The sequence below is a fragment of the Lynx canadensis genome, chromosome C1 (genome assembly GCF_007474595.2).
Source record: "Lynx canadensis isolate LIC74 chromosome C1, mLynCan4.pri.v2, whole genome shotgun sequence".
NCBI lineage: Eukaryota > Metazoa > Chordata > Mammalia > Carnivora > Felidae > Lynx > Lynx canadensis.
The window spans coordinates 74,493,880-74,615,775 of record NC_044310.1 but is presented as its reverse complement, the minus strand read 5'-3'; the positions used below and the strand labels follow the sequence as shown (position 1 = coordinate 74,615,775).

Genomic DNA, 121,896 nt, shown 5'->3' with positions numbered 1-121,896 from the left:
ACTATCAAACATCACCCTGGTTCTTCCGGCCAGGCCCGTATTGTTTAATTCATACACAAGCCATACTTGTGCTGTTTAATGTGTACACAAAGCCATCTATACACAAACTATGTGACACTTGTTCTGGTGGGTCAGAGGTATTTTTTGCTTGGCTCAACGGGATGGGTCACATTGTTCACCAGCAGATTACAGATAGGAGAGTAGCTGATGTAGTTGTTAAGCATGTTAAAGTCTGTGGAAGTTGAATTTCTAATTCATTTTGCTTGAAATTCTGAATTTTTATTTGCCTATGGCCCATTTTTTCACACAGAGCTTTAAATACACTAATAGCAAGATGTTTTTATTAAATTTTCTCGGCCAGAGATTATAATACATGTGCAAACATCTGATGAGGAAAAAAGAAAAGGGAGCAGATAAGAAATAAATGACTTAAAATTGAGACTCAATTCAAAACAAGCTTAACGTTTTGCCGGGAGTGAAAAATTCCAAATTTCGTTGCTCCATCTAGTGGTGAACCGTTGTATGACTTTAGTGAAGAGCTTTTAGTTTTTCACAGTGGATGTTTTATTCCAACTAGTAGGTAGAAAAAAAATGTTTAATAGATTCCCAGTCTTATTGACCCACTAAAATGAACAGAAAATTGCTCCACATAAAAAGAAAAGATCACTGCTTAATGAATCTGAATAGACTTAAAGACATATTTACTAACCAACTCAAATTTCAAACCATGGTTCCTTTCTCAGTCTAGGACCTCGCATCAATAGTGCTATCTGTACCTATTACTGTATTTTTAATCTGTATATCATCCTGAAAATATAAGACAATTTAGGCCTAATCTGGATTGGTGGAGAGAAACGCTAATAGAGAGAGGAGCTCTTCTGCAGTTAATAGCATGAGTTGTTGACCCAGGCCTTAATAAGGCCCGAAAAGTGCTCTGAATTGTGTGACAAATATCAGTCCAGTCAATAGGTGAAGGGGATTAAGAGGCACAAACTTCCAGTTGTAAAATAAACAAAAAATAAAGATTGCATGTCTACCTGAATGTAATGAATTGTTCCCGTTAACAGGGGCTCTAGGTCAGACTACTTGGGTTCCAATTCTGACACTAGCACTTATTAGCTGTGTGGCCTTTGTACCTCAGTTTCATTGTCTATAAAATGAAAATAATGCTACCCCTCACATAGAATTGTGAGGTTAAACTAGATACTGCATGGAAAACACTTGGAACTATATCTGATGCAGAATAAGTGCTCAATAACATTTTCATGATATTATTTTTTTAAAAAAATTTTAAGTTTATTTTTTGAGAGAATGAGAGAGAAAGAGAGAGAGCGAGACAGAGAGAGAGAGAGGATGCCAACCAAGCAGGTTCTGCACTGTCAGCACAGAGCCCGATGTGGGGCATGAACTGTGAGATCATGACCTGGGCTGAAGTCAAGAGTCAGATACTTAACCAACTGAGCCACACAGGCACCCCTATTATTATTAGTTTTTAAATGCTTACTTATTTTTGAGAGAGACAGACAGAGCATGAGCGGGGGAGGGGCAGAAAGAGACGGGGACACAGAATCCGAAGCAGGTTCCAGGCTCTGAGCTGTCAGCACAGAGCCCAGTGTGGGGCTTGAACTCATAAACCGTGAGATCATGACCTGAGCAGAAGTTGGACACCCAACCACCTGAGGCCACCCAGGCACCCCCATTTTCCTGATGTTATTATTAACTTTGTGTTGTGTATTCACAGATTTCGTGGTGTTGGTTTCGTGTGTAATTGAATTGTGTCAGTAATCAGGTGTCCATTTGGTAAGCCTTTGGAACCTCTGATTTCCCTGACTCAGTGGAGTTGTCTCACTCTGGGAGGGAGTCTTCACTGCAATATCTTAACTGTAACAGCAACCCATATCCCATTCTGCAACATTATTTATATGGTCAGTCTCTCACTTCCCAAATTCAGCTTTGCCTCCCAGAATTTCAGCACTCACCTGGAAAGTAGAGATGGCATGCTTGGTCCTGGGCATGCCCACAGTTTGTTCATTTCTCCTCAGGACTTCAAAGTCATGGTTTAGCTTTAGTCTTTCCTGAGAGCAAACTTTCCTCACAAAAAGTGGAAGGACAGATTCCATGAAGCTAATTGCATACATATTCTAGGAAATAGCACACTGCATTGACAGTATTAGAGTACCACTTTTCTTTTACCCTTAGAAAGTTGTCTGTCATGAAATACCTCCCTTCTTCCAGGGTCTAATTGTAGATGCTTCTAAGAGCATAGGCTATGGAGCTGGAGGTGTGGAGTTTTAACTCTTAGCTCCACCATTTTAGTGGTAGAATAACCTTGGAGAAATTATTGACTTCTGTGGGCCTTTGTTATTTCATTATTAGGTACAGGGGGAAAACATAGAAGCTATTGCAAAAGTTGTTCTGCAAATTAAATGAACTAATATGTATAAAGCACTTAGAATAATGCCTGGTATGTGGTAAGTGATATGTAAGGGTTAGTTGTTGCAAGAGTTGTTATTAGTGGATATTCCTTATTCCGTGGAGGATAAACTGTTGTATATTTCTAGAGATTCCAAATTCAGCATAATCTAAGAGTTATTCCTTTCACTTTCACCCTTTGTGACATTTTCTATATATTCTCTTCCTGACTCTGGTCTTGAATTTTGTCTTTTCCCAGTCTTTTCTTTACAATTTTTCTTCTTCAATGGTAGTGTCCACTTCAGAAACTCTTTCTCCTGTGAAGACATTTTAACTCTCACCCTTTTACTTCTTACCAAGGAATTTCTCAAGGACATAAACTATGTTTATTCTTTATATGTTTCTGATGCTTTGCACAGAGCTCATAGTTGCCCAATAAAGATGCATGGATAAAATAATAGAAACACTAGCTTGCATTTGCACCTCAGGTTTGTGATTGCCTTAGAAAAGTATACCTATAATTATAATTATTGTCCTTTACTTAGTAGCTATCAATGCTAGGCACTATACTAAGGGTTTTAGATAGCATGACTCATTAAATGGCATCAACAATTTTAGAGGTGTAAATCCTATTAGTTTCATTTTACAATTGGGAAGCAGAGTTTTAGAAAATATAAATTGCTTGTCCAAAGTGACAGTGTTAGTGGCTAAAGCCCCTTTCTCATGAAAAAATCCTCTATTGGTTACTGGACATCTTCATGTTTATTCCTTCTACTATGTTGGTTTAGGGTGGGGCCACAGTTCTCTGGTCTTCCATCTCCTGCAGGTAAATGGTTTTGCCAAACTCCCCCAGAGCCACACATTTGAGAGGTTGCAAATTCAAATACCATAGGAGGCACTCAGAGAACAGCGTTTGTTGTGTGAGGGTATGGGTCGTGTCTTGAAAATCCAGAGTTTCCCCCATCCTGTCACCAGGACCTATGAATTTGCTGTGAATAATGTTGGTTATGGACTCTCCATCCTCCCCTCCTCCCATATCACTCTAGTTCAAGTCCTTGTACCCCAAACCACTGAGACTGTTGCAAGAGTTGCTAAGTCCTCTCTGTAGGTCTTGTGTCTTCCTCTCCTTCTGTTTATCAGAGCAAACAAATTTTTGAAGTTGTTAGCTCCTTATTAAAAAGGCTTTATGGTTTTCCACTGTTAATTACTGAGTCCAGACTTAACGTTTCATGTAGACCAGCCAGAACATATTCACACCTAACACTCCATTCTTATACCTTTACGCAATCCTCTGCTTTTGTCAGAATGGTTCCACTGGCAGTTCCTGAAAATGCCAAGCACAGACTTTCTTTTTCTTTTCTGCTTATGATCTTTTCTTAGCTTCTTCCAGTTAAATAAATCTTATCCCAGATTCCTGTTCTATACTAGCTTTTTGTTTTTGTTTTTGGTGAGACAAATGTTCGCCTTTCTTTCAGTCCTTCCTTTTTCTTTCTTTCTTTCTTTCTTTCTTTCTTTTCTTTCTTTCTTTCTTTCCTTCCTTCCTTCCTTCCTTCCTTCCTTCCTTCCTTCCTTCCTTCCTTCCTTCTTCTCTTTATTTCTTTCCCTCAGTATAATGCATTTTCCTATACCGTTTTGTAGAAAGACAGTAGAATATAGTAGTCCAATATAGACTCTGGATCTAGGCACCTGACTTCAAATCCTGGTGCTACCACTTCCTTTCTGGTGACCTGATTCAAGTTACTAAACACCCTCTGTGCTATAGTGACTTCTACCTTACCGAGTGAAGATAAAATATGCCTGTCTGACAAGACTGCAGAGAGGATTAAAATGAATCAGTTCATGTAAAAGCAACGAGTGGCATAAGGTAAGCACTAAATATGATGATGACGATGGCGGTGATGTTATTTGCTCTTTTTGGGTCCTACATTCTTCATACTATTTGTAAACTCTTTCAAGTCAGAGATTTCCATATATCCTTGCCTTGCCAGTCAGGAGACTGGGTGTATCACATAGGCAGGTCTTCAACCTTAAGACCCTTTTTTACTTTTGTGTAAAATGGAAAGAATTTTTTCTTACATTAGTATAATGTATTAAAATTGGTTTTTCATGTAATAAGTTTATTTATTATCTGCCTACCCACCTCACATATGAGATAATTTCTGCAAAGCATGTTGGAAACTGAGGAATGTGGATGTTAACTGTATTACCAAGATGCTCAGTAGTGCGGTTTGAAGAATGGGATCAATGCTTGTCTTTCTTTCCCCTCCCCTCTAATCTAAATACCATATAAAAAGAATTGGAAGAATTCTTTTTGATGTTTTTTCATCAATAGTGTCTCAATCTTCTCATGGCGCATCCTTCCACCTCACCTTCCAGAAGAGCGTTATCTTTTTTTTTTAGAAGGGCAAGTTGTGACTGTGAATACAAGCCTCTGGTATACTAGTGCCTGGAGGAATAGTAGGATTTGAAGAAGTCTCGTAAAATAATGTTCTAATTCTTGCTCCACAGAATTTAATTATTTGTCTACTATTTATCAGGGTGGTTACAATCTCTTTTCTGAGGTAAAAGGAGATACTAGACTTAGAGGAAGGGGAGCGGAACAAGTGAGGAATGAAATCCAAATTATCATCATGGGAGAAAAGAAAATCAGAAACTGGCAACTGAAGTAAGACAATAAGGTATTTGTTTAAAAATGAATATAAGGTGGGGGACCTGGGTGGCTCAGTCAGTTGAGTGTCTGACTTCGGCTCAGGTCCTGATCTCGTGGTTTGTGAATTCGAGCTCCACATCAGGCTCAGAAATGTCAGCCTGTCAGTGCAGAGCCCACTTTGGATCCTCTGTTCCCCTCTCTCTGCCCCTCCCCCCAGTTGTGCTCTCTCAAAAATAAAATAAATATTAAAAAAATGAATAAAAGGTGGAGCCACAGAAAATGAATATGATTTTTAAGGCAAGAAATTGTGACTTGTTTAGTCTTTGAGAAGCAGAATATTATCAAAAACATAGTAAAATAATGAGTACAGAAGGGTATATGATATGGCCAGCTGTGGGAATTTCTAGGCTGGCTTCTGTGCTAATTATTAAGTATCCAGCTCTCATTCCATATTCAAACTAAGCATCCATGAACTTCTCTATCTAGCAGGATGAGACATAGGAAGATATTCAAATACCAAAGTAACTATGGAAATAGGAAGAACAAAGCAGAATTCTTGAAAGTCTCTGGGTAAGGATAAAAGGAAAACAGAATAAAGAAGATCTCACAGCAGGGGCCTGTGACAGATCTCCAAATCAAGAAGTCAGGGAAGATGAAGTGGAACAAAGGCAAATCTCCACAACCAGGGAGATGGTCCATAGATTTCAACTACCCAGTTAACTTTCAGATAACTCACTCAGGAGAACAGAACTGGAAACATATAAAACATAAGTTTAATTCTCTCAGTAAATGATGCAAAAGAGTAGCAAGAATTTTGAAAATGGTCTTACATTTTGAAGAAGATTTTATAGACTGCCTGAATGTCTTAAAAACCTAGAGAAGAGCGATCCTGGATTAGCCAAATTCTAAGTATGAACACTATTTCAAAATGTTAGGAAACCAAGATTAACTTGCTTATAAATTTGATGGGTTAAAAAGAATACATATATAGATATATGTGAGTGTGTGTGTGTGTGTGTGTGTGTGTGTTATGCCACACCGAATCAAAGGCAAGAGATACTTTGAAATATATATTTATGGTAAATGCTTTATTGGGTCCCTGTTCTTTTCTCTCCGCGCCCCCCCCCCCCCATTCTTTTCTTATAGTCTGAATTACCTGTGTGTTTTGGTGATGTGTACATTATATATTTCTATGCAGAAAACACCCCCAAAGTTAAAAGTTTCCACGTGGTTTCTTGTCAGCTTGTGTGGCGTGTTCACAAGGTCTCTTGAAGCCTAGGCTTTGAATACAAACAATGTCACTTTGTCTTCATTCATTCGAACCAAATCTCAAGGCCAGCCCATATTCAAGGGGTGGGACAATTGACTTCACTTTGTGGGAGGAACTAGAAAGAACCTGTGGCTATTTTTCATCTATTGTAGGTGTTTAATTCCAATTGCAAAATGAGATAAAAGGTACGGAAGACTCTGACTTGGATTGAAAACTGCTAAATTATTGTGAAGTGTTATTATTATGTGGCTGACCCGATGTTCCTTCCCTCCTTCTCTGGGGTCTTTTTTGGGGCAGATATCCTCATAAGAAAGCTCAACACAGGCTGCTAAAACCATGCTGAGCCAACCGAAATGGTGTTAGGGGTCTTGGCCACTACCTATTTATTCAATATCTCATGGAGGAGTCTGCTACCAATTCAGTGACATAAAAAGTGCACTGAATTTCAGAAAGAAAGATTTTTTGTGTGTGCCGTAAATCTTGTGATAATATTTGTCATTAGCTCAAGCACTGATCCCTGGTTCAAAGGAAATTTATGCTTCAACTGAGCAGGACAGGTTTTTATCTTCTTAAATCATGGTACCAGAAGCTGAAAGAAAAATAAGCCAAAAAAAGTGAGGTCGAATTACCTTGTTTATTCAGCTCTCTGACATCCTCACAAGATCTCAACAGTGACAATGGGCTTGAAGGATCAGTGAGTATTTGTAGGAGGCACCTCTCGTGGTGGCTTCACATCACAGGGTTCCCCTTTACTAAGGGGCTGCTGCTGCATAGATATGTGCTCTCCTTGCCCCCACTCTGACAGACATCTCAAAGTTAGGAAAGAGTCTTCTGGACCATGGCTGACTGGACTAGGCCTGTCATTTGACCTAAGTAAGCCCATCAGTTTACTGCTGTCATGAACTAGAGATGTTGCTAGGAGAGCCACCATGCTCTTGGAAGTTGTTGCTCTGGAAGGAAGGCCCACCACCTCCTGCAGAAGAAATACATGGAATTGCACTAGTTCCTACCCTCCTGAACCTTGGTTTAATTCTTCCTTAGATCTGGTAAGATACTCCACTGTTCTTACAATCAATTCCCTGTTTTTGCTCAAACTATTAGAGTGGTTTCTGTTACTTGTAATTAAAAGAATCTTAGCAGAAGACAGCCACAACCATGGCTGAATGGTTAGAAGAAAATGGTTTATCTGGATGCCATTCTATCAATTCATGGATTCATTAGTCATTTATTGAGGACCTATTATATGTCAAACACAGAGAAAAGTACACAAATAAGACATAAGGAGATGTGGGGAGATAGTCATGCAACATATAATCACACTAAACTGTGATAATGTTCTGGTAGAGATAGTACAAAGCGATGTGGGAGTATAGGTAAGAGTATGAATGAACTCCCTGGGTGGGTTGGGGAACTGGGGTTAATCAGCTTGGAGAAGGATATAAGTTAAGGACTAAATCAAAGCTATGCAGAAAATTCACTGTCATTACATTACAGAGGTAGCAAATGAGGAATTGCTACATGGAGGCCGAAGACCAGCTGTTCTCAATATCAACTTAGCTCTGCCAAGTGGAAACTGATTTGAACAGCAGTATGAGAGACTGAGATTATATATGGAAGAATTTCCTGACAGTGAGAGTAGTTAACGTTGCGAGATTGTAGAATCTTCTCCTCTCGAGGTTTAAAAAAATAACATAGCTCATCATCTGCCTGGATAGCATTATTGTGATGCTGTCTAAAAGTAGGGAAATGGAAGATAATTGCTCAAGCTCTTTTCTATCTTAGAGTTTTTATAAATCTGTCACTTTTAAGGAAAACTATTGAACCAATGAAAAATAAAATTACAGGCATAAAAGTAATGCAAAAGAATAAAAAAATAATCAAATTATTAATTCCCCCTTGGTTCAAGAATGAGGAAGAAATAAAGAGACTAAAAAGATTCAATATGTGCTATTTTAGAAATTGTTTTGAAATCACATGATCTATTGGTTGTTCAAAAACCCAGGTTTGGGCTCAACTGGTTGCTAACTAATAGTCCTGTCTACTCCATCCTAACCAGAGTACTTTAGTTTCTCCTGAATCGTGTTATAACTGATTTCTTCAGCTTGTAGAACATTTTCTATGTGTTTTCTATATGTTTATAAATTTCTTTTTATTGTGAACTTAAGCACATTTATAAAATAAAATAGTCAAATGAACATCAGCTTTCTCCATCACTCAAAATTTACATTGTCCTTTTTAAGTTTAGGTACCTACATTCTGCTTATAGGAATTTTGAATTCTGCTTTCTTCCACATGATTGATATCATTTATACTCTTTCGTGTGTTAATGTATTCCCCACACTTGCCACATTTAACAGCACTTGAGCACATCACTGCGAATCCATAGATTTTGATCATATGTAATAAGTGGGTAGCTGGAGCCGACTGGGAGGACAAATGCCCTGAGCGCATCTGTGACGCGATGAAATCATCACTGCCTCTCACCTGTCACTGGAGCCTCCCCATCCTCCCCTCCTTTCCTGCCCTCCTTTCTTCTTCCCTCCCTCTCTCCCTTCCTCTCTTTCTTCCAATTAAAGAGACTGGCATGAGCTTAAAATTAGAACATGTATTCAGAGAATTGTAAGTCCTGTTGGGCTCCCAATAAAATATATGACTAGAAAATAAAATTAGAAAATTAAGTTAGGTAAAATTATGTAGAATTTGCTAAGACCACAGAGTTTAGTTTGTTGGGCAGTCATCGGGAAACAAATGAACACAGCATGTGGAAGATAAGCATGGACATGTTGCACAGTGGAAGGCTGTAGAGAATGGTAATCAGCTAAAATTTTTTTTAATTTTTTTTTTTTTTTGAGAGAGAGAGAGAGACAGAGCACAAGTGGGGAAGACTCAGAGAGAGAGAGAGAGAGGGACACAGAATGTGAAGCAGGCTCCAGGCTCTGAGCTGTCAGCATAGAGCCCTGCATGGGGCTCAAACTCACAGACTGCAAGATCACAACTTGGGTTGAAGTCAAATGCTTAACAGACTGAGCCACCCAGGTGCCCCTAAGAATGGTAATCAGTTTAATGACTCAAAGTGGGGAATCATTCAAGATGAGACACACATTGACATTTTATTTTATATTAAACCGCAAGATATACATACATACACCAATATTTTGATATTGGGCTAAGGACTTATTTTATTTTTTGAATGTGAATCCATTCATTGTTCTAAGTTGTTTTTATTTTTGTTTTAATCATAGTCATAAATCATTGTTTATGACTTCCCAGTTTTAGTTGCTTGAAAGCTGAACAAAAGTTTAGAGATATTTTCAAAGCAGTCTTAGTGTAACATTCTTTGAGATTTTAAGTTTTTTCACCAATCTTTTTATCTCACTCACACTTAATTTGATTTTTTTTTTTTTTGGAACTGCCTTTATCTAATTTTTACCAAAACATTCAGTTTAAGTTTCATAAAAATCTACATCTCCCTCTTTTCTCACACATATTTCGTCAGTTTATAGAAAAAAAAAAAACACTTTTTTTAAGTAGCCTTCATGCCCAGTGTGCAGCCCAATGTGAGGGTTGAACTCAGGACCCTGAGATCAAGACTTGAGCCGAGATCAAGACCTGAGCTGAGATCAAGGGCCTGATACTTAACTGAATGAGCTTATAAAAGTCCCCAGCTTATAAAGTTTTAACTCAATAAAGAAATTAGAATAATAAAAACAAATCACAAACTGATTTTGTATAAGCATGCAACTTGGCTGATGGGAAGTGAAGGTATAGGTGTGGTAGAAGATAGGATACTAACCAGGAATGTTTGGTGTACTTGGACATAAGACTTATAATTTAGGATGGGGCAGAGAACACAGATTTATCTGCTATGCCAATTAAGAGAGTTTAGGGAAAGGGGGGGGAACCCTGGAATTTAGTTTTGAGTCTTTCACCAGAAAATAAAAGTTCAGTTTTTGGTGCCCCTATATAAATTTAATATACCACCTTTGATATACTAACTTCCATTCATATCTTTCTGTCTCCCTCATATTCCCTTTATTTTTCAATTTCTTTGAGATTCTAGAGCATAAGGGGAAGAATTGGGCAGAAATATTTCAGTGGCCTAGATAGGACCCTCTTCTGGGATGAGGACATCCTTGAGAAAGAGAGACGCTCTTCTTGTTACTCAGATTGTAGAGGATTAAAAGAAGGATGGTTTTATGTCTTGGTTTAGAATCTCCTCATTAGATTTTGACTTGTAACCCTTTTTTTTCCCCCAGGTTACACTTTCCACTAGGAATATGATGGGGTGCAATTCAGAGTTTTTGGCTTTTCTTGATAGCTTCTGGGATTAACAGATCACCAACATCTCCAATCTCCATCTGGTAGAATTGAGAGGAGGAGGAGGAAGATGAGGAGGAGGAGGAGAAGGAAAAGAAGTCGTTCTTAAGGTATAGAAAGAGTAAATATATCCTTTCCCCTACCTTCTCCTTGAAGTGACTTGCAAAGTTAGGGCCCCGGACACCTTCAGAAAGTGACTTTCCTAGCTCAGTGCTTTACTTGGTGCTGATTCACATGAGACTTTGTATCCTGGGCATCAGAGCTACCTTGATAGTTGACCTTGTGGAAATAGTAAAAACTCATTTCCCTAAAAAAGAAAATATAAAATTATAAATGATTTTTCCTTTAAGAATAAAATCAGGTTTTGGGGCGCCTGGGTGGCGCAGTCGGTTAAGCGTCCGACTTCCAGCCAGGTCACGATCTCGCGGTCCGTGAGTTCGAGCCCCGCGTCAGGCTCTGGGCTGATGGCTCGGGGGCTGGAGCTGTTTCCTATTCTGTGTCTCCCTCTCTCTCTGCCCTCCCCCGTTCATGCTCTGTCTCTCTCTGTCCCAAAAATAAATAAACTTGAAAAAAAAAAAAAAAAAAAAAAGAATAAAATCAGGTTTCACTAAAAAGCTGGAAGGACTGCATTGCATCCTATAGTGTAGCATAAAATCCTTCACCAGTTACAATTTCAATGACAATGAGGGTCGCTTTTTTGTCTGATAAAGATCAGGAATCGACTATTGTCCCCAAACTCAAGACTGCTACTTGTTTCAAGTGGAATGGAAGGGTTGCAGCAATTATTGTGATGAATGAAACAAAATGAAAAAGAGTTGGAATAGTTCAATGTTATTCACATGATCAGCTGGCATATGGCAGCCCTAGGCTCTGCGGTGGGGACCCTGGGATGGAGTATCCTATGTATTGAAAATTCTAGACAAAACCTAAATTTAGAAGAAAAACTGCTGTCGATGGTGTTAGTGGTACTTTCTTTTGACACTGTGAATTGGGGGGTATATTATGTGAGTTCACTACCTAAGTCACTCAACAATGCTTGAAACTAATGAAGCTTAGCCTCAGGGCCCCTCACTTGCATGGGCCTTTCAAAATGCTCATTTGGTCATATGCTTTGTGAAGTTTGAAAAAGTAGAATACTTTAACTGCAATTTGTTAAAATCACTTATGTGTAAGCTTGACTAAGCCATGAAGTGCTCAGATATTTGTTCAAATGTTATTCTGGGCGTCTGTGAGAGTGTTTGGGGATGAGATTAACATTTGGGTTGGTAGACCTCGGTAAACAGATTGCCCCCCACCCCCATGTAGGTAGCCCTCATCCAATCGGTTGAAGGCTGATCACTCACTCTCTCACAAGTAAGAGGGAACATCTCCTGCTTGACTGATGAACTAAGACTTCACTCTTTTGCTGCCTTCAGACTTGAACTGAAACACTGGCTCCTCTTGGGTCTTCAGCCTGCTGGCTTTCGGACTGGAACTACACCACCACTGCTGATTCTCCAATTTGCTGACTGCAGATCTTGAGATCACCTCCACAACGCTGTGAGCCAATTCCTCAAAATAAATATCGAAATGGATATATATCCTTTTGGTTCTGTTTCTCTGGAGAACCCTGACTAATATCCTTCTTTCATATTTGCCCTTGAGTTGGCTGATATTGGAAGTGTTTTGGGGATCGGGAGGACATTTAATTGGGGAATCATTAGCTGAGTATATTTGTATAGTTAGCAGTCACTTCTGGGAACAGTAGCTAGCCTCATGTGGAAATGGCTTCCCAGCTTTAGTCCCCTGTCCACTGTACCAGCTTATCTGATAATGTGACTGAACACCCCTGCCTGGAGGTCTATCGCTATGAGACTATTGGTTGACACCTGGCACTGAAAGTATGTGGATGGTGGAGGCAAAATGATGTCAAAGATTCAACCCATAGAGGGTTAACTCCCTTTTCACTTATGGTGTTTTCTTATATGGATACTGTAGCATCTGGCCCTGATATCAATATAGAAGCCCAGGGCAATGAGTGAGACATGTGTAGCACTGGGCATGAGATAAGATATAATAATGTTGTGTTTGCAAAAACAGTTGATCATTGCAGCCTAGCTCAAATAAGAGACAGGTAAGACAGATACTAAGACTGAAATACACGCTAACATGGTATATGAGACATGCTTCATACATGGATCTTTCTTCAATTCTAGAACATTCCCTGCCATTATATCTTCAATATTAGATCTTTTGATTCTTGATATCTTGAAATCCCTAGTAACTGTCTGTTGGAATTTGTTATTCTATCCATGATTTCTTTTAACTCTGCTTTCATGTGTTCCATTTGCTTTTTTCTCTAAGCTGTATTTGACTGATTTTCTAGGTTCCATCTTTTAATTAATCAGTTTTCTCTTCAGTGGTGTCTATAGTTCAACCCATCCATTATGCATTTAATTTTAATGATTGTATTTTTCATTTGCTTAAATTCTGTATTATTATGTTTTATTGTTTTAAAAAATGTTTATTTATTTTTGAGAGAGAGAGACAGAGCATGAGTGGGAGGGGGGGGCAGAAAGAGAGGGAGACACAGAATCCGAAGCAGGCTCCAGGCTCTGCATCAGCATAGAGCCTGACTCAGGGCTCAAACTCACAAACTGTGAGATCATGACCTGAGCCGAAGTTGGATGCTCAACCAAGTGAGGCACTCAGACACCCCGCATTATTATGTTTTAAAAACATAGTTTTTTAAATTTCCCTATTATGTTCTTCTTTCATTATTTTGAACATTTCAATATGTTTATTTTCACTTTTTTTCAGAGTTTTCTTTTTTTCTAGTTCTTAAGGGTGAAAATTCTGTTTTTGTTTTTTTTCCCCAATGTGGACTGCTTCTTCCTGTGTTGGTTTTCAAGGGAGTCCTTGGTCCTGGAAGATTCCTATGAACAGTTTCAAGTTTGCTGTTGTCAAAGCTTTAAGAGTTCCATCTGTTCTGGACCAGGGTTTTTATTTTTATTAAAAAAAATTTTTAATTTCAGTATAGTTGACACACAATGTTACATTAGTTTCAGGTGCACAATGTAGTGATTCAACTGATAACATTTGATTATTTTAGCTTATTCCACTTTATAGCTCGGGTCTTTGCCCCCAAAGAGCACAGGGCTTTAACTTGCATATGACTTCTAAAGGCAGAGGAAGGCTAGATCAAGGTTAGTGGACTGCAGTGTGGATTTTCTCTTGGTGCCCAGCCCATGTAGTATCAGGGATGTGAGCATGAAATACATATGTTCCAGGACGGAGGGAATTTAAAAGAGTTTATACAAGGAATTTACAACTTCTTTTCACCTCTCCTATGAAATTACTTGTACCTCTACCTATTTTTTTTCTTAATACCCAACCTTCCCGTCAAAGAGATCCCTTTTCCTCCTGTACCTTCAACTTTTCTATTGATTCCATTCTAGTGACATTTAAATGTGTTAAGTCTTTCCCACTAATTTGAACACTGATTTTGGGCATCTTCTTAGACCTCTCCTGATCACTTTAAAAATTTTTTAATTTATTGTTTTAAATGTTTGTCTATTTATTTTTGAGAGACAGGGACACAAGTGGGGGAGGGGCAGAGAGAGAGAGGGAGACACAGAATCCAAAGCTGGCTCCAGGTTCTGAGCTGTCAGCACAGAGCCTGACATGGGGCTGGAACCCACAAATAGCGATATCATGACCTGAGCTGAAGTCAGATGCTCAACTGACTGAGCCACCCAGGAGCCCCTCTGATTACTTTTTTAAATAAAGACACTGCTTGACCCTGGACTGTGTTGTTTGTCACCACTGCCATCGCTGCATCTTTGCTGCAGTCTCAGTTGGTGCCTTGAACCTACATGACTCTGGTGGCCCACACACTGAGCCCTTTGTTCCACGGTGTCTTTAATGTTTCATTCAGATTGGATTACTAACTACACTTAGGACCTGGAACTGGACTTCTGTGATGACTGCCAGGGGGCTGGATGATATAGCCTGGAAGTGTGGAGGAGTAAGTCTGTCATAGGATGAATCCTGATCAATGAGAATCAAGAGTAGCAAAGTAAAAAGTAAATTCCCAAGGCTCTTGCCCATCCCTTGCAGACTACTCTCAGGTGTGCTTCCTTCTTATAGCCCTTCAAAAAGGCCTGCAGATATACCTGCTGAGCAACCTATTGTGTATCTTTCTATTCTTTTTAAGTTTGTTTATTTATTTGAAGGTGCGCACAAGTGAGGGAGGGGCAGAGAGAGAGAGGGAGAGAGAGAGAGAATCCCAAGCAGGCTCCGCACCACCAGTGCAGAGCCTGATGTGGGGTTTGAACTCACAAACCGCAAGATCATAACCTGAGCTGAAGTTGGACCCTAACTGACTGAGCCACCGAAGTGCACTGCCTAGTGTGCTTCTTGGTGGATCATTATGAAGTGGCAGTCAGTGCTTTAGAGCAGCTCTTCGCATTGGTTTGCATTTCCTTGCTTTATTCCTCCTTTCCTTACCCTTGTTATCCTGGGCTTGCATCTCACAAATGAAGACTGGTGTTTTAATCCTTACTTCTGGTGTGTTTCCTAGAAGACCTGGGCTAAGGTACCATTATAAAAACATTTTCCTTAATGTCATGTCTCCTTTCATCTATTCCTTTTATACCTCTCTTCCTTGGAAACTTAAAAAAAATTTTTTTTTATTAAAAATTTTTTTCTAATGTTTATTTTGAGAGAGAGAGACAGAGTGCAAGTAGGCGGGGCGGAGAGAGAGGGAGACACAGAATCCGAAGTAGGCTTCAGGCTCTGAGCAGTCAGCACAGAGCCTGATGCAGGGCTTGAACTCATGAGCCGTGAGATCATGACCAGAGCCAAAGCCTGACGCTCAACCAACTGAGCCAGCCAGGCGCCCTGGAAACTTTTTGAAAGAGTTTTTTTTTTTTTTCTACTCTTAATCTCTGTTTTCTTATCTGCCATTCATTCTTCAGTATAGCTTCCCTCTCCCATTTCTCTTAAAACTGCTTTCACCAAGATCAATATTGACTGTGTTGTTAAAACCCAAAGGATAATTTTCAGCCTTTATCTTATTTGATCTGTGTGCAGCACTTGACACTGACCTCATGTCTGTCTAACATTGTCTCGCCCTGAATTCTAGGCAATGCACTGTTAGCTTTTATCTTGCCATCATAGCTGTTCCATCTTAGTCACCGTTACATATCTTGTAAATATTGGTGTTTCCTATGGTCTATCCTCCGTTCCCTCCCCTTTCTTCCTCTCTCTTTCCATTATTCCCCTCTCTTTCTCACATCTCCTCTTCTCTTCTTTTCTCTGGTATAAACCATCCCTAGGAAGTCTGACTTATTCACGTAGCTTCAAGTGCCATCTATGTGCCAATAACGTCCAAACTATATTTAGATCTAACTTTGTCTTTCAAGTACCAGATTCTTAAAGGATCTAACTGTCTATGGACATTTCTTCTTTGCTTCCTCCAGATAAGGGGAAGCAGATAAGGGGCATATTGGGGCGCCTGGGTGGCTCAGTTGGTTAAGCGTCTGACTTCAGCTCAGGTCACGATTCTCGCGGTCTGTGAGTTCGAGCCCTGCGTCGGGCTCTGGGCTGATGGCTCAGAGCCTGGAGCCTGCTTCCGATTCTGTGTCTCCCTCTCTCTCTGTCCCTCCCCCGTTCATGCTCTGTCTCTTTCTGTCTCAAAAATAAATAAACTTAAAAAAAAAAGCTGCTGAGGATTCAACTCAGTTTTAAAAAAAAGATAAGGGGCATATTTTTAAGATGGCTCACATGACCTCTCATAAAATCATCCTACTTATTCTTCCAGGCTCATCCCTTATCACTGTCCTCTTACACTGTATATAAGCCCAGATGTCAGCTGTCTCCTCTACAAAAGCAGCCTTTTTAAAATTTAATTTTGCACTCACATGGACATAGAACTTTTGCATATCTTTACATTCTCTATCCTGAGCCCACTTCTACAAAAGTCTTGGTAGGAAACACAGAATTCACAGAGAAGATGAAAAGGATATTCTGTCATAGCAACAACCCCTTAATTCACTAGTTGACATTTTTTTTTTTCTCCAAAGTTCCTTCTCAGCTGTGGCGCTCCTAGGATTTTTTTTCTTTGTCTCCACTTTTCCTCCAACGTATACGGTCTTCCTGGATCTACTCCCCCACTTCCTGCACCCTCACACCAAGCTCTTTGCACTCATCTCTTTATTATCCTGAGTGATTTGTCTTGCTCCAGCTCCTGTTTATAAATGTACCTTTCCAGCTCCATACAAGGGTTTAGCAAAAGAAAGTGTCCTTCTATTTCAAGATCCCATTCTTGCTTAACACCATCATTTTTAGCTTAGATATGTCCCTTGGGGTCTCACCTCTCATCCCAAGTAGCTTGTTAAAATATTTCTTGAAAAATATTGTGTTACACTCCTAGGGGAATTGTTCTACCAGCTACTAAGGGAGTAAAAGTTTCTTCCTTTTGTTACCTGCATTTCAGTCTTGCTGGCTTCCCTGTAGTTCTGATAATTTTCTTGTTTTCTCCTACTATGTCTTTGTATAAGCTGTCAATCCACCTGGGACACTTTACCACCATATACCTTAAAAAAAGAGAAAGAGAAATTTGCCTGACTAATAATATACCTAAAATTGTAATATTTTTATGTCCCTTGCCAAAATTTGTCTTCAGCATCAAGAAAGATGGACTGCCTTTGTAAATGGAACTGGTGTTAGATGTAGTTCATGGGGCTTGATTTGGACAAAGAAATTCCTAATTATATCATGACTCATTTTAGCATTTTTAATCATCATGGCATGATGAAATTCACTGCATTGGTCTCTAGGGGATTAGAAAGAAAACTAATTTCAGTTTCTGAAAGTCATTTTCAAGACCTCCAAAGAAGGCTTATAAAGGACATAAAAAGGACCTAAGAATTATATAGTTTTTAGTTTGAGTCTGAGAATTAGTACAATTAATCAAACTGCAATCCACAATCCCTTAGAAAACAACAACATGCAAAACACACGGCCATTGTGTGCAGTCCAGGCACCATGTATGTTTATAGGTAGGTTATATTCAATTAACCTAGTTTATTTTCTTGATAACATCTTTGAATATATCTTCATTTTTACTAATGCAAATGATTGAATATTTTAAGATGATAGTAGAATAGATTCATGTTGCATATGAGGGTCACACTACTTGGGTTTCTCAGTGGCCTTCCTTAGTTCTAGAACCCTTGAGTTTCAAAGACCTGAGAGGAGTGTGGATTAACAAAACAAATACAGACTTAGAGCTCGCAAACCCAGACTTCCATACATACAGCTATATTTTCTTAAGTCATTTTGTAGTCTCTGCACTCTCTTGTCTTTCAAACAGTCTTCACACTCACATTTTACAAAAATGTTTATTTTGAGAGAGAGAGAGACAGAGAGAGACAGAGAGAGAGAGAGAGAGAGAGACAGAGTGCAGGCACATGAGTGGGGGAGGGAACAGAGGATCCAAAGCAGGCTCGCACTGACAGCAGAGAGCCCGGTGCGGGGCTTGAACTCATGAACCATGAGATCATGACCTGAGCCAAAGTTGGGTGCTTAACCAATTGAGCCATCAGGTGCCCCTACACCCGCATTTTAAAAGAGAAATCTTCCCTTGTTTCTTTCTCCCTTAGAAAGGCAACATAAAGTAATAGATATGAAAATACTTTGGAAACAAAAAAAGCTTTCCAATCGTAGATGGGCCTGTCATCTTTTAAATTTGCAAAAGGCACTTCCTGAAGTGCCAGGACCTGGACAGTGTATGTCCCCTTTCTAACATAGTAGCACTTGAAAGGTGCAGGACACATAACAAGCTATCAAAACACATAAAAGACAGAAACCTAGCCAAAGTGATGAAATGGAAGCATTCCTTTCAAAAGAAAATTCAGGAAAGAATGACAGATGGAGAATTTCTCAAAACAGATATAATAATATATCTGAACAAGAATTAGAATAAAAGTCAAAAGACTAATAGCTAGGCTATTAGTCTGTTAAAAAAAGCATAGAAGACAGCAGAGAATCTATTGCTGCAGCGATCAAAGACCTAAAAAACAGTCATGATGAATTAAGAAATGCTATAAATGAGATGTAAAATAAACTAGATACAGTGGAAGTGAGGATGGAAGAAGCAGAGGAGAGAATAGGTGAAATAGAAGAGAAAATTATGGAAAATGATGAAGCTGAAAAAAAAGAGGGAAAGGAAATTATTAGACCATGAGGAGAGAATTAGAAGCCTAAGTGATTCAATGAAACGAAGTACTATCTGTACCATAGGAGTCCCAGAAGAAGAAGAGAGAGAGAGAAAAAGGGGAAGAAGGTTTATTTGAACAAATTATAGGTGAAAACTTCCCTAATCTGGAGAAGCAAACAGGCATCCAAGTCTAAGAGGCACAGAGAACTCCCTTCAAAATCAACAAAAACAGGTCAACACCACAACATATAGTCAAACTGGAAAAATACAAAGATAAAAAGAGAATTCTGAAAGCAGCTAGGGACAAACAGGCCTTAGCCCCACAAGGGTAGACACATAAGGGTAGTAATAGACCTGCTCACTGAAACTTGGCAGTCCACAAGGGAGTGGCAGGAAATATTCAATGTGCTGAATAAGAAAAATATGCAGCCAAGAATCCTTTATCCAGCAAACCTGTCATTCAGAATAGAAGGAAAGATAAAAACTTTCAAGACAAACAAAAACTAAAGGAGTTCATGACCACTAAACCAACCATGCAAGAGATCCTAAGGGGGACTCTGTGAATGGAAAACAACAAAGACTACAAAGGACTAAAGACATCACCACAATCATGAAACCTACAGATAACACAATGACACTGCATCCATATTTGTCAATAATAACTCTGAATGTAAATGGACTAAATTCCCCAGCCAAAAGACATAGAGTATCAGAATGGATAAAAAAAACCAAGATCCATCTATATGCTGACTACAAGAGACTCATTTTAGACATGAGGACACTTGCAGATTAAAAGTGAGGGGATGGAGAACCATCTCTCATACTACTAGATGTCAAAGGAAAGCTGGAGTAGCCATACTTACACCAGACAAACTAGATTTTAAAACAAAGACTATAACAAGAAATGAAGAAGAGCATTGCATCATAATTAAGCGGTCTAACGATTGTAAATGTTTATGACCCCAATCAAGAAGAAGAAGAAGAACTAACGATTGTAAATGTTTATGACCCCAATGTGATGGCACCCAAATACATAAGTCAATTAATCACAACATAAATGTATAAATAATAATACCATGTATAATAAATGTATAAATAATAATACCATGATTACAGGGGACTTTAATACTCCACTTACAACAATGGACAGATCATCTAGGCAGAAACTAATAAGGAAACAACAGCTCTGAATAACACATTGAACCAGATGGACTTAACAGATATATTCAGAACTTTTCATCCAAAAGCAGCAGAATACACATTCTTCTTGAGTGCATATGGAATGTTCTCCAAAATAGGTCACTTATTGGGTCACAAAGCAGCCCTCAACAAATATAAAGGGACTGAGATCATACCATGTATATTTCAGATCACAATACTATGTTACTTGAAATCAACCACAAGAAATATTGGAAAGTACCTAAATACATGGAGGTTAAAGAACATCCTACTAAAGAATGAATGGATCAACTAGGAAATTCAGGAAGAAATTAAAAAATATATGGAAGTAAGTGAAAATGAAAACATGACAATCCAAACCCTTTGGGATGCAGCAAAGGCAGTTGTAAGAGGAAAATACATTGCAATCCAGGCCTATCTCAAGAAGCAAGAAGGGTTGCAAACACACAACCTAACTGCCACACCTAAAGGAACTAGAAGCAGAACAGCAAAGAAATCCCAAAGTCAACAGAGGAAGAGAAATAATAAAGAGTAGAGCAGAAATAAACCATATAGAATCCAAAACAACAACAACAACAAAATAGTAGAACAGATCAATGAATCTAAGAGCTGTTTTTTTTGAAAAAAATAAACAAATTAGATAAACCCCTAGCCAGACTTCTCAAAAAGAAAAGAGAGAGGACCTAAATAGATAAAAATCACAAATGAAGAGGATAAATCACAATCAGCTCCACAGAAATACAAATAATTATTAGAGAATACTATGAAAAATTGTATGCCAACAAACTGGACAACCTGGAAGAAATGGATAAATTCCTAGACACACACTACCAAAACTCAAATGGGAAGAAATAGGAAAATTGAACAGACCCATAACCAGTGAAGAAATTGAATTGGTTATCAAAAAATCTCCAGCAAATACGAGTCCTTGGCCAGATGGCTTCCCAGGGGAATTCTACCAGACATCTAAAGCAGAGTTAATACCTATTCCTCTCAAACTGTTCCAAAAAATGGAAATGGAAAGAAAGCTTCCAGACTCATTCTATGAAGCCAGCATTACCTTGATTCCCAAACCAGGAAAAAACCCCACTGAAAAGGGGAATTACAGGCCAATATCCCTGATGAACATGGATCCAAAAGTGCTCAACAAGATACCAGCAAATCGAATTCAACAGCATATAAAAAGAATTATTCACCATGATCAAGTGGGATTCTTTCCTGGGCTGCAGGGATGGTTCATATTCACAAATCAATGTGATACATCACATTAATAAAAGAAAGGATAAGGACCATATGATCCTGTCAATAGATGCAGAAAAAAACATTTGACAAAATACAGCATCCTTTCATGATAAAAACTCTCAAGAAAGTTGGGATAGAAAGAACAGACCTAAACATCATAAAAGCCACATATGAAATCCCACAGATAAATCATCCTCAATGGGGAAAAACTGAGAGCTTTCCCCCTGAGATCAGAACACAACAGGGATGTTCATTCTCACCACTGTTGCTTAACATAGTGTTGGAAATCCTAGCCTCAGCCACCAGACAACAAACAAAATAAAAGGTATCCAAATTGGCAAAGAAGAGGTCATAATTTCACTCTTCACAGATGACATGATACTCTACATGGAAAACCCATAAGATTCCACCAAAAACTGCTAGAGCTGATACATGAATTTTGCAAAGTTGCAGGATATAAAATCAATGTACAGAAATCAGTTGCATTTCTATACACCAATAATGTAGCAACAGAAAGAGATATCAAGGAATAGATCCCACTTAACAATTGCACCAAGAACCATAAAATACCTAGGAAGAAACCTAACCAAAGAGGTAAAAGATCTGTATGCTGAAAACTATAGAAAGCTTATGAAGGAAATTGAAGAAGACACAAAGAATGGAAAAATATTCCATGCTCTTGGATTGGAAGAAACAGTATTATTAAAATGTCTACCCAAAGCAATCTACACATTCAATGCAAACCCAATCAAAATAGCACCAACATTCTTCACAGAGCTATAACAAACAATCCTAAAATTCGTATGGAACCACAAAAGACCCCGAATAGCCAAAGTAATGTTGAAAAAGAAAACCAAAGCTGGAAGTGTCATGTCTCGGTCTTCAGCCTGTACTACAAAGCTGTAATCATCAAGACAGTATGGTATTAGCACAAAAACAGACACATAGACCAATGGAATCGAATAGAGAACCCAGAACTGGACCCACAAATATATGGCCAACTAATCTGACAAAAAAGGAAAGAGTATCCAATGAAAAAAAAGACCGTCTCTTTAGCAAATGGTACTGGGAGAACTGGACAGCAACATGCAGAAGAATGAACCTGAACCACCTTCTTGTACCATACACAAAAATAAACTCAAAATGGATGAAAGACCTAAATGTGAGACAGGAAACCATCAAAAAACCTACAGGAGAATAGAGGCAACAACCTCTTTGGCCTCACCACAGCAACTTCTTACTAGATGTATCTCTGAAGGCAAGGGAAATAAAAGCAAAAATGAACTATTGGGACCTTATCAAGATAAAACATTTCTGTACAGCAAAGGAAACAATCAGCAAAACTAAAAGTTAAACTATGGAATGGGAGAAGATATTTGCAAATGACATCAAATAAAGGGTTAGTATCCAAAATCTATAAAGAACTTACCAAACTCAACATCCAAAAAACAAATAGTCCAGTGGAGAAATGGGAAAAAGACATGAATAGACACTTTTCCAAAGAAGACATCCAGATGGCAGACACATGAAAAAATGCTCAACATCGCTCGTCATTAGGGAAATACAAATCAAAACCACAATGAGAAATCACCTCACACTGATCAGAATGGCTAAAATTAACAACTAAGGAAACAACAGATGTTGGTGAGACAACAGAGAGTAGAGAAAGGGGAACCCTCTAGCACCCTTGGTGGGAATGCAAACTGGTGCTGCCACCCTGCAGTTTCTTCAAAAAATTAAAAATAGAATTCCCCTACCACCAGCAATAGCACTAGTAGGAATTTATCCAAAGGACAAAGGAGTGCCGATTTGAAGGGGCACATGCACCCCAATCTTTATAGAAGTACTGTCAACAATAGCCAAATTATGGAAAGAGAACAAATGTCCATCAACTGACAAATGGATAAAGAAGATGTGGTATATAGGGGCACCTGGGTGGCTCAGTCGGTTAAGTGTCCAACTCGCAGGTCATGACCTCACAATTCGTGAGTTTGAGCCCCACATAGGGCTCTGTGCTGACAGCTCAGAGCCTGAATCCTTGTTCAGATTCTATGTCTCCTTCTCTTTTTTCCCCTTTCCCACTCTTAACTCTGTGTCTCTTTCAAAAATAAATAAATATTTTAAAAAATTAAAAAAATATATCTGGTGTATATATACACACACACAATTGAATACTACTCGGCAACGAAAGGGTATGAAATCTTGCCATTTTCAATAATGTGGATGGAATTGGAGGGTATTATGCTAAGGGAAATAAGTCAGTCAGAGAAAGACAGGTATCATATGATATCACTCATATGTGCAATGTGAGAAATTTAACAGTTAAGCATAGGGGAAGGGAAGGAAAAATAAGATAAAAATAGAGAGGCAAACCCTAAAAGACTCTTAAATACAGAGAACAAATTGAGGGTTGATGGGGATGAGGGGGTTTGGGGTGGCGGGGAAAGTGGGTGATGGGCATGAGTAGGGTACTTGTTGGGATGAGCACTAGGTGTTGTATGTAAGTGATGAATCACGGGAATCTACTCCTGAAGCCAAGACACTGTATGCTAGCTAAGTTGAGAATAAAAAAATAAATTTGCAAAGGGCAAGAATGAAGAGATTCACTGTACCAATCTATTCATCCTTCCTACTATTCAACTATCCATCTATCTGTCTTACTCTTCCTTCTTTCAACAAGTATTTAATTGAGTACTTAACATTTGCATATAAGGGACATGATCCCTGTCCCTTATGGAACTTACACTCTTGTGTAAATGGTACATAGACTACTTAAGTTCACATTGGAAAGGCTATAACTGAGAAGGAAACTGGGATGGTTGGATCAAGTAGGGTTGTGGTTAGGGAAGGTTTTCCACAAAAATGATGTGTACAGTGAGAGCTGAAAGCTCATAGAAAATATGGGAAATGTGTTATGTGTCATGGGAAGTATGGGTAATATCAGGACAAAGAGAGATGATAGAATGTTCCAAATAGAAAGAACACAATGTGCAAAGGCCCTGAGGCAAGTGTGAGTATAGTTCAGCAAAATTCTCAAGGTAGCTGCTCTGCCAGGTGAGAAATGTTCATTTGAATTATTTATGAATGGTATAGTAGCTAGTTCCATAGAATATCTGATGTGTGAAAGGTGTGTGGTTTACTCATTTGCAGCTGTTCTTTGTCCTTAAGTTCTAGATTGAATTGTGCTACCCCTGGCAGCTCTCTTTGTCCTTTTTTTTAAACCAACCTTTGAAAAGTAGATTGCTAAGACCAAAGCTTTTGGTTTTTAAGACATGGCACTTTAAATTGAAACACTGCAATTGTCAGAGTACTCAATAAAAAAATTCCCATCTCTTCTCATTTTAAAGAGGAGGAAACTGGGTTGCAGAGAGGCTAGATACTTTTCTCTAGGTTCCACAGCTATTGAATCGCAGCTGTTAAATCAAATAAAGGCTAGACTTGGAGTAACAGTGACCTCCACATATTAGACTCAGGAGCAACATGACCACTGGAGTACGTGAAGAACCAGAACAACCACACAGGCTACCTACTACCTTTAACAATACAGAATAACAAGGCTACTCAAACTCTTATCATGGACAAAAGCATGTTCTTTGTCTCTTTTGGTGGTAAAGTCTTCTAGTCTGAAAACTTTTCCAATAATACCTGCCATGGTCCTTCCTAACATCCTATTATTAGAGTAGTTGAGTCTTGAAAACATGAGTTGTCTCCAAGCATTCCTTTGAAGTTGATAGCTAGTTGAGCACAAGATAGGGTCCTAGACAATGGTTGGAAACCTGGAGCTTCAGAATAAGAAAAAGGCAAATGAAGTGGAAATTTAAGAAACCCCCATGCAAGCTTCTCTTTACTTAGGGCTGACAGTTTATGATTCCTAGGAAATTGAGTAAACATAATCAGAATAATTACTAAACATCTCCAGTCTTGACCAACAATCACAAGAATGACAGAGAAAAGAAAAATTTGAATACCTTTGTAGTTAGGTATGGTGAATAGAAGAAGATATGTCATGTGTGAAGGTAGCAGTAATATTTCAAAAGTCTAAGGGATGTATATATCACACCAAGAAACATTAATGATTCAGATCTCTTCACACACACTTCCCCTAGTAAATATACATCAAGCAGCAGCAAAACTTTTGTTGTAATTGTTTTCCTGCCACAGGAAATGTTGCAGATGATGTCCTAACCCTTGAGTGAAATCAAAAGACCCTAAAACTGAAACTTCTCTTTATCAGAAATTTTCTACCATAAAACTTTCTGTATCTTTTAGGAAATTTCAGTTACATGTTAACAGAATACCTAACTCAAACTGGTGTAAAAAACACATTTATTAGTTTATACATTTGAAAGGGCCAGAGGTAGGACTTGTCATAGATGTGGTTTGATCTGGGGGATCAAATGATGGTTTTCTCATCACTGCTCAACCTTTTCTTCCTTTGTGTGTGAGCTTCATCTCTAGGTTGCTTCTTTAATAAGATGAGATGGTGGTAGCATTTCTGAGCTGTGTATTTGCATCTACAAAATTTGGTGGAACAGTGAAAGCTTGTCTTTCTCAGAGACAATGACCATGGCCCAGGACCTAGGGTTGTGAGGTTTTGCTTAAGTTAGTCAAGGTCCTCCATGGAGGTGAGCAGTGGGATCATTTCCACCCAAACGAGTCAGCAGAGAATGTAGATGGGAGGATTTACCCAAAGAGAATTCTACTACTAGATAAATGGGGGAATGGATGCTAAATAGCAAAGAAAAGATATTTGCTACGCTTGATTTTTTTTTCTTCTTTTTTTTTGAAATTCCACCTGGAGGGACTCTCAGTAAAGTTTAGCTTCTGTATTGGTTACAATATAGCTTTAGGTGTGCGAAATGGGGACTCAAAATAACAGTATATTAAAGAATGAATGTTACTTCACTCTTATTTTTAAAAAAATTTTAATGTTTTTATTTATTTTTGAGAGGCAGAGACAGAGTGTGAGTGGGGGAGGGGCAGAGAGGGGAGACACAGAATCTGAGGCGGGTTCCAGGCTCTGAGCTGTCAGCACAGAGCCTGTTTGTGGGGCTTGGACCCACAAACCATGAGATCATGACCTGGGCTGAAGTTGGATGCTTAACCGACTGAGCCACCCAGGTGTCCCACTTCACTCTTAGTTAAAGTCTGAGATGGTATGGGAGCTTTGTATTCTGAAACTTTGAAGAATCAGAGTCCTGCCTTGCTCTGTCATCTCCAGGGTGTTGTTTCAATCTCTGTGATCAAACATGGATCACTACTATGTCCTAATGCGACTTGACAAGGGTAAAGAAGGGGAGGCTATGTCTCTTCCATTTAATTCAGAGTTTTTCAACATTGGCACCATAGACATTTTGGGCCAGATAATTCTTTGTTGGAAGGGAGGATGTCTTGCACATTGTAAGATGTTTAGCAGCATTCCTTGACCTTTGTCCACCAGATGCCAGTAGCATCTTCCTTTCCACTAGCTGTGACAACCAAAATAATTCTAGATTTGCCAAATAACTCCCTAGGGGGGCATATTTTACTTCTGCTCATATTCTTTGTGGAGAATTGAGTTGTATGGTCATTCATAGCTCCAAGAGACAGGGAGGTGTGGCCCATTTCTTTTTTCCTTGGTGGCTATGTGCCATCAAAAATGGGACCACCAGTATTGTCTATCAGTGTTCAAATATAAGTATGTCATTCCCTGTTAACATCAATTGAGGGGCAAAATATGATAATGGAAATAATTTTTGAACCTTTGCCTTTATACATTTCTATAAATTCACAAAAATTTTCCAAAATATTTCTGAAACTCTTTAGGATACATTTCACAATTGTGAACATTCTTCTGGACTTTGACAATGGGAAATTTGAAATCCATGAAATGGTATGCAGGTGTCCTACAAATAATATTTTCACTGATGTCCATTTTGAGGGCAATGAAGTCAGTGTCAAATGCAATTTTAATCACTCTCAAAGCTTCCACTCTGAAGCTGTTGGTGCACCCTTATGCCTGCCATTACTGCTAAAGCCATTGGTGTCAACAAAGGCTACCAGCCATCCCACTACATCATAAATCTCTCCCCACCCCCCGTCTTTGGTCTTGATGATGTACTGATGAGGGCTTCCAATATGTTATAGACATTTTAGTAAATCTAGCCTTCAACATTGCTTCTTCTGTCCTTAGGACTCACAGAAAGATTGTGAGTGTTGGGATGGAATGGAAGACAATTCTGAGTTAACACAAATCTTGACGTTCTTAAAATCATTATTCCATTTTGATGATTGAAACACTGTTATTGAATCTCTTATTTGCTTAACACCTAGCAGAATTATTTCCCAGAATTATTTCTCAGTTTCATATGTAAATATATTTCATGTATACTATCCCATAAGTTTTCCTGACCAGCCCAAACATGTGGAGATCCAGTTTAGATTCAAACTGTAATCCTTTGCTATTTATTGATTCAGTCATACATTTCAATCATTCATAATTTTCACTCATTTATTCAATAATTTATTCAACAAGTAATTGAATCAATTTATTCAATCATTTATTGAATGTCTACTACATAAAAGTGTGTTCTGGGTCTTAGAGTTGAAACTGTGAGCACCTCTGACATGATCCTTATTTACATGATTTAATAGGTGCTATGGTGACAGTTCCCTCCTCCTCCACAGTATCAATTTGTGAATTGCATACATTGTACATTCTTTCATTGGAAGTTCTTAAGTTACAGTATCTCTCTGCTACCCATTTGCTGCCATTGGTGTGTACCCAGCCAGTTCAATATTTGTGTAGGTCAGTAAAATTGTTCAGCCATATATTCTTGAGTTAAGCAGAATGCTTCAGTTATCAGGAGTCTTGGATTGTCAGGTGTGAGGGTGATCTGACTGCTATATCTGTCACCCCATTGATTGCCAGGGTTGATTAAGCTGATCTGGCTGGCTAGGCAGGTGTCCCCTTCTTCACTCACTGCCCCATGTGCGTCTCTCCCGAAGCTGTGAAGCTGCACGCTAGGTCAAAGAGGATGACCTTCTCTGATGGAGGAGGACCGTTCTTCAGTCAAGGGTATATGAGTAGCTGTGCTCCCCTGCTAGAACCTCCAAACATGCTCTAAGGAATCTTGGATTGTCTAGTATTTGTTGAATCTGAGTTGTTCTTTTTCTCCAAGAGCTTAGGTCAGACTGAAGGGGAACTACCTCATCATAGGTGATTTGCTCTGTAAGATCTCATCATCTTAACTGCTTTTTATTTTTTTAGAATTATTAAAAATATACATATGATAAGATTTATTACTTTAACCATTTTAGGTGTACATTAAATACATTCACACGGTTGCTCAATCATCACCACCATCCATCTCCAGAGTTTTTCATCTTCCCTAGTGGAAACTCTGTACACATGTAATGATAATAACCCATTATCCCCTTCAGTCTAGACCTTGGTAACCACCATTTGACTTCCTGTCTTTATGAGTCTAGGGACCTCATACATGTGGAATCATACAGTCCTTTTGTGACTGGCTTATTAATCTCAGTATAATGTCTTCAAGGTTCGTCCACATTGTAGCCTGTGTCAGAATGTCCTTCTTTTTTAAGGATGAATAGTATTCTATTGTATATATAGCCTGAATTTTGTTTATCCATTTATTCATTGATGGACAGAAATGCTTTTTTTCTGCTTTTTAGGAGGAGTCTCATCTTTAATACCAAATTATGCATGCCCCCCAAATCTTGTACTGGTAAATGTCAACACTTTAAAATTTTTTTTTTCAATGTTTATTTATTTTTGGGACAGAGAGAGACAGAGCATGAACGGGGGAGGGGCAGAGAGAGAGGGAAACACAGAATCGGAAGCAGGCTCCAGGCTCTGAGCCATCAGCCCAGAGCCTGACGCGGGGCTCGAACTCGCTGAGCGCGAGATCGTGACTTGGCTGAAGTCGGACGCTTAACCGACTGCGCCACCCAGGCGCCCCTGTCAACACTTTAAAGTAGAGTACTTAACTCTGTTGTATCAATGGACAAGCTATAAAATCTGCAATTGCCAGTCAAGAAGAAAATGTAATTTTACAGTAAATCAAATTACTGCCACCCTTTTAACAGTAGAAGCCCTAAGATGGGATTATGAAATTACTGGTTTATGAAAAAAATCAGTTTAGAAATTTTAGCAGTCTTAATGCCATTAAGTATATTTAAAAATAATGAAAAATCTTTCTCTGATGTGTTTGTGCTGACCAATATGTTAACTACCAGCCAAATGTAGGCTTTAAAATTTAAATTACTTAAAATTAAATGAAATTAAAAATTCAGTTCCTCAGTCACACTAGCCACATTTCAAATGCTCTATCACATCATTGTTAGGGGCTACCGTATTGAACAGTATAGACATAGAATGTTTATTTAAAATTTTTTTTTCTTAAGTTTATTTATTTATGAGAGATAGAGATAGCATGAGTGAGGAAGAGGTAGAGAGAGAGGGAGACACAGAATCTGAAGGAGGCTTCAGGCTCTGAGCTGTCAGCATAGAGCCCGATGCAGGGCTTGAACTCATGAACTGTAAGATTATGACCCGTGCGGAAGTCAGATGTTTAACCGACTGAGCCACCCAGGTGCCCCTAGAATGTTTCTATAATCCCAGAAAATTATATTCTACAATGCTGATTGTGTTAGCTGGGATTTTTCTTCCCCAAAGTCTTTAGAGATCATTTAAACTTCATAAAATTCATTGCTGCCTTATAGAGTATGATATTCTGAATGCTCCTTGGCTTTGCTAGCCTGCACTCTGTAGATGAAAGACAGGACTTAATCTTCTGTGGAGCATAAGAATCTATCAATATATAGTCTTGGTTGCTAGCCAGTCAGTCACATAGGCACACAGAGCCCAGTATGCACAGAGGAAAGAGGAAAGGTAAAACTCCAATAAGGGTTAAGGAGGCAGGAAATGAAAACATAAATTCTCATAAGTTAATAGCATTTTAAGTCTTCATGGTTTTAGAAATTTAGTTTGTAGGCTCTCAAACACCAAGTAGTAAAAATGCACATAGATGGAAACCTTCAATAAATAACACATTTGGACCTAATGTCCCTTATTTCTTAGGATGGGATACCTGGTAATCTATTGTAGAGAGAACTCTCATGGGGATAGTAAATGGGACCTGATTATGACCGAGGCAGACTACTTTAGACTTTCCTTTTTTTTCACAGACTTGATTTTCAACCTGTCTTTGCAATTGAGATATCCTGGTAGTAAAGATTTATTTATAACTGTTATTCTATTTGTATGACATCACGCGCTCTTAAAGAGGAGCCAGTAAATTTCATTTTCAGGGTCTTGACATCCCTTTAACTTATTAGGACAGAGGCCTTTTTTTTTTTTTTAAGCAACTTTCTGTATACCTAGAACCTAGCAGAGTCCTTGTACATAATTGGTGCTCAACAAATGTTGAATGAATGAATGAATGAATGAATGAATATGAACACCTAGAAGTTCTGGAAGGCTGGGGTTGGGAATCATTCCTTTCGGAAAGTTGATTTTCCCTGAAAGAGACTCTATTGAACCTTCATCTATAGGCTTGTGGGGTCCTTCAATTAACAAAGAAGGAAGGGACACAGGATGGTGTTAGTCATAATATAAGATGGCTTGAGTTCCAGTTCCATCTCAGCCTCTCATTAGCCATGTGAACTTGACCATATTAACCTTTCGAAGTTGTTTCCACATTTGAAGCACAATAATAACTATATGGTAAGATTTCTGTGAGAATCAAATTAGATACACAAACTATTTAGCTAAGTGCTTGACACATATTTAGCTCTCAGTATATGTTAACTTAAAAAGAGCACACTTTAGGGGTGCCTGGGTGGCTCAGTTGGTTAAGCATCTGACTTCGGCTCATGTCATGATCTCACGGTCCATGAGTTTGAGCCCCTCGTGGGGCTCTGTGCTGACAGCTCAGAGCCTGGAGCCTGCTTCGGATTCTGTGTCTTCTTATCTCTCCGACCCTCCCCCGTTCATGCTCTGTCTTTCTTTGTCTCAAAACTAATTAAACATTAAATTTTTTTTTTTAAAGGGCACACTTTAAGTATCTGTGGGGAGAATCTAGGCTTGGGCTAAAAGTAAGAGAAGGAAAGAGAGTGTGTTACGGGAATCTAGGAGAAAGAGAGAGAGCTTGTGACACACTCCACAGAATCAACAATAAAGAATGAAGAGTAGGTGGAAATCTCACTGATGCAAAGGAATCCTTATGTTCTGGATACCTACTAGGTACTTGACAGACCAAACACATTCCAGCCTCTCGGCCTTTGCTTTTTTTGGTCTCTGTTTGAAGTTGTTTTCCTGCAGATATCTGCATATCACTCCCTCAGTTCATTCAGGACTTTGCTCACATGATGCTCCTCTCTGTTGAGCCTATTGAAAAAGGTACTGTCTGACCTTCTAATGCCCTATCTTCAATTATAATGATAATTATTCTTCACAGAGCTAGAACAAGCAATTCTAAAATTTGTATGGAACCAGAAAAGACTCCCAATAGCCAAAGCAATCTTGAAAAAGAAAACCAAGGGGGGAAGCATCACAATTCCAGACTTCAAGCTGTATTACAAAGCTATATAATCATCAAGGCATCTGGTACTAGCACAAAAACAGACACATAGACCAATGGAACAGAGAACCCAGAAATGGACCCACAAATGTATGGCCAACTAATCACTGAAAAAGCAGGAAAGAGTATCCAATGGAAAAAAGACAGTCTTTTCAGCAAGGTATTGGGAAAACTATACAGCACACACAGAAGAATGAACCTGGACCACTTTCTAACACCATACACAAAATTAAACTTGAAATCAATTAAAGACCTAAACGTGAGACAGGAAACCAAAACTGTAGAGGAGAAAGCAGGCAACAACCTCTTTGACCTTGGCCACAGCAACTTCTTACTAGACACTTATTCTTGAGGCAAGGAAACAAAAGCAAAAATGCACTAATGGACCTCATCAAGATAAAAAGCTTCTGCACAGCAAAGGAAACAATCAGCAAAACTAAAAGGGAACTGATGGAATTAGAGAAGATATTTGCAAATGACATATCAAATAAAGGGTTAGTACCCAAAATCTATAAAGAACTTACCAAACTCAACACCTGAAGAAATGGTGAATGTCCAGTGAAGAAAAGGACAAAAGACATGAATCGACACTTTTCCAAAGAAGACATCCAGATGGCGAATAGACATATGAAAAGATGCTCAACATCACTCATCATCAGGGAAATACAAATCAAAACCACAAGGAGATACCACCTCAAACTGGTCAGAGTGGCTGAAATTAACAACTCAGGAAACTACAGATGTTGAAGAGGATGTGGGGAAAGGGGAACCCTCTTGCACCCTCGGTGGGAATGCAAACTGGTGCAGCCACTCTGGAAAACAGTGTGGAGGTTCCTCAAAAACTTAAAAATAGAATTACCTTATGACCAGCAATAGCACTAGTAGGAATCTGTCTAAAGGATAAAGGAGTGATGATTTGAAGGGGCACATGTGCCCCAATGTTTATAGAAGCACTATCAACAATAGTAAAATTATGGAAAGAGCCCAAATGGATATTTGGGCCGACAAAAATGGATATCAACTGACAAATGGATAAAGAAGATGTGGTATATAGGGGTGCCTAGGTGGCTTAGTCAGTTAAGCACTGACTTCGGCTCAGGTTATGATCTTGCAGTTTGTGGGTTTGAGTCCCACATCAGGCTCTGTGCTGACAGCTCAGAGCCTGTAGACTGCTTCAGATTCCATGTCTCCCTCTCTCTGCGCACATGTACTAGGTGTCTCTTTCTCTCTCTCAAAAATAAATAAACATTAAAAAATTAGAAAAAAGAAGATATGGTATATATATATGTAGTGGAATATTACCCAGCAATCAAAAGGAATGAAATCTTGCCATTTGCAACAACGTGGATGGAACTAGATTGTACTATGCTAAGCAAAATAAGTCAGCCAGAGAAAGATAAAAATCATATGATTTGACTCATATGTGGAATTTTAAAAACAAAACAGATCGGGGTGCCTGGGTGGCTCGGTCGGTTAAGCATCCGACTTCAGCTCAGGTCATGATCTCACGGTCCGTGGGTTCGAGCCCCGTGTTGGGCTCTGTGCTGACCGCTCAGGGCCTGGAGCCTGTTTCAGATTCTGTGTCTCCCTCTCTCTCTGCCCCTCCCCTGTTCATGCTCTGTCTCTGTCTCAAAAATAAATAAACGTTAAAATTTAAAAAAATAAAAATAAAAAAATAAAAACAAAACAGATGAACATAGGGGAAAGGAAGGAAAAATAAGATACAAACAGAGAGGGAGGCAAACCATAAGAGACTCTTATACAGAGTCTTAATACAGAGAACAAAATAAAGGTTGCTGGATGGGTGTTGCGGGGTGGGCTGGTAAATGGGTGATGGGCATTAAGGAGGGCACTTATCCGGATGAGCACTGGGTGTTATATGTAAGTGATAAATCACTAAATTCTACTCATGAAACCATTATTATACTGTATGTTAACTAACCTGGATTTAAATAAAATAAAACTAAATATGTATGTAATAAAATGCAAGAAAAAATGGTAATTACACACGGTACTTTTTTTTTAATGAACACTTTTACGGTTTACACTATTATATACATCCTTTTCACCCACTATATTCTAATTACATGTGGGTAGAGACTGTCTTTTTTTTTTTTTGTCATTGTTCACTGTATTTTGAATAGTGCTTGTTAATAATAGACTTGAAATGAATTGTTTTTTGTTGAAATCACATTTTTATCATTTGAGCCTCATTAGAACACTGATGGTAAGAGCCTTAACCTAGGCTGTGGGGGAAAACATGGAGCTCAGGTTAAATGACTTGCTAAAGATCTTTTGATCTTTTGAATGAGTCTTGAAACCAATATTTGTGATTCAAAAACAAATGGTCTTTCTACTGTACCACATAAATTAGTTTATGCTCTTTTTTCAAAAGGACTTTCAGGTTAAATGGGGGTAGTACTTATGCAAAATAAGGCAAATAGGGATAAAAGAGAACAGAGATCTTGTATATAAAGTTAAGGAAATAGTAGTCTCTTAATCTGAGATAAGCAAAATATTGCCACAGTTCTTTTTTTTTTTTTTTTTTTTCTGGGCCCAGAGCAGCTGGTAGAAGCAAACAGGTTTGCATTGACCTTGGCACTCAATCTCTGTTTTTTTTTAATTAATTATTATTTATTTGTTTTTAATATGAAACTTATTGTCAAATTGGTTTCTATACAACACCCAGTGCTCATCCCAAAAGGTGCCCTCCTCAATGTCCATCACACACGCTCCCCACCCTCCCACCCCCCATCAACCCTCAGTTTATTCTCAGTTTTTAAGAGTCTCTTATGGTTTGGCTCTCTCCCTAATTTTTTTTCCCCCTTCCCCTCCCCTATGGTCTTCTGTTACGTTTCTCAGGATCCACATAACAGTGAAAACATCTGGTATCTGTCTTTCTCTGTATGACTTATTTCACTTAGCGTAACACTCTCCAGGTCCATCCACGTTGCTACAAAAGGCCATATTTCATCCTTTCTCATTGCCAAGTAGTATTCCATTGTATATATAAACCACAACTTCTTTATCCATTCATCAGTTGATGGACATTTAGGTTCTTTCCATAATTTGGCTATTGTTGAAAGTGCTGCTATAAACATTGGGGTACAAGTGCCGCTATGCATCAGCACTCCTGTATTGTCAAACTGGGTAACATACAGTGTGTAAAGTGTGCTCTTGGTTTTTGGGATAGATTCCTGTGATTCATTGCTTATATACAACACCCAGTGCTCATCCCAGCAAGTGCCCTCCTCAATGCCCATCCCCCCATTTATTTGCAAATATCTTCTCCCATTCCATTGTTTAACTTTTAGTTTTGCTGATTGTTTCCTTTGCTGTACAGGAATGTTTTATCTTGATGAGGTCCCAGTTGCTTGGTTTTGCTTTTAATTCCCTTGCCTTTGGAGACGTGTTGAGCAAGAAGTTGCTGTGGCTGAGGTCAATGAGGTTGTTGCCTGCTTTCTCCTCTAGAGTTTTGATGGTTTCCTGTCTCACATTTAGGCCTTTCACCCATTTTGAATTTATTTTTGTATATGGTGTAAGAAAGTGGTCTAGTTTCACTTTTCTGCATGTTGCTGTCCAGTTCTCCCAGCACCATTTGCTAAAGAGACTGTCTTTTCTCCATTGGATACTCTTTCCTGCTTTGTCAAAGATTAGTTGGCCATACATTTGTGGGTCGAATTCTGGGTTCTTTAGTCTATTCCATTGGTCTATGTGTCTGTTTTTGTGCCAATACCATACTGTCTTGATGATTACAGCTTTGTAGTAGAGGCTAAAGTCTGGGATTGTGATGCCTCCTGCTTTGGTTTTCTTCTTCAATATTACTTTGGCTATTCGGGGTGTTTTGTGGTTCCATATACATTTTAGGAGTGTTTGTTCTAGTTTTGAGAAGAATGCCCGTGCAATTTTTATTGAGATTGTATTGAATGTATTCATTGCTTTGGGTAGTATTGACATTTTAATAATATTTATTCTTCCAATCCATGAGCATGGAATGTTTTTCCATTTCTTTGTGTCTTCTTCAATTTCCTTCATAAGCTTTCTATAGTTTTCAGCATACAGATCTTTTACCTCTTTGGTTAGGTTTCTTCCTAGGTATTTTATGGTTCTTGGTGCAATTGTAAATGGGATCAGTTTCTTGATTTCTCTTTCCATTGCTTCATTATTGGTGTATAGAAATGCAACTGATTTCTGTGCATTGATTTTTTACCCTGCAAATTTGCTGAATTCATGTATCAGTTCTAGCCATCTTTTGGTGGAGTCTTTTGGGTTTTCCTTGTAGAGTATTATGTTATCTGCGAAAAGTGAAAGTTTGACTTCTTTGCCAATTTTGATGCCTTTTATTTCGCTTTGTTGTCTGATTGCTGATGCTAGGACTTCCAACACTATGTTAAACAACAGTGGTGAGAGTGGACATCCCTGTCATGTTCCTGATCTCAGGGGAAAGCCCTAAGTCTTTCCCATTGAGGATGATATTAGCTGTGGGCTTTTCATATATGGCTTTTATGATGTTTAGGTCTGTTCCTTCCATCCCGACTTTCTTGAGGGTTTTTATTATGAAAGGATGCTGTATTTTGCCAAATGCTTTTTTCTGCATCTATTGACAGGATCATATGGTTCTTATCTTTCCTTTTATTAATGTGATATATCACATTGACTTGTGAATACTGAACTATCCCTGCAGCCCAGGAATGAATCCCACTTGATCATGGTGAATAATTCTTTTTATATGCTGTTGAATTCAATTTGCTGGTATCTTGTTGAGAATTTTTACATCCATGTTCACCAGGGATATTGGTCTGTAATTCCCCTTTTTAGTGGGGTTTTTGTCTGGTTTGGGAATCAAGGTGATGCTGGCTTCATAGAATGAGTCCAGAAGTTTTCCTTCCAGTTCTTTTTTTTGGAATAGCTTGAGAAGGATAGGTATTAACTCACTTTAAATGTCTGGTAGAATTCCCCTGGGAAGCTATCTGGTCCAGGATTCTAATTTGCTGGGAGATTTTTCATAACTGATTCAATTTCTTCACTAGTGATGGGTCTGCTCAAATTTTCTCTTTCTTCCCATTTGAGTTTTGGTAGTTTGTGCGTGTCTAGGAATTTATCCATTTCTTCCAGGTTGTGTAGTTTGTTGGCATATCATTTTTCATAGTATTCTCTGATAATTGTTTATATTTCTGAGGGACTGGTTGTCATAAATCCATTTTCATTTGTGATTTTATCTATTTGGGTCCTCTCGCTCTCTCTCTTTTTTTTTTGAGAGTCTGGCTAGGGGTTTATCTATTTTGTTTATTTTTTAAAAAAACCAGCTCTTAGTTTCATTGATCTGTTCTACTGTTTTTTTTTGTTTTTGTTTTTTCTGGATTCTATATTGTTTATTTCTGCTTTGATCTTTACTATTTCTCTTCTTTTCCTGGCCTTGGGGTTTCTTTGTTGTCCTGCTTCTAGTTCCTTTAAGTGTGCTGTTAGATTTTGTAGTTGGGATTTTTCTTGTTTCTTGAGATAGGCTTGGATTGCAATATATTTCCCTCTTAGGACTGCCTTTGCTGCATCCCAAAGGGTTTGGACTGTCATGTTTTCATTTTCATTTGTTTCCATATACTTTAAAATTTCTTCTTTAATTGCCTGGTGACACATTCATTCTTTAGTAGGATGTTCTTTAACCTCCATGCATTTGGAGGTTTTCCAAACTTTTGCCTGTGGTTGATTTCAAGTTTCACAGCATTGTGATCTGAAAGTGTGCATGGTATGATTTCAATTCTTCTATATTTATTAAGGGCTGTTTTGTGACTCAGTTTGTGATCTATCTTGGAGAATGTTGCATGTGCACTCGAGGAGAATGTGTATTCTGCTGCTTTAGGATGAAAAGTTCTGAGTATACATATCTGTCAAGTCCATCTGGTCCAGTGTATCATCTGGGCCATTGTTTCTTTATTCATTTTCCTTCTAGATGATCTGTCCATTGTTGTAAGTGGAGTATTGAAGTCCCCTGCAATGACCACCTTCTTTCCAATAAGGCTGCTTATGTTTGTGATTGTTTTATATATTTGGGTATTTCCGAATTCGGTGCATAAACATTTATAATTGTTAGCTCTTCTTGATGGATAGACCCTGTAATTATGATATAATGTCCTTCTTCATCTCTTGTTGCAGCCTTTAGTTTAAAATATACTTTGTCTAAGTATGGCTACTCCAGCTTTCTTTTGACTTCCAGTAGCATGATAGATGGTTATCCATCCCTCACTTTAGATCTGAAGATGTCCTTGGGTCTAAAATGGGTCTCTTGTAGAAAGCAAATAGATGGGTCTTGTTTTTTTTATCCATTCTGATACCCCATGTCTTTCAATTGGAGCATTTAGTCCATTTACATTCAGTGTAATTATTGAAAGATATAGATGGAAAGATATAGATTGTGTTATCTGTAGGTTTCATGCTTGTAGCGATGTCTCTGGCCCTTTGTGGTCTTTGCAACATTTCACTCACAGTGTTCCCCTTAGGATATCTTGTGGGGCTGGTTTAGTGGTGATGAATTCCTTCAGTTTTTGTTTGTCCGGAAAAACCTTTATCTCTCCTTTTATTCTGAATGACAGGCTTGCTGGATAAAGGATTCTTGGCTGTATATGTTTCCTATTCAACACATTGAAAATTTCCTGCTACTCCTTTCTGGCCTGCCAAGTTTCAGTAGATAGGTTCTGCTACTACCCTTATGTGTTTACTTTTATAGGTTAAGGCCTGTTTGTCTCTAGCTGCTTTCAGAATTCTCTTTATCTTTGTATTTTGCCAGTTTCACTATGATATGTCATGCAGAAGATCAATTCAAGTTATGTCTGAAGGGAGTTCTCTGTGCCTGCTGGATTTCAATGTCTGTTTCCTTCCCCAGATTGGGGAAGTTCTCAGCTATGATTTGTTCAAGTACTCCTTTAGCCTCTTTGTCTCTCTCTTCTTCTTTTGTAACTCCTATGATATGGATATTATTCTGTTTCATTGAATTACTTAGTTTTTTAATTCTCCTCTTGTGGTCCAGAATTTTTTTAAATCTTTCTTTTGCTCAGCTTCATCTTTTTCCACAATTTTATCTTCTATTTCACTTATTCTCCCCTCTGCCTCTTCAATCCTCACTGTCACCACATCTAGTTTATTTTGTACCTCATTTACAGCATTTCTTAATTTGTCATGATTAGTTTTTAGTTCCTTGATCTCTGCAGCAAATCTCTGCAGCAACAGATTCCCTGCTGTCTTCTATGCTTTTTTCAAGCCCCGCAATTAATCTTATGACTATTACTTTAAATTCTTGATCAGATATATTGTTTATATCTGATTTGAGCAATTCTTTAGCTGTCATTTCTTCCTGGACTTTCTTTTGAGGAGAATTCTTCCATTTCATCATTTTGGCTAGTTTTCTGTCCCTTACGTGTTTTAAAAGCTTATTATGTGTCCTGCACCTGTGAGCACTACTATATTAAAGAGGGGTCATACACTGTCCTGGGCCTGGCCCTTCAGGAGGTGTTTTTTTGGAGTGTGTTACCTGCTCTCTGTTGTTGTGACTTTGGTTACTTTATCTCCCTACTCATAGTGATGTTTTGAACCCTCCACCAGGTGTGCTTTGCTTTGTTTGTTGAAGTAATTCTGGAAAGGAAAACAAACAAAAAACAAAAACAAGCACACACACAAAAATCCAAAAACAAAAAAATCAGAACACCAGCTACAAGTAAACAACAGGGTGGAGGTGGTGCTGATGGAATAGTCCTTGTCCCATACAAAGAGAAAAACGACAGGAGTGGGGAAAAAGAAAAGAAAGGAAAATTGACCAGAGAATGAGACTATACGGCTTAGTCCAATGAGAGAGAAAGGAAAATAAAGGAGGTGTAGAACATGTATAAAGAGAATAGATTAAATATGTCTGCTTAAACCAACAACCAGAATAACCAGACTAGAGGAGGGAAGAGATAAGAAGGAGAAAAGGAAGAATATATACATTTATAATAAGAATTGCCCGAGAATTAAATGAGGCAATGCAACAGCGCTGATCGGGAGGAGGGGCTGGCTGGTTTGTCAGCATCAATCCCGCTCGTGTAGACAGGCAGTTACCAGGCACAGATGGGTGTGGCTTGGTGTACGCGGGTCCCACCTTCACTGTGGGCCCCACTGCCCCTTCCCTGAAGGCCCACCTTGTTTGTGATGGGGAGAAAAATGGCAACACCCAAGTCTTTCCTCCACCTTCCAGGTGTTCCAAACCACTCGGTTCAGGCAGTCCTCCCTGTGCTGCAGGTGCTAATGAGGTGGTTTGTCCCGCTCCGCCTACGCCCACACCGCCTTGGCACTTGGCTAGGATTTAAACCAAGATGTCTTAAAAAGTCCCATTCCGGGCGATTCCGGGGAAGAGCAGCTCTGCGCCGCCTCACTGTGCGGCGCACGCGCTGTTTGTCTTACTCAGCTGACTCCCGCACCTCCCTGGCGCTCAGCTGGAACGTAAACCCCTGTGGTCCCTCTCTGTGCGCGCGGTTCCGTTCCGGGAAGTGCCGCTCCACCCTGCGGCTATATGGTCTCTGGCTGGCGGGCGCAGGCAGCCTTTGCCCTTTGAACGGATATATACCTTCATCCCCCAGAACTCCAGGGAGAGGATTACTTTCTCCCACTGCAAACTGTGCCTCTGAACTAGTTACTGAGCCTGGGACTGGCTCCCCTCCTTCCCAGGTGCGCAAACAGGGCAGCCGGCCCCAGCCGGGAGAAAGCCCCACAGTTAGAGATTGGATCTTTCTCTGTCCCGGTCGGTAGTTTTCCTCTTGTCCAGATACAGTCCTACGCTCCTCCAGCCTCTCTTTCTCTTCCTTTTGTCTCTCTGCAGAAGGGGATCCCGCCTCTCCATTCCTCCACTGCCGGTTTTCTCTCTCCCAGTTCTCAATCATGAACCTATGGCCCACCAGTTTGTCCCAGTGGGTCCCTGGAGGCGTCTCTGTCACTTTGCTGCCTGGACTCTTGGAGTTCAAAGTTCCTTTGGCCTCAACACTGCTGTGTTTGCAAGAGGAGGGACCTTCATATCCCCCTACTTCTTCGCCATGTTGGATCCCTCTGGCACTCAAGCTCTTATCCCAAGTATTTGAGTTCTAACCCCAGATGGCTGAATCATCAAGTAAGTCTGTTTTCTTTATTACAGTTATTACAAAGTCTTTCAGAACAGAAGCTGTATCTTAACATCTGAGTCCCTTACATCCTTTAGCATGATGCCTTGCCAGATGGTCAATGTCTGTAGAGTGACAGATATCTTGCTTCCATGCATGGCAAGGGAGGTTACACTAAATGCATTCTACCATCCTGGCTACCTCTAAGAGTCTACAAATTTTTGGAAAAGTACTTGAAGTGTTGATATGTGCTTACTAAAAAAGTTATACATGTCAAACCCCAGCATAAGAGAAATTGAAAGGGAATAACAGTGGAAGTTTACATGGCATATGTTCTCGCTTCAGTAGGTGGCTACCCATCTGAGCATGAGCACTGAGCTGGAGAGCCGGTAGGTGGAGCCTCCTTTGTGTTCTGGAAAAGAGCTTTGACTTAATGGGCAGATAAGCCTGAAAGCTCTGTACTGTATACTACGGAAGAGATAACTTTAAGCAGATATAGTTTTGAGTAAATGTACAATTTGATTACTCTTTCATCAAGTAGGAATTACATTTGGCTATGTATAATAGAAACCCCAAACAATAGTGGCTTAAGTCAGACAATAGTTTATTTTTCTTTCATAAAACAAAAGATCTGGAGGAAGGTAGGGATGATACAGAAGCTCAAGGATATCAAGTTTCTAAGATTCTTGCGGTTCCTCATAGTGTTTCCTTTGTGGTCAAATGCAAGTGGCTGCTGTGGCACCTGCCATCATGCCTGCGCTTGAAGATGCATGAAGGAGAAATTAAAAAGAGCACAAACGGCAAAAAAGGCATTCCAGCTGAGTCTGTCCCTTCCTTTTTTATGTTTTTTTTTCTCTCCTGCCTTCAAACACCTACTTATATCTCCTTGTCCAGAACCTTGACATATGGATACCTCTGTCCACGTATACAATATCTGCAATGGAATCTGGGAAATTTAGTTTTTATTAGCTGGGCACTTTGCCCTCGTTGTCCAATAAAATAAATATTCTGTCAGTAAGGAACAATGGGAGAATTAATGGACGTTTGATAAATATCTAGCAGTCTTGCCATACTATCCATTAAAAAAACCTCAGAAGGGTCCCATAGAACCATGGTTATGTTAAAGAATACTGCATTTTGATGGGTCTTCTGACGAGTTAGTTGCGTGATACAATCTGAAGTAGCTTTATGAGTTTATTTTTTGATAGGGATATTTAAGAGTTCTCTGAAATGTTGGATATTACATGGAAGGCACCCTGGAGTTGGTTCAAACTTTGGCTTCACCACAATTCACTGTGAGCTGCTTTGAGGTTCAGTTGAATTACATATAAAAGGAGATAGGACAAACTGAATTTTAAGTTTATATGCAAAAGCAAATGATTAAAATAAACAAGACATTCCTAAATAAGTACAGGGTGGAAGAATTTCCTTATCAGAAATTAAACATTTATTATAAAATTCTATTTCTTCAGATGGTCTGGGATTAGGTGCAAAGCTACATAGGTTGACCAATGAAATAGCGAAAAGAGCCCAGAAACAGACCAACACAAAAATGGAAATTTTATTTATGACTGAAATGACACTGAAAATTGATTAGAAAAATATATACTTTTCAATATATGGCACTGGAACAATTGGTTATCTAATGTGAAAAGATGAAATTGGAACCCTATCTCATACCACATATAAAAAAATCAAATCTACGTGGGTTAAGACTTATACGTACAAGGCAAAATGTATAAAGTTGAGCAGAAATAGTAAGCTTCCAATGTGTTTCCACTTGAGCAAAGTACAAAACCATGCAAAACCACATATTTCTTAATAATATAAATATGGTTAAGTATAAATAAAAGTAAGGCAAAGATGAAGAGAAAATTTAGGATTGCATTTCCTCTTAGGGGAAATGAAAGGGGACATAGAAGACCTAAACATTCTTGTTCTTAAATTGGGTGGTGTCTACAAAGAAGCTTTGTATATCATTATTTCTTTTGCCTTACACATTTTTATAAGGATTCTCTTGTACCTATATATGACTTTGAAAAGATTTAAAATGCAGATAGGGAAGATAATAATCTCATTGGATTATTATGAATGTTAAACATGAAGTATTTGAAAAAGCATTTGATAAATGTAAGTTATTTCTGTCCACTACACTGTGTACTTCTTGAGGGCAGAATTATTTATTATTCATCTTTGTATCCTTAGCCCAGTGTCTGAAATACAGTATGAACCTAATAAGCATTTTTTGAATGAATGAATGAATGAGTGAATAAATGAATGAGAAAGCCATTTTATTTTTTTTTAAATTTTTTTTTCAACGTTTATTTATTTTTGGGACAGAGAGAGACAGAGCATGAACGGGGGAGGGGCAGAGAGAGAGGGAGACACAGAATCGGAAACAGGCTCCAGGCTCCGAGCCATCAGCCCAGAGCCTGACGCGGGGCTCGAACTCACGGAGCGCGAGATCGTGACCTGGCTGAAGTCGGACGCTTAACCGACTGCGCCACCCAGGCGCCCCGAGAAAGCCATTTTAGTGTTAGCATGTATTTATACCGATTTTTAATGTTGGTATTATTAAAACTAAGCTTCCTTCTAACATTTATTAACAAACATATCACTTTATGCACTCATTTACTCATTTATTAATGTATTCACTCTTCAAATATCTAATAAGGCCTACCATGTTCTAGATGCCATGCAGGTTGTTGGCAGAACTGAGATGAGTTACCCATATTTCCTATTTCCAGCAAGCTCACAGTCTAGTGGAAGAGGCAAACAGGTAGTTAGGCAATAATTATTGCTTCTGTAAACCATTACTAGTAGTGATAAGACTATCACTACTAGCTATAATACAGGATGCTTATTTTCCTGTTGACTTTTTCTTCTCTTTAGATAATGAGGACATTTTCAAAGTGTATCTTGATCAGTGGTAAATCAACTTACTTAGCTCTATTTCACAGGCATTCTAGAGAAATGAGATTTTATTATCTCACATGAACTGGAAGCTGAGGTGTAGGCATGCTTTTGCCTTTAAATTGAGTTCAGTTTAGACTGGAAATCAGATATGAATAGGAAAAGGATCTACTTAATCAGTACCTGCGAGGACCCTAGTGACAGAGAGAAGTGCTTTAAATACAGAGAGTTTGTATTTGACAGATTTCAGCACCTGGCTGGTGGCATAACAGCCAATGCCAATATGGGAGTTGATAGCTGTGGGGGATATGAATGCAGCCAAGATGAAGTCCACGAAAAGGAGTGAGGAAGATTGAAACTTCAGCTGGGTTGACACTAGGATGATTACATTAAACAAGACAGACAAGTGTTGAGGACAGGATTTCCCAAATTGTATTCCTTGGAATGTCATTCCTTCAAAGATGGTTTATAAAAAAAGGAATAGAAATACATTTGGGAAATGCTGATCCTCTCCTTAGATTCACAATGCAGAGTATCATATTGAAGCCCCCATGAAACCACTTCAACTTTGTTTAGAAGATGACAAAATGATGTGAAGACACTGTTCAATTTTTGATGTATCTGTCCTTTCTGTTTTTAGTTATGTCTTATTTTCCCAACAACAAATTCTTGAGTGCCTACTGTAAGGCAATTTAATTGACTATTAAATTAATTGTAATTTGGGAGAAGTAAAAGAATTTTAAATGAAAGAAAAAATATGATACTGGGTTATTGTCTCTGGGGTGACAGCACGAAGTATGTATAGCAACCTTAAATTAAAATGTCTTGGGGGCGCCCAGCTGGCTTGGTTGGTGGAGCATGCAACTCTTGACCTTGGGGTTGTAGGTTCAAGCCCCAGGTTGGGTGTTGAGATTGCTTTAAAACACACACACACACACACACACACACACACACACACACACACACACAAAATCTTAAAAAAAAAAAAAGTCTTGAATATCTGCTAGAGAAACACTGTAACACCTAGTGACAGTTCCTGAAAGTGCAGGTACATCCCATAGATGGTTTTCCATCCCTTCCCCGAATGGAGATAATGGCCCTCCTCACACAAACTGAGATCCTTAAAAAGTAAATGAAGCTTGGGTGGGCCATGAATTAAAAACAAAATTATTGCAAAAGTAATACATGTTGATTATAGAAAACATAAGATATACAATTACAAAAGAAAAATAAAAAGAAACCAAGTGTGTGTGTGTGTGTGTGTGTGTGTGTGCGTGTGCTCACATTTTCTGTACATTCATATATACTATAAATGTTTTATAGTGTAAATTGTACTATAATTAGTAATTGCAATAAACGTTCTTTTATAACCATATTTCACATAATAATTCTAGACTATAAATCTAGATGCTTAAAATTTATTGCATAATATTCTATTATATGGTACATTATAATAATTTAACCTTTTCCTGTTGATGAACATTTAGGTTGTTTAAAAATTCTCATGATTATAAATAACACTACAATGAACATCTTTTGTATTCTTGACATTTATTTCTTCAAAATAAATTCTTAAGAAATGGAAATGCTGGCCTTTAAGATCTACACATGTAAATTTTAAAATTTTCTCTCAAAAAGTTTTTACCAGTTTACATTCTCACCTGTAGTGTTATGAATGCCTTTCTTGCCATACCTTCACATACTGGACAGTTACACATAGAACACTGAATTTTATGCATAAAACTAATGTGCCAATATGAAGACAAAAATATTTCCTTGTTTTAAGTTGCATTTCTTTGATTAATTTCTGTGTTAGAACCTCTTTTCCTGATGTTTACTGCTGGCTGTTTCCTTTTCTTTTCCTACTCAGCTTGTTTTTTTTCTATTGGGGGCTGCCTTCTTACTGGTACACCATCAGATTGCTTTGCCTGTGTTTTTGTGTGTTGGTTGTTTTCAACTTTTTATTTTGAGCTAATTTTGGACTTACGAATTTATAAAAATGGCACAAAGTGTTCCTGTATACCCTTTACTAGTTTCCTCTAATATGTTAATCTTATATAACCATAGTACAATCTACAAAAGCAGGAAGTTAACGTTGGCACAACACTATAAACTAAACTACAGACTTTGAGTTTCATCAGTTTTTCCACTAATTTCCTTTTTCTGTTCCAGCATGCAGTCCAGGATCCCACATTGCATTTAGCTGATATTTCTCCTTAATCTTCTCCAATCTGTAACTGTTCCACAATCTTTCTTTGTTTTTCATAACCATGATACTTTTAGAGAACTGATAAGTTATTTCGTAGAATGTCCCTCAATTTGGGTTTGTCACATGTACTCCTCAAGATGGAATGAGGTTAGGGGCACCTGGGTGGCTCATTTGGTTAAGGTCCTACTTTGGCTCAAGTCATGATCTCCTGGTTCGCAAGGTGGAGCCCCACATCGGGCTCTCTGCTGTCAGCATGAAGCTGCTTTAGATCCTCTGTCCCCCTGTCTCTCTGCACCTCCCCCGCTTGTTCTTGCGCTTTCTCTCTCACACAAAAATAAATAAGCATTAAAAAAAAAAAAGATGCAATGAGGTTATGCATTTTGGGCAAAAATACCACAAAAGTGATGTTCTGCCATTCTCGGTGCATCTTATCAAGTGGTTCATGATGTTGATATATTATTGCTGGTGATGTCATCACTTGGTTAAGGTGGTGTCTTCTGGGTTTCTATAAAGTTTCTATCTTTCTCTTTCTAGCTAATATCTGTCTTAGGTGAGATACTTTGAGGCCAGGCAAATCTAGTTTCTCCTCAACTAATTAAGTTCTTGCTTCAAATTGAATAAATTGAAACTGAAAATTGTGTATGATAAATTATAGATGGGGTTGTTATAAGACAGACATTTAGGATGGCAATCACTGGGCCCATTCTCAAACAAAAGTCTTTGGTTCTACATTTTAATAAATGGGTGAATAAATATTTTATATCATGTTTTATATAAAACATATAAAACATTTATATGTTTTAACAAAATAAAATATTCAAAGTATTTATTATCTTTTAATGATTTCATACTTTCACTGATTTCTTCAATTAACAACTTAATACTGGCCCTGATTACATTTGATAAGAAGGCTCCTACTGTAGAAGGAATTCTATGCAATATTACTCAATTGAAACCTTAAATCTGTAGAAGATAATTTGAAGAAATATTAAATGCTAAAAGAATTGTGGCCTTGTGTTTCTTTATAATAGATCAAATAAAATCTTATGAGTGTTGACATTGCAATATTCTCTTTTTGCATATCTCCTATCCCTGAAGAGACATAATAACTTCAGAGATATAGTTCAATTGTCCTGGAGAAAACTAGACTGTGTTTGAATTCTAAGATTGCCTCTTACTAGCCATATGACCTTGGACAAATCAAGTCACCTCTCTAAGTCACCTGTCTCACAGGGCCATTGTAAAAATCAACTCATAGAACACTGGCCAAAGGGGTTTGCAAACCATAAAGCAATAAACATATGCCAAGGATTATTAATACTGTAATCTTTTATTAGCTCTTTTTTTTTATTAGCTCTTAAGACCATTCTTGGAGGTATAAGTGTTGGTTACTGTGATGTCAATTTTGTTTCTAGGGAATAAAGAAGTATTACGAAGCACATGGCATGTGCTATAATATTTTTTGTTTTTGTAATATACAGTATTGCATTTGATTCATTTCTATATTATTTTCTTGGTACAACTTCCTACCACACTTTGACAAACAAGGAATGAGCTGCTTATCTATAAAGATTTATAGTGTAGGGATTCTATAGTCTTGGGAAGATGTCATTGGCAGTGCAAATAGCAAGGTTAACATGGTTGTTTACGAAATAAATACAAACTTCAGTTAGTATTTCATCTTGAAAACCGGTTTAAGCACTTTTTAGATAACCTCTTATAATTGAAGTCCTTTTATAAGCTTGGCCTTTATGTTGAGTTTTGTCAAATTCAAGGTCAGGCAGAAATTCTAACATTAATCGGTTCAAAATTGTGGCCATTGTCTTCTCATGAAATATACTAGCTGCTGCTTGCTTTTCTATCATCTTCCCTTTTCTTCTTATATCTCATATGTATAGTTTTTTTTTTTTAATAATTTCATTAAGTTGAATTAGTCACAGTGGAACAGAAGTTCTTGCCTTTTGGTTTAGTGAATACCTTCTGACTTATTACACCCACAGTCAAAAGCAGTTCATTCTGATTTGATAAATGCATTGAAAGCATCTGAAATTGTTTCATCCTTTTTCTTTCTTGCCTTTTCATCTTTTGGTGCAATCAAATGAAATATCCTCTAGGTTTCCTAATCGAAGCTGTCTGCTCTGGCCTGGTGTTAAAAATGTGTGTTTCAATAAGTGTTCCTGTGTGACAGTAAGTTCCCCAATCTTGAAAGTATGTTATATTAAAGCTTTAAAACAGAACACCTTAAATCAATTTCTAATGTTTTCAAGTTGTGCATTTGTTATTAAATCAGTATGTGAATATTTCACACATGTGTGCAATATATTATACATATTACACATATTACTAAATATAATTATATAGTTGAGTGAGAGAAATATTGTTTATTAGTTGTTTTGTTAAGTAGGGCACAGGCATCCATGGTAACTCCTATGCTTGCATTTTTTCCATCCATGATTTTAATGCTAGTACACATTCATGGAATTATGGTCTAAAACATCATGTGAGTTTTAAGATTTTTTTCACAGTCTATCATCAAGAGCATGAGAGCACTAACTTGACATTGCTCGCTTACTAGATCACTAGTTAATAGTTAACTTGAAGGATACACACATTTAGAGTTAATATTTGATGTAGGATTTTTATTTTCTCTGTGGAATTGTCCTGCATGAGGTCATCTTCAATACTCCATGCTTTCATTGTCATAATTACTTTTTGTTTTGTTTTCAAGAAGGTTTGTACTCACATTTGCTGTGATTTCTCTCTTTTCTCTTAAAATAAAAACTCCTTTTATCATAATGTCATAGTGATATCTTCTGTGATGCCATTTTTATATTATGCAGCCACTAAAAAGGAGAATTACACATTGCTGAAATGTATATGGTAGTACAAAATGCCACTTGTGCCCCCCAATAACTTGTTGAGAATGTGATGACAGGACAATGATTGAAATCATGTAGCAGTTGTTTTCATACTTTAACAAAAATGAGAAAGAGCTGGTTTAAAGGTGTGATGGCACTTTCAGAAGACATGCACCTGTCATCAGACAGTGGAGTGACAGACAGGCTAGTGAGGAGTTGAAATATCATCCAGATATTCTAGGCCTCTGCTAGCATAACTTGGTGCTGAAATTATACGAGTTCCTGAATGCTTCCCAGGAGTTCTTTATTGAAATCTCTGCTAAGGAATCAACAGGATGGATTATTCTTGCTTGGATTCATTTCAAGAGATTGATTTTAGGAAGAAGCATTGTCTATTTCTTGTATCTGTTACTACTTATACACAAAGGCAATAGTTAACCACAAATTATTATATGGAAGGTTTTTTTTTAATTGTAAATTAAGCTCAGCTGTTTAAAAATGGTTTAAAGATTCTTTAAATTTTGGAGTTGATAAAATATTCCTGCCATGTTCAGTCAGATATTGTTTTAATGTATGATTTAATAGAAATGATTGTTATTGTGGCGCCTGGGTGGCTCAGTCGGTTGAGCGGCCGACTTCGGCTCAGGTCATGATCTCGCGGTCTGTGAGTTCGAGCCCCGCGTCGGGCTCTGTGCTGACAGCTCGGAGCCTGGACCCCGTTTCAGATTCTGTGTCTCTCTCTCTCTGACCCTCCCCTGTTCATGCTCTGTCTCTCTCTGTCTCAAAAATAAATAAAACGTTAAAAAAAATTAAAAAAAAATAAAAAAAATGTTATTAAAACTTTGATTTAATTAATTCATTAAATGTAGCATCTACTGTGTATCAGGTTTTGTGCTAAGTGCTGGGGATACAGAGATGGGTAAGACCTGACTTTTATGTGAGTCTTGTCCTTAAGAAATGTAGTGGGGTTGGGATGGAATTTGGCTTTTATGCAGAGAGGCAAAAGTGGTGGAACATCTCCACATCTGTATAATATATGTTCTTTGTTCCTTGGCGTTTAAACTACTAGATTATAGACGATAGGCTCTTCTATTAAGCAATTAAAACTTGTGGTTGCAAAAATGTGACATGGTCACATTGGTCTGTGGCAGTGATATTCTAAAAACCCAAGAAGATGGGGACATCTCCTGTGTTTCAACTGGAAATGGTGACTCATATCATTTTGCACATGGGGCCAAAGACCAAAGAATACTCTTTTACTAGCTATATCAGGCCCCTGAAACCTAAGTGCTTAGTATTTTGAACATACTGTGAAGGGCTAAGAAAGAAACACCAAGGAAGATATTCATCTCCTCCATCCATCTTGAAATTCTATTATATCTTATTCTCTTGTCTGTGCCGTACATCTTTTCTTCCCCCTCTCCCATCTTGCTAAGCTCATCCATTCTTTGGATAGACTTAGATATCTTAGCCTCAAGGAAACCCAGGTACCTCAGGCTATGTTAGGGCCTTCTGTTGTGTGTGCATATACCACCTTGGCTTTTTGTTTTGTTTTGTTTTGTTTTGTTTTTTAGCTCAGTTATCACAATCATTATCTAAATGATCATTTATGTCATTTGTTTAATGTCTACTTTCACCATTAGGCTCTAGTGGATTGGTAACATTGGCAACTGGAGTTCTGGGAATTTGTAATTATTTCTCAGTAGAAAGACTTAAGGGATAAATGAAATAAATGGCATTGGTTTTTATATTTTTATGAAGGAAGAAAGGTATGAAAATGTAGCCATGATGTTGATTCCATAGAGTGGGGAAATATGTTTATAAAATAATGAAATAGCTGAATAAAGAGCTACAAAAACATGAAGTATAGGTAGTTTTTAATTGTAACTTTAGTTTTTAAAAGACAATTAGGTTAAATTCTTGAATTGTGGATTGACCATTAAGGGTAGCTATGTGAGATTTGATATTCAAAACTCTCCTTTAATCCCATATTATAAAAAAGATTTTCTTGTTAAGGGAGTATATCAAGGAAAGATTGCCACTCTGATTATAACTGTTTAAAGTCAGATTCCCTGGAAAGAAAATTCTGAGATCAGCATGCCAAAAGTTTACTGGGGAGTATTCTTGGGTTAACACCTGTAGGAGAGTGAAGAATGCAGGAGGGGAAGAGGGAAAATGAAAGCTCTGATGTCGAAAACAGACTGCAGCTGACTCTACAGGAGTTCTGGATCTCAAATGGCTGTAGACAAAGGGGATAGGACTTTATACCTTCTTTGATTAGTCAGTGAACCCAAGCTGAAGTCCAATCCTTGTGCCACTCAGGTCTATTTGCCTTGTGTAAGTTCTAGAGATAGCATTTTCAGGGTCTTGGTGGGCCTCTCTTCGTGGGTGGATACTTTGAAGAAGAAAGTAGGATGAACCACAGCTCCCAATGTTGCAGCTGGACAAGGGCCAGTTCATGGTGGGCAGTCCTGACAGCAAGGTTACTATTGCCCTATAGTCAGGCATTCCATTTCTACCAAGGCCCCGTAGCACGCTAAGAGCTGTTTTTATGCTAAGAGCTGTTTTTTTTTTTTTGTTGTTGTTGTTGCTATTGTTATTGCTTGTTTGTTTTGTTTGTTTTTTTGGAAAGATGTCTAATTTTTCACTCCTGATAGGGTGGCTTTGCTTCAGAATCCTAGGACCCTCATACTGGAGTTTCTCATAGACTCCACAGAGCATCTCCTTCACTCTCCCAGATACCTGTAAACCCACAAGGTCTGTTGTGTCCTCTGGCCTCAGTGGTAAGACTGCTTGTACCATGACCTAGATCTGCGGCACAGCCTTTCACAGCTCTGGGATGCACTCAAAGCTGGCAACCTTTCATGTTTCCTGGCATAGGGGTCAGAACAATAGTGCAAGAGTGGATTATGCTTTTCAGGCCTTCAAATACGCCTTCTGGGCATTTTGCCTTTCTTATCTTTACTCACCTGAAGGTTTTGTTTATTACTAAAGCTTCCAACACACTGCTGATTCTCAACATCCAGTCCGATTTACTTATCACTGATATGGTGGACCAAATGTGATGTTTTGCAGCTGTGCCCAGGTGATCTGGGTCCCTTTAGATCACTTTATGATTAGGGTGAGAGAGTTAGCATAGCCCTGGGGCATGACTGTGAATGTTCATTGTTGTGAGAACGCTTTCTTTTTGTCTTTCTTTTCTTTCTTTCTTTCTTTCTTTCTTTCTTTCTTTCTTTCTTTCTTTCTTTCTTTCTTTCTAACATTTATTTATTTTTGAGAGACAGAGAGAGAAAAAGCACAAGCAGGGAAGGGGCAGAGAGAAAGGGAGACACAGAATCCGGAGCAGGCTCTAAGCTCTGCCTGTCAGCACAGAGCCGGATGGCGGGGCTTGAACCCATGAACTGTGAGATCACAACCTGAGCTGAAGTTGGGTGCTTAATGAACTGAGCCACCCACGTGCCCCAGAACCGTTCCTGACAGAGATGGAAAGAATGCATAAGCTAGATCAGTGGCTGCATACCTTGTACCTGAGGCTGTGCTAATGTGCTCTAGCAAAGATACATATCTGGCACAGTAACTACAATTGAGATTGCTTGGTTCAGTTTGTGGTAGTCTACTGTTTGATCCTCTGGGATCTATCTGCTTTTGCAGGGACCAGACTTGCAAATTAAATAGAGATATGGTAGGGAACCTCCCCCCCCCCCCACCTTAAGTCTTTTAGGTCTTTAAGGGTGGCACCAACTTCCGCCAGTTCCCTCAGGATCTAACGTTGAAGTCTATTTTGGTTTACTATTTTGTCTGGCCAAGAAACCAATGTTGGGGTTGCACCAACTACCAAAAAAGTTTCTTACAATTAGAGGACCTTTTGGTGGGTCCGTGAACTCAGTAGATCTTCTGAGTTGGACCTTTCCTTTCCTTTCCTTGTGATGTAAATACCCTAAGTATTTAAGGACAATTGGACCTGCCAAATGGTTTTATATGCTTGGCAAATATGAGGCACTAAAGAATTGTTTGTTGCATAAATAGATGAACAAATGATTAAGTGCCTGCTGCATACCTGTGGTCTGTCATGCCCCTAACCACAATGATTGGTGGAGAGCTGAAATTAGATTCAGAAATCATCCAAATAGAGTTATTTGATTTTCAACTCTTCCCTGAGTTAGAATGAAAACATGGAAAGGAAAGTGACTTTGGACTCATTAAACCTGGTTACATGCTTTGACTGTGTTATTCACAAGTTGTGGGAACTGGGGAAAACAGCTTGACTTCCATGAGTTTTGGTCCTTTTATACATATATTCAATATAATAATCCTGTCTTCACAGTTTCTTATGAGAGTGAAGCTGAAACATTAGCAGCTAAAACATTGACAGCTCTAAAACATTATGTAGACATCGGGTATTTATTATTAGTATCATTATTACTACTAGCAGAATTAGTAGTTCCTTTGCCAGTCATCAGAAGAAGCAGGAGTATGTTGGGGAGCACTATAATAGATAAAACTGGAAGAAGAAAATGAGCTGGGAGTTTGCAGAAGTAACTACAAACTGTGAATCATAAAATATCAGCATGCAAATGTATATTCCTGGCAGATGGTTTCGAGGCCATTTGTTATATGTTAAGCTCTGTACTAGTGATAAAATAAAAGGATGACCAAATTCCTGATTATTTGGTTAAACACATAGTTGTAATATTTATCTCTGTGTTAGATTGAAATCTTTCACAGTATTTTCTTTTAGGTCTTCTTTATTATTCGCAACTTCTGTTTCTCTCAAGCATCATATATGAGACCTATTGTCCAAAGGGTGTTTATCTGGTGTTGATTTTTATCAGTCTCATTTAATTATTCAGAGATGAGTGTCCCATGCCTGTGTTATGGTACATTATTTCTTTAAACCACACTATTAAGGTTATGGATTTGGGTATCACTGAACATAAAACACCTTCATTGGGGAGGAACTGTTTTATGTCCTTGCACAAAGACCTTATGCCATGCAGTAGCAAGTAACAATAAAAATCATTGTTCCAAAAATACTTTTTTTGACCCTGAAGCATAGATGATCTTTGAATGGTCAGTATTCCAAATGTTTTCTTGTTATCTTGTGAGTGTTCAAATTCAACTCATTTAAGCTGTTAGTTGCATGATGGAGCTATAAATAAAACCATATATATATATATATATATATATATATATATATATATATAATCATTCATTGCCACGTGTCTGGATTATTAAAAGAAAATTTCTAGAGTCACCTTTTCTGTCCTTGCCCATGTTCCCCCCTTTTGTTCTGAGATGCAGAAATCAGGTGGGAGGACAGAGCTATTCAGTTCGAGTTACAAGCTGGCAAGCTCACTTCAGCCACAGAAATGCATCAGCAACATATCTATTTTCTCAATTTGAATTCCTTCAACCTAAAACGTTCCCTGAAAAAGGAACATGTTCAGTGCAATTTAAGTTCATCACCTATCATGAACACAAACACTAGGAGAGACTAAAAAAATGGGAACTACATGTTCCTATCCTCAGGACCTTAAAACCTGGTAAATGACTAATAAATAACTACAAGGATTGGCAGGGTGATGAGTGCCTTCAGAGGGAGTTTCAACTAATCGTTGTTGGGTTTAAGCTGGAAGGAGTTATTAATTTAAACCATGTGTGGTAGGGGTGGAGTGATCTGGAAAAACTTCTTAGTGGAGGTAGAATTTGGGATAAACTTAAAGAGGCATCCTTAGCCTTTTCTTATCCATATTGATCCATTCTCAGAATAGTGTTTTGAAACATATTAAATAAGACACAAAAGATTACAATAGAAACCGATTTTGTTGAAATACGGTTGTTGAAATATCAAAAACAATTGTGAAATCGTAATAGGTGTACTTCTTTATAAAGGTATTAAATAGAGGCATCTGGGTGGCTAAGTCAGTTGACTGCTTGACTCTAGATTTTGGCTCAGGTCACGATCCCAGGGTTGTGGGATTGAGCCACGTGTTGGGCTCTGCACTGAGTGTGGAACCTGCTTAAGATCGTCTCTCCCTCTGCCCCCTCCCCTCATCTTTCTCTCTCTCTGAAAAAAAAAAGTTTTAAATAAAAAAAATTCCAATTGCATATCTAATAACTATTGTAATTTTGAAGTAGTGATGAGCATACGTGGTAATTCAAGATATTTGGAGCAACCATAATGTGATGTGGATAGGTCTGATTTCTATTTTACAGAGTCACATGTACTTCTAATGGTTCTATAGTTTGTTCCCTAAATTCATGATAGAAGGAAATGCTACATTTCAGTTAGGAATTAGTGAGAGTCAAGATGTAATTTTTCTTTAATTCAAGTTCACAAATCCTCTTATTTGATCGCTGGCCTTTTAAGGATCTGGAGTACAGGTTAAGAAATGCTGGCTTAGAAATATGAGTAAGACATTGACCAGGACATGGAGAGAGAGGAGAGAAGTGAGAGAGGGAGGACTTCCCAGGTAGAACAACTTGAGCAAAGACTTTAGGGACAGGGCATGGAGGGGATTTGAAGAGTAGGTAGGTATGGCTACGTGTGTGTGTGTGTGTGTGTGTGTGTGTGTGTGTGTGTGTGTGTGGTGCATGCATGCACCATGTGGGATAAAATGAAAAAACGATGGATGACAGGAAAAGGAGAGATAGTGAGGGGCTTGGGGTATAAGGCTGAGGAGTTGGATCAGTGGGGAGCCATCAGTGTTGTTTTAAGCAGGGGACTGATAGGAATATATTTTTGTTTTAGGAAAGTAATTTGCAGCATAGTGGGAATTGGGTTAAAAACGCTGGAAGCAGGAACCTTTTAGTAGCTTATTGCACTGGTTAGGAGAAATATATTAAGAGCTTGAAGTAATTCAGTAGAAATGGAAAAGAGAAGACCCAAGTGAGAGAGAGAGAGAGAGAGAGAGAGTGTGGATGGGCAGATTGAAAGGACTTGGCAACCGAATGAACAGGGTAAATAATAGAGTGGGGAAGAAAGCTGACTCTAGGTGTTTAGCTTGTCATACGGGGCAGTGGGTGGTGGTGGTGGTGGTGGTGACGAATCCAAGCAGAGGACACAGCAAGATGGGTAAATTTGTGGAAAAGGAATTAAAAGGTTTTTTGGGGAGGGTATATTGAAATTCAAGGTATTCGTGGGCTATTCATGTGGAAATAAATGTTCAGCTGGCTGCTGGGGATGCAAGTCTAGAACTTGGAGAAAAGTTCAGGGCTGGAGTAGATGTGGTAATCAGAAGAAAAACAGCTGAAATCAAAGAACTGAAAGAAATTGCCCAAGGAGACTAAGGGTGCTGAAGACCGAATCTTGTGTGACTTCTCAGGCTGTGCAGAGTGCGTTCTAAGAACTGCTTGGCAGTTTTGCATATTTAGTTCTTGCTTCTTCAATGCCACAATGTGAAAAACATACCTGTTACGTCTCCAATATTTTACTTCCTCAAAGATCAATAAGGTATTGGCCTGCTTTCGAGGAATTAATATCTCTGGTAGAGAAGTCGACATATGGACAAATGAATACAACTTGGTAGAAAAACTGCCATAACAGAACGATGTCCTCAGTACAGGGAAAGGAATGATTAACTATAACTGTGATGAGGCATAAGGACAGCTTCTTAAAGAAGGCGACATCTGATCTGGGTTTTGAGGGATTGATAGTAGTTTGCCAAATGGGAAAAGCGTTTTAAGTAGTGGGAATAGAATGTGCAGAAGCCTGGAGTGCTCAAGAAACTGCTTTCCTTGCATTGTTTTCTATGGTTAATCTTCTTCTGTGTCCTACAACAAGATTTGAGTGTTTACAAGATTTGAAGTCTTATCTCTGTGTGACTCCTTTCTTCTGCTTAAACTTTAAAGAACCCTCAAATTCAACCATGAAACTTTGCTTTATGCTTAATCTAAATCTTTTCAGTTGAAATTTAGCTCTACTTTCTCTGGTTTTATTCTTTTAAATTTGGAGATAAGTCAGCAATCATCCTTTGTTAAAAACAAAATTGGTCTGTAAAGTGCCCAGGGAGGGCAAAATTAAAGTAATGCTATGTTCCATGGAACATAATTTTACCAAGGTCCTCTGTGCCCCAGCTTTTTTTTTTTTTTTTTTTTTTTTTTGGTCCTTTCATAGAAATTAAGACCATGTCCGAGCCCCTGTGTTTAACTGAAGCATGTCAGTACTGCTTACGATATATGCCAGCCGGGTAAGCTGAGTTTCAAGATAGAGCCACTGAGTAGTATTTGTTAGATAGATGTTTAATATTAAAACATGAGAAATCCCATCATACAGTCATAAAACATATTACTTTTGCTACTTTATATCTTTATATTATTGCATCAAGACAATATTTTCGCCTCCAACTCTTTTGGGCTGGGGTTCTAATCATACTTTCTGGAGCCCTGGCACATACCTATTAATGATGACAGAAGATATTCTTTGGAAAAATAAACAAATCAAAAAGACTCTATAAGCATAACAATGGAGTTCTGCTTTAATATGCAATCAACCACAAGGGAGACTCGTCTTTTACATGTTTAATTCTGAGCTTAGACTAGGAGTGGTTATTCCCCTTCATCCTCTCAATTCTCCTGGAACTGCTACAGCCATACATAGCTCTAGTGGAGAGAAAACTGGATGGGACCATTTGACTAAAAGCCCATGTCCAAGGCCAAGAGGAAAAAGCCAGGACACTGTGTAGAAGAAGGGTGAGGCATAAATGGAAGGTAAGACAGAGGGACATCACAGAGGAGAGACTCAATTATAGACAGGAGATTCAAGGAGGAAAATGAATTTTGCAACAACTTCTAGACTTCATGTATAGACCTATCTATCTAAAAAGATATATAAATTATATATATTACTGTATGTCAGGTATTTTCTTGTTTAGTGGAGACCAGTGCACAAATGCCAATACTTAGAAGGTAGAGAGGAGTGGAATAACTAGCTAATATTTAGGAATAAGGGTTCTGTTGCATTTTGTACAGGCCTTGGAGAGAAGAAAATAGCTTTCTCCTGGGAACTCTCTTTTCAGAGATGCAGGGAGAGCCTAGAAATGGACCTTTCTGAGTCCCCTGGTCTGAAATGCTAAACGAGTGGTTCCCATGTTGCTAGAACTAACCAAAGTCTAGTCTAGCTTCTTACTGTCTCCTGTCTTGAATTGATTGATTAAATAATTAAACATTTGTTGAGTTACTCAGCATTCTCCATGTCCCATGTGTAGTGTAGGGGCTGGGGGAACAAGGATGGGAATAAACAGAAGAACCTTTTCTTGAGGAGCTCAGGGGTATTCAATATGTAAATGATACCAACTATGCTTCTACCCACTGCAAACAAGAAAAAAATGAAAAAGCCACAAAGCCTTTAGGAGGTGATGCTTTGCAGTGATTGGCTTTTTACTAGTGGGATGCGTAGCTAATAAAACCTCAGATAAGTTTAGAAATGCCAGTATGACTCTTCCTAAGGTCTAGACTTGACTCATTGCTGCTCTCTGGTTCTTAAGTTCTATTAAACAACCTTTTCTTTGCCTATTGGAGGCTTTTGAAGTCCAAAGTTTAGGCTCCTAGCACTCTGATCTTCCTGGAAGATAGTGACCGCTACAAATTTATTTCGAATCATTTATTTCCCCCTTTCCACACCAATACCACTGGAAGGAATTGGATTTACCCCCACTTGTTGGCAAGGATAACAGTGAATGTATGCACTCTTTTGACCCTCATTTCTAGGCCCAGAATGGGGCTTCCTACATCCAGTTGGTTCTTTCTCTCATCTACCTTATCCACTGCCAAGGTTTCTTAAAAGTTAGGCCCAGTTAGGTTCTCCCATGGGGAATGATCTAATGTCCTTAGCATGGCCTCTGTGCTTTCTACAGTCTGTCTTTCCAGCCTCATCTCCTTGTCCATTGGCCACTCCGGGATACTTGTGCTTTTCTGAGTTCTTTTATGATCTTCACATTTGCTTTTGCTGTTCCCTCCACCTGGAGCAGGCCTCCCTTCTTGGGCTATTAAACACGTCAGGCTGTTAAAGTCCGAGTCATCTTTTAAAACCTGATTTAAGTATCACAAATATTTTGGAAGAGACTTCGTTATTTCCTTTCTTAGTATGAATAACTTTTTTCTCTGGGTTTTCATCACATTTTACTTATGTTTTCCATAACATTAAGGTAGTACACATTAAACCAAATAGTGTAAAGCACCGTGTTCACCACAATGGAAGTGTTCAATAAATATTAGCAATTAGTTTTACTTATCACATTGTCTAAGAGAAACATTTCTATATATGTATAAGTAGTATATAAATAAGTCCTTCACTAGCCCATTAGCTCTTTAAGAATAAAAAAAGACAGTAATTGGGGCACCTGGGTGACTCAGTTGGTTAAGCTACCAGCTCTTGGTTTTGCCTCAGGTCATGGTATCACAGTGTGTGAGTTCGAGCCCCACATGGGACTCTGCACTTTCAGTGCTTGAGATTCTCTCTCCCTCTTTCTCTGCCCCTTCTCCACTGTGTGCATGCATGCACACACTCTCTCTCAAAATAAATAAATTAAAAAAAAAAAGACAGTAACTCATTTTCGTGCTAAGAATCTTAGACTTGTGCCTTGTTACCTAGAAGTGCAAAAGCATTTGTTGAATACTGACTGCATGAACATTGCTAGAATCTGGGAAAAAAAAAAAAAAAAACAACCAAAAACAGAGTGGAACAGCTTTTGACCCTGCTATGTGTCAAGGCATTCTGTTGGGCTTTATATACTTTACCTTATTCAGACTTCAAAACCACCCTGTGGAACATATTGATCTCACTTTACACAGGAGGAAATTGAGACTCAGGGGATTTAAATAATGTACCCTAAGTCAACAGCCAGCTAGAATTTGAGGCCATTATATTTATTTTTTTTAATTTATTTTTAAAAATTGTTTAATGTTTATTTATTTTTTGAGAGAGAGAGAGAGAGAGAGACAGAATGTGAGCAGGGGAGGGGCAGACAGAGAGGGAGACACAGAATTTGAAGCAGGCTCCAGGCTTTGAACTGTCAGCACAGAGTCTGATGCGGGGCTCGAACTCATACTGTGAGATCATGACCTGAGTCGAACTTGGACACTCAATCGACTGAGCCACCCAGGCGCCCCTTTTTAATTTTTTTTAATGTTGATTCATGAGAGAGAGAGAGAGAGTGAGCAGGAGAGGGGCAGAGAGAGAGGGAGACACAGAATCCAAAGCAGGCTCCAGGCTCTGAGCTGTCAGCACAGATCCCGACACAGGGCTCGAACTCACAAACCACGAGATCATGACTTGAGCCAAAGTCGGAAGCTTAACCGACTGTGCCACCCAGGTGCCCCGAGGCTGTTGTATTTCTCATTCTAGTTCCCAAGCTCTGCTCCCATGCTGCTCTGACACTCAGTGATATCACATTGTCCCTTTAGGGGCTAACATGTGGATGCCAAAATGGCTCTTAGCAAAGATTACTGATATAGTTCTTAGAAAGATTACAGGAGGAAACCAATTTGACAATAAATTTCATATTAAAAAAGAAAGAACGATTATAGGCAATTAAAAGAGAAATTAATCATTCTAACCCAAAATTAAATTTCTAGGTTTTTTTTTTTTTTTTTCCAGAGATATCTCCACTCCCTTCAAAACATGTCTTTGGAATGGACCATAAAATGGCATTTAAGTTGTAAATTCCCATGGGAACAAATCGACCATTTAGATAGTAACATGAATGAATGTGTTGTCAGAGGACTCTAGATGTGTATAAATCCTTTAATTACCATTTCCAATGCTAATGTATATACTTTAATTAGAGGTATGTAGTAGGCTTCTTTGTTAAAAAAAAAAAAAAAAAAAAAAAAAAAAAAAAAGAACCCTGGAACCATATGGATATTGCCTCATTTTCATCTGAGCCTTCCAGGGACTGTAAACCTTAAAGTGATGTTGGAACCCAACACTTTTCCATCTGCCAAAAAAGGTGAGAACAATAAGTCTTTGTGCAAAAGCTGCATATACATAAGAGAAGTGTAGCCCTAAACCGCTCTTTCCTTCTACATGCCTTTGCCCCACTTTGCTTTGACTAATTATATAATCTGCCAAGTAGGAAAGCAAGTGATTTTTCCCTAGCTTACTGATGACATGGCTTGTAGTAGGGATGCTTTGGTATGAGGCAGCTTTGAATTTGTCTTAAATGTGGAGCTATAAGGGACTTAAATGTGGAACTATGTCTTAAATGGGAGCCTCCTGAGAGAGAGCTCTTGAGAAGCCGAGAGAGAGAGAGAGAGAGAGAGAGAGAGAGAGAGAAAGAGAAAGAGAGAAAGAGTGGAAGGGATTCACTTATGGCAATGGCTCAGGCTCTGGGTCTGAATTTCGGTCTGCTGCATACTAGCTCTGCAGTGGGCCTTCAGCAAGGTTTGAACCTCTCTGAAGCTCGGTTTTCTCATCTATAAAATGGGAGTAATAACTACTTCCTTGCCAGGTGATGGTGAGATTCCAAGATAATGTGTGTAAAGTGCCTGGTACTTAGCAGGTATGTGAGAAATACCTGACATAGTTACGATAGATTTTATTTTGTATGGAAAGAGTTTGTGTTCGAGCAGTGTGAGGTCAGAAAAGAATCAGGATGCAGGACAAATCTGATTCATGTTGATGATAACTTTTGATGCGTTTTTCTTGTTTCTTTGCCCTTCTCCTGTCCCTGGCTCTCTGCAGGTTAACTTAATGTTCCCAACTCACCCTATCCGCACCTCTCTTTTGTTTTTTCCTTTTCATTCCTTTAGACAAAGAAACCCGGCAGAGCTAGTCAGACCCCGTAGTTACAGGCGGGCTTTGTTTGGAAGTCAAAAATTGCTTCTCTTTCTTTTGCCCTGCCCGACTTTCCTCCTCTGGTCTTTTACTCTGTACATGTCAGTAATAAAATGTATTGTGAGACAGATCAACAAATGCATCACCTTGACACGTCGGTGAGTGAAGCATAGATTTGAATAATAGACTTAGCTGAAATGTCTTTCTGGGGGTGTCTAGTTGTGTTATTCACAAAACAATTGCTGTATCGGAAAACAACTGGTAGACACCTCCCCCAAACTGAGTATAATTCTCATAGATGTGGACTAAGGAAGCTATTTTCCTGAGGGATTCATTAGATTTTGATTAGCCTCCAATACATTTGTTCTGAACCACATAGAGGATTTCCCCCAGGCCAGGCTGGGGTTGCCAGCTGTGACAGAGATGGACATTTAATTTGTTTGTGATTGCGTTGTCAGGGCTGGACATTTGTCATCTGAGATTTCTTCTTTACTCCTTTCCCCCAAATCTACTCCTAACAAGGGAAATCTTAAAAATAAGGCAGATTAAAAATTGATGATATGGAGTGTGTACCGGGTTGTTTTCAATTTTATTTTACTTAGTGAAAATCATAATTTTGGGGCCAGCGATTAAAATTCCTGACTATGCTACAGGCAAAGCTCACACTGCTCACAAAACTCCCCAGCAATCTCATCCCATTTTTTAGGGAAGATTTAATAGCAGGCCTGTTCAGTGAGGCACACAAGTTCATTACCTTTATAAAACACTCTACAGGAATTTTACTAGTGTCCAAGGCAGTGCAGCTAGTGGTTTCTGGCTACACATTTCTACAAAGGAACAAAAGACAACCTGTCCTGGGTTAGCCTTGCTTTTTGGTCTTTTTACTTCCTTGATAATTTCCTAAATTCAATTATTTATACTGACTCTTGTAATCATTTGTCTTAGTTAGCAACCTGCTCCTACTGTGGTATTTCACCGTCCTTATGGTGAGGGTTGTTTTGAGAATATATTGTCTAAGCTGGAATCTGATCCCATGTGCTTGGTTCATGCAACATTTCCGCTGAGATACAAGCATAGGTTCTGACTTTTATGCTACTGTACAGAAGGTCAACTGAGGTGTGTGTTACTCGGATGTAATTTCTCAAAGGCAAACTGGGCAGGAGCAATGCTGGATGTTTGTTTTAAGGGTCTCTCTGGCCTTCAGCTTGTGTCTTTGGTAGTCTCATGTCAGATATTTATTTGATGAGGTATTGTAGTTTCAGTATCCATATTATTTTTATTTATTTTATATTTTTAGAATTTTAGTATTAGTATTAGTATTTTTGTGAGCTCTACACCCAACGTGGGGCTTGAACTCATGACCCAGAGATCAGAAGCCGCATGCTGTACTGACTGGGCCAGCCAGGTGCCCCTCACCATCCATATTCTTTTCAGAGATTAGACCACGCCTCAAGGAACTTTTAAAGCTGTGATTCTATTTGGAGCCCTTTTTATGGACATGACTTGATGGGGATTCACTCAATGTGCTCTGGGACTGGAAACTTGAGACAGTCACTTCTCTCCCACTCCCTGCTGCCCTGGCATCTGTGTACGTTGGTTCTGAGCTCTGTGTGGAAACGTTCTGAGTTGTAATACTTCTCTTAATTTCAGGGTTTATATTAAGGTTGGTCTGGTTAGGATGGAGTTACTAAATTAAGTAAATATAATTTTAATCTTGCTAGTTTGGAGAAGTTGGCTCTGTGTGGATATCCATATAGAATATAAATGGCCAATATTTGGCTCCATCACTAACCATTTGAGCGTTCACAGGGCCTGTGGATTTGAATTATGTACTCAAAGGTCTGGAACCCAGTTTGGTTCCAGACTCAGTCCTCAAAAGAAGAATTTGGCCGAATTGTAAGCATATATAACAAAGAGCACCCATGCACACACTGAAATGAGCACATGAGGATGTTACGGTGAGCCCGTGCATATTTTTGCTTCACAAGCAGTTGCTGCAGTGGTGTAGTGGAGGAACATTTCACCTGGAGAAGGAAGTTTCTAGCCACAGCTTTCCCACTAACTAGGTGTGACCTTATATAAGTCATTTAATCTTTCTCAAGCACAGGCTAGATATCTGCCAAGGAGCAAATCTTACTCGATGATTTCAAAGGTTCCTTCTAGCTCTAAAAAAAATCCTATGATATAGGATCATAGAGGGATGTTTTATTTGATTGTGACATTTCATTTGGCACCTAATTCTGTATAGATGTCTTCACTCAGAGTATTTGGTTTTTGTAGATTGACTACACGGAATTTATCATTCTATTAATGTACCTTAGAGTAAAATGCATGCTTGTGTATCTACCTGCTCTCACATTTATAATATATATTACATCTTTTTAATGTACATCATGAGAAATGCCAGTGGATCTAAATGAAATATTACTATTGTTGCATTCATTCTTACCAACTCTGTCAGGCTCGATGAATTAAATAAGGCACGATGTGTGCTACTGAAACTACATTTACCATATACTCAAGTGTCTGCATACAGCATAAACACAGATATTGAATATGCTTTGGGTTTTCTTTACCAAGAGCCAGAAAAGTTCCTAACTTGAAAATAAATTGAAAATCAAATGGATGATTTGATTTTTAAACATGAGGCTGAGCTATTGTTATAGCACCCATTGTCTCGGGCAGACAGCACAGCTGGGGACTTCTCAGTTCCTTTTGTCCTATACTTGGTGATTGAGCCAGTGGGGGGGGGGGTGAGGTAGATGTGAGAGGTACAGGTTATAAGATTATGAATAGTGGTAGGAAGGGTGAACAGAGGATCAAGAAGCCTGTGGGGCCTCCTGAGGATAGAAAAACCAGGGATCTTTGATCTCTATCTCTGTATATCCTTCAGAACATTTTATTTTTCCCCTTTCCTCTGTACCACCATCTCCCCTGCCTTTTTTTTCCCCCCTGCCAGTTGTCCAGACAACTTCTCATCTTATTTCTTCTCTATAAAAACACTGTAGTCTTTTTTGGAAATCTCACTTTAGCATGCATGATTCTGGATTTGAAGAGTAAATGCACACTGGGAAAATTCTATCTTGACATCTTTCCACGGGAAGAATGTGAAAGGACTCGGGAGGCAAGGGCCAGAGAGCACAGCATGGATCTCCATTTTGGGAAGTGATACTTAAAGTTCGCATTAACAGCCCCTGTCCTAGGCTGTCACCTGAAAAATTACGTAGTGATGTCAGAATGTTTTTTTTTTTTTCTACTTTGCGTTTTAACTTTTTAAAAAAGTTGCAAAATAATGTATAGAGAATAAAGCATACAACTCTTAAGTGTGCAGCTCTATAATTACACACACACACACTCCTTGTAATGACTATCAGGTAAAGATTTAGAGTATGATCAGCACCCAGAGGCTACAGTGTGACTCTTCCCAGCATATAAATCCACCGGTGTATATTTCTTAATCTCTTGCAACGTGTTTAAAGGAAGGCTTATAGTTGTTTGACAGACATTGCTAAGAAAAATATACCCCATAGCTTCATTTTAAGAAGCAAAATTCAAGAGGCTCCTGGGTGGCTCAGGTGGTTAAGCATCCAACTCTTGATTTAGGCTCAGGTCATGATCTCAGGATTTGTGAGATCGAACCCTGCGTGGGGCTCTGTACTGACAGCGTGGAGCCTGCTTGGGATTCTCTCTCTCCCTCTCTCTGCTTCTCTCCTACTCAAGCTCTCACTCCCTTTCTCTCTCTCTCTGTCTCTCTCTCTCTGTCTCTCTCTCAAAAATAAATAAAAAGCGTTAAAAAAAAGCAGCAAAATTCAAGCCCTCGAAAACTTATTTGGATAGCATTGTAAGTGTGGGTACTAGCGATTCACTCTTTCCAGATAGTTCCAAGGGAAACTATTGCCATGATCTACAGGTATCTCTTTATTGAGGGTCATTGCGAGCCACAGAAGAATTCCAGCAGACTCATTTACAATCACACTCATCTTCAATAGCCATATTTGTACCTTCGTGTGTAATGAGGTGATTTATCATGGAATGTCAGCCATAGAGAGTTCAGTATAAATGAATTTGGTTTCTTAAAAAAAGGTATTTATATCTAAACACTTTTACAATAATCTGACATTGCCCTTTAAAGGTAAGCACATATTATGTGATTTGCATATGAAGAAACCAGGCATTACTCTTACTTGACTGACTGTCAGCTTCAGCAGCTGCACCTGGTAGTCCCCAGGTCTGTCATTGTTTCCATGATAGAGCTCATTTTTCAAGGGTTAATAACATAGACCTTAACATTCACTTTGGGTTGAAACTTGGCAACTACTATGAGTATACAGCCTACGGAGCTGATTTTAAACAAAAATGGCTTAAATTGATTTACCCTTTTCAAATTAGAGTATGTCACAATAATGGTACTTTGCATCAGCTCTAATGCTTTACATTTATTGAATGTTAAAATTTGTAAGCTGTTATTCCCAGGTAGTGATTTGGGGGAGGCCAGTTATAGGACAAGTTAAATAGAGATTGGTTTCCATTTCCATTGAGAACTCCAAAAGAAATTTGCAAATTTTGACTATTTTTCTTTTGTAATATCATTGCTGCTTTAAAAGAAGAAATGTTATTGCCCTTACCTTTGATAGAAGAGAGCAGTTGTGGGAGTAAGTGCAGTTTGAAAAGAAAGGTGGAAACAAAATGTTGGAAATCACATTTAGTTGTATAACGCCTTGATCTCAGGATGGATTCCTCTCAGCTCAGCTCCTCTGAGTGGTTTTTGGAATGGGCTGAGCTGGGGTGTGTGTAGTTGTTCATGGTCTTTAGTTTTTCAGTTTTAAAGACTCCACATGGAAAAAAAAGAGGGAATATTTGTATTCACACCATCATATAAATTTTTGCTACTGTCTATGCGCATGTCTATTTTATATACATTTATTAAAAGTATGAACTCTTCCATCCTTCTTACTGAACCAACAGAAGTTAAAACTCCACATTCATTTCTCTTTTTAAAATGACTTAGATGTCAGCATATTTGTATATTTAATGTATAGCCACATTCTAAGGAAAAAATGCTGCTGGCTATTTCTATACTGAAGGCCTCTTCTCAGTGAGAGAAGAACTGGACTAATGAGGACATCAATACTGTCAATTTTAAACTTTGATCAGTTTTTGACTGAGCATGACATAGACAGAAATTTGGAGAAGAAATTCTCATATGTATTAGATAGTAAGACTGAGTTATCATGCGTCAAAGATGCAACTTCATTCTTGTACAAAGACATGGCTGAGGAATAAGAAAAGCCTTAAAGTGGTTAGTATTATAGAGTGGAGTGTAATAAATTAAAGACATGAGTCTTGAGGAATGTAGTCTAGATATAGTCATGTTCAGAGGAAATAGCATTCCCCTTGGAGTGTGGCATTTTGGGATTTGAATTATGTTATCATTTATTAGGTCATTTGTGCAGTCTTGAGCATGCTCACTATACCTGTTGATACTCAACAAAGTGTTAACAGTGGCTGTCTTCCAGCCTTTTGGTAAGAATGAAAAATAATGTCTGTAAAGTATTTGTCACATAGTAGTTGCTTAACAAGTGGAATTATTGTGATGGTGTAATTATAAGGATTTAAAAAGAGAGTTCCTGCCAATCATATTATCTCCTTCTGAGAGGTCTCAGGGTACACGTATATCTACAATCTTCTTGGTGGTAACTTCCTCAGAAATCTTCATAATTTCTCTTTGTGACTCTCACACCCAGGAAAAGACACTTTACACCTATAAAATAGGCAAAGGGGACAGTGCTGCCCAAAGAAGTATCTATGGTACCTATACAGATGGCATCTGGCCAACCAATCTGATCCTCTCTATGAGAAGTTTATATCCTAATCATATAGAAAATGGTAAGGCAGGAGAGTGGTAAAAGCAGAAAGACGTACAGATGAGAAGGCAGTAAGCCCCTATGGGCTAAAAAGAAGAGTAGAGAGAAGCCATAATATAGTGATAGTAAACAAATCAGTCACGGCAGAAGCACTGAAGCAAAAAACTGGGTCACTGAAATGGTGGAACAATTGAGCCATAAGCAATAGACGCATCTTCTGGAGGAGAAACTGTGAGGATAGTGGAGTGTTCTAGGAGTAATCCTACTCGAGTTGTGGCTGTACTTGGAATGATATTTCAGTTCTCCCACAAACCTGGTTCTATGCTGCCTTTAGAGGGTTTCTGGTCGCTTACTTCTCCAGTTATGTTACAATAAAGGCCCTTTCACTGAGGTAATTTGAGTGTATCTTCCAAAAAGCTCAATAAATATGTTGCTTGATCTATAGATCAAAGTCAACTTAGAGAGAGGACCCTAGGGATTTTCCCTAGAGTGCAAGTAAAGTCATGGATGTGTGAAGCAGTGTGGTATTTGAAGAAACTGTGAAAGGTTTGGTGTTCCTGGGCCATAAAATGTGAGTCAGGGAGAAGTGAGAGATGAAGCTGGGGAGGTCAGCAGGGGCAAGCTCTTTAAGACAAAGTAGGAAATGTGAAGGAGCTTGCAAAACATCTTATGGCTGAGGGAGTCATTTAAGAATTTCTAAGAAGGGAAATGATATGATTAGATTTTCTTTAGGCAGAGAAAAAAGGTTGTTCTGTGGAAGATCATTTGAAGGTGACAAGGCTAACTAACGGGAGACAGATGGGGGAAGTACTAAGTGGATGGGCTTCTGATTACCAGGGCTTTAAATAAGGAAGTGGCAGTAGGAATGGTGAGGAGGATATGGTATTCAACAGAATTTTAATTAGGTCAGAAATACTTGGTTAATGTAGAGAATGAAGGGGTCAGTCAAGGGTGGTTCCTATATTTCTAGTTTGGGTGTCTCCAGGGATTGGGGTGATACCAATGTAGAAAGAGAATACAGGAGGATGAGATGGATTTGAGAGAAGATGGAACACACTATTTTGGACGTGCTGTTTATGATGTCTATGGGACATCCAGGTAGGGTTGTTTAAGAGGTAGTTATATGTATAATATGAAATCAGGGAAGAAGTCAGTGCTGGGGACAGAGAACACATCCCTTTTATGAGGTAGTTGGAGTCACAAGGATGGAAGAGGATATGGAAGGGCAGGGGAGGAATAGCATTCAGAAGGTGAAGAAACACCATGGAAAGGGTAGGCAGAGGAAGGGGAGCCCACATCAAAAGGAGAGAAGGGATAGTCAGAGTGGAATGAAGAAAGTCAGGAGAGGATGGTGGAATTGCTGTCAAGAGAGGATAGAGTTCCATTAAGAAGGAAGTAATGATCAACATAATTTGCTGTGGCAATGAAATACAGAAAGAAGACTACTGAAACGAGGGAAGTTCTGGTGGGAAGGAGGGTTTGGAAGACATTGCAATGGAGCCCTGACCAGAAATGAATGGATATTGGTGTTTTGACAAGTTCAGCTGGAAATACGGTGGGGAGGGGAGAGAGGCTGGGCCGTAGCTGAGGGAGATATGGGGATGAGAGAGATAGAGAATCGAGGTAGATTTTCTTTTTCAAATAATGGGAGTTTATAGGCAAAAGAGGAGAGAGAGGAGCTTAATTCGAGATATAAGTGAGAGTTTCACTCATTAAATGAGGTCTCAAAGAAGAGAGATGAGTCTTAAAGGTAAAGTCATCTCATTCTCTGAGACTGAGGGAAAGTGTCAATGTGTGTGGCCACTGACACACTTGGCTGTGGTGGCCATAGTGGCGTGGAAAGCCAGAGGGTGAGCTCATGCCTGTGGATTCCATTTTCCCAATGAGGAGGGAGGCAATGTGGACTGCTGTGAGTGAGAGGTACAGGGCTGAGCCTCTAGGGAGACTGGAGAAGGTCTGGAATTCACAGTTACATTCAGGAGGAAGAGAAGGAGCTGATTATAAGGTGATAAAATGCTTATCAGAGCCTGAAGGCAGAGAAATTCAGAGACCGTGAATACGTGTAGTGATGCCCTTCTGCAAGGTTATAGGAGCTTTTCTCAGGCAGTGCTCAGCTGCCTATAATTAAGTTTATATCTTAAAACTGCATTCAAGTTTTTCATGTGTGGTCATTCGAATATGCATGGTCCTCTTTGGGTTCATTCTGAATGCATCGAAATGAGAATCAGGAGGGCTTCATACTGAGATGGTGGCATTTGGTCTGGACACTGTGGAGTGATCCTTAACCCTATCTCATATTTTGTTTGGTTTTCCAATTCAAGCCACATTCTCTTGGAACGAGAGCACATATATTTGTTTTTTTGTTTTTTTTTTACATAAAGCAAATTCACATTTGGGGGGAGATATGTTAAAGAATCTACTGTCACTTCTTGGGCACCTTGGATCATCCAAGAACCAAAATCATGGCTGTGGCTGTCTCTGCTTCCTTCCTGACAGAAAATGTATTCAAGCAGTAGCTCAGGCACAAATGCCTGAAACAAGTGGATTTACAGTGTTTAACACTTGGGCCCCACTGATCTGCTGGCTGCGTCATCCTCATTATCTGTGCTAACTCCTAAAGACTTGAGAAGCAGTTTTGTATAAAATAAAGGCTTATCTGAAGCTTTGCTCCCAGCTCCAACTGAATGCCAAATTTCTTTGAGTATGAAAATGCTGGCAGAAATCTTTTCTTGTCAACATGTATCGCTTTTATTCTCTTTTTGCTCCTCCGACTTCTGGCTGGACACGTGAAGAAACGTGAAAACAGCTGTGGAAGAGTTGTGTAGGAGGCAGTAATGGCTCTTTTAACAGCAGGGAATAGAAAGATCTCAAAAGTGAAGCCTATTGTCAGGAGACTTGCGCCCGCCCTGGCCGACTTCCAAGTGAGAGTTAGTTTGGATTAGACTTGGGTTGGGTAACATTTAATTTCTGAAGCGGAGATTTAAATCAAATTGTTAACCTCTCAAAGTTTAACCACCCACAGGTGATGATGGCACTTTAAAAAAATTACATAAAGATGCCCGATTCTTGGTAATAATTATAACGATACCGCATGTGTTCTTCTCAAATTTTCTGTCCTTGAGCCTTTGCCTTAAAACACTACTCAACATTTTTCGTGTGCGGCTGTTTGGAAATAGAGTTCTTTTTTTGGTGTTATTGTGGAATGAAGTAATTACCTACTTAACTTTTGGATGTTCAGTTAGTTTGATTCGAAAACATTCACCAAATAATTTCCCTGTAGATTTCAATTAGCGGAAGACTTATCTGCATTAGCCTTGCAGATGGGGTGGCCAAACTATATTGATTATCAGACTGTAAGGAATTATCTACAGCACAAAGGCCAAACCAAAACAGATAAGTGGCTCATCATACACACATTTATGAGCCGATGGAATGACAGTCCTCATTTGAAAGCAAACAGTATAAATTTGGCCCATACCACAGTGGGTGTGAAAATTGCAAGGTAAAATAAAACAGATGAGACCATTTAAGTTTGAAATGGAAGAACAGATCACTGGCAACAGCTATTTACTTTCACAGTCACTAAAATAGGGTGTTTTGTTGTGAAAACTATCAATACAGGGTGATGGATACCCTGCTTAAAGTGCCAATATGATGCCATTCTGAACTGCAAAACGATTTCATTACAAGTGTATGGGGAACCTTTAAACATGACATTACGATGCGACTATAATGTAAGATAACAATGGAAAAACAATTTCAGAGTAAGTGTAAGGAGACTATAACCATGCAGTTAGAAGGCCACTGGAATGTGAGATTATAATAGCTCAACATTAAAATGGTGAAAAGGATATGGTCAATTGCTTTTTTTCTTAAACTGGGAATAACCTAGACAACATTTATACTCATGAATAGTATAGTCGTGGGACTATATTTTAGGGAGGAGGAAAACCTGTCACCACTACAACCAGTTCTCATCCCATTCAAAAGTGTATCCCCATCTTATTTCCCTTTCTTGAAGTTAAGACAGTTTTTTCTGACCTTATCATTCTCCTTCAACCATACCACCTTGAGGCTCTGTTGCAAGTTCATAAACATTTTCTTTCTTACTCACATGTAGCCCTATGACTTGGCCTATTAGCCACCTATGGGGTATGATTTGTGTTCACCTAGGCTGGTTTTCTATTGTACACCTTGCCTCTCTGGCCTCTGGTTGTCACTGGACCTGAGTGGAAATCTTACCATCAGAGATGCATTCCCTCAGGTCTAAAAGGAATTTTCATTTTCAAGAGCATCTAATGAATGAAAGTTGAAGAAACACTTAATGAATTTCTAAAATTTAAGAACCTGTTTGAGGGGGGTTAACTTGAATAATCTGAGAAGCACAGACTCTGTCATCCGATAGATGTGAGTTCATGTCCCAGCTATTACACTGAGTTGTGTGTGAACCTGAAGACTTTTCCTAGGTCTTGATTTCCTCATCTGTAAAATGGAGCTAACAACAGCACTTAATTCCTAGAGTAACTATAGAGTGAAATATACACTTTGTGTGAAACATTTTGCATGGTACCTTCCCAATAAGAGGGATTCTGGAAATACTCTTTCCATGTAGATATAGAGAAAGATAAAAGAATGGTTTGGGATCTTGGAGAGTGAAGCCAAGGAGAGAGACTGGGACTTAGTGACAGTGTAAGGGAGAGTATTTCCCCCTGATTTCATTTACAATTTCTCTTTGAGCCCCTCTAGTTCAGTTCTGATGGAACAGTCTCTTAGTCTTGATTATCTAAGGCATGCTGGAGTTTTTATATCTTTTCCTGCTATTCTGCACCTTTAGGTTGTAGTTTTTATCCATAATTATACCTCACTTAGTACTGCTTTCTCTAGGATAGTGGAAAATTCTGTCCCTGAGAGATAACTGTGGCCACTGACTATGCTGTGTGTCACTGGGCCTCTTTCCTTTAAGCTTCTGATTGGCCTGGTGCTACCTTAAATAAAGTTAACTTGTCTTGGATCACAACTTGGAGTTGACATTTATTAACTGCTATTATACAAAAGTATGTAACCAGAAAATTTGGTATGCCCTGGAACCAGTTTTAAATCTGTTCATCAATATCATACCTAAAGGACCGATTCACTAATAAGATCAAACATGATTTGATGAGCATAGAATAAAACCTTTTTTCCTCAGAGTTTCTTTCTGTTAAGAGTCTTGATTTTAACTGTGGTATTATTTTTGTCTAAAGCCCTCATGACATTAACAAAACATTCTCATGAAAGAGTTACTTGCCTCTAAAAATATATTCTTGGATTACTCAGGTTTAATGGCTTCATTTAGTGTACCCTTGGCTTATTTCCTTAAAGGTACTGCTATAGGGATGAGCCGTCAAAGGAAACAACACACTAATCTTGAACTCCTTGAGAGCAGGGCCCATAATACACATACAGTTATGGTCCTAGACCTTAGCAGTGCCAGACATTGAAGGTGATTGAGAAATGAGTTTTGGATAAATTTTATGAAGACTGTAAACCAAACCAGATTATTCAAAGCAGTATAATCTGGGGTGATCTGGAATGCAGTGCAACTGCTTTGTACTCAGCCCTTAATGAGCACCAACTATGTGAAAGAAAGAAATGAAGGTTAGCATCAAGGACATAACATGGAAGTGAGATTGGACAAGAACCTTATTTCTTATGTGTCTAATGTGTGTAAGACCTTCACATGCTTCATTGCTTCATTGTTCATTCAATCTTTTTTTTTTAATTTTTTTTAATGTTTATTTATTTTTGAGACAGAGAGAGACAGAGCATGAATGGGGGAGGGGCAGAGAGAGAGGGAGACACAGAATCGGAAGCAGGCTCCAGGCTCTGAGCCATCAGCCCAGAGCCCGATGCGGGGCTCGAACTCACAAACCGTGAGATCGTGACCTGAGCTGAAGTCGGACGCTCAACCGACTGAGCCACCCAGGCGCCCCGTTCATTCAATCTTTAAAACAACCCTTAGATATCAGTATTGCTATCCATAATGCTAAGAGAGGCTGTGAGACTTGTCTGAAGTCACATACACGTAAGTGCTAGGTTTTGAACATACCTGTTTGGTTACAAATCCTTTGCTATTTCTGCTCTGTCATGTTGCTGCTCCTGTGTGAATTTAATTACAGTCTAACAGAAGAGAAGAGACAAGAACATAAAAGACTGATGGCAAAGTAGTCTGTGATAAATATCATTTGAGCAGAATGAAACACACCAAAGGGTCTGAATGAGGAAAAGATCACTTCTGCCTGAGGTTCAGTCCTCATCATGCCTTTTTTCCTCTTTTTTCTTCCATCTGCTTTATTGGGGATGCTGTTTTCCCCAACTGGTATGCCCTCTTTTTCTACAAGCAATGGTCAACACAGACTTTACAACCTGCTTAAATCAATAATTGTTGCATACTAAAAAACACTAGTCCTTAGGCCACTTGCTGTATTCCAGATCTCTTCTCCTTTTCTCCCAGCCTGGATGATCCTCTTTCTCTTTCCAGTGAGAGTTGAAGGTATACTTACTCTTTCGGGTCCAAATCAAATTCACTTTCTGGAAACTCTTCCCCCATCACAGTTAGTACTACCTTCTCTCTTTTTCTGCCAGCACATTGGTCATATATCTCTTTGGTACTTGTTACCTACTGTCTAGCAACGTGGAGTATCCTGATGGCAGATCAAGCTGTGTTTTCCTTTGGGATTTGGACATCTCTGAGCATATCTGCCATACTAGCAAAGTGGACTTGTTGGTAGTCCACTCACCCGAGGAATGGAGAAGTCTCTTTGGGTGGCAGGGATAAGGTTGGGAAAACAGAGAATCAGAAACACATACTTTGTCCAAAACATATCACCTTTGTGGTAGGAGGATGGGTTTCCTTGATGATTCCAGACTTCCTTGTGCTCCCATCCAGTTGTGCCTGAGTCAGAAGGTGGTGGGACATAGAAGAGGCAGTAACTAAAACATCTGAGACTGTTTTCATACAAACTATCTGTGAGATGTTTGGGACAAGAAAGTAGCCTCGCTAGAGAGTGACATACAGAGTAACACTATATGCATATGGTACTAATCTTTGGGCATTATACAGCAAGTGCATCAGAACTGTGGAGACCACAGTCTGGCTTGAGTTCATCACGGGCTTTAGCAGAGAATATTTGTCCGTGAAGTCTGTAGATTTCTGGGCAAAATGTTAAGCTGTATGGCAAGAGGACCACAATTCCATGTGCATGTGATATTTTGTTGATGGGCAAACTGGTATGTCTCCCAAATGGATGCAGTACGTCCCTTCAAATATGTGTAGAAACTATTTCAATGGATGAATACAAGTTTATTGAAAGAATTGCTACATTCATAGCAACTTGTGTCAGTATATATTTTTTCACCTAACATATAAAATATACCTATTTTTGAATAAATGTAAGTGAATATGAAGCTTTTCAGTGTTAGAAAGACATTTCCATACTCACCAATGCTGTGAATGGTGAGGGGTGGAGTTAGTGACACCTGGTGGTGGCAGCTCCTACTAGATGACTTGACTCCATGAAGACTGGTCCTGGCCCTTCTTTACTATTAAACACATAGACATTGGTGCATGGCATTTAGTAAGTCAATACTGACTGAATGAATAAGGGAATGAATGAGTAAAGTTGGGATGACAAATGTCTACCTTTCTACTTCTGAATTCTGACATGTTACATAGAACTCCAGGTTTAGGTTCCCTGAAAATAAGAAAAAATAAAAAGAAAGAAGCTTTCAGTTTTCAGTCAGTTGGTACATAAATATTATGCTAATTAATGTGATGAAGTCATGTGATCTAGTCATACGGATCAGCCCACGTATGATCTTATTCCCATCCAAGGATTCAGTTGAGATGGGAATAATAATTTAATGTAGTGCACCTCATTTGTGACTGTCACAATAAAACCTTGACGTATGTTAGTTGTAAGAAAAAGATCCATGTCATTTGAATTTTCCTTCACTAATTTTAAAATATGAATTATAAAGGCTTTTGACTAAAAATGGAAATACTCTTTATTGAATTCTTCAAAGGGAATAAAACATGTACTCAGGATAATTTTAATTAAAATATTTCTATGAAGAGGTGTCAGATTTGGCTGTGACGTGAGCCAGGTCTCCTAATCAGCTTCATACGTGGGCCAGAGATTTTACTCCAAACTCTATGAGTAAAACCAGTACAGGCAATTCCTAAGTTTCTCTTTTCCTCACCTCTGGGACTGTCAACTCTTAGAAAATCTGAGTAGGTCCTAATTTATAAACTTTCAATTATGCTCATGCTATTGAAACATCATGGGAGAGATAATAAGAGGAAGCAGAATCATGAAAATCAGAGAATCCCAAATGGCTCAAGTGGAAAAGAAGTTTAGAGATTATCATAGTCCATCCTGTCCACCTTACAGATATAGTCCTAAATACGAAGTGACTGGTACAAGGTCACATATCCAGTTAGTTCTAGAGTTAGATCATCAAGATTTTTCTTGCCTCAAAACCTCTACTTGGCAGTGGTCTCCATTAAAAAAAAAACAACAAAAACAACCCCCCCACAATGTATCCAGGTTTTTAGCTCCAATGTCACCTCTTCTAATGTTCGATAAACCTAATGACTTCCTATAAACATATTTTCCATTTGCCCTTCTAGAGCATCTTTGCACCTGCTCCAGTGAGTCGACCTTTAAGGACAATATCAGTAGGTTCCATTGCCCCCTGACTTCTGGGTTGGGTTTGGCCAATGGGAGACTTGGCAAGGGTGTTGGTAGGCAGGAGGAAATTGAGGTCAGTGCATTTATTATCATGGTGGCCTGGCAATATGACTATAAGCCATTGGTGGCTGTGTTCACTACTAAAAGCCACAGTTCCTATGGGAGACCCTCCTTCAGTTATAGCTTTCTCTTTGGGTTCTGGTAACTGCTCCATTCCTTTGTCCATTCGACCTAGGCTTAGTATTGGCTCCCACTTTTTATTAGTCCCACTTTTTATTAGTGAAGGTACTTCACTGTTCCTTATTGGCTTATCTTATACTCCCCACACCATTTAAACAGTACCTTTATTAACCTCTCTTCAGTTTCCCCATTGAGTATAAAATTGATTTCCTGCTTGAGCCCTGATTACTATACCCCTCCTCTGTTGGCTTATTTTTTCCCCTCATAGCACAAATAACAAGCTACCTTCAACTTATTGTTTGTTTGTTTGTTTGTTTAATTTCCTTATAATCTGGCCTCTTGATCAGAATGTGTTTCCATGGCTTGGCACAGTGTCTGACACATAGAAGGTACTTGATAAATGTTTGTTGATGAATAGATCCAGGTGTACAAAACTTCTAGCTCAAATTTTTCTTTTCTTTCTTTCTTTCTTTCTTTCTTTCTTTCTTTCTTTCTTTCTTCTCTTTCTTTTAATGTTTATTTAATTTTGAGAGAGACAGAGTGTGAGTGTGGGAGGGAGAGAGAAGAGAGGGAGATACAGAATCTGAAACAGGCTCCAGACTCCCAGCTGTCAGCAAAGAGCCTGACGTGGGGCTCCAACCCATGAACGGTAAGATCATGGCCTGAGCTGAAGTTGAATGCTTACTGACTGAGCCACTCAGGTGCCCCTCAAAAAATCTTTCTACACATTATAATGAGAATAACCCTATAGAACTTTTAGGCATGAATCTACTTAAAGGGGAATTTTAATTCACTTCAAGCTACAATAGAATTAAGTAGGTTTTTGTGGCTGGTGACTACTATTAATATATAGCTTCTATGGTAAAGTGTACTTTAGATCAATCCATTATTTTCCATTATATTGTAATTTCATCAAAGCAGGGACCAGGTGGATCTTGCCCATGGTTTATGCCCAAAGCTTTGGACGCTGCCTGGTACAGTGGTAAATTTTACTTGGTGCGAAATACCAAGCTGAACACTGGTGACCTGGAGATACATAAAGTGTAGTGCTACCCTGAGGGACCCATAGTCTTACTGAAGAGACTAACATATGAACAAAATCACAGGTGATGTAATGAGAAAGTGTTTCAGGGTCACAGAGAGAGGAAAAAGGCCAGTGAACTCTTGGCAGATGATCTGGTGGAGGGGGAAGGGGGCTTTCTATGATTTTTCCTTTTCTGAAACTACTTATTCAGTAGCATTAATTCAAAACTACAGGTTCTAAAGTGATATTTTGCAACCCAATCCAATCAGGAGCTGGATATTTCATATAAATATGAAGCTTTCCTGCTTCTTGCTGCTGGTTTTATATTTTCCTTCTTTTATCCTTTTATTTTCTTCAGAGAAAAAGTGAAAGAAGTAAAGATCATCTTTGATATGGATTTCCTGAGTGTTGGCCATGTTCAAAAGATGATAAAATCTTGTTTTTCAAGAGTACTCTTTTAGAGCATCGGGAAACTTATCTGACATTGACTGTAGGGGGAAAAAATGAACAACAACAACAAAAAGGAAATAAAGAAAAACTTGTTATATTCCCCACCAGAGGGAGACAATTTTTTCCTTTTGCGTTTCAAAACCTAATTCTGATTAACACAGATTTGAAGAGTACAATACAAGGTTTACTAGGGCTGATTAATACCCAGGGGAAAAAACAAACTTACAATCTAATTTGTTTACTTTTGTCTTTTAATATCAATTATTTTCGAGATCTAAGTTCTGTTCTGCCAGCACAGTAAATGCTACTTAAGATGCATGGAACTTTAAGAGCTACTTGTTATTTCAATGTCGACTTTATCTCTAATATATTAGTATTGGATTCAGATAGGACACTGATAATATAACAACATGGAATAATTTAGCATAATTATTTTCTGTATTAAGACGTTTAGAAATCAACCCAAACTAATAGAGACAGGGGCATGGTGGTGGTGGAGGAGGACGAACTGGTAGCAATGTCTCTTTCTGTTGGCAAGACTATAGATGACGTAATAAGCTGAAGTCGACTCGTCAGTTTTCAATATGCTGCGACTCTTTCAAACTTTTGAAAAGAATTGACTCACAGTAGTTGCTAATTAGGAGAAACAATACGTGAGCAGCCACTGCTATCTATGGCATTATCTGTGCTTAGGATAATAACATTTTATTGAAAATGTAGAAAATCATGCAAGACCTACTGTACTCTTAAAAGGTCCAATTTCATGCCCCAATTTAATAGAGAGAGTGTGAGATCTACATGTCCAGTGTAATTACTTGGACATTTCATTCTTCTCTGTGGTTCTTTTTGGAAACCAGTTCAGATCTGACCTTGTGTAAGTGTTTTTTAAATGGCTCTGAAACATTTTACAAATCCAATTAGTGCACAGTCAGATCTTCTCAGCTCACCTCATTTGACACAGAGTACCTGCCAAGTAGCCTTACTGCTTATTGTGATCCTTATTTATTTCCTTTCTTTGTCGTTTTTTTAGAAATGTGCAGCTAGACGTGGAATAGTTCTCAGAGGCTCACATTTAAATGTGGGGATGATATGGAGGCGTTAGGCAAAATATTTTGTCTAGGGTAGGAACATGAGTTTCTCATCATAATTCAGTGAAGGTAAATGGATGCTTTGGAAAAGCACAGAGTGTCACTTAAGTTTCGCTTGCCTCAGGTATCATTTAATCAGCAAGCACAGTTAATAATTCTGCTTTTCTATTTGTCAAGATCTCAATATTTTTTCAATATGAGGTCTGCTCCAGTGTACTTTACATGACACTTTTATAATTAGTGGTACTTGAGAATTTGGCAGTTTTAAAAATTCATACAACATTCTTAGTTACAATTTATAAATGATTTTAAAGTATAATAACATTCATCTTTACAAGTTATATGCAAACAAATATGCAAATTCAGAAATAAATATGCAAACATATAAAATGTTTTTGAATTAAGTAGTCCTTAACATTTTTAATGAAATCAATATTTTATTCATATTTTGCACACAATTTTGAGTACTTACTGATTTGAGGGGGTCTACGGCATATAGGCTTTTGCATATTGCAACTCTAACTACCAGCAACAGGAGGAAATGAGAATGATTCATTTTTGTGGTTAAAATACGAAAGGATGATTTAGCAGACAAACCTAATAGGTGCTGTTGACTGGATTACTGATGCAACTAAAATGGTCTTTCTGCTCCTTGAACTCGTAACGTTACAAGGAACCTCTCCTTTTTTAGATGACACAAAACCTGTTGGGATCTCAAGAAGATAAAGTTGAGGACATCAACAAAGTGCCCATTTAACTTCTTGGGTTGGTGATTAATAGAGGCTAATAAACTGACTTGTTCCCCATGGATTTTTGATGTATTAAAGCCTGAAAGGAGAAGAATGCAGGGGGCAGTATGAGATGAACAAAGGATTATTGGAAAATGCACTTTCAATGGAGAAGTCACTAAATAAGAGTAGAGATTCAATAAGTTGCTTATGATTTAAAGAAAATCTATTCAAAACGTTAACCGACTCAAAATTTTAGTTTGCTCATTCAGCAAACACTCATCTTTAAGGCTTGGCTTCAGTTGTCACTCTTCAAGGCAGATTTCTCACTACCAGGGTCTTCCTTCTTTGAATTTATACTGCATTCTAAGTCAATCAGGTGCAGGTTTTTCTACCCTCATTCTGGGCGAGGACTAGACCTGGTGCTATTGGGGGTACAAAGAAGGAGAAGACTTAATAAGTTAGCATCACACAGTTTAGGTCTAAAATGTTCTTCAATTTTTACCTTGCTTTATGATTATTTTTTAAATGGCAAATTTCTTGAAGGAAAAGAACATCATTTGTATAAAAAACGGTAAAAGGATTTATTTTGAATGGCCACTCTGATGAATGAGTAGTTGCTCACGGGAATGCTATGTAAAGAGGGATTCTGAGTTTGTGTCAGTATCGAACCAACACTGCCATGTTTTTGTCATCCTTGCTCAACTTAGAATCTTTTTTTAGTAGTAGCATTTCTTTTATTAGAGAATGAGAGCTTTATGATCCATTTAATTTCCCTTTTTTTTAGCTGCCGGAAACTCAGGGGAAAGTTCTAATATAATTTTCTTTATCTCTTTATTACTCAATTTTTTCTTTTATTTTGTGGACTATGTTACTGTATTCTAATGTGTTTTAAACAGCCAGTTGCTTTAAATCTTTCTGAAAAAAAATAGATAATTACATATTCTTCTTTCTGTAAACTTTATGGTGCCTAGCATAGGTGCAGGGCCCCAAAGGAAGCATAGAATAGATACACTTTGATTGCATAGAGAACACTGAACTTGATGCTATCGGGGTCTCATATGGTAAATGCATAATGATGTATGAATGAGTGAGTGAATAAATGAATGATTTCAGAGGGAATTCAAAGCATGAGAAGGATCATGATGGGATGTGATTTATCAGGGAAGGCATGGGACTGGAGATGAATCTTGGCTAATACCTTTAAAAAAGGCATAGACTAAAGATTGGAATAGTAGGAAATAGCTTGGTGGAGAATAAAGGTTTAGGAGGAATTTACAATGACAGGAGCCATAATGCAATAATATTGGACTCTTCTTACATGGGCCTATTTGCTTGGGTGGAATGTAAGATTTCAGAGATAAAAACTTAAAAATAAAAATTCATTCGGGACACATTAATGTAGTCATCCAGACAGAATTTCCAGGGTGCTTTTATGTTGTTTGTTGATGAAGATAATCCTGCCACCTACATTTATTTCAAATTCAGAAACAAAAGACACAAGATGTGATGATTTAAACTTGTAGATTTAGGGCAAAATTTTTCATTTACATGCCTCACAAATTAATCCCTTCATAGAATCAGAATAAGAAGTTGAAATTCTGATTCTCTGCAAACTGCTCCATAATGTCTGTTGGGGACTGGCTTTGTTTATTTGCTGCTGTACGATAGTCTTAGGTAAACAATATATGGTTATAGCCATGTGCATCTGGGTAGGCTTCAACATATTTACTATGCAACTTAACATTAAAAAGCCAGATATGCTGCACTTAGCAAAATAACTAAATTTCATTCAGTGTAAAACAAACCCCTACCATCTTTTTGTCAAGTAACCTTGGTCTTTACAGACCATCCCTACCCAATCAGTCACTTCCATATGCTTCTCCTTCTCCTTCTATTCTAGGTTTTTTTTCCTCACATTTGTTTCTCTGGGCTGAATTTCATCTCAGTTGATGCCCAATTCACTTTTCATTCAGTCATAATTGTTTTTGAATTGTCTTAAATTCTCAAATGGATTATGACAATTTGAAAATTAACAATGGTGCCTTAATTGCATGGGGCTGTGTGATCTGCAAAACCCTGTTGGCTGATGTTTTTCCCCCCACCTGTAATTTTTTTTTAACCAAATGTGAAAAGGTAGAAGCACACACACAAGCAGAAAATAGATAGGGTTGTGATTGACAAAAATTCTCGATCTTCCAATATTTGGAAATCAACCACAGATAACTTCAAAACTATTTAATTCAGAAACAGATAAAAGATAGTTCAATCAGGTTTTCTTTTTTAACTCAGTTTCTTTCTCTCATGGAAGTGGGAACATACGCAGGCTGGGACAGCATTTCTGTATGTGTATGGAAATTAAAATCAGAAAAATATAATTATTCTTTAATTATCTGACTTCAGCTGGGCTCTCAATGCAACTTAGCAATCCTCTTACTTGTCCCTGGTTGGCTTCCTCTAGTATTCCTCATGAGGCAGCTGTTCTCAACCTTTTAAACTGTGTTATTCTTCTCATTCACAGCCTTTAGCCCTGCTTCATAATTTACAGAGAATGTAGCAGTTTCTAAGCAGTCTCCTTGGAATTTCCATGCTTCTACCTGCAGACTCACCTACAGAAGCACATATATTTTAGCCATTTCTCCCTCAGTCTTGAGGGAAGAGGGTTTTACCTTCCTTCGATACTAACCTTTCAGATGCATTCGATTCCATCTCTCTGGCCTCTCCTCTACACGTCAGCCTCTTTCTTTCCCTCTCCCCTGGTTCCCTCTCTCAGCCTATGGACACGATCACCATCTACTACTACCTAACCTCCCCCACCTCCCTTCTTGTCTTGTCCACACTTGGCCCTTTGTGTGCAGCCAACTCTCTTTTCCACCTGCAGCCCCCCCCTCTGAATTCACTGGACACTGGGGATTAGGTGCAAAGGCCACACCTATCTCAGGTAATCACCTGGGAGCTCTTGCCCACTTGTTCTCCCTTTCCTAGCTCATCATCCCTGTCTGCTATTTCCTTGTTTTTAACCCTGCCTTTAGAGAACTGTTTCTGTGTCCTCAAATTTAATCTTCTGTGTTTTCCCTGGTTGTAGCTCTCATGTACTCTGGGTCCCTAATCATATCTGGTGGGCCGAAGTTTGGCCTTTTTTTTTTTTTTTTTTTTTTACCACAGAAGGGGGTCTCAGACATTCTCCTGAACTCTGAAGCACTTTGATAACACTGTCTCTACTTCCTCAGCCCCCACTCTCTTCTTATCCCATTGAACCACCTGATCTTGCTAAGATTACTGATGACTTCCCTATTGCTAAATCTAACGCCTGTTTCCAATTTTCAACACTTTCTCAGTTTGTTTGTTTGTTTTTGTTTGTTTATTTATTTATTTTTTTGGTAATTTCTAGCCCAACATGGGGCTCAAACTCACAACCCTGAGATCAAGAGTCGCTTTTTCTTTTGACTGAACCAGCCACCATCCCCAACATTTTCTCAGCTTTTAACACTGTTGACTCTTTTGACTTCTTGACACTTGCATTGGCTTCCAGAATGTCTATCAGTATATCTATCTTTACTGAATGCCTACTGCTCTAATTTTTGAGATATAAAGGGGAGTAATATGTGGTCTCTGGCCCCAAGGATATTACACTGTAGAGGAGAAGAAAGACAAGTAAACAGGCAAGTACAAATCAGGAAGGAAAGTCTGTGCATGAAAGTGTACTCATTTCTGGGCCTGAAGGGCTGAAGAGGACTTCAAGCCTGAACTGAGGCTTGAGGAATGGCAGAAGCTACCTAGGTAGGATGGGCCAAGGATAAGAGTCCCAAGTTCCCAAAGAAGAGAGAACATGAATGTTCAGATAACTTCAATGTTTGGTGTCATTGGAGCAGAAGGTTTGGTGAATGTGTTGTAAGAAATAGAGCTGGACAGGGCAGGGGCCAGGTCATGGAAGGCCATGTGAGCCATTTTAAAGAGTTTGGAAATTATGTAAAGACAATGAGAGGCTATTGAAAAATAGTACAGAGAAGAGTGACATGATCTGAGTCACACTTTAGAAGTAACACTCTAGTCTCTGAGTAGATAATGAGTTGAGTGATGGTGGAGGGATGGCAGGAAGCTGGTTTACAGGCTGTGGCAGAAATCTAGCCCCAGATGGCCCTGGACTGATGCCGGGAAGTGGTAATTTGGACAGCAAAAGGTAAAAACTGTGATGGATTCAAGTGGTATTAAGGAGAAATAATGGAAAAGGCTTGACAATTGATTAAATTATCCTAATTGTCTTCAGTTCCTTGCTATCTCACCATGGCACTTTTACCTATAGAAACTATAGCATTTCTCACTTTTAATTTTATTTTTCTATTACTTACTGGATCTATTACTAGGGACTCTGTCTGATTAATCTCAATCTCCTTTGCAATGCAATGATTCCTTGTGTATAGCGGTTGAGTGACTCAAACGCTGGTTGAGTGACTCAACTTCCCTGGGTAATGTTCAATGTTAATTTCTAGGATACATCTCTGCCAGACTTTCAACCCCTACCCCTGCCCCTCTCCCCACACATTATACAAACAATAGAGGAGACTGCTTTATCTAAGTTTAAAAAGTTGCAAATCAAACTTTCTTTTACATTTACACTCTTTATAAATGTTTATTTTTAATAATGTGAAGGCAAATACTCTGTTGTCCTTTTATTTGCTTTCTATTGTGGATGTTAAAATTGCCACAAACACAGAGATGCAAAACCACACAATTTTTTTTTTTTTTTTCAACGTTTATTTATTTTTGGGACAGAGAGAGACGAGCATGAGCGGGGGAGGGGCAGAGAGAGAGGGAGACACAGAATCGGAAACAGGCTCCAGGCTCTGAGCCATCAGCCCAGAGCCTGACGCGGGGCTCGAACTCACGGACCGCGAGATCATGACCTGGCTGAAGTCGGACGCTTAACCGACTGCGCCACCCAGGCGCCCCCCACAATTTTTTTTATCTCTGTACATTAGAAGTCCAGATAGGCTCAACTGGGTTTTATGCTCTGGGTATTACAAAGGCTGAAATCAAGATTTCAGCTAAGATGGACTTCTATGTGGAAACTCTGGAAGAAATTCACTTCCAAGCTCTTTGGGTTGTTGGCCAATTTCAGTTCCTTGCAGTTGTAGGACTGAGGTCTTGGTTTCCTTGCTGGCTGTCAGCAGGGGCTGCTATGGTTGCTGACAGCCACCCTCCATTCCTTTTTTATGGCCCTTCCATCTTCAGACTGGCAATGCCAGCAATGGTCAATCAGGTCTTTCTTTTTATTTTTTCCCCAGTTTTATTGAGGTATAATTGACAAATAAAACGATAAGATGTTTACACTTTGATGATTTATATACCTATTAATATATATTGATATATTTTAATATTTCAATATATTTCAATATTTAATATTTTCTACATTTTATTTTATTAGTATTATTTTTAAATGTTTATTCATTTTAGAGAGGGAGAGAGAGAGAGAGAGAGGCAGAGAGAAAGGTAGACACAGAAACCGAAGCAGGCTCCAGGCTTTGAGCTATCAGCACAGAGCCCCATGTGGGGCCTGAACTCACAAACCGAGAGATCATGACCTGAGCCAAAGTCAGACGTTTAACCAACTCAGCCACCCAGGCGCCCCTGTACATTTTAATTTTTAATTCATTTTATATTTTTGTATATTTATATTTTATATAATTTTGTATTTGTATATATTATATACATAATTTTATATTTGTATATATTATATAAAAATAAATGTATAGGTTGTGAAATAATTCCCCCCATTGAGTTAATACACATCGATTATATCACTTTTTTTTTTTTTTGGTGAGAATATCTCGGTTCTATTCTCGTGTGCACATGCACATTTCTATTATACAATACAGTGTTATCAGCCATAGTCGCCATGTTATACATTAGACCCTCAGACCTTATTCATTTTCTAGCTGTACTTTGAGAACAAAGGAGTAAAATGGCAAAAGAAGGAGAGAAAGGGTGTGGTCATCTCTTTTCATATGGATCACCGTGCTCAGAGAGCTTTCCATACTGATTTTCCTTTCTTCAAAAAGCAGCCTTGAATTCTGGTGGGCTCAAGGAGAGATTCCAAAGAAGGGTTAGCATTTACCAGTTTCACTCATCAGGGTTATAGGCCTCCAGAGGTAGATAGGGTTGGAAAATTACTCTACTTAAACACTAGTGACTTTTTATTTTTCAAAAGGTTTGGCAAAAAGAAAGGGGAAAATCACAAACAATAGTCTAAGGAGAAAGTTTCAAGGATGACTTTAAATATTTAGCTGGCAAAGATCCAGTTTGTTACATGACATATTGGGAACATGACTAGTGACACAAACAGTTTATAGTTCTTTGCTTTTGTGTTCTCACCCTGTTTGGTGTAACTAAGGCCCCTGATGAGTTCCCAAACAATATCAAGGTGTGAATACAAATTGCCAATCTTGAAAAATCAGTTTGACAATTAAATAAAGCAAATTCCCGACTTTGTCTTTCTTTGACACAAAGCAAAGAATGCCCAATGCCATTGAGCTTGTTTGAGAATAAAGATGAGGAAATTGTCAGTCATTAGGTGCAGCACTAGCAAATGAAAATAATGCTTGAGAGGCCATTTATTACCAATTCAATTTAGCTTTATTTGCAGATATAAACATGTTGTGAGTGTTTCTCCATTTCTTCTTCTTCATTTTTTTTTGAGAAAAACAAACACAAAAACAAAGAAATCCACAACACCTACTGTTATAAGGAGGAGAAAACATTTGTAGCCATGAAGATACTGAGAAAAGGCAACAGATAAATTCATATTTTTGAAACCAGGAATCTTTCTGATGACTGTAGGAAAGGGCAGACATAGAAATAAAACATGACACGCTTCGTGATGAGGATCTAACCCTGGGTCCGTATTACCCCCAGATCTGATAAGCACGAAGAACAACTTGCCACTTCAGCCTTGAATCATTTACTATATGAACTTAGCCAAGTTTCTTATGCTCTTTGAACCCTTAATTAAAAAAATATGACAAAAAATAATAAAACCCATTTTTTAGAATTGTTACACATATGAAATCAGGTGTCAAATGCTTATTCCATATCATAAATGGAAGCTATTATTGCTATTATTATTGCTTTTGTATAGAATAGCATTTCTATGTACTTCTCAAACTCTCCCCCAAAAGCTTAAAATGCTTTGGTACATTTATTATTAACTTCAATGCACAGATTGAGAAATTGGGCAAAATATGCAGAACATTGATCCTAAGACACACAGGTGAGAAAATGCCAGGTGTTGTCTTCTTAATCTGTACTTGCAATGCCCTGAAAAGTTCTGAGATGGCCTTAGTGATACATCTTACACTCATGTCAAACATTCTGTTGACATCAGTAGGACTTTTAACTCATGTAAAATGCCCTGACTCAGGCTCTTGGACATGTGCAGCAGACAGGAAACATTCCAAAAGTGCCCAAGAATCAAGAGGTGTCAAGTGCTCACCAAGAAAGCAAACATCTCTGGGTGCCCATTAGCTGCAATAAACAGTACATTTGGCAGTGTGAGTTTGACATGGATGCGTAAAATAGATTGCCAAACTATTTTTCTTCCATATAAGATGTCAGTGAAAGACAAAAGAGGGGGCTGGTAGTCCCATTATTGGATGATTGTGTAATATTGTATGATGAGGATGGGCCATCTGATATTCAAGATAGAGGCAGCACTTTGGCAGAGGATACGACATTTTTTGACCAACCTTCTAAGCATTGGCTTACACAAAGCCAGTCCTGTGACTTATGGTCCCATTCTGGAGTAAAGAGCCATTGCAGGCTGCCATGTATATAGGTATAAATATTTCTGAGGGCAACTTACTTTAGCAAACTATTAAAAAACACTCTTCTTGGAATATTTCTTTTAAACTAGGGCATTAAGACTGTCTAAAACATATTAATTCAATATCTCTTGATCAGTCTTAAAAAAAAACTGTTTCAAATCAATGTCCTTTTATTTTTATCTTCGTATTTAATTTCATTTACATATAACTAAGTCTGTTTCCTTTTGGTAAATTCAGTTTGCTAGAGTTTGGCCCCCAACCCAGAAAGAATGGCACTCTCTGAGGTAGGGCTGCCAAGTAGGGTAAGCGGCATTGCAAGTCAATTTGATCTCTGTACTTTTCAAACTTCTCAGATGTGATCACTGACATTTGGCCTGATGAAGGAAACCCTGGGGACTGGAAAAACACCAAGCTTGCTACTGTCCTGACATGCAAAATGTCTCATAAGCCGTCTTTATCTTTCATGGCTGTGGTGGTCTGGATAAATTAGACCAAATTGAGCTAACTACTGTCCTTGGCTACACTCACATAGCTCTTTTCAAAAGCTAATAGGAGCTGTGTGTGCACATCCAAGGACAGAATTTGGCCCCTTTTGTCTTTGCACAAACAGTCGCTTTAGTTGAGATGATTATTCAGATGATTCTGAGTGACTGTTTCATAAGCAGTGCTTTTGCACAGTTTAAATCTCTTTTCACTTTGTTCTTCAGTCAAGACATTTATGAATATGAAAACATGTGACTCAAAATCTTCAGTTTCCCGAAAAATAAAAATCTGTCTGATAAACCTGTGAGTATTGCAAATGAACAGGAAATGAGGCAAAGCAAGTCACATAGATGGTGGCAGAAACAGAAGCAACACTGGGGAAAAGTGCTAACATTCATTAATGGTAGCAATCTGATTAAAATGTTTGTAGCACATTGATCCTTGGTCTCTCAAAAGGCTAATCTGTCATTTTCAAGGAAAATATAGACCATCAAATATATTTATTCAGATGCAAAAAAAAAAAACCAACCCTGAAATTAACACATAATACAGCTCTTTCCTTCTCACTCAGAAATATATTACATAAATCTCACTTTTTTCCAAAGGCCAAATCTTTTGAGAAAGAAGAGAACTAGGCTGATAGAAAAGTTTTTATTACTACAAATTGCAACCTTGGGTCATCTTTGAATTTCTTTCTAGAAAATCACACATAGAACCAGGGCCTTAAGGTTTTGGAAGGGACTTCTTGCATAAATCAATATAAGATATAAATAATGTGAAAGATACCTAGAATTTTTTGACTCTTTGAGGCACTTACAAGGGTTAGCTCATTTCTTTGTGCTTTGAGCAAATCTCTTTAATTTATGGTTTCTTTTTGCCCTTTCTCTGAAGATGATCAATTTAAGAATGTATTTAGTTATATATTAGAACAGGACTTCCAAAACTCATAATTATGTACACTATCCATGCTTTTACCAAGAATGGCATGTTAATTATTTTCACTTTACGCAGCATTAATAATTTATGCAAAAATAATCCACTGATTTTTTTGAGCGGTTGATAATTTGTCCTAAAATAGTGGATTATTATTTTTTTTTTACTACCTGCCAATGTGAAACAGATTCCAGGTCTTTGAGACCCATCTTATCTCTGCTTGAAACATTTTGAATACCGACTCCAAAAACTCGACATTAATAAAACATTAAAGTTCCAACTTAAGCCCATAAAAGTCAAGAAATCCAGAGTTAAGGTCGACCCAGCTCTCTTAACTCTGTTCTCCTGCATGTATGCATGGGTGATGGGACAGCAGTGCAGGCTGTTGCTTAAATCAGTCTTCCTGCATAATCTGAAAATGTAATTGAATTAGTGTATAAAGTATTTACATACCCTGCAGTGGAGAGCCCCACACACTATATTATCCACATCCCCTCTCTGGGTCCTCATTTTAACTCCTCACTGCAGTGTTCCTGCGAGGCTTCCTCAAACATTCAGAAATTGGACTTGCAAATACAATTTCCCTTCTTTTACGAGGCTTCAAGATGAGTGATGCACACTCAGCTTTCCCAGTTGCCTTTCAGCTTCTGGCCAGACAGATAGAGTTTAGGTAACATTCTGCCTTTTGGTTAACATCCTCAGGGCTTTCTAGCTATTAGACAATGCCATTCTGTGGTTAAGGATTATTGTATGCTCAAAATCCAACCAGATGCAGAACAGGTGCCATATTTATATGAAAAATGAGAAACATTAGGTGGAGTTTAGGAACATATAGTTGGATACCAGGGTTTTAGGGAGGTTTTTAAGGACTTTGGTTTTAGACAGACCCATGTTCCAACAGAGTCCTTGTTTTACCACCTAACTGTTACTTAAACTTTCCAAGCCTCTGTTTTCTCCTCTATAAAATGGGGGGTAACACTAGTCTTGATTTCTAAGATTCAAGAAGACTGTGAAGATTTGAAGAGATGATGTGTATAATGTGCATGAGGTGTAGTAAGCACTTCATTTAAATGGTGGCTGTAATGATTGTCCTTCATTTTGGTAGGAAATAATAATAGCATATTGTTTCAATTCATTCCCTTTTCTTCATCTCTCATGAATGCGAGATGGGGGCCCCAAAGAAGAATTGTATGTTCAGAAATGTGAAAGATGAAATTTAACAATAAGCATAAAAAGATGCTCATCCTCAGCCATGATTCAAAAAAAGTACAATGATACCATTTTTCATCATTCAGATTGTCAAAGACAAAAACAAATGGTAATATCCTATGTTTGGTATGGGGAAACAGGCTTTATTATACACTGCCACTGGTATAAACTGGTATACCATTCTGACAGGCAGTCTGGTAATGTATATAAAAATTTAAAACATGCATCTTGTTTGACTCAGCAATTCTACCACTAAACATTTATCTAGGGAAATAATCACATGAATTTTCAAGAATATCATAAAAGCCTTATTGAAAAATTGGAGAGAACTGAAATGTTAATATGGGACTGTTTAAAATAAATTATGGTGCAATCATACAATGGGATACTACGTAACCATTAAGAATGAATGAATTTTACATGCAGTAGGTTTGATTGAGTACTCATAACTTGCAGGGCAGATATTTGAAATGCTTCTATTTTTTTTTGCCATAGCTGTTACCACTACTCTATGTGGAACCTCCTTTCTTTCTGAGCAGTGGGTTTTCCTTAACCACGTTCTGTTTGTTGAGACCGAAGGCCAACTTCTTGGCCTGTGACCTCTGCAGTCATACAAGCCTGACACTCAGAAGTTCCTGAACTTGGTTTAATACTTGACTGTAGCTGTCTTGGAAATCTTAAGAATTTTATTTAGTTATTTTTTAAAGGCTTATTTATTTTTGAGAGAGAGAGAGAGAGAGAGAGAGAGAGAGACAGAGCAAGTGGGTTGGGGTAGAGAAAGTGGGAGACAGAGGATCCGAAGCAGGCTCCATGCTGACAGCAGACAGCCCGACGTGGGGCTCAAACTCAAGAACTGTGAGGTCATGACCCGAGTCGAAGTCAGATGCTCAACTGACTGAGCCATCCAGGCACCCCAAGAATTTTATTTTTGAATTTGTGTTTTATAAGTGAGATTTGATAAGAGAATGGAGCATGTGCATGAGCAGAAAAGACAAATGCAGTAAGTGTGCCTGGCATCCTTTCCCACTTCCCATTTTTCCCACCCTTTACCATTTACACATAGCATTCCCAATGCCCCTGAGCATAGAATTCTAGTTAATTCATCATGTGTGGGAGTTTAAGGAGATTCAAGTGAGTATAAGGTAAGGGATTTCCATCTCCAGGTGAGCAGATGGGGGCCCTGATGGCTCCAAGAGGCCATGTGTTCCATGCAAACCAAAACTTGCTTTGAATGCAGAAAGAAGTAATGGTGTTCTGAGAACCGTGAACGACTGAGAAACCCTACCATATCCTTTCATGCTTGTCTTACGTCTGTGTATTTGCCAACCACTTGTGCCAAAATGATGGCATAGAAGTACAGGGAGAAGAGAGAAACACATACTTACATTTCCTTTAAGTCTTTCCTAACTCATCCGTAAGCTGCAGGTAGACAGTGTTGTAGAAGGTGCACCTATCAAGAGGTGAAATTAAAGCAATTGAGTTTGTTTCCACTGTTCTGCCTAAGAATGAAATCTGTATGTAGGTAGGAGCTGCAAAATTCCAGTTGTACAATTTTGGTAATCCATACAGGAGTTAAGAGCTTTATATCTGCATTCAAAACTGATACAGAAAATATAAATATGAATAGTTATATCCATGCTGATAAATTGAATTTTTAATTTTTCTTTACTTAAAACAACATCATATAGTAAAAAACAAACACCATGATCAGTTGACAGGAAGAAGGTAGAAGAGCAAAAATAGTGTTATATTTTAGTACCATTAATGCCACTTTTTTCTTTTTTAGGATTTTTTGAATATGGATCCCATATTTTCATGGCGAACTGAATCCCACAAATTTTGTAGCTTGCTCTGATGCCTTTGGTGAAAGAAGCAAATGTATTGGGGGTGTTTGTTGCTTTTGTTTATTAGCACTTATTTACTTTTCTGTCAACAGCCCATGATTTTCTGGAGGCATCCACTCTCTGTCCATGTGAACAGGAAGGAGTTGACTTCACAATTGGCTCCAGGGGTTTGTGTGATACTCAATCTTGGTCAATTAGAGCATTTCATTTTCCTGGGTATATTGATTGGTTTGAGGTGATCGTTTGAGCTATGTTGATCCATACAGATCATAAGACTTGTGTAAGAAATAGTAAGAATGGATTTTCCACCTTTTGTTGCTAGAATTTAATCTGAGGACAGGTAAGCCTGGAGCTGTTTGTGGACATGATATGGACCCCAAGAACACTACCAACATGAAGAATGGCAAAGGTGAGAGACAAATAGAAACCAAGTCCTGGTAATATCATTTGAGTCCCTGGATCAAGCTATGCCTGAAACTACCAGGATTCTTTAAGTGATGTGAGACTTTTTTTTGTGCTTAAGATAGCATGCATTAGATTTTGTCTCTTGGAACAGAGTTCTGGCAGAGGATGTACAATATACACTCATTAGTGATTGTGTATAACAGATATCTCTAAAAATATATACCAGACTGGTAACAGTGGATATCCCAGTCAGAGAAAATTATGAAGAGGCCTCTTATTTACAACTTTGTATTTCTCTGGTGTTAGGTTTCTGGAAAGCAGGCATTTATTACTTTAAGAAGCAAAGGCAAAGAAGGTGTTTCCATTTTGAAAAAAAAGGTCAATGCTGCATAATCTTAATGTAATAATTTCTCATATGGACACAAAAGCAGATGTCGTAAAGTAGATTTCACATGGCTTATTCAGTAACAGGAGCTGGTGTTCCCATGCTAACTTCTATGCAGAATAACATGGGCATGCAGGGCAGGCACAGAGTCATAACACAAGCCTTTTACCAGCATTTTCACTGGTCAGTGCCATGTAATTATATTGCCGAAAACAGCAAATAGGAGAAGATGAATGAGTTGGGCCTTACTAACTTGCCTAGAGGTGAAAAATTTAATTCTCAAGTAGGTAAGTTTTTGTCTTACTGTGTTCTAATGCATGCATATGTGTCTAGAAAAAGAAAATTTGGGTTTGAAGCAGTATCACAAGGGGGCATTGAAAGGCAGAAAGGAGGAAAGTCAAGCAGCTAAGGAAGGTTAGAGCAGCCTCATGGAGAGCTGTCTAAGAACCCTGCAGAAATACTTTCACTAGCCCAGGGTTCTGCCAGGTGCAATTGCTCTACCACATTGAAGGGATGCAGTGACAGTGTTTTATGGGTATCATTGTGCTCAGGGCTCGCGCAGACACCAGCCCCATTGGGAGGGGCTGGGAGTAAGGACCCGGTTTACCCAGCATCCTGTGCAGAGGTGTGCATGGTCAGGCCCGCCTATGCCCCTGGTGGGGTGTCCTCCAGTCCAGGACTCCATCTTCTGCTCATGATCATAGCCCTCCTCTTCCCTGCACAGATATTCCTCTTCCCTCCAAACTGGAACACACACAGGCATCCTCCCCAACCAATTGTGTAATCTAGGAAAATTGGTTTCCAACGGTCTTGACGATGAAGATTTGTGTCGTTCCTTTCAGTTGGACATTGCTTTTGAATGTGTATGTATGAAAGCATGACTGTCATCCTTCATTTGTATTCAGTAGTCAGGTAGTTTCTTGGGCACTTGCTTTAACAGGGTGAGAGTCTAAGGACACTGGCTGCGGTCAAGAGGAAAACAAGTGAGGAGCTGGGCCTCCCGGTGGCAGCCTTGGCTCCTGCGCCATTTTGCTGGTGCTGACCTTTGGGATTGCTTGTCATGGTGCTGGGAGGGCAAACGCTATTTAGCTATCACTACATTTGTTTGTTTTTAAAGTAATACGAACATCAGGTAAAATGTTCAAATGGAACAAAATAGAACCCAGTGAAAAGTAATTCTTCCTGCCACCCCAGCCCTCTTCTTCCATCCCCAGAGGCCGGCACTGCTGGCTGGTGCATTCTTCTGGACAGCCTGGGCCCATTTATGCATGCCTGCCTCGTTCTTCACCTTGGCTTTACCTTGGCTTTGACCTGTTAAATAAGGTCCTAAACTGCAATCAGAAGATGATACTCAGCTCTGCACTTTAGCATTCTTCCCTTGAGCAAAACAATGAATAAAGACACACATACAAGGGCTTGAAAGTCCTCACTCTGGATAGGTGATTAACTCCTGTACCTGTTTTTCACACCTTCTCTTGGCATAAGGCCGAGCAGGTGACTAGTACATTCTCTATTTCTGCAGCATGCGATATTTCCAATTCACTGCAAAACAAAGTTCAAGCTGCTAAAAAAGCTAGTTTTTAATTACCTTGAATTACAAGTTGCAAGGAGGCAGCCTGACAGCTCTCATCAATGAGATCAGTAAGCTGTGAAGACAAGTGGCCAGATATGTCTTGTCATTAATATATACAGTGTGATCAGATGCCATCATAATTGTTATTATTACAGGATCATAAAGATTTAAAGTAACAGAAAAAGCAAGCATCTTTGTTTGAAAGGTCAGCCAAAGAAACAGACTGAGCTCATCAATAAAACAGTGGTGCAAAGAGAGATGAGTATTTAAAAGGAATTCTTATGAAAATCAAGTAAGCAGAAACTTTTAACAATTATGTGGGCAAATGAGGTCCTAGTAGATTACTTTGCATTGGACTAAATTTTGAAATAAACACTAGCAATGGTTTTCCAATAATTGTCAGTAACACTGGCTAAGAATATAAATTGGCTTTCTCAGGTGACTGTGTGTATTTGACTAAATTTTCATGACTGAGGTTTTATAATTTTAAACCATGGAAACCATGTAAGTATAAAGTTACTGAAGAAATAAGTTTTCTACATAAAGCAATAACAATGCATTTTCCTTTAAAAAAGTGCACGCGCGCGTGTGTGTGTGAGCGTGCACGTGTACTTTCTGCACGCTTTGCCCACAGATCATCACGAGGAGGGCTTTCAAGAGGATCTTTTTCTTGCTGTAGTGTCAGATCTTAAAATAAGATTTAAGGGCTGGGAAGTCTGATTGAGTGGGACTGAGACGTGATTTCTAGTAGGAGCGCTCGCCAGAGCATGGAGAACAGAAAATTCTATTTCTATATGTTGGAGGTTAGATGTTTTTGGACATGTTTTAATCCAGCCTTTTCTTTTGAAATCAAATATATGCTGTAACTATCTTGAGATGTGTAGTTGCTTATTAGAGTTAATGGATTGTTCATCCTCTTTGTCCTTGAGATAATCCTAAGTATGTGCATAAAACTGAGATCATGTTGCCCATAAAAACCAATCAGCCTGGAGTTGGTCCACAACGTGCTGAACACTCACTAGAGCAGATGGAAAAGATAATGTTTAATAAAGAGTTAGAGGATTAGGTGGTACAAAACAAGCTAAGGGAAAGGGACACTTTTATTTCAGGCGAACCTCTGTGACACTTCTTGCACCCCAAGACAGATTAAAATGATCCCAGGGCCATGACATTCAGCTACTTCCCGCCCCCCCTCCCCCCGCATCGCTGACCCTGCATACATTGTCAGCTTTCCGCCCTGCCAGCATCAGCACTGGCATCTGTGAATAACTCAACAGATAGTTTTTCAGGTTTATCAAGATGTATGAAGTGAGTCATTCGCAAATTAATATACATATGAGGAAATGACAGAAATCTGCTAAATATGTTTGTATTTGAACAACTGATACATCTGAGCTTGATTTAGGATACATCTGAGCTTCTACATGTGAGCTTGATGTGTATCAGCTTACAGAAATGACAGTTAAAAAGATAACTGTCACACTGTTTACTGATGAGGTTTCTGTTTGTCTTAACGTTTAGACGTTAAATGAAAAACGGATTGTGGATTACAGCCTCAGTGTTTTTGAGGCTGAGTTTAACATAACAACTTGTGGCCAATGGAGGTAGCACTAAAGGTAGAACCAACTAGTCAGAAGTCCTCTGGTGAGGTAAGGTGGTGAGGCCTTTGACAGCTTAAGTACAACCTCATTTATTTTTTACCGTGTTTGCTGAAAAAATTAAATATAGGCTGGAGAGGTGGAGTGAAGTACTGTCTCTGACTTGCTGGTCTGGGGTCTGGCGTTCATGCAGAAAGGCCAGAGGTTCCAAATGGCAGCCATGGGCCTTTGAAAGCACTTTGGTTTGTGACCCTGCTGAGGAACAGGATCATTCAGGTGGCTCATCACCGCTCCTGCTCTGTCCTTTGTTCCAGGCCTCGGGCTGTGCCCTTTGCTCTTCAGCTTAGTTTACAACAGACGTCAAGAAGCACTTCTCAATTTAGCTTCTCGTGGTCTCAGCTCTAACAGCCCGAAGGAAGTTGCCAAACAAATGTAACCTCTCCTGCTGGCCGAGCTCTCCCACCTGTGTTTGCAGCGAGCTGGCTGTTTGGCAGTGCACTTACACACCGTGGAAATGTGCTCTGGGATGTGTTAAGCGGAATTGGGGAATATTTCAAACCATTTCTTAAATAATAGAATTGAAATGTTGTGCTGCTGAAGTGGCCTGAGATGGAAACTTCTGAGTGAAAAGTTAGATCCTGATTTTTCTTGAAGACAAAATGGAGCCCTGGGGTGTGTGGTTTTCAGGCTTTCTCTATTTGTTAATTTTGGAAATGGACTTTTCACGGTTTTTCTTCCCTTTTGTGTTAAGCCTTTGGTTTTGCTTCTACATGCAACTCTGGCTAGAAAATTTGGGATTTTTTTTTTTTTTTACCTTGATTCTAATTAATAGGACCAGAGGTAAAGCAGCAATGGAAAGAGCCATTAAGAACCATAAATAAATATATTAGCTTTTAAGTATAATCAGTGTCCCTGATGTGGTATCGAACATAAAAGAGCAGGGTACCAGGCAAAGGGTCCTGTATTGCCAGAGATTCACAAACCCTGGATCTCAATTAAGAGGCCTGGAAAGAGAAAGATCCAGCCTGCCTGTCTCCCTCCCCCTTTCCTTCCCTCTTTCCCTCCCTCCTTTCCTTCCTTCCTTCCTTCCTTCCTTCCTTCCTTCCTTCCTTCCTTCCTCCTCTCTTTCTTTCTTTCTTTCTTTTCTTCTTGTATCTTAAGTAGATTTTTTTCTTTGAGAGAAAGAGAGAGAGAGAGAGAGAGAGAGAGAGAGAGAGAGAGAGAGAGAGAGAATCTTAAGCAGGCTCTACACTCAGCACAGAGCCTGGCACAGGGCTTGATCCCACAAATGTGAGATCATGACCTGAGCAGAAATCAAGAGTCAGACACTTAACCTACTGAAGCCACCCAGGTGCCCCGCATTTGGTTTTTTTAAAGCAAAGACATATAACTTTTAGAGGAGTACAAGTACACAAATATCCTGAAGGGGTAATTTCGGTCTGCTATCCAAATCTTACTTTAAGGTCTCAGACAGTATGTCTTAATTATGAAGGCAAATATCTCACAAAAAGACACCATAGCTTGTGATCTTTGAATAGAGACACACAAAGAAGGCCAAGCTTTAGGATTCTCAGGCTCAGATAAAATATGATAACTAATCTTACAATAATAAGTATTTTTGCTGTTATAGAACAATGTTTATCAAATAGAGGACGTTCATGAGCATCTTCGTGGTGTCTGCCATGACTGAGTACCAGCAGTGCTATCATTAGTATTTTTCTTGAGGGTGATTCAGCATGAGGTGTTCAGGTATTAGGTAGGGCTTAGAGGGTAGCCCCTAATGAGGACATGGGTGCACCTTTCATTCCGGTCTGGGGTTAACTCCACTTGCTTCATTTTATTCTAGGTAGGCATAGGGAAGTGACTGTCTTGGGGGACATGAGTCTGCATCTGGGAATTGTTACATAAGCTATTACATCTGAAGCAATGACTCTCTTCTGCAAGCACGCTGAGAGAAATTCCTTTATGCACTTGACCAGTTATGGAATAGCTGTTCTAATTCAGACTCCCATGTCAGAGCCAAGGACTCCAGGAAAACTTTCTGCCATGGAGCTTGAAGACTGACTGTACATCTATACATACCAATACCAGATGCCACACAGTTAGTGGAGTCCTCATTATAAATTGAGATAATTTTTAAGTTGTCATCTTCCCTCTTGGTTTTTCCGTTTGAACCAAATGCTATTGCCCAGTTTAATTTCCCAGCCCTTAGCGTGACAGGCTTTGCAAACAGGCACTGGATTTTAGAACTACAGCCTTGTAATTCTTCCACGAGCACCTCTAAAATGGAAAGTAATTTTTTTCCCATATAGTTCGGCTTCCAACCGCTCCATGTAGGAGTTCCCTTAGAACATCCTGACCATCCTGGGTAGCCCCTTATTGGACACTTTCGATGATGGGGCACTTACCAGTTCTTAGGCGAGTCCTCTCTGTTTCAGCAGCTCTCATTAGTGTAAAGTTTTTCTGTAGAAAACTCAGATCTGCCTCCTGTCCTCTCACCCTTTTGCCTCAGTTCTGCTCTCTAGAGCTACAAATATAGATCTCTTCCCTCTGAAATTAGAATTGCAAAATATTAAAGAGAGTTTTCTTGTTCTCCCTTTATCTTCTTTCCAAGCAAAACTTATATCACTCATTTTTCAAAAAATGTTTATTGTGTAGATACAAACACTGGGTTAGATGGAGTAGGTGACTTGGACAACTGTTTCTCATTGACTTTGCTTACAGAGCTGGTAAGACACTGGCCAACTTCTAGATGGATGTTCTCATCCTTTGTTTCTAGAGTAAGAGCTCCTTAAGGATAGTGACCATGGCTTCTAATGAATATCCCCAGAACCTGCTATTAGACTCACAAATGGATGTCCAATAAACACTTTCTAACTCTCTTCCCTTCCTCTAAAATCAAGGCCCCTATCACAGTGTTATTCTCTGGTTTGACTAGTGCTAACCATGGTAGAGGCATGATACTGCTTGAACTGATCCTGACTTTGTGTGGGGGCTCATAAGACCTCAGTCCACATAAACTGCTATAAGATTTGGTCTCACATGTCATCTCATTTAAATGGCCTAACAGTCCCGAGAGGTAGATACTGTTATACCCAGTTTTTACATGAGAAAATAGATGGAAATAAGCAAGTTAAATTGATTTAAATCACTGGTGTTCTCTAATTCCATATTCAGGACTTTTTCTTCAAAAAAAAAATTTTTTAATGTTTATTTATTTTTGGGGGGGGCAAGGGGCAGAGAGAGAGAAAGAGAGAGAGAGAGAGAGAGAGAGAGAGAGAGAGAGAGAGAGAGAGAATCCGAAGCAGGCTCTAGGCTCTGACCTGTCAGCACAGAGCTCAACTAGGGGCTTGAACTCAGGAATGACGAGATCATGACCTGAGCCAAAGTCAGATGCTTAACCGACTAAGCCACACAGGTGCCCCTAGGACTTTTTCTAATACAGACCCTAGCTCCTAGTTCTCCATCATTTTCTAAATTTGCACCCAAGTTTTTGATCCCAGTGTAGAATTATACCTTCCTGAATTATCCTTACTAAAGATATCTTGTTAGTTCTGGCCTATACTTCTCGAGTCCTTCTGGAATCTTAACATACTTATTTTACCATCTTCACTAATCCTTTCAGTTTGTATACTTGTTACTAATATGCTGGGCTTATTCTTTTATATAACTTATTGATGAAAAATGCTCTTGGTCCCAAGGCAAAGAGAAACCTTGCTGCAGGATGACATTGAACCATCAATACTGTTTTGGGTACACTCCTTCAACTATTCTATCACATCATCCACAGTTTTCTGTTTGGGCCATAAAGATAACATGGAAGATTTTGTCGAATGAAAGTGTATTTTATCTTAAATCAGATATTTTTCTATATGAGGAGTTCTGCAGTTTTCCACATAATAAGGATACTACACTTAGTTTTTTATTTGCTATCCCAGAGGGTATGATTTGGTCCACATCCCAATTTTATCTCCAAGTGAATAGTGTTTTTGAAAGAGCTATAGTCACTTATGTAAGCTTCATCATGTATTTGTCTCTCATGATATTTTTCCTTTCCTTTCTGCCTCCACATACCTTTATGTACTGTATGTTATAAAGTACGGGGGCAAAGTTGTATTTAAGAGAAAATGAAAGCCTTGATGCAAACAAATACATTTTCCCAAAAGAAACATTTCAGTGTATACATGCAAAACTTTAAAACCTGATTAAAAAATGTATGAAGGAACTCTATCATGTGGAGGATGTTACTTAGGAGCTGAATTACAGGATTTGCTTGTGTCTCTTTTTCTCTTGCCCTGGGCAATCTAGTCTAATTACAAAACTTGCCTTTCATTCTGTTTAGTGTTTTTCAGCTATGCATGAGAAAAGTTAATCAAAAAATAAAATGAAAAACTGTGATGGCTAATCGAAGTTCCATAGATTTCTCTGCTGTTGCCTAGCCCATCCATGGGGATGAACTCCAAAACGTTACTTTTAAAACATCATCAGATGTACTGTGCCTACTGGCCTCTGCTTCTTTCAAAAAAGAGAAAATTTTCCTTTAATTTCAGAAGTTTCCAAAATTAGAAATGGAAAGAAAATCATGGCTTTTCCTATCTTCATTTATCCCTTACCCACAATTACTGGGAGGTTTTATGATCATAGAAGACACTAGACCAATAATCTCAGAGATGGGTAATCTCTTTAGAGAAGATAGAAAAAGGCAGTTTATCAGCCCCATCCTGTCCTCTAGTATGCTCTTGTAGGGGAGGAAAACACCATAAAACCTTGGTTGGCAAGCATAATTTGTTCTGGAAACATGCTTGTCAATCCAAAGCACTTGTATATCAAAGCGAACTTTAAGAGCCATTGGCTCAGTTGTGATCATGTGACATTTGGCATCAGGTACTCCTCGTATTGCAAGACATCGCTCCTTTATCAAGTTAAAATTTGTTAGAAATGTTTGCTCATCAGGGCACCTGGGTGACTCAGTTGGTTGAGCGTCCTACTTCGGCTCAGATCATGATCGTGCAGTTGACGAGTTCGAGCCCTGAGCGGGGTTCTGTGCTGAGAGCTCAGAGCCTGGAGCCTGCTTCAGATTCTGTGTCTCCCTCTCTCTCTGCCTCTCCCCTGCTCATGCTCTGTCTCTCTCTGTCTCTCTCTGTCTCAAAAACAAAAGTAAACATTAAAAAAAATAAAAAAAAAAAGTTTGCTTATCTTGCAGAACACTCACAGAACAAGTTACTTGCAATCCAAGGTTTTACTGTAACTCTCTTTCCCTCTACCCATCTTAGGTGCATTGGTTGGTGCCTTGCAAATTAGACTGACAGAAGACAGATTAACAGGTAAAAAACAAACGGGTTTATTACCAAGTGCGTCTTATGTACACATGGGAGTACTCAGTAATGAATAACTCAAAGGGGTGGTTAGAACTTGGGCATTTAGCGCTTAAGAAAAGAACAATATGCTATACATTTTTAGTGAAGGGACAAGACTAAGGAAAAAGACTTTGAATTTCTAGGGTGGCAAATTGTGGTAAGGTTAATATATGGGGAAACTAATGGCAGATAAGTTCTAGTTAATGGAGTTTATTATCTAGATTCCTCTGGTGCCCCCTCGGGGCTGAAAAGTGTCCAGAATTATCTTCAGTAATGTCTGTCCTTCCTGGTAGAGGGAAGAGTGGACCCCTTTACAAATCTGTATCCTGCTTTTAGGACAATGGGGGGGGGGCAGCAGAGAAGTGTTTCTTCTTAGTTGCCTTCAGTTCAAAGTAATCCTGTGCTAAAGAGGCACTTTGTAGGGTGGCATATTTTGCTCCCCATTACTTTGAAAGGACATTGGATTAAAAGGATTGCTGATTCTTGGCCTATTTTCTTTCTGGCTTCCTTGTCTCGAACATAGATCCAAATGTCAACCACTAGAACCAATCCTGGCTGTGGTTTTGTGTGGGGTTTTTTCTCAAGGGCTGAGATGTCATTTTTGGAACATTTTAAATCCCCTCTGTGACAGCACTACTGCAACCAAACACAATGTGGTACAGTTAGTGCCTTTAATTAATATCGTTAACTAACCCTGATAAAATCACAGAATTGTTTCTTTGTTCTTTGGGAGATGAAAGAAAAGGTATGGAGATGGTTGAGTCTTTTTGAGAGCTCTGATTTTTTTTTAAAGGGCTGCTGGCAGCGGTAATGGGTTAATGGTGAACAAAAATAGCATGTTATCAATGCAAGCTTGTGGCATTTTTGTCAGACAATAGGAGATTTCTGGATGGTGTATGTCCATTGCTCCTGTGGCCTAAACAACCCTGAGTTTCTCAGTCGTTTGAAGTGAGTGGTGTTGAGAAGCAACATATGCTTCTTCTCTTCCATGCAGAGCAATGGAATTTGGAAATATGTGCTAAATAGAAAACAGAGTTTGTCATGACAGTTTATCTCCAAGAAAGGACAACTTCCTGGGATAGTAATAATGGTTGCTAAAACCTCACTGAGAAAAATAATTCAATTGCCCAAATTTGGGCTGAGCTCATGCTGCAGCTGGCTTAGGAGAGTGGCAAGGTACCATTGATCTGCTTTGGAATGAGGTGTGCTTGGGAATCATGTGGATGGAGCCTCCCTTTAACTGATACTGACTATGATAAAAGAGGCCTGGGGACTTTCAGAGTAACATATACCATTCACATAACCCAGCATCGTGTAAGTCTTATGAAGTTGTTGTTGTCGTTTTTAATGCTTTTTAAACTTTCTTTCAACCTAAACAAGCATAACAACCTAAATAAAATGAAAAATATATTAGAATCTATTGAAGAAATCTGTGAATGCTTTATCAATAACAGCAATGTGACCAAAGTCCTATGCACTTGTTTGGTTTTTTTTTTGTAAATATTGAAGACCAGGCACATAAAGGCATTAAACGTGTAGCTTCCTATTTTAAATCCTGGCTGAGACAAATTGGGCATTCCAAATTTTAGCCAGCAGCTGACTCAACAACTGGGAAGCCAATTGACCAAAAGTTCCGCCTTTGACTGTTTCAGGGTCATATATAGGACAGACAAAAGAATTAGAAATGTTTTAGAAAACCACCAACAATGTGGAGTGAGAGGCAGAGTCTGGAGCTGCTTTGCACACCAAAAAGAGATATTTTTTAATATAACTGACATACAACATTATATTAGTCTCAGGTGTACAATATAATTATCCAGTATTTGTATATATTGCAAAATGATCACCACAATAAGTCTAGTTAACATCTGTAACCTTACACAGTTACAGAATTTTTTCTTGTGATGAGAACTTTTAAGATTTACTTTCTTAGTAGCCTTCAAATATGCAAAACAGTATTATTAATCTGGAGTCACCATGCTGTATGAGATTTATTTATTTTACTACCAGAAGTCTGTACCTTTTGACTCCCCTCACCAATTTTGGCCACCCTCCACACCACACTCCTGCCTCTGGCAACCACCAGAGAAAACCAACCATGTTTTCTCTGTATCTACAAGATCGGTTTTTTGTTTTCTTTTGTTATTGTTGTTCTTTTAGATTCTACATATGAGTGAGATTATATGGTATTTGTCTTTCTTTGACTTACTTTGCTTAGCTTAATGACTTCAAGGTCCATCTGTGTTGCAGTGGGAAGATTTCGTTATTTTGTATGGCTGAATAATATTCTACTATGGATAGTTGACCATTGAACAATGTGGGGGTTAGGGGCACTGCCCCCCCCCCCGATGCAGTTAAAAATTCATGTATAACTTTTAATTTCTTAAAAATTTAACCACTAATAGCCTACTGTTGACTGGAAGCCTTACTGATAACATAAATAGTCAATTAACACATGTTTTGTATGTTAAATTATTACACACTGTATTCTTACACTAAAGTGAGTTACAGAAAAGAAAATGTTATGAAGGAAATCATAAGGAAGAGAAAATACATTTACAGTTCTGTACTGTATTTATTGAAAAAAATCTGCATATAAGTGGGCCTGATCAGTTCAAACCTGTGTTGTTTAAGGGTCAACTATATATATATACCACAGTTTCTTTATCTACTTATCCATTGATGGACACTTAGGTTGTTTCTATGTCTTGGTTATTGTAAATAATGCTGCAGTGCACATTAAGGTGCATGTATCTTTCTGAGTTAGTGATTTTGGTTTCTTTGGATAAATACCCAGAAGTGGAATTCCGGGATCATATGGTAGTTCTATTTTTAATTTTTTGAGGAACTTCCATACTGTTTTAAAGAGGCATATTTTATAATTAAGATTCAGTGAGTTGTCCAGGACTCCATCGAGGTCACTTGCTTTATTACTGTGAAAGTTTGGCCACATGAATATAAGATAATGCTAAATTACAAAATCAGCAATGCAGTGTTATGAAATGATCACTGACTCAGGAATCAGGAGACCAGAGTGTTAGTCCCATTTAATAATCATTAATCATAATCTTCATTTGTGTGCATTACTGTATCACTATATGTCAGGCATCTTGGAATATATTTTCTCTGGCCTGTGCAATCATGCAACCAGGAAGATATTATTATCCCATGTCCAAGCTGAAGAATCAGTTTTGGAGAGTTTAAGTGACTTTCCCAAGGTCACTAAGCTAATAAGTAGCAGAGTTAAGTTTCAAACTTGAGACTGTCTCCTGAGGCTCTGTCTCTGCTGAATGCTCCATACTCTTCTGCAGATTTGTCCTTCCTTCTGCCATTCCTGCTTGGAATATCCTTCTTGCTCATCTCAGCGTGTATGACTTTTGGTCATTCTTCACGCCTGACTTCATCTGCATTTTTAGGAAGGTTTCTAGGAACGCTCCCATCCACTGGTTCCTCCCCATTTTAACCTCACAGCTCTTCCTACTGCAGCTCTGGACATCTGCTTTTATCTCTGATACATTCTCTGTAGCTTTGGCACTTCCCATTTATTGTGAGTGGTGTTTTCAGTGCGACACCTGTCCTCACTCTCCTCTCTCTCATTTATACATTTGGAAGACGTTAGGGGGAAAACCATTAAAATATAGAAAAATGCCATATATCCTACCACCCCAGATTAACAAAATTTACCATTTAAAATTCCTGGCTTCAAATATTTTTCTTTAAATAAAGAAATAGCACCTTACCAATCAAGTTGAATTTCACATTACACATTTTCCAATCCCATTCATCTTCTTTCTCTCCAGAAGTAACCACTAATCTGATTTTGGCACCTAACCTCTCAATCTGTGGTTTTAATTTTTGTTACACATTGTATATTTGTAAGCAATACATAATGCCATGTTATAATCTTTTTTGTTGTTGTAGAGAACATAGTGCAATTATTGCATACATCTTTTGAAAATTTGCTTTTTTCACTCAATATATTTTAAAAAGTAGCCATATTGATGCATTTAAATCTAATTTATTCATTTAAATTGTAGTATTCAATTTCATGGGAATAAATGTCTCCTTTATCTAATTCTCTTTTTATGGACATTGAGGTTCTTACAGGAAGCTATTTCAATGTATTTGTTTCTCCTTTACTATTAGACGCTGAATTCTCTGATTGAGGGACTGTGGATTATGCTTCTTTGGGCTTAGCACTGTAATTGCAACTCAATAAATGTATGCTGAATGAGTTGATGAAAATATCTGGGCAAGTGATGGTCTTCAACTTTGAGAAGGTTAACATGATTGAAAGCAGGCAGAGGGTGACTTCAAAGAAGTTGAAATTGCATTTTTTCTTGTATTTATGGAGATGAAAATATAGGGTAATAAAAAGCTACTCGAAATGATACTGAATTCTGGATGGGTAAGTTAGTAAATTTTTATGATCCTAATGAAATTTGTAAAAGATTAGTAACAGAAGATATGTAAAACAATTGATTAAGCTACAAGCAAAAATGCTTAGAAATGTGCCTACGTGTATTTGTCAAGTCAGTGCTGCTTTATGGCTGGACAGCAAAAGTTCTGTATCTGCTTCTAACTAGAATGTCTCCATAATTCACCTTGGAGAAATCTAATTACCCTGGAATATTTGACCTTCAATGTGTCAACATAAACATTTTCTCAACCTGGCTTCATGGAGATATGGCAGCTGTGCTTAACAGAGATAACATTTTTCTTTAGAAATGTTAAAGGCCATGGTCTGTTTCTTCAGTTTTGTATCTTCCCTTCTGACCCACTTGCACTTTTGTTACTTTCTGATTGTTGTCTAGATGGATCACATCCAATAATGGGGAGAGAAGTGTGAGGTCAGGGGGTGGAGGTTATTGCAAGGAAGAAATGAGTTTATACTTGTGAAACCTCAGAATAATGTCTGTCACAGGGTTAGGTCTCAATAACTGTTAATTACTGCTCTTCTTTTTTATACTTTTTATAGCAGAAGTATAAGGTAGCTATCTTATAGGCATTATTCTATGTCTGCCAGGATGAGTACAGAACTCTCCATGTCTCTTCAGCCCAAGATTACAATTTTTTTCTGTGAGTTCTGGTGGATGAAGGGCAAGGGTCTCCACAGTGAGGAGACATGAACTCCAAAGACTCTCTATCGATCGCAGATATCAAATGATCAAGAAGGGACAGCAGGATTGGGCATTGATTGTATAATTAGAATGAAGTTGTATTAAGCTTATTATTTCACATGTAGCTTCGTGTGATGTTGGCTATTATCTGATAGCTATAAAACCAGTCTTCCCTATTCACCCATCACTCAGTGATCTATTGATTCATCATTTGTTAACGAATATAAAACACGAGGTACTGAAGATACTTGAGATACATCGATGAAGAAATAGGAAAGGATTCCTGCCATCCCATGGCTTACATTCTGGCATGGGAGGGCAGAAAATGAACAAAAATTGTAATAAGTAAATTATATAGAACATGAGAAGGTGATAAATGCTATGGAAAAGGGAAAGGTAGATTCAGATAAGAAAGATGAGGAGTGCCTGATCAAGGTAGGATGGTCAAGGTTCATTGCAAAGGCATGAAGTGAGCAAAGGCTTGCAGGAGGTGAGGAAATTTGCTGTGCAGATGTGTGTGAGGCAGAAGAGCTGACACCAAGGCTATGCCTGTTGTGTTTGAGGCAAGAAGGGCTATGTGAGTGCAGTAAAGTGAGCAAGGGAGGCAGTAGTAGGAGGTGAAATCAGAGGGGTTATGGAAGGCCTCTATGATGTAGCACCAGTAGGCCATTGTGAAAACGTTGGTGATCCAATGGAGTGCTTGAAATAGTGTTTCAAAGACCACTCTGACTTCTGTGTTGAGAGAAGGTTCTGAGGGGCAAGTATAGAAGCTGGAAAGCCTGTTAAGAAGCTATTGCAGCTCTAGGAGAGAGAGGTAAGAAGTAATTCCATTCTGATACATTTTTAAAACTAGAGTCAATATCCTAATGGATTAGATGTAGGGTATGAAAGAAAGAAAGGGACTAAAATGCCCCCGAAGACTTTTTTTTGACAGAGCATCTGGAAAGATGGAGCTTGCATCACCTGGACTGTCTGGATTAGGTTTGGGCAAGAACATCAGGAATTCTCTTTTTAGAAGCCTGTTAGCCATCTGGATATATCAATCTGGAGTTCAGGAAAGAGGTCTTGGGTAAAGATATAAATTTGTGGGGTTTTTTTGGCATATATATAGAATTTAAAATCAAGGGATTGGATAAGATCACCAAGGGAGTGAGTGCACACAAAATATAAGACCAATAAGTCAGTGCTGAGAGCACTCCAACATTAGGGGCTTGAGGTACAGAAGAGAAACCAGCAAAGAAAAATGAGGAGTAACCAGTGAGTTAGGGAGAGAGGTGGGTGAGTCATAGAGGCCCAAATAATAAAGTGTATTAAGGAGAGAATGATAAAATATGTCAAATGCTGATGAGGAGTAAAGTAAGAAGAGAGGTAACAGTTGACTAGTGGACCAAACTCTGTGGAAGTCATTTGGTAACATTCATGAGGGCAGTCGTTGGACGTGTGGAGTTGAAGGCCTGCTTGGAGTGGGTAAAGGGAGAATGGCAGGAGATGACGTGCAGGCAGCAAATAGCCTAATAGTCAAGACTAGTCTAAATGGAACCTGAGCACTTTGGACTCAAGTACTCCTCCGCTTGCTCATTAATGCCCAATGTATGAAAGTCAGAATTTCCTTACTTTCCTTTAGGAGGGCCCCTGTATTCAACCACTGAAAATGTAAGTATCTTGAAACTGGTATCTCAGAGCTACTAACATCGTGGTGTGGATTTATCTGTTTGCACTGGATTCCTGAGGTTACAATGATATTGTAGAATTTCAGAGCTGTAAGTGATTTTAGATATGACATAGCCCTATTAAGAGAGGTGTATATAGGGAAAGTGAGTCTTTCAAGATCACATACTTGATGGATGACAGAGTTGACACAAGGGATCCAGGATTTCTATTCTAGTGCCTTTACAACTGCATAATATTTTATCTTGAATTCGATCCAACATGTATATGGGACAAGTGAAGACACAAGGAGATATTACATAAATGTCTGTTCTATGAAGGAAGGAATGAATGAACTAATAGATGAGCAAAGACAAGACAAAATTTGAAATGTATGGGAAAACCAGTTGAGGACCCATAAGGCTGAAGGTAGGGGATTTGCTCTGAGATACAGGAGCAAAAAGCCAGGGTGAGAAAGATGTAACAGCTGAGGGAACAGTAAGTGAGGACCGATCACTGCAACACGAGAGCTTTCTACCTTGAAAGCAGCAGAGATGTTTCAAATTATTTTAAAAGAGCGAGCAAAGTGTTAATGAGGGTTAATGGAAAGGACTGAACATAGAGAAGCTCTTTGCTAACAAGAATTGGGATGATGGCATTTTTCAAAATCCTTGCTGACAACATAAGAAAACTACTGACTTGGCGGCAGCAAGTTTACAACTCCCTGAAAATAACCAGATACAAGAGGTTTCAACTTGCTGGAACTCTTTATTATATGCTTGAATGACTCCTGGAACAAAGAAAAGCTGTGCATGATTGTTTAGGAAAGTGTAAGATAAACAAAGCGTATGTTTTCTAACTTCTACTGACTGTAATCTGATAGTCGTGTTAAATTGGTCTCTGCTCATTTTAAGGTTATGTGATGAAGATGACTTTAGTGGTTCTTATGTTCAGTATATAAATAAATGATGTTAAGACTCCACTTTAACTCATGCCCCTCAATTTTTCATACGTATTTGCTGCTTTTCTTTCAGAAAGGAAAATGTACATTACTTGTTCTCTTGGAAGCATTCCATCCTTTTTTATGCTTTTCCTTTCTCTGTTGAAAGATCCCCCTCACACTGCATAAATAGAAATGTCCCCGAGATTCATTTGATTTCATGGATGGCGGAGTACTCATTTCAAATATCTTTGGGAGAACCAGATAAAATAGCTACACTATACTGCATTACCTGATTTAGTGCTGGGGACTGTTAGAGGACTAGATGGCTGTGGAAAATTGTAATGGGAAACTCAAGTTAGTTTTCACTTTTAAGTTCAGCGCTTTGAATCCAGTGGAGTTGAGGGTAGTCAAAAGTCATTACTATCTGATTTGACTGTTCACTGTTCTAAGTGAAATAAGAGTGGTGCCTCTGTTTTGCTGGTAGTGAGGAAAATGCTCCTAACGCCTTGGTGCTAAATGGCAGTTCTTGAGTAGTGTCAGCAGAGAACTGCCTGGGTAAGGTGACTTGTCCTTTCTTTCACGAAGCCAGCATTACTTTGTCAGGGTGAAGGCACAGTGGGGAAGCAGTTGGGGAAGTCTCACACTTCTGCTTATCAGCCTGTATCTAGTCTTCGGAGGAAAAGAAGCCATCTATTTCCAAAGCTGTCAATCTGGTACCCCCAGCCACCACTAAAAGCCACTTCAATTTATTTCTTCAGTTCTTTACACTTTGTAGAGGGTTTATTGTAAAGATGTATTAACCAGTAAGATGCCTTTAAGATAAATTATATCCAACTTTGGAAAGAGATAGCAACTTTTGTAAAGGTGCCTGTGGTAGTTTCAGGAGGAGAAAAAAGCAGTGCTTGACACTGCTGGAGGCATCATTATTTCTATCTCAACCATCCATCCGCTCCGTTTCTATTAGCATGCGATTTTCATCTCTTATTCTCCCTTCTTCGAGCTAGCTCCCTTTCCTTCGTATTTAGCTTTGTTTTTGGCTCGCTTATTTATTTATTTATTTATTTATTTATTTATTTATTTATCTATCTATCTATCTATCTATCTATCTATCTAGTTGTTGTTGTTGTTGTTGTTGTTGTTCCTGTTCCTCTGATTTTTGCTACCTACAAGGAAGAAGTAGGCATGCACATAATAACATTGGACCTTTCCCTCTGTGTTGGATCAGAACCAGAGCTGTCCCAGAGGAGGGACATAACCCTTGGTCTTACTAGCTAAGGTTAGTTGATTTCCCTTGGCTTCAAGCTGTTTACATAGAGTTGCAGGGGGAAACTGAGGAGGGTTAGTTTCCCTTGGTGGCTAACCCTAAGCTTGAGGTGGAGAGGAAAATGACTTTTCGTCCCTCTTTCTTTGCAAACACAAAATCATCCGTGTGAAGTCTTATCATATGAATTTAAATGAGCTCTGAACGGTATTCCGGGAACTGACAGTATTCTGAGGTCTGACAGCCATGTCTCCAGCCTGGAGAATTACTCACGTAGGAAATTCAAGGTTGGGAATCCCTGGGAATGTATGACCAGTTTTTAAGAACTATGGACAATGTAGTTGATAATCAGTTTCTTTTTTTTGCCAAGTGGAACAATGTAAAATTAGAAAAAAAATTCCTGTGTGCCCTGGCAAACAGTTTTGAGGCTGCTGCCTTAAAAATGGTGGATAAATTAAAAGATGAGAGAAATACATCCAAGTGACTTTAACAGTTGAATGCTGAGCAGTAATTATACATCAAGCCTGAAATCACCAATCTGAAACATAGGCTTGTTTCTTCTTTTTATGTATAGTCTGATGTTTGTTTAAAATTCTAAAGCATTTTGCAAATTATTGGGAAATGACTATATGTGAAAAAGCAGAGGAAAACCTAAAATGGGCCTCTTTTAGGTGTTTTTCTTTTAGATTTTCTTTAGGTTCTTAGGGAACTTCTGAAATATTTTATTTCTATTATTATTTCTTCCTATGTCACTAGATTTGCTTACTAAGCTTAGAGAATGTCCAAGGGCTACATGACATGGTCATGACACTGAGGTCCTTTTACTGCTGTATCTCTTAGGACTCCAAAATACTATCTGGTAGACATTAATTTCTTTAATGCCCCTTGAGCAAATCTCAACCCTATGATGTTATCCCATTTTCATAGAACCTTTTCCTACCTTTGCTTCATGGATTGACATCTTCTGATCCTTTAGTCTTCCATTAAACACTTGCTTTCTTCAGAGAATATTTAGTGAATGAGTGAATAAACTGGGTACCATTTTGTAAATAAATCTCAGTCCAGAATTATGAATGACTAGGTGCCAGAATGCCTCCTCCTCTCCTAAATTTCTCCTACTTTTCCCCTTCGACTTGGCTCTTTTTTTCTTTTCTCCTTTCCTTTTTTCAATTCCTGGTATTAGCTTTTACTCTATTATCGCAACTGGAGTAAGAATACAAAGCACAGGGGAATAATAGTATTCAACATCTTTTGTTCATTAATGCAATGTTTTCTGCTTTATATTTGAAAAGCTTCAGTGAATAAATGTAAAGTCTATCTAAAAGACAACAAGAAATCAAAGACCATTTAAGTGAGGCTGCCAAGATTTAGGGATGAAAAAAAACCCCTCAGTTTTCATTGATGCTGAGGTGAGGAAGAGGGATAGGAATATTTCTGAAAAGTCACTTGGCTTGGTGGAAAGAACATGAGCTTTAGAAGGTACTGGCAGAAGGTGAATCACATCTGAGTATCTTTAATATTCAAGGCACTGTGTTAGGTAGTGCCTCCACCTAATATCAACCCTCTGATGGAGGGGCAATTAATTCTATTTTACAGAAGTAAAATTGAGTCTCAGAGACTCAGTACTTTGCCTAGGGTCACATAGATAATAAAGAGCAGGACTGAGATTTAAACATAAGTGTGATCCTGAAACCCATGCTCATTGTACTCTATCCTAGTCATAACTATATCAAAATATCTGTGGGAGTTAGGTAGGCACAGGTTTGACTCCAACCTTCAAACTTACTAACTTATACCTGTTTAACTGGATAGATTTCTCTGTATATTGACACTGAATGAAGAATAGTTTTAATATTATGTGTATCTTCCCAGAGGGAACTCCAAAAATATTCTGCTAGCATATGCCAGAATTAGAAAGTTGAAGAAAATTAGATATTAGAATAATTCCCAATAGTCTCAGCAACAACTTAAAGACAAAACATGTCTTATAAAGTTCTACCTTCTATGGTGACTCTGTCTAGAGTTGGGTCTTGGTTGCAGAAAAAGCCTCTAGTTTTTGCCACGTAGAGTTGTAATGTGTTATGTGAGTGATATGTAGACATACCAGTAACCTCTCTTAGAGAATCTTTTTCTCATGAATGGCTGTGGACTCACAATGAGGCCATCGTTGATGAGTATATATAGGAACTGCGCTTTACTAAGGTTATGGAATGGTGGTATAAGTCAAACATGATACAAACTGTGGAGAAATTGAACTGAGGTTACAACACTACATTGGGAGCACTACATGATCTCTGCCTGGGCTTGGCTAACATTTGCTCACTTCCTGATTTCATATTTAATCAGAGAAATCCTTGAGGGGAATGGTCCTAGCCAGGGGCCCCATTTGGTGGAACTCTACTCTGTGAAGTCTAAGAAAGTCTTCAAAAATATTACCATTTCTGCAGTTCTGGATACTTCAATTATCTGGTTGAAATCTTCACTCAGTCAGAATGTGGGCTGTTTGGGGCTCCTTTTGTTTGTTTGTTTGGGATTTTAATCAGTTTGTGTAAAAACATATGGGCCATCATGGCTTAGTTCTGAGATGTCTTAGAGGGAGTGGTGAGGAATATATTCTTTGCTGTTTTCATGTTGGTCTTCAGTTTCATTGTCTGCAAATTGAGGGATTTAGACTACATAAATGGTTCTTAACTTTTGGGGGCCAACTCCTCCTTTTAGAAGCTGATGGAATCTATGGACACTCTTCTCAAAAAAAAAATATACATAGCTGCAATTTTGAGAGGTTGACACACTACCTGAAGGACTTCCAGAAACCCAAGAACCCCTGGTTGGAAAATCTATGGACTAAATGATCTTTTGGGTTCCTTCTAGTTCAAACATTGTATTATTCATATCTTCTATGATGATTTGGATGATTGATGTGATGGTAGTAAAAATGGGATATGAACTCTTTATGTAGGTCTAACTTTTATAGCTTTAAATGGCAAAATGTCATCTGATTATTTCATTTTTTTCCCCCAACAGTCTTCCTGAACCATGTCTGCTCTTCAGAATCACCTGGGGAGCTTTTAAAAATTCCAGTGCCTGGCCACACCCCAAATCACTTAAATCAGAGTCTCTGGGGTGGATTCCAGACATCAGTTTATTAAAGCTCCTCAGTTGGTTTCATTGTACATCCAGGTTGAGAGTCAGTGCTCTGGCAGGATTAAAACATTTTCAGAAGTTCCCTGTCACAGGAATATGAACCACCAGCTGAAGATGAAAGGGCATTCTATTCTTTCTCTGCTTTCAAATATCTGCTATTGAATATTGTATTTCTAGCTCAAAATAAGGATTTGAAAACTCTTGTGTGTAGTCATGGCTCCCAATGTGTTACGATCTTGTCTAAGCTGGGCAAGTATTAACAAATACTGAATGGCCTTCCTGGTACTGTATGTAGATGTGGGAAGGGCTATATCAGGACATGCTCTGCTCTGCCACAGGCACACATCAGTAGAGATTTGTTTTCAACGTAAGAACAATTACCATTGTCATATTCCAAACTGTGTGCAAATTGTTTTATTATAAACTCACTGTTGGTCCCTATTTAACTGGGAAATCATTTGTTCTAAATTTATCTATTCTCTCTGCATGGCATTGACATTTGCTGGCAATGCCAGACTTGCTTCACTTATAAGAAAAAGATTCCATGGAGAACAGGCAATGCTGATTAATAATCTCTAGAGGATCTTTGGAACTGGCATTTTAACTCTTCCTGCTCTCTTGCTAATTTTGACTTTGATTGAACTCAGAAACACAAACAATGGTTTTCATGAAATGGAGCTGTAAAAGCTTTCTTCATCAGACCAGCTCTCCAAAGAATGCTCACTGCCAAAGCTTAAAGATGAGAAATGAGATGTGTAATGAAAAGTTGTTTGTTTTCAAGTGTTTTACAAGTCAATTTGGGTTACTTCATCTGCCAATTTTTTATCTCTGTACTAGGCAACCATTACATGTTTTCAGCTTGAAAACAAATTGTCCATCTTTGCTTTCCATGGCATCTGTAGTATGTTCAAACCATTCTGCAATTTAATGCAGACAAAGACTTTCTAAAGTCACATGGTCTGTTCGAGTAATAGGAGTCCATTAAGAATGAACAGAGACATCCTGTATTATAGTGATTTCTCCCTTTGTGGGTTTTGCAATTTTCCTACCAAGCTTTGGTGTTTGAAGGTGACATTTTGAAAATTGTATTTAACTACCTGAAAACCTGTGACATGGAATTGCCAGCAGCCATTTGGTATCCTGGAAGGGTCTTATTTAGTCATGACTATCTGTTTATCACTTCTTTTTAGGATAAAGATAAGCTTCTTCATGAGGATCTCTTGATTTACAGACATCCTTTTTGTTATTTCCTTAGAAGTGTTATTCAAATCTAGAGCTAAGGGAAGTCAGATATGAATCTTCAGAGTCATTAAGTGGCACAATCTGAGTGCAAATTTCATGGCACCAGTGAGGGCTCCAGATCTTGATAGTGACTGTTCTTAATTCAAATATTGCCACTCAAGAAAGGGCACCCATTAATAATTACTATTCTAAATACATGGAAGTACCAGGAAAACCTTTGCTTTAGCCATGGTGTGTTTGAATACAAACAACAATGGCATACATATGTATATGTAATTATTTTCTACATATGTTTCATTTGACAACTAGCTAAAATTTATGTTGCCTACTCTTGATAAAAACTAAAAGAAGTAAACAATTAAAATGAAAGGCAAGCTGATTTAACACTGACTTGCCAAAAGGCTCACTTTTAAGTTGGTATTGTTCACCAGAAAACAAAACACTGTCTATTATTTGGACTTTGGTTATATAACACAGCACATATAGTAGGCTGCCAATAATAAACATAGACAGAATAAAATGAATGAATGAAAGTATCTGTAATGTATATTTGAACATAAGAACCAAATTTTGAATAGAAGATCATATGTGCTTTTTTTTCTTTAAAAATCTATAAAATTTATATCAAACCTCACCATTTTTATTACAAGTTTTTATGATTAAATTATTGCCCCATCTACTCAGGCTGCTTTTAATATTGCCTTTGTTCATGTAACCATAGCAACATCTTTGGTATCTATACTTCAGGTCCTGATCTCTCATTCCACAATGGGTCACTTTGCTCTGCATCATTCATAACAGAAATCATCTGAGGGCACAGGCAGTCTTGGAATGGGATTATATTTTTCATGTCCTTTTTGTTATGGGCTGAGTTGTGTTCCCACCAAATCTGTATGTACAAATCCTGTTTTGGAGACAGGGGTTGTTAAAGAGGTATTAAAATGAAGTCATTAGGGTGGGCCCTAATCCAATATGACTAGTATCCTTATAAGAAGAGGACATTCAGACAGAGATATGCGCAGATGAAGGCCATGTTGGAGACACAGGTTGAAGATGGCCATCTCCAAGCTAAGGAGACAGGCCTCAGAAGAAACCAATTCTGCAACATCTTGATCTCAGACTTCCAGCCTCTAGATCTGTGGGAAAATACATTTCTGTCGTTTAAGGCACCAAATCTGTGTTTATAGTAACCTTAGCAAACTAATACAGCTACCTTGATTTTCTAAATTTTTACTCTTCCTTTCCAAATATCACTAGCCCTTGAAAGTTTGAAATATATTCTAAGCTTCACATTTATGCAAATTTTCAAGTTTGTTTGCTTTTCTTGCATCTTCTAGACCATTAATAAATCTGACCATATGATTTTTTTCCCAGACTACCTCCTTCTCTGATATTAACAGTTGCATATTTCCTAGTTTTTATAACATATCAAATAGGAGATCTTTTAGGAAGTTCCTATAAATCAGAAAGGATTTGTTTATCATAGTTTTAGTTAAGCCATCTGAAGAGGAAGATTTTAAATCTATGACATGTAGCTGTATAATTTAAAATGGAACTTGGGGAGGGGCCCTTGAGTGGCTCAGTTGGTTAAGCATCTGACTGTTGATTTCAGTTCAGGTAATGATCTGTTTTGTGGGATCGAGCCTGCGTTGTGCTCTGCACTGACAGCTCAGAGGCTGCTTGAGATTCTCTCTCTCCCTCTCTCTCTGCCCCTCTTCTGCTCCTGCTCTCTCTCCTTCTCAAAATAAATAAATACATTTTAAAATAAATAAAATGGAACTTGTGGAGAGAACACTAATAGATTAGATTCATTTAGACTGTGCACATGCATAGGTTGCACATTATTATTTTTCTGTGTTACAGGCTTGCCCATTCTAGCATTCCATGGCAATGAAGAAATACAAAGATACTGAAACAGATGACTAAAACTTTGTATTTGGCATGGGATCTGGTGTCTGCTAAGATTCAGGTTTGGGGTGGGGGGAATCAAGGTCAACGTGGTAGAGTAGGCAGTATCCAAAGGCTATGAAGAGCTAAGGAGGCCAGGGGAGGCCTTTGTTTTCCAAATCTCTCCTCAACCCACAAGCCAGGGTTAGAAAGGCTGTTGGTGGAGAATTTATGTTTTGGGTCAGGAAAACTTTCAATCATTAAAAATTTCTTTAAAAATCCAGAATATGCTCAGAGGAGCTGAGCAGTATTTGGCCCCATGGTGGTAATGTGATGAAAGTGACTTTATTTGGGGTTATCATTAGTCTGACAAATTGGAAAAACAAATGAAACAGTCCTTTCCTTTGGATGATGTTAGGGGCTACTTGAGGTCATTTCCTAATTAGGGATTAAAAGCAGTAGGTCTCTGGGGATTTGGATGTTAAGCCTGGACTTAATGTGCCACGGAGTTTAAAGGGCAAGTATGATGATGGGCATATCATGCTCTGTGCACTGAGTAATTTCAAAAGGCTTCATGTGAGGGCAATGTGCAAACAGCCTGTACAATCATGCTTAATGAGAAATCATATTTTCATGTATAATCATGAAATGGTTACTTAGATAGTCTTGGAAGTCTGAAATTTGTCATGTTCATGTAGAAAGCAGACACATGTACAGATATATTCCTTGTCATTCCATTAACCATAAATCTCTGTTAATAGGCACTTCTGATATATTGATAATGAAAGCATGACTGATGTTTCTAATGATGACCCTGAGGCATGACAAAATTCTTAAATGCTTTTTGAATCTTCAAAGAGAATAAATTATATTTCTCATGGCCCAAATTTATTTTTATCATATTCGAGTTCCCTGGAAAGTAGTCATTTGTATATGGCATGGTATACATATTCAACATGGTAAATGCAAAAGTAGGGGTAGGGGCTTTGGAATCGAACAATTTGATTTATATCATGCCTCTTCATTTGCTAGCCCGGTGAGTTCACAAGAGTTCTGTAACATCACTCACCCTCAGTCTTTGCATCTGAAAAATGGGCCTAACGATACCTACCTTGCAGGACATCATGAGAACTATGATATGGAATACAATGGAGTGTAGTTGCCACATATAGGTGTTTGAAAATGTTTAATTCCTGTCTCCCTTGACCAACACATTAATCAAAACACCCCGTTTACTGACCACATCAGATGAAGAATTTGCTATACATCTAAACAGATTAGAGGCATGGATGAAAGATCATAATAAGAATAGTAGGAGAGTGTGTCCTTTGTAGGTGGGGCTGCCTTTTACCTAGCCTTGTTTTCAGGGTGCTGGCTGCTGTGGCTTTAATTTGCAGGCTTATTTTCTTTAGGATAATGAATTTTTATTTAAATTTGGTGAATTTCCTTTGAGCTCCTTTTAAGTCATTTGAACACAGGAAACACTTTTTCATGCTTTTAGAGTTTTTCTGATTGACTTTGTTCTCCAAAAAGGGCTGATTTTAATATTCTAAGTGATAAAAAGTGCCTTTGACACGATTGAAGCAATTTAATTAGTAAATCCAGAAATTATAAAGGATTGGAAATCACACCCTCCATGCTTTTAATAAAACAGGGTAGTGAAACTTCTGATAGGTGCATACCATGTGTTGAAAGAATTCTGGTATCACACACATTGAAAGAAATGAAAAAGTTGAGTGAACTTTGTGAGAGACCTACTAAGGGAATTACATGACCATGCAATTATGTGATCAGTATACCTCATGGATCAAAACTTCTGTGGCTTCATAATTTACACAGAGTACACGTTAAGCATTTAAGAATGCAAAATAATTAAAACCACACTTTGAAATTCAACATATTAAATAGAAAAAAGGGGCTAGCATAATCGTGAGGCAGTCTAATATTTGAATTAGCTGACCTTAAAGTATCTTCATCCTGGAGAAAGTAATATTCAAAGGATCATTTAATGTTATAGTTAATAGGACTTTTAGTGTCAGGCTGTCCATCTCATGATGATAGTGTATAAATTATTTCTAGTTAGTTTACTATGAGTACTTTCATAGTATGTCATCACTAAACAGGGAACATGGCTATAACTGCTAGGCATAAACATAATAACATGTTCAACTGTAAAACTATCTACAGTATATAAATACTGATGCTGTACTCAAAAGCGCCATCATTTTTTATTGCTCTGGTAATGGAGTGTTCCAGAGAGGCATGTATATGGATGATTAGTGATTGGTGGATTTTGTTCCGGTATTTTCAAATATTAAAGAGCAACCTTGATCACTAGCAGTTAGAGGAATCAAAGAGTAGCTGATTCCTCTTTTTTTTTTTTTTTTAATTTTTTTTTTTTTTTTTAACGTTTATTTATTTTTGGGACAGAGAGAGACAGAGCATGAACGGGGGAGGGGCAGAGAGAGAGGGAGACACAGAATCGGAAACAGGCTCCAGGCTCTGAGCCATCAGCCCAGAGCCCGACGCGGGGCTCGAACTCACGGACCGCGAGATCGTGACCTGGCTGAAGTCGGACGCTTAACCGACTGCGCCACCCAGGCGCCCCAGCTGATTCCTCTTAAGAAAACAAATTATACGGTCAAACTCTGATAATATTTCACCCTAAATCATAGGTAATGATAAGGAATATCAACAAACACACTTCAAATATTGTAGGTAAAAACACAGACTAGTACTAATAATACTAATAATATTAGGGCATTAAGAATTATAATGTAATTATTACTCATAATGGTAGTTTATAAAAAATGGGGATAATTGGGTAATTGGATCTTTTTCAATGTTTTTTTTTTATTCTTAATTTATTCTTTTTTTTAAAATATAATTTATTGCCAAATTAGCTAACATACAGTGTGTTAAGTGTGCTCTTGGTTTTTGGGGTAGATTCCCGTGATTCATCACTTACATACAACACCCAGTGCTTATCCCAACAAATACTCTCCTCAATGCCCATCACCCATTTCCTCCTCTCCCCCCCCCCCCCCATCCACCCTCAGTTTGTTCTCTGTATTTAAGAGTCTGTTATGGTCTGCCTCCCTCCCTCTCTCTTTGTACCTATTTTTTCCCCCCTTCTCTTCCCCCATGGTCTTGTGTTAAGTTTCTCAAGATCCACGTATGAATGAAAACATATGATATCTGTCCTTCTATGACTGACTTATTTCACTCAGCATAATACCTTCCAGTTCCATCCATGTTGCTGCAAATGGCATGATTTCATTCTTTCTCATTGCCAAATAGTATTCCATTGTATATATTTTAATGATTTTTTAATTCAAGATGATAGTGTACTATAATTGATAATAAAGTTTTTGAAATGTAAGATTAATCAATGGTTAGGTAAGTTTAAGAGACACTTGGCAATTTGGAGAGCTAAAAAGTTCAACCAGAGGAAATTAAGCATGTGTGTGGGTTGAGAATCAGAAGAAAATTGTACTAATGAGCCTAAGACACATTGACTTTTGACCCAATTCTTGTTCACAATGATGTTTCCAAGTTTTTGATTTTACACTGAACCAATTTTGCAAAATGTAAGTATTTGGGGACGGAGAACCTTTCAGAGAAAGGTTCACTATAACTTAGTGAGATCAAGTCGATTTTTGTGGCATGTCCTGTATATAAACTTTTTTGTCTCTGTTACATGCTGATAAAAGCTGGTAGATGATTTGCTCATTTGAAGGGTGATTTTTGATGTCATCTGAGCAGAAAATTCCTTTGGATGTTAATTTTTGCTCAGAGATGCCACATTCTCTGTCCACTTTTTTTTTTTTAACATATATGGAAATTGTGACCCCATATAGATTATTACTACTATTAGAAGGTAGCTTTTGACCTACTACCAATGTTTCAAGCTTTGGTAACTTTGTGGTAATTGTTAAAAATCTCAGCTGTAGTCAAGAGATATAGGCCAACTACTTTGAAGATTCTTGGTAGAGAATGAAGTTTTCTAATCTTGGCAAAATCAAGATGTATCATTTCCCCAAATTTCAAAGAGTACACTGAGTTTTGGGCACTGTCGAGAATAATGTAGAGGTCTTTCACACATGTGAGTGTAAGGTCACTGTAGAAACTGCCTCTAAATAACTGCACAATTTTTTGGTCCCTCACCTTGAGAATAAAAAATTACAATCTATTCATATCACTATTGGCATCTTTGCTGTAGGAACTAAATCCTCTTTAACATGTAGCTATACTTCCATTAATAAAGAATTTGGATAGGACATATGGTTTGCCTAGAGCTGGTTGTTTCATTACTTTTCTTTCTTTCTTTCTTTCTTTTTTTTCAATGAGCCCTAAAGCCCTAATTTGCTTCAGCTGCTGTAAATTGGTTTCTAGTAATTTTCACATCTTCTTCATCTTGCAATGACATCCATAAATATAAGGGCACATATTAGATCCTTGGTTGTATTTGTGGGAACTTACACATGATCTGCTAGGACTATAGTTTGTGTTAAGGGTGTCTCTAGGCATATTTCTCCCGGTATTATGCAACAAAAATCAAGAAGGTCCAAGTAGCAGTAAACATTGTCCATTTGGGAAGAGATCAGTTTCAGAGAAATAATCAGACTCTATTTTATGCACTATAATGCAATTATGAAACATATGATGTCCCATGAAATGTCTTTATTATTTTCTAGAGTCCTGAGGGCACTGAAATGACATGAAGGTAAAGAGAAGGGAGTAACTTCTTTGTTACTAGGGTGCAGAGTTGACTGTCAGTAAACCTGTGAACTAAGGTAGTATTTAATTTTGGCATCCTCTTACTTCTTCTTTTAGTGCCCCATTTCTCTTTCAAAGTGTTCTCTTCTTTGCTTACAGCTACAATCAATTAAGTTCCACCAGGATTAGCTGAAAATGGTTTGTATTGGAGGACTTTTTTTGCAATTTGGTGAAAGTGTTTTCATGACAAAAAACTTCAAAATAGAAAAAAGAATGAATTTCTAATGGTGGATTTTCAAACTTCATACCTGACACTTCGCTAGAAAGGGAGATACCTGTCAGATAAGATCACTTTGATTACTACCTACTCCAAATGGGCCCTGCTTGGGCAAAGCTACCCACAGGGAACCCAGCATATGCTTTGGAATGGGCATGACCACAGAGGGGACTGGAGAGTTTGTTTTTTCTGTGCTGATTATGGCAGGTTTTAGGCAGGGTGATTATGTAATTTATCATGCAATTAATGGAAG

At 38.5% G+C, this 121,896-nt stretch overlaps 2 long non-coding RNA genes across 3 annotated transcripts; one reads left to right on the top strand and one right to left on the bottom strand.

The window, feature by feature from the left end:
• Positions 1-3,958: 3,958 nt before the first annotated feature.
• On the top strand, positions 3,959-101,372 carry LOC115521222. 2 transcript variants are annotated; one of them, XR_003970993.1, is made up of 5 exons: positions 3,959-4,276; positions 10,589-10,759; positions 12,065-12,188; positions 40,702-40,986; positions 101,320-101,372. It is a non-coding gene; the product is annotated as an uncharacterized LOC115521222 (long non-coding RNA). The 2 variants fall into 2 exon arrangements; XR_003970992.1 differs by lacking the exons at positions 40,702-40,986; positions 101,320-101,372 and having other exon boundaries at positions 12,065-12,223.
• On the bottom strand, positions 41,569-98,563 carry LOC115521224. The gene is made up of 9 exons (XR_004343977.1): positions 98,455-98,563; positions 94,464-94,521; positions 91,627-91,691; positions 75,276-75,327; positions 75,076-75,175; positions 74,463-74,528; positions 73,683-73,753; positions 48,841-48,940; positions 41,569-41,729 (listed from the first exon to the last, which is right to left on the bottom strand). It is a non-coding gene; the product is annotated as an uncharacterized LOC115521224 (long non-coding RNA).
• Positions 101,373-121,896: the final 20,524 nt, after the last annotated feature.